General features: G+C 40.5%; 4 protein-coding genes and 1 pseudogene across 14 annotated transcripts; 2 read left to right on the forward strand and 3 right to left on the reverse strand.

Annotated features, from left to right (window-relative positions):
• Window positions 1-1,996: 1,996 nt before the first annotated feature.
• FAM13B (family with sequence similarity 13 member B) lies at window positions 1,997-63,390 on the forward strand. Of its 7 annotated transcripts, none has more exons than XM_040980814.1 (23): window positions 1,999-2,286; window positions 13,713-13,879; window positions 15,041-15,232; window positions 15,653-15,865; window positions 19,771-19,948; window positions 20,573-20,714; window positions 25,765-25,925; window positions 27,001-27,156; window positions 29,334-29,466; window positions 32,539-32,603; window positions 35,597-35,645; window positions 36,272-36,419; window positions 39,523-39,588; window positions 40,915-41,125; window positions 42,235-42,364; window positions 42,897-42,978; window positions 46,006-46,235; window positions 49,636-49,719; window positions 49,975-50,070; window positions 55,578-55,661; window positions 55,749-55,909; window positions 56,450-56,551; window positions 57,498-63,390. In XM_040980814.1, the coding sequence occupies exons 3-23, from the start codon at window positions 15,076-15,078 to the stop codon at window positions 57,619-57,621; spliced, it is 2,772 nt and encodes a 923-aa protein (XP_040836748.1). In that variant the 5' UTR covers window positions 1,999-2,286; window positions 13,713-13,879; window positions 15,041-15,075; the 3' UTR covers window positions 57,622-63,390. The 7 variants fall into 7 exon arrangements, with proteins under 7 accessions (XP_040837008.1, XP_040836924.1, XP_040836748.1 ...); XM_040980875.1 differs by lacking the exon at window positions 1,999-2,286 and adding an exon at window positions 2,667-2,878; XM_040981074.1 differs by lacking the exon at window positions 27,001-27,156 and having other exon boundaries at window positions 1,997-2,286.
• Window positions 57,383-81,760, reverse strand: PKD2L2 (polycystin 2 like 2, transient receptor potential cation channel). 4 transcript variants are annotated; one of them, XM_040981438.1, is made up of 14 exons: window positions 81,675-81,739; window positions 81,010-81,111; window positions 78,335-78,468; window positions 77,377-77,633; window positions 74,177-74,398; window positions 73,307-73,535; window positions 71,732-71,902; window positions 70,638-70,819; window positions 67,705-67,825; window positions 66,231-66,332; window positions 64,257-64,321; window positions 63,550-63,604; window positions 61,519-61,631; window positions 57,383-57,754 (listed from the first exon to the last, which is right to left on the reverse strand). In XM_040981438.1, exons 1-14 carry the CDS (start codon window positions 81,703-81,705, stop codon window positions 57,676-57,678), a joined length of 1,863 nt encoding a protein of 620 aa, XP_040837372.1. In that variant the 5' UTR covers window positions 81,706-81,739; the 3' UTR covers window positions 57,383-57,675. The 4 variants fall into 4 exon arrangements, with proteins under 4 accessions (XP_040837372.1, XP_040837543.1, XP_040837451.1 ...); XM_040981517.1 differs by lacking the exon at window positions 57,383-57,754 and adding an exon at window positions 60,821-60,925 and having other exon boundaries at window positions 71,732-71,836; window positions 81,675-81,744; XM_040981346.1 differs by lacking the exon at window positions 57,383-57,754 and adding an exon at window positions 60,821-60,925.
• A 2,036-nt stretch (window positions 81,761-83,796) lies between these two features.
• On the reverse strand, window positions 83,797-101,021 carry MYOT (myotilin). Of its 2 annotated transcripts, XM_040981741.1 has the most exons (10): window positions 100,928-101,021; window positions 97,952-98,512; window positions 94,258-94,432; window positions 93,458-93,562; window positions 90,032-90,081; window positions 89,328-89,460; window positions 87,198-87,405; window positions 85,118-85,283; window positions 84,577-84,710; window positions 83,797-84,386 (listed from the first exon to the last, which is right to left on the reverse strand). In XM_040981741.1, exons 2-10 carry the CDS (start codon window positions 98,305-98,307, stop codon window positions 84,217-84,219), a joined length of 1,497 nt encoding a protein of 498 aa, XP_040837675.1. In that variant the 5' UTR covers window positions 98,308-98,512; window positions 100,928-101,021; the 3' UTR covers window positions 83,797-84,216. The 2 variants fall into 2 exon arrangements, with proteins under 2 accessions (XP_040837675.1, XP_040837760.1); XM_040981826.1 differs by lacking the exon at window positions 100,928-101,021 and having other exon boundaries at window positions 90,032-90,078; window positions 97,952-98,473.
• Window positions 101,022-130,688: 29,667 nt separating this feature from the next.
• Window positions 130,689-131,730, reverse strand: LOC121152260 (annotated as a pseudogene).
• Window positions 131,731-141,366: 9,636 nt separating this feature from the next.
• Window positions 141,367-142,633, forward strand: HNRNPA0 (heterogeneous nuclear ribonucleoprotein A0). The gene has a single exon (XM_040975579.1). The coding sequence runs from the start codon at window positions 141,476-141,478 to the stop codon at window positions 142,343-142,345; it is 870 nt and encodes a 289-aa protein (XP_040831513.1). The 5' UTR covers window positions 141,367-141,475; the 3' UTR covers window positions 142,346-142,633.
• The last annotated feature ends 752 nt before the right edge of the window (window positions 142,634-143,385 follow it).

The following is a 143,385-nucleotide window of genomic DNA, read 5'->3' on the forward strand; positions in this document are numbered from 1 at the left end:
TTTTTTTTTTTTTAAGATTTATTTTATTTTTATTGGAAAGGTGGATATACAGAGAGGAGAGACAGAGAGGAAGATCTTCCGTCCGATGATTCACTCCCCAAGTGACCGCAATGGCTGGAGCTGAGCCAATCCGAAGCCAGGAGCCACTTCCGGGCCTCCCACGCAGGTGCAGGGTCCCAAAGCTTTGGGCTGTCCTCGACTGCTTTCCAGGGCCACAGGCAGGGAGCTGGATGGGAAGCGGGGCTGCCGGGATTAGAACTGGCACTCCTATGGGATCCCAGGTGTGCAAGGCGAGGACTTTAACCACTGCGCCATCGCGCCAGGTCCCAACAGCGGTTTCTTACTGGGTGTGTGTACCTGCTGAGATTTCCCCCTTCTGCGATGGAAAAGCTACTTGCTGAATTTGGAATCAGAGCAAATAAGCACCTAATGGATATTCAAAACTGAAGGTTGCTACAGTTTGAACTTTATGAAGTCAGGAATGTTATCTGCTGATGAGACTAGAACATGGCAGGCATTAAATAGATCCAAAAGTTATTTTATTTGAAAGAATCTCTTATCTACAGGTTCACTCCCCAAATTGCCTCCTCCCAACACCAAAAAAAAAAAAAAAAAAGAAATCATCCAACAAAATGAAACAAAGCAAAACCAACAGCTAGAGTTGAGCCAGGCCCAGGACAGGAGCTAGGAGTCCCGACTGCAGTCTGGGTCTTGGTGTGGACTGCAGCCATTCTCAGAACACAGGTGTGTCAAGTGCTGTGCTAGAAATCTGACCAAGAACTAAGATTTTTTTAAGCAGCTCTGACAGGTCGTAGTCCTTACAGCCATTGCAATCTCTGCTGGACAGAGTGAGAGCCTCACAATACATCCTTTCCCAGATTCCGTTGTTTCTAGACCCTTTGTGGACCCCACCCTTCAGTTATGACAGCATTGGCCGGGTTACAGAGGATTTAGTTCAGTCTTTCAGATGATACCTGGGAGCTGACCTGGTCTCTGTGACACGTTTACAGATCATCTGAAAGGGTGATTATTTCTTTCTTTTAAACCTCGTCCCCAAATTCTCCTAGGATTCTGGGTTTCCCTTTTCTGTGTTAGTGACTTTCAGTTCAGGTAGGACAGGGGGCAGTGTGAACGTGGTGTTTCATATGCTCACAGCCACCAAGCGTTGTTTTTCTTTTTTTTTTTTTTGTGCAGGTTTGGATCTACTGCTGTGAAGGAAGCTCAAAAGGTGAGCATTACTTTTTTTTTAAAATTCTCAATGGAAATCTCAAAAGTTCTTACCAGATCAAAGCCAAGAAGATATTGGCTGACTGTTCCTAGTTTAGTCAGCTTGAATGAGCTGTCAGCTGCCTGGGAGCGGAGACGCATGGATTGGGTTTTTGGGCCCAGGAAAAGGGAGAGAGAGAGAGGGGGAGAGAGAGATCTTCATTCTTCCTTGGCTTCCGAAGCCTCTTGGTGAGCTTGAGGCCTAAGGATTCTACAAAGCGCGGGCGATCTAGTGTCTTGGGTTTGTGGGTCAGGTCCCAGGGCAGGGCGCGGACGGGGCGCAGGGGCAGCGGCTGGCCGCCCACCTCACTGTGAGTCACCGCTTAAGGCCTCTGTGCTCACGGCCAGCATAAAGGGGCCTCTGGCCTGTGGCGGCCGAGGCGACAGACACGCAGAGGCCCAGGAGCCGTCTCCTTCGGCCAAATTCAGACTTCTCGTATATCCCCCCTCACTTTCCTCCTTTTCTTTCCCAACCTCCCTCCCCCATACGGAATACTCTCAGATCGCTCCGCTCCCTCGGGCCCGGGCTAGGCTTCTCGCACCCCAACTCAAGGAGCAAGCTTTTGCGGTCGGAGGAGAAGATGCAGGGTCCCCCAGGTTTGCGGGGTCTCCCAGGTTTGCGCGGTCCCCCACCTTGGCGGCCGCAGTGGCCGTCGCCGGCCCGGCCTCCCCGCGCCGCGCGCCCCTCCCGGCCCCGCCCACGCACGTCACGTCCGGTCCGGCCTCCTCCCGCTCGCCGTTAGGGAGGTTGTGCGCCTCAGCCGCCGCATCGGTCGCCGCTCCGGCCGCTCCTCGCGCGACTTGGCCGCCTCCGCCGCCGGGGGTCATCCGGGGTGGGGGGTCGCGCTCCGGGCTGGCCCCGCGCCACAGCCGTCGCCTGAGCCCGCTGTCGGCGGCCGTCCCGGGCAGAGGCTCGCCGTCCGCCGAGCCGCTCGGGGCCTCCGCGCTCGCCCGCTCGTCGTCCCCGCGGGTCCTGGAGAAGCGGCCGCGGCCGGGGAACGGGGCTGGGCGCTTGCGACGGTAGGTGGGCCGGGACGCGGCTGTGCGCATGCGCGGGCCGCGGCCTCTTCCTCCTCGGCCGCTCGGCCGGCGCCTGGTCGGGGCAGCGGCGGCTCTCGGGGTGCGGCGGGCGTTCTGTGGCGGGAGGACCTCCTCCTTCCCCCGCCTCTCCCTCCCTCGGCGGCGGAGGAAGAGGAAGGAGCCGCGGCCCCCTGGGCGCCCCCGCCGGGCCGGGGGTGTGGCAGGCAGGCCTCGGCCGCTCCCCGCGCCGCAGTGCGCGCGATGGGGCGTCCCGCCTTTCCGCCCGGCTCCCCGAGGGGTCTGAGGGCCGGCGGCCTTGCTCACCCCCTCGTCCGCACTTGCTCAGTGCCGGGCAGTGCAGTGGATGCGGGGAGGGAAAAAAAAAAGCCGTGTGGTTTTTATCTCCCACCCCACTGCGTCCCTGTTTGAGGTCACGTGAGACGAGCGGTTGCCGACTTCCTTAAATCGTTTAGAATATGGCCAAAATTGGGCTGGTTGTGCAGCGGGGCCTCTCGGCTGGAGTGGCGTCTGCCCGGGTCGGGGGCCGCTGTGTGCAGCCCTCTGTGTCCGGGGGGTGGCTGTGGTTTCTTGGGTAAGGTTTCTTCTTTTTTTTTTTAAAGCGGATTTTAGCGGTTGACGCACTTTGACCAGTTGGAAACTAAGCTGGCTCTTTCTTTCTAAAAGGATCAAGGATCAAGACTTTCACTTGGCTCCCCATTATGCTGTCAAATCAATGAACAAAGTTGGTCATTGATTGATTTCAAGAAACTGATAAGCTAAAAATGGCCACGAGCACCACCTTGATCCAGCCTGGTGCGCGCGCTGGCTCATGGGTGGTTTGGGGTTGGATCACTGAGGCAGGATTACTGGGATGCTGTGACTTGAAGTCTCCCTTTTGTAACCTTCAAATAACTTGTTGGCCTGGGTTTCACACAGGTACCGTGCACTGTGTGTTGGAAGTAATAAAATGTCAATGTTTGTCCCTTCCCTTCTTAGAGCTTCTTTTAAAAAAGCGGGCAGTATTTTCTCCAGCTTGATTGTTAGCAGTTTAAGCATTTGTATGACACAGCTTAAACCCAAAAACGTGTGGGATATACCACAGTGCCATACAATTTTTGGTTGGGGAAAGCAAATTGTTACAGTGTTTCTTTTCTTTTTTATTTTTAAAAATCAGAGTATCATCTTAGGACAGAAAATTGTCACAGTTGAATAAAGTGACATACCATGTGTCTCCACCGGGAAATAATTACTGTTTTTATCAAGTCGCTTGTGATCACCCTAATTGTGCTCATGGCTCCCCTATTACTGTACACTGTGCAAAACTAGAGAAGACTATACGTGTAAGTTGTGAAAAATTGTATTTTAAGGAGTTGTGGTAAAGTACACATAACAAAAATTTACCAGTTTGGCTCAAAATTTAACAGTTTTAATCAAAATATTCTAGATTGGTAAGTTACAAAAATGTAAAATTTGGCGATTTGGTGGCATTACATATACAGTGTTGAACAAAATGTTGCCATTCTCCATTTCCAGAATTTTCTCACACATTGCAGTTAGCAACTGTGTATTGGTTAGACTGTCACATCCCGTTTGCTTTATCCTGAGCTTGTGGCTACCTCTGTTCCAGCTTTCTATGAATTTGCTTAGTCTGGGTACATCACCTAGGTGGGATCACACAGCATTTTAATTTTGTGTCTGGTGTATTTCACTTAGAATGATGTTTTCAAGATTCATGTGTGTTACGTATTAGAGTTTTGTTGTTCAGTTGCAGGTGTATACCAAGTTTGGTTAATCGGTTCGTTTACTAATGCATGTTGGAGTTGTTCCCACCTTTGGTTGTTGTGAATAATGCTGCAGCATACATGGTTGTTATCTTTTGAGTAAATAGATGCCTCGAGGTGGAATTGCACAGGGTAATTTTATGTTTAATTTAAAAAAATCATTTATTTAATTTGTTTGAAAGGCAGTGACATAGAGAATAAGAGATATTTCCCATCTGCTGACTCATTCCCAGATGCTCACAGCAAGAAGTGCTGAGACTGGCCCCGGGCTAGGCTGAAGCTAGAACTCAGTCCTGGCCTCCCAGGTGGATGGCACAGACCCTGCCCTTAATGCCATCGCCTGTTGCCTCCCGGGGTGTTCAGGGATGCAGGATCAGAGCAGAGGCAGGACGAACCCAGGCTTTCTGACAGTGGATTTGGCTGCACTAAATGCTTACCTCAGGTTTACTTCAAGAAGCTGCTAAATCATTTTCCCACAGGAGCTGTGTTTCTGTGTCTTTATGAGCAGTTGTTTATATTGGTTGGTTTATCAGCAGCCATGCTAATGGAGTTAAACTGGTACTCTTTGTTTTTAATTTGCACGTGCCTAAAGACTAGCGATGGGCATATATCCATGTTTATTGACCCATTTATGTCTTTTGGAGAAGTGTACATTCAAGTCCTTTGCTTGTGTTTATATGTTGGAAATGCAAAGGCTAAGCTTCCATCTGCTGATTTACTCCTGGGGTACCTGTGGTAGCCAGGACTAGGCAGGCTAACTCCTGGAGCTGAAACTCTTTTTTTTTTTTTTTTTAAAGATTTATTTATTTTTTGCAAAGTCAGATATACAGAGAGGAGGAAAGACAGAGAGGTCTTCCATTCATTGATTCACTCCCCAAGTGGCTGCAACGGCCGGTGCTGTGCCTATCCAAAGCCAGGAGCCCGGAGCCTCTTTCTGATCTCCCCTGAGTTTAAGCTGTCTTTGACTGCTTTCCTAGGCCACAAGCAGGGAGCTGGATAGGAAGCAGGGCCACTGGTGCACCGGCGCCCTTATGGGATCCTGCCTTGCACAGCAAGGCAAGGATTCCAGCCAGTAGGCTCTACTGCACCGGGTGCTAGATTTACTTATTTTTCTTGTAAAGTCTGATAGACAGAGGATAGACAGAAAGGAAGATCCATCCGCTAGCACTCCCCAACTAGCTGCGATAACCGGAGCTGAGCCAGTCTGAAGCCGTGAGCTTCTGGGTTTTCCATGTGTGTGCAGAGTCCCAAGGCTAAGTACTAAGTTAGATTGGAAACGGAAATGATGAAACGTGGAATTTATACAACAAAGGTAGTCATAGCACAGCAAAGCATTGTAGTAGCACACTAGTGTAAATTAGTAGTTATTAAATCATTAGCAGATTTGTTTACTCATCTAACAGGTGTTTACTTAGTTCCTACGTGCTAGAACTCCATGGAGCAGTAAAATAACTGGTGCTTATTATATAGTGCTATAAACTTAGTAGAGATAATTGCATACTGAAACTGGTGAATTTTACATTTGAAATTATTGAATTTTATGGCATGTGAATCATGCATTAATAAGACAGTTTAAAAAAATAACCACGAGTGGATTTTGGGGACCTTGTTGTCTGGTGGTAGAGACAGACATTTAACAAACGAATGCATCTGTACTAAAGCTGGAGGCGAGGAATGATATTGTCTGTGACAATCAGGAAGGTGACTAAATTGAGTGAGTTGGAGAAAGCCCCTCAAAAAATGGTGTTTGTGTGAGAAATGATGAGAAGGTTCAGGAAAATGTTGGGTGGACAAGATAATTTAGTGACATTACTAGACTTTTTACTAGAGAAAGAAATGTGGCAGCTCTTTTATATGAGTATTCATTAGCTTCTGCTGTATGTTTTCTTACATGTTTGATCTGTATGATTCTTATCTCTGGTTCTTAAGCTTCTGAGAGCTGTCAAATTTCTGTTTGCAGGAGTGGAAGAATGGGAAAAAAGTTATTTTTGCTTACCTGTTCTCTACGTGGCTTTTGTATGTCAAGGCGTTGTCCTGTGTACTTGAAAAAGAAAAATGGAAAACCGCTTATTGTGTGCTGTATTGCTTGCCGTATATATGTCATATATATGACATATATGATATGCCATATATATAATGTCATATATGCATATTCCTCCCCCCTCCCCTGCCCAGGTGCTTTAATGTCCTAATTTTGGAATTTTTTTTTCATTAAAAAATTTTTTTTAAAGATTTATTTTATTTTTATTGCAAAGTCAGATGTATAGAGAGGAGGAGAAAAATCTGTTCGAAGATTCACTTCCCGGGTGACCGCAATATCCAGTGCTGTGGTGATCGAAGCCAGGAACTTCCTTCAGGTCTCCCATGTGGGTGCAGAGTCCCAGGGCTTTCCCAGGTGACAAGCAGGGAGCAGGATGGGAAGTGGGGCCACCAGGATTAGAACTGGCGCCCATGTGGGATCCCAGCGTGTTCAAGGCGATGACTTTAGCTGCTAGGCCACCATGCCGGTCCCATTTTTTTTTTTCCCCAAATATGAGTTCAAAATCTGAGGTTCTGCTGTTGGTTACTGTTTAGAACTGAGGAACAAAGAGGAAATCTTTGCTTTTTGTGCATTTTTTGCTTAGTTTACAGTTACTGCTTTTATGTTCTTGTGGTAGTTTTATTTTTCCCAGAGGTTTTGTGTTTTCTTTTTCTTTCTTTTTTTTTTTAAGATTTATTTATTTTTATTGGAAAATCAGATATATAGAGAGTGAAGAGACAGAGAGGAAGATCTTTGGTTTGCTGAATCATTACCCAAGCGGCCTCAGTGGTTGGAGCTGAGCCAATCCAAAGCCAGGAGCCTCTTCCAGGTCTCCCACGCGGGTGCAGGGTCCCAAGGCTTTGGGCCGTCCTCGACTGCTTTCCCAGGCCACAGGCAGGGAGCTGGAAGGGAAGTGGGGCTGCTGGGATAGAACCGGCGCCCATATGGGATCCCAGTGCACTTACAAGGTGAGGTCTTTAGCAACTAGGTTATCATGCCGGGCTTTTTTTGTTGTTGTTAAGATTATTTGTGTGTGTGTTTTGTTTGTTTTTTTTGAAAGATTGTAGAGGGAGAGATGGAGAGATCTTCTACTCCCTGTTTTACTCCCTGAATGGCTGTAGTGAAGCTAGGAGCAGAAGCTAAAGCCAGGAGCTTAGTGTTTCTTCCAGTTCTCCCACATGGGTGTGGAAGCCCAATGCTTGGGCCGTCTTTTGCTGCTTTCCCAGGTGCAGCACAGACAGCTGAATCAGAAGTGGAGCAGCCAGAGTTGAAACTACGTGAAGCCAGGAGCCAGGAACTTCTTTCTGGTCTCCCACGTGGGTGCAGGTCCCAAGGCTTTGGACCATCCTTTACCGCTTTCCCAGTCCTTAACCAGGGAGCTGGATGTGAAGTAGAGTAGCTGGGACCTGAACTGATTCCCATATGGGATCCCAGGAGATAAAAGTTGAGGCTTTAGCCTTTAGGCTGTCACTCTGGGCCCCTCAGAGGAGTTTTTATACATTTCTGTAAGAAGAAACGTTTTGATCTCAGGATCCACGTGGTTAGAATACGTTGTGGAATTACTCACCCTGCCCCTTACCTGAAAAACTGAAGTGTTAATGAAGTGTAAGAATTGATAAGCTAGATTTTGTAAGCACTTAATTCCTGTCAGCATCTGGTAGGCTGTGCGTGTGCATGTTTCCAATGGAGAAGAGATTGAAAATTACTAGAGTTAGAATTTTTTTTTCTATTTCCAAGTAATATATTTTATTAGATTTTCATAGGGCTCTAACAATCTGCACGTTTTATAAGAGCCTCAGATGATTCTAGGTTGTGATTGTAAAGAGTTTCAGAAAGTAATTTTGATGTTCATCACAATAAAATTAAATTATAAATCATGTGTTTGAACAATTTCCTTAAATGAAAAGATACTTAAGTGCAATATGGTTTTTAAAGGGAAATCATATGTATTTCAAAAAATTAAGTGTGCTACATCAAAAGCTGTACAGCAGTGAGTAACACAAACATGAAATGCAAGTACAGATGAAGATGTTCCTTTGACCTGGCCCATTTAACCAAGCACCAGCAGCCACCAACCTTTTTGTCCTTTTCTTACACATTACTCTGTACCCACACTGTCTGCATCTGATTGGATCCCTGGATTTTATCTCACTTTCCATGTGACATTCTCCATAAATATAAAGCTACTGCTTGCGGGGTGGAATGTCCTTCTGGGTGTCCGTTGTCCTTTTTGGGCACCGAGTTAACTCGGCGTCTCACATATCACTGCTTCCTGGGGTTAACTGGAAGTTTTTTTTTAAAGGTTTACTTATTTCTTTGAAAGGCAGAGTGACAGGGAAGGAGAGAGTGCTTCCATTTGCTGATTTATGCTCTCTGCCGTTGTTGGTCTTGGCCAGAACCAGGAGCTAGAAACTTCATCTGGGTTTCCCATGTGCATGATAGAGATGCAGGTGTTTGGGTGAATATCTGGGGCCTGCAAGAGTGCCCAGTAGCAAGAAGCTGAGTTGGAAGCAGGATATCAAGGACTGACACTTTAGACTGGTGATGCTGTCCTCGAAAGTGACTGCTTAACTGCACACCACAGCACTGACTCCAGAGGAGTTTTCAAAGAAGAGAATTCAGGCCTGTTGCAAGGACTCAATGGCTGAATCCTTGCCTTAGATGTGCTGGGCTCCCACATGGGTGCGGGTTCATGTCCCAGCTGCTCCACTTCCCATCCACCTCCCTGCTTGTGGCCTGGGAAAGCAGTAGAGGAAAGCCTTGGGACCCTGCACCTGCACGGACCTGCAGGAAGCTGCTGGCTTCAGATTGGCTGCTCAGCTCTAGTTGTTGTGGCCATTTGGAGAGTGGAGGATCTCTTTCTCTCTGTCTCCTCTGTGTAAATCTGACTTGGTCATTTGACTATTTGGAATATGTGTTTGCTATTATGTATGTATACTTACATAATTTTGTATTTTCAGTTGTATTTTCTAAAAAGGGTTGATGATTATGTTAGTATTGTGTGGGAAAAACTGATTTATTTAGCAGTGTTAGTGCAATTTTAATAGAAAATCATAATAAGGCCCAGTGTGGTGTCCTAGTGCCCAAAGTCCTCGCCTTGTACATGCTGGGATCTCAGGGTGCTAGTTCTAATCCTGGCTGCCCCGCTTCCCATGCAGCTTCCTGCTTGTGGCCTGGGAATGCAGTCGAGGATGGCCCAAAGCCTTGGGACCTGTACCTGTGTGGGAGACCCGGAAGAGTTCCTGGCACCTGGCCTCCCCTTGTGGCCACTTGGGGAATGAGTCATTGGATGGGAGATCTTCCTGTCTCTCCTCCTCTCTGTATATCTGACTTTGCAATAAAAATAAATAAATCTTTTTAAAAAAGTACATATATAATACTAGACGTATTGTTTCTGTTTAATTTGTTATGTATTTTTAAAATTTGTTTTATTTACTTGAAAGGAAGAATTACATAGAGAGGTAGAGACAGATCTTTCATCTGCTGCTTCACTCCCACGAGGATGCCCACTTAGGAGTAATTTCATAAGAAATTATGGCCATTCGGGGCCCAGCGCGGTGGCGCAAGTGGTTAAAGGTCCTCGCCTAGCACGCCCGGGATCCCATATAGGCGCCGGTTCTAATCCCGGCAGCCCTGCTTCCCTTCTAGCTCCCTGCCTGTGGCCTGGGAAAGCAGTCGAGGACGGCCCAAAGCTTTGGGATCCTGCACCCGCGTGGGAGACCCGGAAGAGGCTCCTGGCTTCGGACCGGCATAGTATCGGCCCGTTGCGCTCACTTGGGGAGTGAATCATCGGACAGAAGATCTTCCTCTCTGTCTCTCCTCTCTGTATATCTGCCTTTCCAATGAAAAAACAATAAAAATAAATCTTTAAAAAAAAAAAAAAAGAAATTATGGCCATTTGACCCACCAGGGTTGGGTCAGGATAATCCAGGAGCTGGGAACTTCTTCCAGATTTCCCACATCGGTGCAGGGGGCCCAAGTACTTGGATCATCTGCTGCTCAGATGCTTTACAGGGATGTTGATGAGAGTGGAGCAGCTAGGACTTGAACTGGTGTTTTTGGATGCTGGTGCTGCATGCAGGGCGTGGGTTAAATCACTATGCTACAGAAATTTTTCCTAAAATGTGCAGTTCATGTCATTTTTGCTCTGTGTAATGTACCAGTAGATTGTTTAATTACTTTAGAAATATACAGGCATGGGCCCGGCGCGGTGGCGCAGTGGTTACGGTCCTCGCCTTGCATCCCCGGGATCCCATATAGGCGCCGGTTCTAATCCCGGCAGCCCCACTTCCCATCCAGCTCCCTGCCTGTGGCCTGGGAAAGCAGTCGAGGACGGCCCAAAGCTTTGGGATCCTGCACCCGCATGGGAGACCCAGAAGAGGCTCCTGGCTTCGGATCGGCATAGCATCGGGCCGTTGCGCTCACTTGGGGAGTGAATCATCGGACGGAAGATCTTCCTCTCTGTCTCTCCTCTCTGTATATCCGCCTTTCCAATAAAAAAAATAATAAAAATAAATCTTAAAAAAAAAAAGAAATATACAGGCATGTATTGAATGTGTGTGTGTGTTTTTTTCCTGAGAAAAAGATGTGGAATGTAGAGTTTTGGGCACTAGGAAGTAGTCAAGGAAGTATGTTCCTTATGCTGGTTCCCTTCCCACGTGGCTGCGATGGCAGAGTCTGGGCTGGGTCAGAAGTAGGAACTAGCAGCTTCATCTGAGTCCTCTTGTGGGTGCAGTGAAGAACTTATGCTGCTTCTGCTGTTTTTCTAGGCATATAAGCAGGGAGCTGGATGGGAAATGGAGCATATTATTATTATGCTATATGCTATTTGTTGTATGTTACATAAATATAAACATTTATGTAATGCTTATATAAGCTTATATAATCTTGTGTTATATGGTTAAGAAAGCTGTGTGTGTTAATAGAAATAAAATTGAATAGAGCGCATAAATACCTTACTCTTCAGCAGAGCTCAGGTTCGTTGTTATATAGGTGGTTTTCCTGACTGTACCTACTACCTGGCTTTATTGATATATATCTAATTCTGTTATTTTCATCTGTTTTTTTCTTATACCAAAATATGGGATATAGAATTCAATATGAATTCTTATTCTATTTTTTTAAGGTATATTCATTCTTATTGGAAAGTCAGATATACCGAGAAAAGGGAATACAGACAGGAAGATCTTTCTTCTGCTGGCACTCCCCAAGTGGCCGTGACGTCCAGAGCTCAACTGATCTGAAGCAAGGAGCTTGGGAGCTTCTTCCAGGTCTTCTCCCAAACAGATGCAGGGTCTCAAGGCCCTGGGCCATCCTTGACTGCTTTCCCAGGCCAAAGGCAGGGAGCTGGAACGAAAATGGGCTGCTAAAATGTGAACTGGTACTTATATGGGATCCTGGCATGTGCAAGGCGAGGGCTTTAGTTGCTACGCTACTGCCCTGGGTCCTCTTACTATTTTTCAGTACCACAATGCTAAGAAATTGTTGCTTGTGTTTAAAATAGTTTCTGTTTTGTGATTGATAGTGACAGTCTGGTTTTGGAAATCTGTTTGCTTTGAAAGTCTGCTTATGATGTTCTCTTGTATCAGACCTTTGACTTAACTACTTTCTTTGTCATTTGTTGATTCTGTCTGGTAGGATATTTCCTGAGATCTCTCTGGGTCAGTTTTCTGTGGTGCTCGTTACCATTTTCTTATTGGAAAGGCAGAGTGAAAGGGCCGATGAGTGAGGGAGGGCATTATCTTCTATCTACTTGTTCACCCCTCATGTGGCTGTCGGGGTCAGAGCTGAGCCAATCCAAAGTCAGGAGGTTCTAATGGAGCAGCTGGGACGCAAACCAGAGCCCGTGTGGGATCCCGCAACTAGAAGGCTGAAGATTAGCCAGTTGAGCCATTCATTGTGCCAATGCCCTACTAGGAAGTGTTATTGGAAGCTGAGTAGCTGGGATTCTGACTAGCATTCCTACGGGGTATGGGTGTCCCAAATGGCAGCCTAACGTGTTATGCCACAATAGGAGCCCCTTTCTTGAGAATTTATTGTTGTAATTTAGACATGACAGGGCCCGGCGCAGTGGCGCAGTGGCGCAATGGTTAAGGTCCTCGCCTTGCACGCCCGGGATCCCATATGGGCGCCGGTTCTAATCCCGGCAGCCCCACTTCCCTTCCAGCTCCCTGCCTGTGGCCCGGGAAAGCAGTTGAGGACGGCCCAAAGCTTTGGGAACCTGCACCCGCGTGGGAGACCCAGAAGAGGCTCCTGGCTTTGGATCGGCATAGTATCGGCTGTTGCGCTCACTTGGGGAGTGAATCATCGGACGGAAGATCTTCCTCTCTGTCTCTCCTCTCTGTATATCTGCCTTTCCAATAAGAAAAATAATAATAAAAATAAATCTTTAAAAAAAATTTAAACATGACATTAAGTTTTCTAGAGCTTCCATAGCAAATTACCTCAAACTGAATGACAGTAAAGTGTTACTTTTCTCTTGGCTTTGAGGGCAGAACAAACATAGGCACAGAAGAAAACCACATGCAGATAATGACAAAAGTAAGGCTATGGTATCAGAAGCCCAGGAGTGCCAACAGTTGCCAGAAACTGGAAGAGGCGAAGGATTCTCCCATTGAACCTTCAGAGTGGAGATGGCCCCTTGTTGACACCCTGATTTTAACTTCTGTCCTCCAAAACTGTGTGAAAAGTGTCACTTTAATGTCACTTTTTTTAGCCAGTTGGGGAGTGAACCAGTGGATGGAAGATCCCTTGTTCTAAGTTTCTCTGTCTCTAATTCTACCTTTTAGGTAAATCTTAAAGAAACATATGCTCTGAGAACAAAAGAAGGAAAATGTCTGGGCCCTTTAGATAAGTATCAGGTCTTTTTATAAAAAAAATGTATTTTTATTGCAAAGTCAAATATACAGAGAGGAGGAGAGGCAAGAGAAATATCTTCTGTCTGCTGATTCATTCCCCAAGTGGACGAAATGGCCAGAGCAGAGCCAATCTGAAGCCAGGAGCCAGGAGCAGCTTTTGGATCTCCCACACAGGAGTGAAAATTAGCTGTATAGCTATCAGTTTGCTTTTTATATAAGGAAATCTAGGCTCAGAGACAGAAAGTGTTCAGGTTCATTTATTTACAAAGTGGTGGAGTTGGCATTTTAATGTGAGCCTTTCCTTTTTTTTTTTTTCCTGTGCTTTTCTGGATGTCCTGCTAGCTTCTGTAAATCAGAAAGCTCAGAAAGAACAATGTTATAAACAAAGAGATGAAAGTAAAGGAACACAAGTGCAGTTCCAAGTTTGAAGTTTATCTTTGAGTCTTTGATCTCCTGGAAAGTTTAATTTTGAGTTTTAAGGAAATGTGCTGTTCTGGAGTAGGGTGTGTGTACAAAAGGGCTCATGGAGTAGGGAGAATATGCAATTCGTGAAGATGTCAGCTCTCCCCATCTGTCATCCCTTTGTTGATCAGCAGCATAGAGACTCAGCCCTGCTAACTGAAACCTTTAGGAATCATCAAGAGTCATTACAGAGTCTTGAGCAAAGGAATGCCTTTCATTATAGAAAGCACTCTAAATCATTATTTTATTGTCTTCTCACAGGTGAAAGTGTTCTGAGAAACTAAAATAATTGCTCTTTTTTTCTAGATTAACTGCTGAGGTACTGATCGAGTTCTGCGTTTCTTCAATGAGGAACTACAGGCTGATCTTCTGCCATAATCTCAAACAGCCATAAATGACAAGAGAATGCTTGCTCAGTGAGGGTAGCAGGTGCAGAAGCCGTTTTTTAAACTTAGGCGTTTAAGTACTCAAAGGTAAGTTTCCAAAATGGTAGCTATTCTGTGCTCTGTGAAACTTAAGTTGTTCCCTGTAACCACCCCCTGTTTTAAAAACACATGATTTATTCTTACAGCTGCCATTTGATTATTTAACTTGAGACTTCATAGTTATTTGCACAGAATTGTTGAAGCATGGATGCTGCTTGCTTAAGCCTGCACATTTATGGCATTTGTTGTCCCTTGGTTAATTCCTGCTATTCCTATTAGTTAACTGGATTGTTTTTCTGCTCATATTGTGATGCTCTCTTGATCCCTTGTGTATACACATGCTCAAGTAGGCCTTCTTTTTGTAAAGTTTAGAATTTTGAGTAGATTTATGTTTGTCATCAGTTGTCCTTCACTGTTAATGAGAAGGGAAGTGTTTCTATGGGGTGGTAAGAAAAGACCAGTTGGTGTCATATTTATTGTCAGTTTTTAAAAACAAGTTTTCTTATTTTTTTTTTAATATTGGATGCTTTAGATACTAGAATTTCATTATTTTCTTCTATTTTTCTTTGCTGATCACAGTTAATTGATTCTTCCCAATTTAAATGAATAATTATGAAGCAACGGTGTTGATGAAAGGACTTACCTCATTGAATATTGTTGCCCAAAACTGCAAAAAAATTTTTTTTTTAAATAAAAAATGTACTATAACTGTTGTCTTATGGAAGTAAAGATTTGTTAATGTTGTTTTTACTAGCTTATCATTTATAACTGGGGGTTTTGGCCAATCACTTTATTGGAAGTGATCCTTTCTTGTTTGAGTATTTATCTATTGAAAGATTGGATGAGCTTCCCTGTAACTGAGTCCAGAAATGGATTGGTCTTGGCATTTTCTCTTGTGTTGTTACAAGCGTGGTCAGTAAAGGTCCCCTTGGAGTCACATTTGCCCCTTAATTTAGCTTTGGGAAATTAATGTGCCTGTCTAAATTTTGGATGACCGATTTTGCTGTTATTGTTAACATGCAAACACTGAAGGGAACATTCAGAACTAACTTCATGGTAAAGAAAATGCTTAACTGTGGACCTGGTTTACTAGAACATATTTAAATAGCGCACATTCAGGAGTAAAGCATTTTTCTTTAATGTATTTAGTCATATTGCCACCTGTTAATCATTATAGTTTTTTTTTTTTTTTTGTCTTTCATTTGGCAGAAAAGACAGCTTTGATTTCTGGCTGCAAAAAAGATATGAGGAAGAGCTCCTCCCCTTCCTTGAGTAACTGCAACTCCGTTCTTGCTAACAAAATATTTGGAATTCCACTTGATGAGCTGCAGCAGGGAGGACATCCAGACAATGAGGTTCCGTTGATAGTCCGCCACGTTGTGGACTATGTTGAGGAACATGGTATACGTTTCCTTACTTTGAGGGCTAGCTTATCCCTTTTTGACCTTGGATTTTTAAATTTTTTCTTTTTAGTTTGGACAGTTCAAAACATAGGAAAAACAATATAGGATTTCTTTTTAGCATTGAAATGTGTTTTTTACTTAAATTCTTACACTTATAAACATGATGATGGTTGCCTAGCCTAGAACACTTTTTGGCAGGGGTGATAGGAGTGTTTTTAATAAGGGGTGGGATAAAATAAACTCTCCCTGAGAATAGAAGATAGTATGTTTCTAGGCATGTAATTTGAAGGTTTTTAGTCAAATCGGGGAGCCAAGAAAGGCTTTCCAAAAGAATAAATATTTTAAGTTGATTGGAGAATGAATGTGGTAAAATAGTTGAAGTTGCAGCTTATTTAATTTTTGCCTTGAACTAATGTAGGAGGTCTGGATCAACAAGGACTTTTTCAAGTCAATGGAAATGCTGAGACAGTGGAGTGGCTTCGGCAGAGATATGACAGTGGAGAAGAGGTGGATTTGGTTAAGGAAGCAGATGTTCCCTCAGCTATTAGTCTTCTTAGGTTTTTCCTTCAAGAACTTCCTGAACCTGTTATCCCTGGCAGTTTGCATATTCACTTGATGCAGCTTTCTCAAGGTAATATGATTTGATTTTTATTAGTCATTTATTAATAATTTCAAAGTACTTTTAGTAAGTCTTTAAATTTAAAAATAGATTTACTTATTTATTTGAGCAGGAGTGACAGAGAAGGAGAGATAGGGAATGAGAGATAAAGAGAGAAAATATCCTCTATGTGATGGTTCATTTCCCATGTTGGCACAGCAACTAGATCTGGACCAGGCATTAAACCAGGAGCCAGTAACTCCATTAAGGTCTCCCACTGGAGTGGCAGGGGCCCCAAAACTTGGCCAGCAATTTTTGCCTTCCTAGGTACCTTACCAGGAAGCTGCACTGGAGATGGAGCAACCAGGATGTAAACCAGCTGTCCTATGTGGGCTGCCAGTGCCACAGCACTGACTTAGGAAGGTTTTGATTCATTCTTTGAGTCATAGGCTCAGCATGCTTCATGTGTTAACTCTACTTTTTTTTAAGGATTTATTTATTTATTGGAAATGCAGAATTACAGAGGGGAAGGGCAGAGAGAGATCTAATTTCTAACCCCTGGTTCATTTCCCAAATGGCCACAATGGCCTGGTCTGTTCCAGGTTAAAGACACGCCAGTTGTCTCATCTGTTTTTCCCATATGAATGTTGGGGCCCAAGTACTTGGGCTGTAATCTGCTGTTGTCCCGGGTGTATGGTCAGGGAGATGCATTGGAAGTGGAGCAGGGTATTTTAACCAGCAACCATGTGGGATGCTGGTGCTGCGGGCTGTGGCTTACTGCACTATACCACAGTGCTGGCTCCATTACCCTGCTCTTAATCAGTTTCAGAGAAAGTACTGTTTTACTATTTTCACAGTTGCTTTTTGGACAGTTTGTGTGTGTTTAAATATGTTTAAGATTTATTTTATTTGACAGAGAAGATCTTCCATCATTGATTCACTCCCCAAATGGCTGATACGGTCTAGGCTGAAGCCAGGAGATAGGAACTCCATTTGAATCTCCCAACAAGGGTAGCAGAGGTTCATGTTCTTGGACCATCTTCTGCTGCCAACCCAGGTGCATTATCAGGGAATTGAATCAGAAGTAGAGCAGCTGGAACCTGAACTACCTCTCCAGTGTGGGGTTTAGCATTGCAGGCAGCAGCTTAGCCTACTGCTGCATACTCAGTATAGGGACTGTAGAGTTGAGTGAATGGCAAGTACGTGGATCCCTTTGAATATTACTAAATATTTGCAATTGGTCTTGTTTTTTTTAAAAGTTTTATTTTGTATTGGTAAGTCAGATTTATAGGGAGATGGAGAGACAGAAAGATCTTCCATCTGTTGGTTTACTCCCAAGTGGCTGCAACAGCTGGCTGGAGCTGAGTTGATCAGAAGCCAAGAGCTTCTGGGTCTCCCACATGGGTGCAGGGTCCATCCAGTTTTTATTCTTGTATGAAAATTTATACAGGTGGACAGATTCCTCTCCACTTATTTAAGTAAATACTTTTACAGGGTTTTGCCAATGCAACTAATGTTTATTTAGTGTTTGGTATGTATTTGTTACTGTTCTAGTTGCTGGGAACAAAGCTGCATAAAAATATGTGTCCTCTAAGAGGTGAAATTCTCAAGAGGATTGGGGAGATAGAAAAAAATAGATGATAAGAGAATATTGGCAGCTTAGATAATGATGGGTGCTGTATACAGATTTGGAGAACATGTTTGGGAGAATTTGTCAGTGTTTCTATAGTCATCGACAGTATTGATTGTTTGCAGTTTTTAGTTGATTACACATGATTTTACTGTTTTGAAATCAATTTATTAGAAAGAACGGGCAGTATAAAAGAAAGAGATGTCTTCCTTTTGGTGGTTTAGTCCACAGATAACACAGTCCTGGCTTAGATCAGGCGAAGCTAGGAACCGAGATTGCATCTGAGTTTCCCACATGGGTGGCAGGACTCGATCATCTTTGCTTTTATCCCAGGGAGCTGGATCGGAAGGAGAGTAGCTGGGACTTAAAGTGATCCTCTGATATGGGATACTGGTGTCCCAGGAAGTAGTTTAATCTGCTCTTGTTACAGTGCTGGCCCTGCTTTATTTTTTCAATTTTTAAAAAAGGTTTGTTTATTTTTATTGGAAAGTCAGATATACAGAGAGGAGAGACAAAGAGGAAGATCTTGCATCTGTTGGTTCACTCCCTATGCGGCCTCAGCGGCTGGAACTGAGCTGATCTGAACCCAGGAGCAGGAACTACTTCTGGGTCTCCCACATGGGTACAGGGTCTCAAGGCTTTGGGCCATACTCTACTTCCTTCCCATGCCACAAGCTGAGAGCTGGATGGAAAGTGGAGCAGCCAGGATAAGAACTGGCTCCCCTATGGGATCCTGGCATGTGCAAGCTGAGAGCTTTAGTCACTGGGCTGTGTCCTCTCCTCTGCTTTATTTTTTAAACCAAGTCTTTAGGGCCTGGCACCGTAGCCTAGTGGCTAAAGTCCTCCTCTGACTTTTCAATTAAAAAAAAATCTGACTTTCCAATAAAAATGAATAATTAAAAAAAAAAGGATGTGTTTATTTGAAAGAGCAAGAGAGGGAGAGGCTGAGAAATGGGGAGGAGGAAGTTTGGAGATAGGGATCTTTGATTCATTGGTTCACTTCCCAGATGGCCACAATGTCTGGGGTTTGGTCATATTGGCCAGGCAGGATCCAGGATCCTAGAACTCCATCTCATGATTCCCATGTGAGTGAAACAAGTCCAAACGTTTGAGTTATCCTTGACTGCTTTCCCAGATGTGTTAGTATAAAGCTGAATTAAAGTGGAGTTACCAGAACTCCAGCCAACATTCTGAGATATAGCATGTTGGTGTTGCAAGGCTGGTCTACTGTACCTGCCCTTAATTTTATTAAAAATAAAAAATTATTTTATGTTGTATTTAATAGATTGTTAAAAATTTTCACCAGTTATAGGAACAGTGATTTTAATAATATTAATCCAAAACTGTTTCCGTCCATTTGTGAAGTCAGGGTGCTGGTGCATTTGAGTGGATTGATAAAAATAGAAAATATAGAGTGATTGTTATTGGTTGCATGTTAAACCATAAGTAAAACCCATGGGACTGAAACCTTTCCTGATAGATTTTAGATGCTTGTTATTTTATAGAGTTGGCTAACATCATGAACATGACCTTACGGCAAGAATTTTTCTGTAAATGAATTGTAAGGACCTGCAGAAAAATACGAAATGAATAAAGTTGATTTTCTGTATTAGAGCAGAAATTTCCATTTTGAGAGTGTCTCTGATAAATTACATGTTTTAAATGGAGCCCTCTTTAAGCAACAGGATTGCTAACAGCCTAGTCCATGTTCATGAAAACTCATTGACAAGATAAATACCATCCCCAGCTTGTGTCATGAACTCCAGCTGATAATAAAAAACCATCAATTTAAAGGAGAAGCGTGAGACTGTGTGTTGCTGATGTGGCCTTTGCGTGATGTGAGGGGAAGAATAAAATCACTCTCTCACTTTTTCCTTTCTATTTTCCCAGTGCATTCAAGTGTGAAAATAATCAGTGATATTTATGACAGCTGGTTAAATTTGCTTTCATTGTTAGTACATGTCGCCTCTCAGGGCCAGTGTGTTTTGTTTCTGATGGTTTGCAGTAGTTTGAAAATACAGGTACAGTCATGCAAGAGAGTACAAAGAAATTTGGAGGCAGTAATAGATGAGGAAAGCATCGTTCAGCAATTGAGGATTTTAGTTCCTGTTTTCCTCATTTCCAACTCTACTCCCATTTAATAAGTGAAATGCAAAGCTCTAAGGCATTTGGCCTCTGGTTAGAGGAAGTAAAGAGGCTTTGAATTGTTACAGTAGAAAGGTGGTGTGGGTGGAGAGATGTGAACTTGGCAAAGTATCTGAGCTTTTTTTTTTTACTTAATTAAAAGACCTGTCATTATATTTTATAGATTATAATAACGAAGATGAATTTGGAAGAAAATTGAAGTTCCTCTTGCAACAGCTGCCACCTGTTAATTATAGTTTGTTAAAGTTTCTGTGTAGATTTTTAGCCAATGTAGCATCACATCATGAAGAAATTTGGTCTGCAAATTCTTTGGCTGCTGTCTTTGGTCCAGATGTCTTCCAGTGAGTTGTTTGACAATTTTTGTTTTATTTTAAAAATTGTATGAAATAGAATCATTATTTTGTCTTCCTAGAATCATGGATTACTTGATAAACCTTTTTTTTTTTAAAGATTTATTTTTATTATTTTTTATTGGAAAGGCAGATATACAGAGAGGAGATACAGAGAGGAAGATCTTCCGTCCGATGATTCACTCCCCAAGTGAGCCGCAACGGCCGATATACTATGCCGATCCGAAGCCAGGAGCCTCTTCTGGGTCTCCCACGCGGATGCAGGGTCCCAAAGCTTTGGGCCATCCTCGACTGCTCTCCCGGGAGCTGGATGGGAAGTGGAGCAGGGCCGCTGGGATTGGAACCGGCACCCATATGGGATCCCGGGCGTGCAAGGCGAGGACCTTAACCACTGTGCCATCGCGCCGGGCCCAATAAACCATTTTTTAAATAGTAGATACTAGTAGTCCTCTCGGCATTTCAGTGAAAAGCGGTACAAGTTAGGTAGGCCATCTAGATAATAAACTGGGCCGCAGTGTGATAGTGACATAAGTTTCTCAGATTCATTCTGGTTGCTTTCTAACTACCTGTGATTTATTGAAGAACTCTTAGTTCAGTTTGGGCTTTTATTCTTAGCATTTACACAGATGTGGAAGATATGAAAGAGCAAGAAATAGTGAGCAGAATAATGGCTGGACTTCTGGAAAATTACTATGAGTTTTTTGAGAATGAAGAGGAAGATTTTTCTTCAAATGATTTGAGTTCTATCACAGAACAGGTGAGAATTTTTTTATATCCTGTTTGGAGAGACTATTTTATTTTTAAGGAATAATCTCTTAAAGGCTTGGCACAAACCTAATGTGGAATATAAGTACTGAACTGGCAAAGTGGCAGCAGTTCTGTTTGGTGACACATGCAAATAGTATATGGATGAAGGTTTTTCTTCTTTTTTGCTTCCTGTTTTTAAATGGGTAATAAGGGAAAGAGATGAAACTACTTTTACAGTAAAGAGTTTTTGATTTCTTGTACTTTTCTAGGCATTGTTTTACATGTATAGTGTGATTTTGGTTTGTATAAAATGATAGAGCTGGGCACTGAGGGCAAAGGGTGAGAAATTCAAAGCACAGGAAAACAATATGAATTTTTACAAATTTGAAGTTTTTCTTAACTAAATTAGCTTGTCAAAGTAATAGTATAATTGTTGTCATTGATGGGAAGCATCTGGGGTTTACAAGGCTAGTGTGCGGAAGTTGTTGTTGCAGATAGTTTTAATATCCTGGTGATTTGAGAATGTTTGGAGTGCTGTGGACTTCTGTTGTTGCTGCTGTGTCTTGGTGGTTGAGGCTGTGCAGGGATCCGAATGACTCCTTTATCAAACGGGAATCTCGAGGAATGGCAGTGCATTCTAAACCCATTGTAGCAGACTCCTAACGTACAGGCTTTGTGATTTAGGTCTTTTTTGGAGGTTTTCCTTACAAGCTTTTTGAGGTTAAAACCTACGATATTTTGGAGCTGCTGATACATTTTGAAAATCGCATAATTCAATAATTATGAAAAAATAAAGCGAAATATTTAGTAAAATATACATAATCACTTTTCTCTACCCTTCCTCTCCATTGTTTCTGAAATGTTTATTGATGGCTTTTAGATGAAAATACAAATAAATATTTTCTTTTTCTGAAAAACTGAAAAGGTGGTATATCATACTGTTCTTTGCTTTATATCAGTGGTGGATTTGGGAGTTTTTAATAGAATACAGAGAGTGCATGCCGATAGGGCCTTACAATTGATTTGATGTGTGCTGACAGTCCCCTGTTGGAAAGGCGTTTGTAGTACATTCTGTTTCTCATGTAACAGTTTTCGTTTATATCTGCTCTGATCGAATATTTAGTTGCTCTGCTTACTGCACTCACCTACATCCAGATTTGCTGAATTACATTGTCACACTACGAGTGATAATGCCTATTTGGGTTTCAGCTCTTTATTTGTTGTGATTAAGCAGATAGTCTTGAAAAGTAGATTATTATATTTTCATTATTTTTATTAGTTCTGATGGATCCTGTATTTGATTATATGGATTCACTCAGCTTTATTCTTTTTTCTTTTTTTTTTTTTTCAAATTTAAAGATACATTTATTTGTTTGAAAGGCAGAGTTAAACAGAGAATGAAGGAGAGGAGCTAAAGGGACAGCTGTCCCAACTACTCGACTCCTTACATGAGTGTAATGGCTGAAGCTTCTGTACTTGGGTGCAGGGACCCAAGTACTTGGCATATCTGCTGCTCTCCCAGGTACATTAGCGTGGAACTGGAAGGATAGTGGAGCAGCCAGAACTTGAGCCGGTGCCCATATGGAATGCCTGAAGCTGATGTCACGGCACTGCCCCCAAACTCAGCTTTTACTTGAAAGAATTGTTATGCTTTTATGAACCTTTAATACTTTTTATTTCAAGAGGTTTATTCCTTCTCCAGTTTTTTGCATTTTTCTCATTTAACATTATCTTTGTCTGATTTTCCTTTTTGGTTTCTCTTTTTTTCCTTCTTTCTTCTCTGCTTTCTTTCCTTTTCCTACAGCCCTCCCTTTTCACTTTTCTGTATATCAGGACAGAAGTTGTGGTATAAGGAACTTTAAAGAAATAGTGATAAATGACCGATACAACTTTTACTGTATAAACAGATTGAAATTGTGTGTGTGTCTGTGTGTATATATCAGGGTGCTTTAAAATTTTCATGGAAAGCCTGGATTTGCATGAATTTTGGAAGTTCATAATTTTCTTTTATAGAAAGAATATATTGATGTGGAAGGTATATACTTAGAAGGAATAGAATTGTCTGTTGGTTCACAGTCCCAAGTGACTGGGGCTGGGCCAAGTTAAAGCTGGAGAGTCTAGAGCCCCTTTGAGGTCTTTCGTGTGGGTGTAGGAACAAGCGCTGTGCTATCTTCTGCTGGGTTACCAGACTCTTAAGCAGGAAGATCGATCAAAAGTGGAGAAGCTGGATCTTTTTTTTTTAAATTTTATTTTTATTGGAAAGGCGGATATACAGAGAGGAGAGACAGAGAGGAAGATCTTCCGTCCGATGATTCACTCCCCAAGTGAGTGCAACGGCTGATGCTATGCCGATCCGAAGCCAGGATCCAGGAGCCTCTTCTGGGTCTCCCACATGGATGCAGGGTCCCAAGGCTTTGGGCCGTCTTCAACTGCTTTCCCGGGCCACAAGCAGGGAGCTGGATGGGAAGTGGGGCTGCTGGGATTAGAACCGGCGCCCATATGAGATCCCGGGCGTGCAAGGCGAGGACCTTAACCATTGCGCCACCGCGCTGGGCCCGAAGCTGGGTCTCTTAACTGGTAACCAAATGGAATTCTAGTATGGTTCAATTTGCCATACCCCAGCATTAGCCCCAATGTACAGTTTTACTTATTTACTTTTAAAATTTATTTATTCCTATTGGAAAGGCAGATTTACAGAGAGAAAGAGGTCCAGAAAGAAAGACCTGTCTGCTGGTTCACTCCCCAAGTGGCTGCAATGGCCAGAGCTAAGCTGATCCGAAGCCAGGAACTTCTGGATATCCCATGCGAGTGCAGGGTCCAAAGGCTTTGGTCCATCCTCTACTGCCTCCCCAGGCCACAAGCAAGGAGCTGGATGGGAAGTGGAGCAGCTGGAATGTGAACTGGTGCCAATATGAGATCCCAGCACATGCAAGGCTAGGATTTAGCCACTGAACCATTGCCTTGGACCCACAGATATGTTAATTCCATCATTTAAAAACTTATTTCTTTGAAAGACAGAGTTAAAGAGAATACTTCGGTCTGCTAGTTCATTCCCTAAATGACCACAGAGGCTGGAGCTGGGTTGATCTGAAGCCAGGAGCCCGGAGTCGTCTTCCTAGTTTGCCACATGGTCACAGGTCACAGGACCATCCTCCACTGTGTTCCCCAGCATATTAGTAGGGAGCTGGGATTGCTAGTGCAGCATTGGGCACTTGAGCTGGTGGTGTCTATATGGTATGCCAGCACCACAGTGGAGGCTTAAGCTTCTATATGCTGCAGTACTGGGCTCTAATTCCATCTTTTAAAGAATTCATGCCTTCCTGTGCATAGTAAATCAAATAGATACCATTAATAACCTAACTTAGTGCTATGTGGAAAGTTTTCATACATTTTTTAGAGATCACATGCAGTTCCTTAGTTAGAAACAGAACCGACCCAGCAGTTGCCACCACCAGCTGATTAGGGTGATGGAGTGTGCCAGGCCCTGTACTTGCAAGTGCACACAAGAATCTGGTCTGGGAACACTTCAGACAAAGTCTCTTTGGGGACCTCCCTAAACTGCCAGACTCAGAACCCTAACCATGTAAAGACAGAGGACAGAACAAGTCAGTCAACCACCTCAGCCATATGTTGACAGTGAAAAACTGGGCAAACGGAGACTCTAAGATGGACTGTGTCAATCAGTGGATTCTGCAGCGACTTCATCGTGCTTAGAATGGCCAGATTGGTAGCACTTCATAACTGTTGAACTATAAAACCGCTTGAGCAAGACTCTCAGAGCATGCTGCACATCAGGGACCTGGGGTGGGTGAGGGACTGGGTAGGGTTTCTCCCTTAAAATCCCCCTTTACCTCAGATACATGCAGGAAACAATGTGAAAAAAAAATAAAGAACTGATACTTAGTTGAAAGAAAATGACATTGTGAAGTGACCTGTTAAGTCACTATCAACAACACTGGTATCCTGTGTGGGTACTAGTTTGATTCTGGCTGTTTCATTTCAAGTCCAGTTCTCTGCTAATGTTCTGGGAAAGCAGTGTTCACAGGTGTGTTAGGAGGGATTTGGATCAGAAGTAGCGTACCCGGGCTGGAGCACCTGCCTGGTGCCCATGGATGTAACTCAGTGCACCACATCAGCTCCTGCTCAGTCTTCTCAATGACTAGTAGGACAGTAAGACCATGTATGGGTAGTTGTTTTTGTTTTTTTTTTTTTTAGATTATACTAAAATATTTCTCATTTGAAATTATTTTAATTATTTTGCTGGTTTTCCTAGTATTGCATTGTCTTTATTAAGTGAGTCTTTCTTTTTTAAGATTTATTTATTTATTTTTGAAAGTCAAGTTTATAGGGAAGGAGAAAGAGAGAAAGTTCTTCCACTTGCTGGTTCACTGTCCAAGTGGCCACAACGACTGGAGCCAGGAGCTTCCTCCGGGTCTTCCACATGGGTGCAGGGACCCAAGGCTTTGGGTTGTCCTTGACTGCTTTCCCAGGCCACAGGAGGGAGCTGGAAGGAAAGTGGAGCAGCTGGGATACGATCCTGGCATGTACAAGACGAGGACTTTATTTAGCCACTAGGTTACTGAACTGGGCCCATTAAGTAATTCTTGATGTGATCTGTTTAATAATAGACATTTTAAAACATTTAATGTAGAAGTCATTAGACACTTGTACTTAGTGGTTAAAAATGTTTTTTCCCCTACTTAAAATATGACATGTTTAATACATATGAAAATTGGAGGGATCAAATAGAAGATTTTTACAATTATTAGATTTATGAATTGGTTAGCTAAATGAAGATTTCTTAATGTTAACTACATTGTGTCAGTTTTTTCATAGTTTGTAGGCTTATTTATGTACCAGTACAGTTGTTACTTCCCATGTCAAAGTGGTTTGTATGGTTTATAATTTTATGTTTATATGAAAAATTTGGACATAATTATGTAAGACAGACTGGTCTGAGGGAGCAGAATGAGTGTTTTAATTCTTAAAATACTATGTGTTAAATATATTAATTTATAGTTTCAATATATGTTACATTTCAATTTCCTTTTTTCATATAGATTAATGAACTTTCTGAGGAAGATGAAGAAGATGAAAAGCTGGAACATATAGAAGAAATTCCAGAAGAAAGCGCAGAAAAGCTGAATGCTGTGCCGGAGGAGGGACAGTCAAGGATGACTGAGAACATTCTGGAATCAAATGGTGTTAAGGCATCAACAAGGTAATGCATCAGTTGATTTGACTGTAGCTGGGATGTAGACTTCTTCAAGCCATAAACAAATCGTAAATGTATATAAAAAGATTGACATTTGTGTATGAAGTAATACAAATTACTTTTTTAGAATTGTTACTTATTTATTTTTTGAGAGGCAGATTTTACAAAGAGAAGCAGAGAGAGAGATTGTCCATTACCTGGTTCATTCCCCAAATGACTGTAATGTTAGAGCTGATCTTAGCTGAAACTGGGAGTCAGTAGCTTCTTCCAGGTCTTCATGTGGGTTGAGGGACCCAACGACTTGGCCCATCCTTTGCTTCTTTCCCAGGCCTTAGACAGGAAGATGGGATCAAAGTAGGAGCAGTTAGGACTTAGATCTGTGCCTGGATGGTACTTGGAGATGCCAGTGTTGCATGTGGACTATTAGCTTTGTTTATTTTTTTTTAAAGACTTATTTTATTTATTATTTATTGGAAAGTCAGATATACAGAGAGGAGAGACAGAGAGGAAGATCTTCTGTCCGATGATTCACTCCCCAAGTGAGCGCAACGGCTGATGCTATGCCAATCCGAAGCCAGGATCCAGGAGCCTCTTCTGGGTCTCCCACATGGATGCAGGGTCTCAAAGCTTTGGGCCATCCTCGACTGCTTTCCCAGGCCACACGCAGGGAGCTGGATGGGAAGTGGAGCTGCCGGGATTAGAACCGGCACCCATATGGGATCCCGGGCGTGCAAGGCAAGTACCTTAACCATTGCGCCACTGCGCCGCTGGGCCTGAGAAGTTTACATATTGAAATGGTTTTCTTGGTAGTGTAGGGATTGGTTTGGAAGCAGCATCCTTCTCATCACAGTTATGTTAGTGATGATATTGCTACTAATCCTGATCAGGTTACCGCCTTGGGCAAATTTTACATGTAAATGTAAGCAGTGTTATGTATATGTTTCGTGTATTTACGTGTTTTCCTTTTTGTTTTCACCATTTAAATACTGTAGTAATTTGTTATGATAGATAATGGGTTTTATGTTTGTATGTTTTCCAGTTAGGATAATTTCTTCTCACTAAATTATGTTTTGTTTTATAGCATTTTAGAAAGAACAATTAGAGCGGCTGTGGAACAGCACCTTTTTGATCTGCAGAGCAGCATAGATCATGATTTTAAGAATTTACAGCAGCAGAATTTGATATGTAATAATGAAGCAGAAAATATTAATTTTGATGGGAAAGGATCTAATAACCAGTAAGACACATCTTATTATTATTTTTAATAATTATAGCTGTATTATTTTGAAATTTTACATTTACTTGACTGTTGAAGTTTGCCCTACTTGGTATTTCTGAAACTCAGTGTGAAAAGTGATTTTGTATATACTTATGTATAAATGGTATTTAATTTAATTTATTTAACATACTCTAGTGGATGTCATTGAGGCAATTTGTGGGCAGTCATCCTTTGCTGTTTAGTTGGTTTCTTGGGGCAACATTGTGATGTAATGGACTAGGCTGTCACCAACAGTGCTGGCATCCCACATAGGCGCTATTTTTAGTCCTGGTGCTCCACTTCATCCATTCATTCATATCAATATATCTATATGAAAAATACACATAGGAAAGTCAGATTCACAGAGAACGATAGCGAGAAGGATCTTCCATCTGCTGCTTCACACCCAAGTAGCTACAATGGCCGGGTCTGAGCTGATTCAAAGCCAGGAGCCAGAAGCCACACAGGGATAGATAGGGTCCCAAGGCTTTGGGCCATGCTCAACTGCTTTCTTAGACCACAGGCAGGGAGCTAGGTGGGAACTGAAGCAGCTAGGACACAAACTGGCATCCATATGGGATCCCAGCGTGTGTAAGGTGAGGACTTTAGCCACCACGCTACCGTGCTAGGCCCCACTCCACTTAAAATCCAGGTCCTTGCTGGTGCACCTAGGAAAACATCAAAAGATATATACCAAGTGTGTGGGCCCATAAAACCAAGTGGGAGACCCAAAAGAAGCTCTAGTCCACTGATTTCTGTCAGGCATAGCCCTAGGTGTTACAGCCATTTGGGAAGTGGGTAGATTTTTCCCTCTTGTTTTGTAGCTCTGCCTTTGAAGTAAATAATAAGCAAATGAATAAATATTTATTAATAAGTTGTTATCCTCTGCCACTCGCTTCTCCCCTTTCTACTTGGTTTTGTTAGATCAGCTTTTAGTAGTTACTGAAGTTACAACACTTGTCATACATGATGTTACTCTGTTCTGCCTGGGACCTGTTTAAGCAAAGGAAGGCCTCACTTACTTTCTTCATACCTCACCTCTGCTGTGTATCATGTGAGTGGGTCTTCCTAAAAGACAATGAAGTGATTTCATATGACAGATTTTATGTTTATTTAAAAAAAAATGTGTATTTTTAAAGATTTATTTCTATTGGAAAGGCAAATTTACAGAGAGAAGGAGATACAGAAAGAACAGTATTTTTTCCACTGATACATTCCCCAAGTGGTCACAATTGGGGGAGGGTGAAGCTGAGCCTATCCAAACACCCTAGGGGTCTCCCACACAGCTGCAGGGTCCCAATGCCTTGGGCATTCTCAACTGCTTTCGCAGGTCACAGACATGGAGCTGGATAGGAAGTGGAGCAGTTGGGATATGAACCAGCACTCATCTCATATAAGATTCTGGCACATGCAAGGTGAGGATTTAGTTAGCAGGCTGTTGTGCCAGGGCCAAGATTCCCCCCCACACCCCCTTGCCATTTGAAAGATAGAGTTACAGAAAGAGGAGGAGTCTCTTAAACAGTCTTCCATCTATAGTGGTTCATTTCCCAGTCACAATGGTCACGATTGGACCACACCAAAACTGGAGTTGTGCAGCTTCTGTTTCTTCCATGTGGGTGTGGGGGCCTAGCACTTGGGCTTTCCTCCACTGCTTTTTTAGGTGTGTTAGCAGGGAGCTGGATTGGAACTGGAGCAGCATGCACTCAAACTCCCACGCATATGGGATGGTGGCATCGCAGGCAGGGGTTTAATGTGCTGTGCCTCAACTGCAGCACCTAGCTTATAATTTGAAAGAATGATAGAGGAAGAATAAGATCTTGCATTCTGCTGGCTCATTTCCCATATAGTGTAATGGGCATGGCTATTGCCAGCTAAAGCCAGGAGCCAGAAACTTTATCTGGGCTTCACACAGTGGTATCAGGGATCTGCACACATGGGCCATCCTCTCAGGAACATTAAGAGGGAACTGGATTGGAATTGGAGCAGACTTGAACCAGCCCCCATATTGGAAAGCCGGCCCCCAAAAGCTGGATTTTATGAAAAGGATGTGTTTTCTTTAGCAAGTAAAAATCACTACAAAAAAATACATCCATTTTAAAGGCACTAAATATTCAGCAGTTGGCTTCATATGATTTCATTTTCCCCTTTATTACCAGAGTTGGTATTGCTGTCGATATTATTAATGCCAGTAAAGGTGACAGAGACTGTTCGAAATCCATGGCCGGCACTAAGCTAGACCATGAAGTTATGCAGCAAGATTGTGTATTTGAGGATGAAGAAAATAACCAGGTAAGAAAAGAGAAAAAATGTCTTTTAAGATTTGCTAAATATGCAACTTTGATTGCTTTATGTGTTTCTCTGATACTAGAAGTTGTAGTTCATTACCTCTGCTGACATAATTTCTTTATTATAAATTTCTAAGAAAATACACTGTTTTTTTTAAAGATTTATTTATTTTCATTACAAGTCAGATATACAGAGCGCTGGAGAGATAGAGAGGAAGATCTTTGTCCGATGATTCACTCCCCAAGTGAGCGCAGCGGCCGGTGCTGTGCCAATCCGAAGCCGGGAGCCAGGAACCTCCTCCAGGTCTCCCACATGGGTGCTAGATCCCAAAGCATTGGGCCGTCCTTGACTGCTTTTCCAGGCTACAAGCAGGGGGCTGGAAGGGAAGTAGAGCAGATAGGACATGAACCAGTACCCGTATGGAATTCTGGTGCATGCTTGACTTTAGCAGAACTTCAGCTGATAGGCTACTGCCCTGGGCCTAAGAATATACATTTCTTATAGTAGTGTTTGAGAGGGTTGTTGAGTAGAGCAGTTAGTATAAAACACTTTACAAATATTTTCCTAGATGAAAGCAAATTATGGTATTACTAGAGGTGGTTAGGTTGAAATTGACTATTTTTATAAGCCTGTTAGTACTTCCCAGTGAGCTTCCGAAAAATATGAATTAGAATAGTTTTATCTACCTTTCATTGCTGGGTTGGATCTATAACAAGACATATTAACAAGATGAAAACAGAAATTTTGTGATGTGTATACCTCATGTACATATGAGAGATGCTCAGGGGAAAGTGAGTAAATCTAAAAGTTACTTTAGGGCCCAGCACGATATCTTAGTGGCTAAGATATCTTAGTGGATCCTTGCACATGACAGGATCCCTGTGGGTGCCGGTTCTAATGCTAGCGGCCCTGCTTCCTATCTAGCTCCCTGCTTGTGCCCTGGGAAAGCAGTCGAGGATGGGCCCAAAGCTTTGGAACCTAGCATCTGTATGGGAGACCTGGAAGACAGTCCTGGCTTCTGGCTCCTGGGTTTGGATCAATGCAGCTCCAGCCGTTGCAGCCACTCGAGGAGCTGGATGGGAAGTGGAGCTGCCGGGATTAGAACTAGCACCCATATGGGATTCTGGCACATGTTCAAGGCAAGGACTTTAACCATTAGGCCAGTGCGCTGGGGCCCAAGAGCTTCTTCTCTTTTCTCTCCTCCTCTCTATATATCTGCCTTTCCAATAAAAATAAGTAAAGTTTTTTCCTGGTTTCTTCCTGGTCTGCACATGGATGCAGGGTCCCAAGGCTTTGTACTGTCCTCTACTGCTTTCCCAGGCCACAAGCAGGAACCTGGAAAGGAAGTGGAGCAACCGGAATACAAACCAGGACCCCGGCATATGGAAGGCGAGAACTTATAGCCACTAGGCTTCCACACCAGGCTCTCCAATCATACATAGTTTTTAAAAATAAAAATTTGGGGGTTCGACGTGATGGCTCAGTGGGTAGATCCTCACCTTGCATTGCCAGATTCCCATGTTGGTGGTGGTTCATGTCCTGGATGCTCCGCTTCCCATGAAGCTCCTTGCTTGACACCCGAGAAAGCAGTAGAATATAGCCCAGGGGCTTACAAAGCTGTACTGACTCCATGTTGAAGACCCAGAAGGGCTCTTTGCTCATGGTTCCTCGGTTCAGATCAGCTCAGCTCCAGCCATTGTAGCATCTTGGGGAGTGAGCCAGCAGATGGAAGATCTTTTTCTTTGTCTCTGCTCCTCTCTGTAAATCTGCCTTTCCAGTGGGAAGAAATAAATCTTAAAATAATTGTGTTTTTGAAAGACAGGGAAAAGAGGAGAGGGAAACAGCTCCTGTCCTTTGGTTTAGTCTCCAAATACCCACAACAGATGGGGCTGAAAAAGGCTGAAGCCAAAACCTGGGAGCGCTTGGTCAAGGTCTTCCATTTGTGTGACAGGAATTGATCTATTTGAGCCATCATCAGCTGCCTGCTAAAGGTGCATGTTAGTAGGAAGCTGGTTTTGAAACACAGTTGTTACTTAAACCTGGTTGCTCCAGTGTAAGTTGCTGATGTGTGCCAATTTGCTAAATGTATATCTCCACTTTCAAGTTCATTACAACTATCTCATTACTCCTACTTTCTCTCTGAAACCATGCTGACACAAGACTGGTGATGTCTGTGTAAAATGTCCTGATACTAATAGCAAATGTTAGTGGAGTTATATAATTCCCAAGTCCTTGATAAACTTTCTTGGTGGCTTTTAGGATCTCTCACCTTTCTGATTGTTTCTAGACTAGCTAAATGCTTTCTCAGTCCCCTTTGGTGATTATTTTGGTATGTGCCTCCTACATTTGGCTTGGTCTATGATTAATTCCTCCAGGTTCTTCTCTTTTCTGTTGATAGATTATCAATTTGTATATTTATGATTAAAGAGAAACAGAGCAGGAAGCAGTTGACCAGCAGGATCAGTTGAGAAGACCTTTTTTTCTTTCTCCAATATTTATTTATTTATTTAGAAAGGTATATCAGACTTATAGAGAGAAGGGGAGACAGAAAGATGTTCCCCTCTGCTGGTTACTTCCCAGATGGTCATAGTGGCCAGAGCTGAGCTGATCTGAAGTCAAGACAAGGACCCAAGAATTTCTTCTGGGTCTCCCGCACGGGTGCTAGGTCCCAGGCTTTGGGTCACTCTGTACTGCTTTCCAAGGCCATAGGCCAGGAGTTGCATGGAAAATAGAGCAGCTGGGACACGAACCAGCACCTATTTGGGATCCTGGCACAATTTACCAGTAGGGTCATAATTCTGGGCTTGAGAAGACCCTTTTTTAGAAGAAAAAATTCAAAGAGATATGGAAAGTTATGGTGGTAGCTATTATTTGATAGAATAGAAAGAAATAGAGGATCTTTGCCATGACCTGCTAAATACATGTTATAAACATGAATTTCTATGAACTGTTGTGAATGGTAGCTAAGGAGGGGGGTGTTTAGCTAAGGTATAATCTAATATCCTAATTTGGATTAGCAGATCCCTTCCTGAGTTGACAGTTTCATTAATGGAAAGGTTATGTGTTTCCTGTCAGTCTCTAGGTATACTGTTAGAGCCATGCGGTGGCCATGGTGAGGGTGAAGATGGCTGTCTTGAGAGGTGAGCATTTCTATTGTTACTGAGTAGTAATTTTGAGAATTGAAGTTCTTTATAGACTTTGGAATAAAAATTTTGATAAATTTTTTAAGCTTTTTGTTCTAATGGAAGACAATAAGTATGTTAAATATATATAATCAGAGTTGTGCGATTTTAAACAGGTATTATCACTTGAAAACATATTGCAAGGGAAAAACACAACATTCTTCAAAATAGCTAGCACTTTTTGTTAATTGTAGAATAGTTGAGAATTTATTGATGAGTATACCAATCAGTGAACTAATTAGCTGCCTGGAAAACATGTCTGGGTAAGTAATGTATTTGCTTAGGCATAGGATGGATGCTTCTCTTCCTCATTTTACTCATCTCAGGGTATCCCACTACATCTTAAATAGTGGTGTTTGTTTACCTCCTTGGCCAGTTGTAATGAGATGGAGATACATGAGGCAGTGAAGCCAAGTGTATCTTTTTAAAATTATTTATTTATTATTTATTTGAAAGAATTACAGAAAAGACAAAGCAGAGGAAGAGGGAAGTCTTTCATCCACTGGTTCAGTCCTCAGATTGCCACAGCAGTGGGGACTGGGCCCCTCCTATGCTAGGATCCAGAAGTTTCATCTCGGTTTCCATCATAGGTGCAGGGGTCCAAGCACTTGGGACACCTTACCTGAGAGGTGGTTCAGCAGTGGATTATCTGGAACTGGAATTGGTCCCATACTGGGGATACAAGCCCAATAGGCAGCAGATTTACCTACTGTGTCACAGCACTGGCCACAAAAAGTAGAGTAAAAGTAGAGTCTTGTTAGAGTCCGTTGGAGTAGAAGCCTTCTAGAGCATTCTAAGTTACTGGGTAGAATTTGGCAGTTTTGCCCTTTGCCTCATTCTCTTCCTTTTTAAAAATGATTTATTTGTTTTTTATTGGAAAGTCAGCACTACAGAGAGAAGGAGAGACAAAGATCCTCCCTTCACTGGTTCACTCCCTAAGTGGCTTCAATGGCCAAAGCTGCACTGATCCAAAGCCAGGAGCCAGGAGCTTCCTCCAGGTCTCCCGTGTGGGTGCATGGTCCCAAGGTTTTGGGCCGTGCTTGACTACTTTCCTAGGCCAGAAGCAGGGACCTGGAAAGCAAATGGAGTGGCTGGAATATGAACTGGTGCCCATGTGGTATCCCTGGCATGCAAAGCGAGGACTTTAGGCACCAAGATACCATGCTGGATCCCCTTTGCCTCATTCTTTCAAATGCTTTCAAGAAATACATTAAAACTTCCTTAAACATTGTGATTTGATATTCTGGAAACATTAGTAATGGTGCAGGCTAAATTGAAGATTTTGGCCAGGTTGTAAAACTATAGTAATGTAACTGTCACTTTTAATTATGTGTTGGAATCTGTTCTCTGAGGGTTCCTAAGTTCTTTGGAGCCGTGTCTCTGGAATGTCCCTGTACTCTGAAGGTCCACAGATTCTCTGCTTACAGCAGTTCCTTGTGCTTCCTTTCAGGAGGCAGGCATGATCCTCTTCCAGCCCAGGGAGCATTGGAGCTATGGGCTGAAGATGTAAGATTAACAGCATTAACAGGCATCCCCAGAATGATGACATCGAGATTTGGTAGAACAATAAGGATCCATTTAGTGAGGATTCAGTCTTTTTGGCAAACATTCTTTCCTCTTCAACTTGTATATAGGTTAGCAAACTTGCTTTCAGATCCCAAGAGTACCTTGGTTAAGTGGATTACATTTTACATGTTTAAAAGCTCATGTTTCTGAAATTTGGATCATTAATGCTTTTAGTTGGCTAGGGTAAAACTTATTTATCCTATTATTTGTTCCCATTCTAAGAAAAGGAAGGCCTTTGAGCTTGTAGGGGAATTCAGTTCAGTTTTCATACCGAGCAATATTAGGTTAATTACCTGAAAAGTTGACTTGCTGTATTTTTTTAAAAGATTTATTTATTTTTATTGAAAGGCTGATATACAGAGAGGAGGAAAGACAGAGAGGAAAATCTTCTATCCATTGATTCACTCCCCAAGTGACCACAATGGCTGGAGCTGAGCCAATCCGAAGCCAGGATCCAGGAGCTCTTCCGTGTCTCTGATGCGGGTGCAGGGTCCAGGGTCCCAAGGCCTTGGGCCATCCTCGACTGCTTTCCCAGGCCACAAGCAGGGAGCTGGATGGGAAGTGGAGCTGCCGGGGCTAGAACTGGCGCCCGTATGAGATTCTGGCACGTTCAAGGCGAGGACTTTAATCACTACACTATTGCTACAGGCCCAACTTGCTGTATTTTGTAAAGGCCTATCTCCTGAGCATATTGTCTGTTATGGTCAATTAGTTGGCAGCATCTGTTTGAGTCACTTGTGTGTGGCACTGTAAATTGCCAGTGTCTTTGGAGAAACCAACATTCCCACAGTAGGCATATTGATAACTTACTCTGAAATAGCAGAAGCTATGTGGATTGATAACATAGGCAGAGATGGTCTGTGACAGCTTGCTGTAACACTTGTTCTTACATACAAGTTGTTTTTTTCTGAGGGATTAATATATGAACAGGATTTAAAAATTTTTTTGTTTGTAATCTGTTAAGCTTATTTTGGGGAGAGAACAGTGTAGAAATAGTTACCTTTGACTGTCTTGTGATAGAACATAGCTTTAAAGTAAATGACATAGTTACCTATCTGTAAAAGTTTTTTTAGAGCAATCTCTCAGAATGGAGTAAATTTATTCTTTTTGTGGACAGTTTTTTTGAACAAAGGGTTTTTTTTATGTTGTATTTTATAGGGTTGAAGGTGATAGGGGACATTAATTAACTTCTGACTCTGAAATGGTTCCTGTGGATTTTTTCAGTATTGTGTGATTTTCAGATATAGGGCTCCAAAGAATTGGCTTGTATGTGTGTTCTCTCACATTGTGAATACTAATTATTTTGGGGAAGAGAGGAATCTAAGTAGAAGATGTGTAATGGTAGTAACCTTTTTATTAATATACTGATAACTTTATATTTTTAGGAAAGAATATTTGTTATTTGACAGTGATAAATTGTCACACTTGATTCTGGTAAGAACTATAATATCTTATAATTCTCAGAATTGCCTGGGTTTAATCAGTTATTATTCCTGCCCTGTAGCTCTTGGGTAGGTAAGTTTCAAGGACGTTTGTTTATTTAAAGTCATAGTGACAGAGAAGGAGAGACAAAGAAATCTTAAGTCAGTGACCCACTTCACAAATGGACCTGATGTGTGCAGCTCTGTCTGGGTCTCTGATGTGGGCAGCAGGGCCCCAAACTCTTGGGTGACTGTTTTCCTAGCTGTGTTTAACAGGGATCAAAAATAGAGTAGCTGCGATGTAACCTAACAGTTGGTTCCCTGTGAGATGCTGATGTCACAAGCACCAGCTTAATTTGTACCACAGCACCAGCCTCAAATGTTGGTAGTTAAGCAACAGTTTCACTTTAAGTTACAAGAGTTTGCTTAGGAATACACATTTTTTAATTTAAAATCTGAAATTTGTCTCCCAGTAACACGTGCTATAAAACCACAGCTTTAAGGTGGTGGGTTTGGAGTAGTTCTCTGGATAGCACGGTAAATCAGTGAAGATTGTCTGGTTGTCTAGTTGCTGATTGTCATTAACCTGGTGTGAAAAGCTTGATGGCTGTGAAATATGTTCGTTGTTTTAAAATCCAGGATTCCAGCAGCACAATATGTGATTTGAATGCCAATACTGCTTCAGAAGTATGTGGAAGTAAAAGTGTTGCTTTTGAGGAGGAAGCAGACTGTGTCCAGATTCCACATTTAGATCTGAGGAATGTTTCTGAAGATGATAAATGGGAAGGTAATTTTACCCATACACATTTTCCTGATATTATTTGTAATTGAAATTGTTCCAAACAGTAATAACTGTCCTTTTCTGGATATTTTTCTCCTTAATTTTTTTGTTTTCCCTTTCAAAGAAGGTGAGCGATTGAGTGTTTTTTTGGATACATTAAGGAAATTATGGGGCAGTTTTCTCATATGAACTAGAAATTTTTATCTGATCTATTTGTTTTGAAAATTGTTGTAAGAACTAATTAGCACATATACACACCCTACACACACAGACTCCCCCACACACTGTCTGTCTCTCTCAATGAGGACAGGCTTTGTTAACTGTTAACCAAGTGGTATCTTGCAGTCATTGAAGCCAATGGGAGGGCGCAATGTGGGCTCTGCTCTTGACTCCCACCTTCCCGCTGTGGCTGCTGCATAGTCATGAGGCACAGGGGCCGGTGAAACAGCATTTAATCCTTTTCCTTTTGATCATTAGTACCTTTTTTTTTTTTTTTTTTTTTACTGGGAAGGCAGATTTACAGAGATGCTTCCGTCTGATGGTTCGCTTTCTAAGTAGCTGTGACGGCCAGAGCTGAGCTGATCTGAAGCTAGGAGCCAGGAGCTTCTTCTGGGTTGTCCACATGATTGCAGGGTCCCAAGGCTTTGGGTCATCCTCAACTGTTTTCCCAGGTCATTAGTAGGGAGCTGGATGGGAAGCAGAACTGGTTCCCACATGAGATTCCAGTGCATTCAAGGCAAGGATTTAGCCATTAAACTATTGGACCTGACTCGCATCAGTATCTTTTTATAAAATGATATTCCAGGGGCATTTACAAGCAAATGCAGTATATCTTTATTAGTTCATTTAAGTGTGAAAGGAGAGCCCTAACAGTTTTTGTAAAGGAGAGAAGTGTAAATTTAACAGGCATGCAAGACACATCATGTATTTGCATTCTCAAACTTATTAAACATACACTTAACATTTCTGTATTGTGTTATATATTGCTTCCTTTTTATATGAAGGGAATCCAGCTGTATAAATATCAAACTTCAAATGATTTACTTGTTGGGTTTTTTTTTTGAAAGAACTATGCAAGTATCTACAGGGGAAAAATATGATAGTTAATGGAAAGGATACATGTTATAAAGAAAATCTAATAAATTGTTAATAGCATATTTATAAGCTTTAAAATGCAATCTTGGAAGCAGTGGAAGTAAGCAGCAGATCTGGATGCACCTGGATCACACGTGAAGGCACTCTAGGACTTGTCAGCCGAATCACATGTTTGTGTACTTGAATGAAGATCCTTGGGTCTTTGATGTGTGGTGGCAATAGAAAGAAGAATTTCCTACCTGTGCTCTAACCTCCTTTGTCATTATATTGGAAGTCAGCTTGCCTGGTCGTGATTGGATTGACTTTTTTTTTAAAAAGCCCAAACTAACTCATCTATACTTACTTTTATTGCTATCCATCCCCTCTCCTTTGGGTCTACCTATTTGGCTACTCTTAGGGCACATTTATGCATCTAAACTTAGACTAACTTAGAAAATTACGTTTCATTTGTTTTGTTCTGAGTTATTCTGGATGTTTGGAGTTTTTGAAGATGCTCCCTAGAATTAGGGAAAGTGAAGTAACCTTTTCATTGTCACTGAAAAGTTCCTCAGAAGGAGTTCTGATCAGCAGGAAAGAAGGTGACATGCATTTTTGCTTTTTCCTTTTAGAAGATGCAAGTAAGTAGTATTCCATGACATTTGGCCTAGAGGTCCTGATCTTAGATTTTAATCATAGAAACTGTTTTATCTAGGGAGTAAGAAAGTCCTCTGTCTAGTTTCATGTTCTTGGAAGCTTCCCTAAAGATAATCTTCTGCTTAGCTGATTTTTATTGTTTATTTTGTTCAGTGGGAATGGAGGGAACAGGACTCCTAGTTAATCACCTGGCCGAAGTGCCATGACATGTCCTTGGAGAACTCCTGTTGGCTTTGCTAGGAAAAGGACTCAGTGACTTTAAGAACAGTAAAAACAGCTGAGGGAACCTCTCAGCCATGAACTGTGCATGTGCTTGGAAGATTGGCTGCTTGTAAGCTGTGTTATTTGACACCAAAGTGAACATTATTTTCCACAATTAAGAGGATTTTTAAAAAGGATTTATTATTATTTTTTTAAATTGGAAAGTCAGATATACAGAGAGGAGGAGAGACAGAGAGGAAGACCAGTACTGAGCCAATCCATAGCCATGAGCCCAGATCCTCTTTTAGGTCTCCGATGCTGGTTCAGGGTCCCAAGGCCTTGGGATGTTCTTCGCTGTTTTCCCAGGCCACAAGCAGGGAGCAGGATGGGAAGCGGGGCAGCTGGGATTAGAATCTGTGTCCACATGGGATTCTGGTGTGTTCAAGGCAAGGACTTTAGCTGCTAGTCTACCATGTCAGGCCCAATTAAGAGGATCTTAAAGGGTCTTAATCAAGAGAGACCAAGTTACTTTGTTTAGACCCTGGCTACTTATTATCAGGCATATTTTGTTTGATGTCAGCTTAGGTAGAGAAGTTGTGGTGTCTTGAGATCAGCTAACCTCACTATTCCCAAGTGTATGTGACTTGATTTTTATTTTGTTGGCAAAAGAGTAGTCAGCAGAATGCACTTAGTAAACAGCATGTACCACCACCAATATGAATTTATAGTAGCTGTTCAGAAAGTCTTGGCTTTAGTGGAAATGGAAACCATTTTCCTCCTGCTAACTTGGGTTTAACTCTGAAATGGAATATGTTAGGGTGTTTTCAGAGGACCAACTGAGAGAGGGTCCCCCCCCCCCTTTTCAGATGAATTATACTGAAAAGCTTCAAATGGTACCTGTTCAACAGTTTCTAGTTTTTCAGTCTTGTCTGAGTTCAAAACAAAACAACCCAGCACTACTTTGAATTTCTTTTTTCTGCCTTATTTCCTAAAATGGAAATGTATGTTTGTTAAAGTTTGGTTTGTAGTTATTTCTTTGAATAAAGGTTTTTAACAGAAAGCCAAACTGATTGTAGGGAAATGTTTTTGGTATCTTTGGCTTTGTGTTATGTGTATGGTTTGTTTTGACTGTGCTGTGTGTTCACTTTAGTATTTTTTGCCATTTTTTCCATTTTATTAGCGTCATGTCCTATCACTTTTCCCCTCATTGATTTCAAAACAATGCATCTGCAGAGAGATGGGGAGGGTAAGTATGGTTCACCATAGTTTAGTTTTTGCCTTCTTATGATTCAGTTTGTTTGCCTTTATTAGCCCTTCTCCTGCTGTCCCCCAAATCTTAGGAAAGCTATTTTGGGTTAAAAACAACACCCACCCCCCAAAAAAAAGGTTTTTATAACTTCCCTCTTTCTATGAAACAGATTTTCATTGCATTTTTTGTTACTAGTTGCTTGTTAATTGGGACACAGGTACAAGGGTTACTTTGAAAATCACTTTTATTCTGGGTTTATTATGGGATTGCATGCTTTGTACTCAATTTCTAGTTACTAGATTGATTTGAACTTTAAAAACAAACTAAATTATATTAATATGGAAAAAAGGTGATGCTTTAGATTGCTAATGTATAAGTTGAACTGAATTGCTAAAGTAGTCATCTTAGACACTGTAAAGGGAAAAAACGACTTGAAATTTGGACACTGTTAGTGTTTATTAACCATTGCATCCAAGTTTTAAATTTTATGTATAAATAAAGCTAGTATGTGAATAGATAAGTTCTCTCTCCAGTGATGCTTATTAGTTTTGTATGTTGGATGTATTTGTGGATTATGTATACGATCTATATTCTGTATGTAATCCAAGCTTTTGTGTGCAAAGATTTCAAATGTGTTAATGTGATTTCCTTTGAAAAGCATACAGATTAACTTCAGTAGAATGCGTATGCTTCAGAAGAACTAGTGCTGTTAAAGTTTTGTGCTAATATTATTGGCTGTTTAATCAGTAGAATGTATGTATACCTTGAAGTCTCAGAAGATAAATTACCACTATTATAGATGAGGTACCGTCTGCTAAGTAAGGGCCTCATCTGGAACTGTTAGAGTAAATCTTGGATCAGAAGGTACTGTTGTGTGTTCTGTGCAGTGTTGGGAAGAGCACCCAAAGAACAGTTCACCTGGAAGCATTATACATGTAAATTGATTTCTTGATGAAGAATTGTTATTATTTATTGTTTTAAATAAATACTTTTCCCAACTTGAAGTAACATTTTTCTTTGTAATAACTTTGAAATATTACATTTACATCTTCAGATTAAGTAATTTTAAAAAGCTTGGCAGTCTTTCTTTTCTTTACTAGTGGATTTGGAAATTTAAGTTGTAATTCCTAATGTGAAAGTAGAACTCGGGCTAAAACCAGAAACATTGATCTTTTTAAACTACAGTAAGCTTTATGATGATCGTAATGTCACTCAGTGTATATGTGACATATGAACCACAATGTAATGCTGTGACTTCAAGAACGGTTTTTCTCTGATGGAATCAAGAGACCAATGGTAGCATTCTCTGTGTTTGTTTTCCAGAACCATTTCCTGCTTTTAAGTCTTGGCAGGAAGATCATGAATCTGGAGAAGCTCAGCTGTCTCCCCAGGCTGGAAGAATGAATCACCATCCTCTGGAAGAGGACTGTCCTCCCGTGTTATCACATCGCAGTCTAGATTTTGGGCAGAGCCAGCGTTTCCTACATGACCCAGAAATGTTGGGTTCCTCATCTAAAGCACTCTCTTTTACTAGGTATGTATATTTTTAAATTTTTTAGGATAGGTGATTGCTATTTTCTATTAAGATCCTCAGAGATTTAGTTACTTTATCCTGTGTTTCAAAGATTTTTTTCCATGTTTCATAAAGCTTTTATTATTATTATTATTCATTTGAAAGAATCATAAAAAGGTGGGGGGAAGAGAGAGAGCGAGCGCTTCTACCTACTGGTTCACTTCCCAGTGACCACATCAGTCAGAACTGGACTTGTTGAATCCAGGAGCTTTTTCCAGGTCTCCCACATCGATGCAGAGCCCCAGGCAGTTAGATCATCCTCTGCTGTTGTTTTCAGGGATATTGACAAGGAGCCAGAGCAAAGGTGGAGAAGCTGGAACTCTAAATTGGCCCCATATGGGATGCTGGTAGTGCACATGGTAGTTTTTCTAGCTATACCACAGCACCGGCCTTGTGATGAGCTTTGATTTTAAATTCTGAGTTCATTGAGAGGTTGTGTATTCGTGTATTTATTCAGTCATGATTGAAATACAAATCTCTGTAGCAGCAAGTGTAGCTGACTAGTTTCTAATCCTTTTGCCAAAACTAAATTGATGATTTTGAATGTTAGAAACTTATGGTTGGGGACATAAAAGAAACCTGATTTGCTGGATATCTTTTCCTTTTTTAGAGGATTTATTTTTATTTTCATTGGAAAGGCAGATTTTACAGGGAGGAGATATAGAGAGAAAGATCCTCCATCTGCTGGTTCACCTCCCAAATGGCTGAAATGGCTGAAACTGAGCCAATCAGAAGCCAGGAGCAAGAGTTCCACAGCTTTAGACCATCCTTTACTGCTTTCTCAGGCCACAGGCAGGGAACTGGATCAGCTGAGATATGAGCTGGTACCATATGGGATCCTAGCGCATGCAAGGCGAGGATTTAGTTGTTGAGCCGATGTGCTGGGCGCGGTATTGTTTTCTGCTGTTATCCAAATAAGCTTTAAGTGATTCATTTGATGTTAGCTAATTTTGTGGACTGTAGTAGTATAGTGCTCCTTTTTGCTATATGTCCTATCTATTTAGGGACTTTATTTCACTATGAAAAGATACTTAATTAATTCACAGGATTGACCTTTCATTTGAATTCAGGATTCGAAGATCATCCTTTAGTTCAAAAGATGACAAAAGAGAAGACAGAACACCTTACCAGTTGGTCAAGAAACTGCAGAAAAAAATAAGACAATTTGAAGAGCAGTTTGAAAGGGAAAGAAATAGCAAGGTAAATTTGTATCCTTGCCCAGAATTAGTTATATACTGTATTTGAATGGGAAATAGGGTCATTAGAGAGCAGGAGGTAGCAAGTCTAGTCTGCCTAGAAAATTAATGGTGTTATGGATCTGAAATCCAATGAGTCTTCAACAATCTGATTTCCAGGCCAGTGTAATTGCTATTGTACCACTGAATCTTTGTATTTACACTGGTGAAATACAAAGTGTTTAGAGTTTTTAAAGAAAACACTATGTTAATAAGTTAACTGTCAAAAATAGTGTTATGAGCAAAGAGGGAGGGTGGGAGGAAGGGAGGCTGATTCAATGGGAAGCACATGTGAGGTGTGACAGAACCCTGTATTTGGAGTCAGAAGACTCACTGACTTCCTATTCTGCCAGCTCTGTGCTCTGGGAGAGTTTTGTGTAATATCTTGCTGTGTATAATTAATTTGAAAATAAAGGTTGAGTGAAATCTGTGCTGAGATAGATGTAAATACTTTGCTTTTTCTTACCAGTGATAATAACTTTGGTTTAATTTTTCAGCCCTCCTACAGTGATATTGCAGCCAATCCAAAGGTGTTAAAGTGGATGACAGAGCTCACTAAACTGAGGAAACAAATTAAAGGTATGAGATACACCATTTTGTTGTCTATTTTAATTTTTTAAGGTTTATTTATTTTTATTGGAAAGTCAGGTATACAAAGAGGAAGAATCATCTGATGATTCACTTCCCAAGTGTCCTCAATGACTGGTGGTGAGCCAATTCAAGGCCAGCAATCAGGAGCTTCTTCCAGGTCTCCTATGCAGGTGCTTTCCTAGGCCACAAGCAGGGAGCTGGGTGGGGAGTGGTTCTGCCGGGATAAGAACCTGCTCCCACATGGGATCCCCGCACATGCAAGACGATGACTTTAGCCACTAGGCTACCATGCCTTTTAAGATGTCCTTTATATTGTCTAGAATACAGTTATAATTTTGAGGATTTAAAATTTTGAGCACTTTATAGCAAGAATAGAAGTTTGCTGTAGTTGTTAAGGACAAAGTTGCATATTAAGATGTCTTAATTTAGTATTTTTTTTGGAAGGTATCATAGATTGTATATTTCTTGATAAACTGGTGGTAGAAAATTTATCCTTGCACTTTTTCCATTGTCAGGTATATCACTTTCATTTCATTTTCTTTTTAACTTTGTTTTTTTAATATTCATTACAAAAGAGGACTGCAGACTCATGGGGGTCATCAGCCAGGATGGTGAGGATGGAGGTGGTGGAAATATGCCTTCCCTCCTGTGCCCCGGGGGGAGGTCAGACCACAGCAGTGCCAGGATATGGAGTGGGTCCCATTTGCTGCCTCAGGGACCACAGTGGGGCAGATAAGTTCTGGGGAGAGGGGATTAATTGAGTGGTATGGGGGTGAGATTCACAGAGTGGGGGTGGTGCAACTTCTGGCCTGTGGCACTAAGCTTGTAACACCCCTGTCGCTGGCCTGAGAGTTCATCTTCAGTGGGCATGTTTGTGTACCCCAAAACATTACTAAATTACTTGAGAGGTTGTTGGCTTTTCTATATAAGAGATGACAAATTGCATCTGTCTTCATACAGGTTCTTTATTGTTGTCTCTGTGAAAGTTCTAAACTTTGTTGGCTGTCCATATCTTCCTCAGAGTATTCAAAGACTTTGGTACTGGTTGTGAAATTGTTGCTGTGTTATTTGACTTGCATTTCTTTTCACCCTTTGGAGAACTACTTGATATTTTGTTGGATTGGAGGAACAGGCTGTCTTGTCTTTAATGTGTATCTGGGTATGTGTTTCAAACTTGTATAGGAGATAGCAGTAGCTGCAGTCTACCAGGGGAGTTCCCCAAGTCCCTGTTCCAGGCCCTCTCCCAGTTCAAGATCTCAGGTGTGCTGGCAGGTGCCTTGGGTCCTGCTAGGCATGGTCTGATCTCAGTCCTGGTACCTGCATGGTCTGGACTAGCCCGGTCCCCTCCCAGTCCCAGCTCCTGCCAGTGTCAGATGAGTTCCGTAATCCAACCAGGTTCAGCCCATCACCACTCCCAGCTTTCCACACAAATCAGTGGGTGCTGCAGTCCCACAGATGAGCCCACAAGTGTCTATAGAATCTGCTCCCAGATCCGGTTCTCTCAGGTACTAGTTAGTGCTGCCGGCCAGCTTTCCATGGAAACAAATCATCTCATCCACTTTTCCCTGTTCCTTGGCTCTTCTATCCTGATCAGTAGTCCAGATGTACATGCATTCTTCACAACTATGTAAACATCATCAATAATAAAATTAAATAGGTAACTATGTTGACACACTGGTATAGTTAATGCAGATTTGGCATTAAACAGACCCAGCATGCTTGCTAGCTTTGCTTGCAGCAAGGTAACACTTGTCTAGGTAAGAGCAACCTAGGCAGTTGTCTATAGTTGGATGACTCCATTTTGCCTTCTTTCCATATTTAGCAGCCTTTGGAATTACTTTAATCTATATACTTGGTTATAGTTTTTTCTTCTCTGAATATATACCTCATGAGAACAGTGTGTAGTTTACTACTTTAGCTGTGTGCTGATGAGAGTATCTTGGGCTGGTGCTGTCATGTTGTACATTAAGCTTCTGCCTGCAGTGCCTGTTTCCCCTGAGGTTGCTGGTTCAAGTCCTGGCTACTCATGTCTTCCTTTTCTCCCTCCCTTCCTTCCTCCTTCCTTTCTTTTTCTGTTTCTTTCAAATATTTATTTATTTTTATTGGAATGGCAGATTACAGAAAAGAAGAGACAGAGAAAGAGCTTCCATATGCTTACTCACTTCCCAAGTGTTGACAATGGCTGGAGCTGAACTGATTTGAAGCCAGGAGCTTCTTCTTCATTTCCTGCATAGCAGGGAACTGGATGGGAATTGGAACAGCCAGACACAAACCAGCACCTGTATGGGATCTCAGCATATGGATGGTGAAGATTTAGCCACTAAACTATTACTCTTGGTGTACTGGCTGCTCCACGTTGCTAATGTGCCTAGGAAAGGGTCCCAAGTCCTTGGGCCCTTCCACCCATGTGAGAGACCCACAAGAAGCCCCTGGCTCTGGCTTTGGACTGTCCTAGGTATGGCCATTGAAGCCATCTGGGGGAGAGACCCAGCTAATGGAAGGTGTCTTAGCGTTTCTTTTCTGTTAACTCTGCATTTCAAATAAAAGTTGAGGCCAGTATGGTGGCACAGCAGGCTAATCTTCTTGCCCTGTGTCATGCCTCACATATGGGTACCTGTTCATGTCCTGGCTACCTCACTTGTGATGTAGCTCTTTGCTTATGGCCTGGAAAGCAATGGAAATGACCCAAGTCCTTGCAACCCTGCACCTATGTGGAATATGGGATAGAAGCTCCTGGCTTTAGATTGGCTTAGTTTCAGCTGTTGTGGCTACGGGGATGTGAACCAGCAGATAGAAGATCTTATTCCCTCTCCTTCTTGCCATAAAATCTGCCTTACAAAAAATAATGAAATAGATCTTAATATTTTTAAAGAGTCTCGTTAGTATATGACAGACTTTCTAAGAATATTTGTTAAAAGAATAAAGAGACCAGCTCTCTTGTTTACTCTTTGACCAGGTAACATTAATAGCTTAACTTAGTCTTGATTGTTCTCTCCTTTTGTTTCTGAAATGTAGATGCAAAGCACAAAAGCTCTGATGGAGAATTTGTACCTCAGACACGACCACGAAGTAACACCCTTCCCAAAAGCTTTGGATCTTCTCTAGACCATGATGAGGAAGAGAAGGAAGATGATTCCAGAGTTGTTCAGAAGGAGAAGAAGCCATCTAAAGAGGCAACCCTTGAGCTTATTCTGAGGAGATTGAAAGAAAAGCGTGCGGAGAGATGTCTTCCAGAAGATATAAAGGTATCCTGAGCTAGGATTTTTGCCCAGATACTCTTGAGAATCTCAAGCAAAACCAGTTACCTCAGTAAGAGTAAGATGTCCTGGTAGTTTGCCTGCCTGAGTTTGCTCTTCAGATATGCAGATTCTGAAATGTACTTTTATCAGCACGTCAGAAGTGCCGGGTGTTTCAGGGATTCAAGAAATGGAGGTGGTTTTATTTATAATGTAAGCATTTGGTAAGATGAGTATAAAAACCTGAAAGAGACCCGATTTTGAATCCTAGGATGGAAGATCTTCTCTCTTTCCTCCACTCTGTATATCTGACTTTCCAATAAAAATAAATAAATGTTTAAAAAACGAGAGAGAGAGAGAAAGAAAACATCCATGATTGATGAGGTTATCAGCTTTAAATGAATTAACTTTTTTTTTTTTTTGAAGAATCATAGTATAGTTACAATCTGTGGCTAGGGCTGTGCTACTCAAGGCTATCGGTGGCTCAGTTAATTCAGATGAAATTTAAAATTTCGGGAGTGGTGAGTCTTTTCATGCTGTAAACATTGGAGTCTGTCACTGAAACAAGACCTAACTTGTCTTTTGCTTAAATAGAAAATATATATATGTATATACTAACTTTATTTTAAAGGCAGAGTCCCAGAGACAGATGCTGCATCTGCTGCTTCACTCTCCAGATGCCTACAGCACCCAGGGTTCAGTCACTCATGTTGGTGATAGAGATCCATGCATTTGAACCATCCATCACCTACTACTGCCCAGTGTGCACATTAGTAGGAAACTGGGTTGGAAGTGAAACAGATAGGATTCAAACCCAGAACTCTAGCATGGAGTGTGGACAACCCAAGTAGTGACCCAAGTGCTGTCAGAAAATGTCTGTATTTACTCTCCCTCATATAAAGAGATTTTGACTGGCTTAACTTCTCTTGAACTCACCATCCGAAGCTTGAGATTATAATGTTCTGTAGAGTCTACACTCAGCTATGCTCCACTGAATGTATATAATCTAGAAATCTAGAGTCCTATTTAAGGGACGATATTATACGGTATCTTTTTTTAAACATCTCTTGATAGAGTTAATTTGGTCTAGTAGTTGATTTTCCTCTTTATTTCTTGAGGATTTGTTTTTTACTTATTTGAAGGATGAGATTAGAGAGGAGAGGTAGAGATTTTCTATGACCTGGTTCACTCCCCAGATGACAGCCTTGGCCAGGACCAAGGCAGGAGCCTGGAGCTTCATCCGGGTTTCTCATACGGTGCAGACATAAGCAGGGAGCTAGAGTAGCTGGAACTGAAACCTGCATCCATCTGGCATACCATCATTGCAAACAGTGTCTTAATCCATTGTGTAATTTTTAAAAAAAGATTTATTTATTTTTGTTGGAAAGTCATATTGACAGAATGAAGGAGAGACAGAGAGGATTCCTCTGGTTCACTCTCATTTAGCCACAACAGGCTGAGCCAATCTTTTTTTTTTTAGATTTATTTATTTATTGGAAAGTCAGATAGACAGAGAGGAGGAGAGACAGAGAGGAAGATCTTCTGTCCAATGATTCACTCCCCAAGTGAGCGCAACGGCCGATGCTATGCCAATCCGAAGCCAGGATCTAGGAGGAGCTTCTGGGTATTCCACATAGGTGCAGGGTCCCAAAGCTTTGGGCCGTCCTCAACTGCTTTCCCGGGCCACAGGCAGGGAGCTGGATGGGAAGTGGAGCTGTTGGGATTAGAACCGGTGCCCATATTGGATCCCAGGGCGTTCAGGCGAGGACTTAAGCCGATAGGTCACGCAACCAGACCCAAGCTGAGCCAGTCTTAAGCCAGGAGCCAGGAGCTTCCAGGTCTCCCGTGTGTGCAGGCTTTGGGCCCTCCTTGAATGCTTTCCCAGGCTACAAGCAGAAGCTGGAAGGGAAGCATAGCAGCCAGGATACAAAACCAGCACCCACATGAGACCCTGGCGTATGCAAGGTGATGACTTTAGCCATTAGGCTACCGCCCTGGTCCCATTGTGTAGTTTTTTATTTTATTTGAAAGGCAGAGTGACTCAGAGAGGGCATGAGAAGCAGATCATCATCCACTGATTCACTCCCCAGATGGCTATAGTAGTAAGAGCAAGGACTGGGACTGAAGCCAGGAACTCTGTCCAGGGCTCCAGTGTAGATGATAGCGTCCCAAGTCCTTGGGGGCATCTTCCATTGTTTTCCCGGTACTCAAACTAGAACTCTGACATGGATGCCAGCATTTTGTGCAGGTGGCTTGACAGTTTCTCTACAACACCAGCCCCTGAAAAAAGAGTATTCTTTGAAATGTTGTTAAACAGAAATGTTAATAGGTGATTCAATACCACAATGGGGGAAGGTTCCATGGACAAATTTGGGAAATCTTGCCTCACTCTCTCATTGAGGCTGTTGATAAGTGTGAGAAAAGTATTCTAGTATATACAGTATACCGACCCAGATAAAAGGGTAACTGGGGTCACAGTAGAGTCTGATGTCTCAACTTTTCATTGCTGAGCTTTTCAAAGGATCTTTGTATAATATTACTGTTTTAAAATAATTAGGAGGAGACCTCTGCTTTGACACATCAGGTTAAACTGCTGTTTGCAGTGCTGGCATCCATGTAAGTATCAGTTTGAGTCACGGTTGCTCCATTTCAGATCTATCTCCCTGCTAATACACCTGGGAAAACAGTAGATGATTCTGTTTTTGGGAGACTTACATGAAGCTTCTGGCTCCTGGCTTTAGGCTGGCCCAGCCCCATTCCATGTGACCAGATGTATTTACCGTTTTTCAAACATAAAAAGTTACACAGAGAGGGGGAGACAAAGAGATATTATATCCACTGATTCACTCTTGAAATGATTGCCATAGCCAGAGCTGGGCAGGTCCAAAATCAGAAGCCAGGAGCTTCTTCACAGGTCTCCCAGCCCATAAGCAGGGAGCTGAATCGAAAGTACAATAACCAGGACTTGAACTGGTGCACATAAAGGATGCTAGCATCACAGGAAGAGAAATAGCTTGCAATGCTATTCTATAGCCCCATGTGGCCAGTTGAAATGTGGTAGTATTGTAAATGCTTTCCAAATATTAACTCATTTAGTTCTCAGTTACAGTGTTTTTTGGTAGGGTGAAGTATTTTCACTTAATAGATAAAGATACTGAATAAACAAATTATGTAACTTACTCAAACCAGTATTCATAATTTATTCAGAGGAAACTACACTGGTGTCATCATTGCAAGTGGTAGCTGTTTTAAAATAAGACCAAATTCTGGGGCAGACTCAAAATGTTGCTAGTAGATCTGTAAAGGATATGTTTAGCTGGGCTAGATAGGCAATGGTTTTGCCTTTTCAGTCTTAATTATGTACATTTTGGGAGTGATGAGATTGATTATTTTTTTTTTTTAATTCTAGAAAATGACAAAAGATCATTTGGTAGAAGAGAAAGCCTCTCTCCAAAAAAGTCTTCTTTACTACGAAAGTCAACATGGAAGGCCGGTAATGTTTCTCTTGCTAAGAAAGATTTGATTAAAAAAAAAAAGATTTGATTTCCTATATGAAGAAAGATCATAAAATCATTTTTGTGGCCTGCGTTTTTCAGAGCTGTTTTATAGAGTATTATTCTCTGTACTTGGGAATTGCCTTTTTATTTAATACAAAATTTTAAACTTTGGAGGAGACATCATGATTTGTTTTTTTGTTTTGGACACTTGATTTCTGATGACTAGGTGATTTTCTTTTCTCATGTTTCAGGTGACCAGGGAAGAAAGGCACATTGTTAAACCTCTCTATGATAGATATAGGCTTGTAAAACAGATGCTTACGAGAGCGAGCATCACTCCAATTCTTGTAAGTAAAACATTAAGCAAATATTTCTCTAATTCATTTCATCAAGATGTTCTTATCCAGAAGAAATTGTTGTGATATACTGGAGAAACACATTAGCAAGGTAGAATTGTAATTGGGAAATTATTTGGAGAATCAAAATGGTGGAATAGGGTGAGGACACATTTAAACAGAGAAACATTAGCCAGGATGAAGCAAAGAGGGCACATTCCAGGAAATAGGAGAGGACAGATCGACAGCAGAGGGGCATCTGGAGACTGATGGACACAGGAAAGCAGTGGAGACAACAGTGTGGTGCTGCAGTGACCCAATATGCCAGCAGCATTCAGCAAGTGGCAATCTGAACTCCACCAGCAACCAGGTGGGAAGGGAAGTTCACCAGGAACTCAGGAGGTGAACCCAGACAAAGAATTGCCTGTCCTGCTGATTTGTTTGATTTGACCAGGAGAGAGACAGAGCAGCAGATCCCAAATAGGCAGGGCAGGGACAGGGTGAATATCCCAGCAAAACCCCCACTAGAGCTGAATCGGGTGCCACCTTGTTTAGGGAGGCAATGGCTATTTGATAGGATTGGGCATGCACTAAGCTGGGAGCGAAACTCAAAATAGGTCTGGGTAGCCCCAAGACCTAATGGCCAGCAGATCAAGAACTCCACAATTTCACATCAAGCACCATTTTGTACAGTGTGGCAAACGTTTGGACAGCAGTGAGCTGTGCATTTGCTATGATTCTGTGAACTGCATGAACCAGAATTGGAAGAAATGTTGTACATACAACGATGCAACAATAGTGTGGGATCACAGCTGGTAAAGTGCTGAGTCTGGAGCTGGGCTACGCAGACCACGGTGGAAGTTTAACGTAAGAGCCCAGATCTGAAACTTGCTAGAGTGAGTGGCACAAGTGACTGCACAGAAAGAACTGGGTACCAGCCACAATAAGTAAAATCAAACTGCAGGCCTGTGATACAGCTTGGAAACTTGTCCTACGGAGAAGAATCTGTTAACCAGAAATACAATGAGCAACAGCAAAAGAAGAGGCAGAGGTATAATGAGTATTACTGATGACTCCCCTGCAAAGGAGCAAAAGCCATTGCCAAACTCAGAGTTCACTGAGGAAGACATCGAGAAAATAGGTGACGCACAATTTAAAACACTTGTTATAAAGCTTCTAATCAACAACGAGAAGCGCATAAACCAGGCATTCAAGGAATTCTAGGAATATGTCACATTGGAACTGAATCAAATGGAAGTTGATACATTAGAAATGAGGAATACAGTGGAGTAAATTAAAAGTATAGTGGAGAGTCTCCAAAATAGAATGAAGGAGGCAGAAGAAAGAATCTGAGAAGATATTTTCTGTTACTGGAAAGAAATAAGCAAAAAGCTGGAAGCAGAGCTGGGTCAAACTAAAACCCAGTATTCAGGAATTGAAAGACACTTTTAAAAGGTCAAATATAAGAGTTATGGGAGTTCCAGAAGTTATAGAAAGAGAAGCTGGGAGTAAAGGTTTATTCAATGAAATAAGGGAAAATTTCCCTAATCTAGAGAAAGAACTGGGAAATAACATCCAGGAGGGCACAAAACTCCCAGTACGGTTGACCAAAAGTGATCTTCACCAAGACACATGATAATCAAGCTTTCTTCAATTGAACATAAGGAAAAGATCCTTAAATGTGCTCATGAAAAAAACTGACATACACAGGAATGGCAATTAAACTCAGAGGTGACTCAAAGGAAACTCTTGGCCAGAAGAGAATGGAGTGACATATCCCAGATTCTAAAAGCAAAAACTTGTTGACCCAGAAAAACATACCCAGCAAAGCTTTCCTTTGTTTTTGAAAATTGTATCAAATTCTTCTACAATAAAGAAAATTAAAAGAGTGTGCCTGTTCCAAACCTGCCCTACAAATACTTAAAGATGTTCTCTTGACAGAAAAGGAATAGCACCCATCAAAAGCAAATGCAAATGTGACGAACATTCCAGTAAAAGAACAACGGAAGACTAAATGAAATGACAATCCACTGCTAAATGACAGGAACAAATGACTACTATTTATATTAACCCTGAATGTAAATGAATTAAACTCATCAATCAAATGTTGTAGATTAGTGCACTAGATCAAAAAACAAAACAGTTGCCTTTAGGAGACACATTTTACCAACAAAAATTAGCAAAAACTGTATCATGGTTTTTGATGTTTTGTTAGTTTCATCTCTTCAAAACAGTTGCTTCTGATTAAATTCTTCACTGGCTCATAGATCATAGAGTGGCATCATTTTCAATCAGGAAGGTTCTTGATTTCCTTTCTCACTTCTTCAGCAACACATTAGTCATTCAGTAACATATTATTTAACTTCATGATGTTGTTAATTTTTTTTTTCTTCCTGTTGTTATGTTTTGTGACTTTTCATTTAAGGTGATGTGTAGTAACTATAATGGAGACCATCATATCCACTGCCATGGTTTAACTTCATGGCATTGTAAATTTTTGTATTTCTTCCTGTTTGCCGGAGTCCCAGCTCCAGCTGAGTTCAGAACTTGTGAAGGTGTGTGGATTAGGTTTAAAGAGGAAATAAGTGGACCACTACAATTTCAGGATCATAATGGACCGTGCAAGAAAGCTGTCCCCTTTATTTATACATTAAGCCTCACAAGCACTGGCACAGACTTGACATTATAGTCAAGTGGGTGTTTCCAAGAATAATTCTGCTGTTTCACCTAAAAGCTGAATAGAAGTTTCTCAATTTAACTTCTCATATTAATCAGTAGCACATTCCTACTACAATCCTCATTCTACAACTTAATCTTGAATCAGTTGAAGGAAGAAATGCATCACACAAAAAGGGAAACCTAAAGATCAAGGATGGTCAGTTGGGGCAACAAGAGACAGCATGAATTGTAAAAGGCCCTTTGGAAAGACTTATCAGCAACATCAACTTCCACAGAGACAAACTGCCTGAATAGATTACAGATTTCTCAGTGTCCACGCAGTAAAGGGAGGTGGGACTGCCTTCAGGTGGTTTGTACAAACATCTGCCGGGCCCCTGCCTGCAATGGAAAAGTACTCTTCACACCTTTGTGTCCCCCATATCCACTGCAGGAACCCTAGCAGTTGCCAGTTTTGTTTTGTGGGTTTTCACTTTGGGGGATTTATAGTGATTTATAGATTGACTTGTCCATGGCATGTCCAGATTTGAGGATACAGTGCAGTGTGCATCTCTACCTCCAGATTGAGGATCGACTCCCAGTGAAACTGTTGGATGTGTCTTGACAATTGGGATGCTGGATTCTCTGCCATTGTCCATGCCTGCAATGATGTACTATGACTGTCTATGAGGAAATGTATTGTTGTAATGATATGGAAGGGATAGATCGGGGAAGAGGTGGGGGAAATCCCAAGGCCTGTGGAACTGTATCATAAAATGATAATATAATAATTAAAAATTTTAGAAAAAGAAAGGTTAAGAAATTGAAACCTGGCATTTTGGTAAAAGCAGGTAAAACTACTAGCTGCAGTACTGACTTTCTGTGTGGTCGCCTGTTTGTATTCTATCTGCTCCACCTCTGATTTAGCTCCCTTCTAAAGGCCATTCCAAGTGTTGGGCTCCTGCTATCCACATGGGAGACCTAGATGGCTTCCTGCAGCCATCTGGGGAGTAAATCAACAGATGGAAGATCTTTGTGTCTCTCCTCTCTGTAATTCTCTTCTCCATTTCCAATAAAAAGAAATAAATCTTTACAAAACTCTCAAATACTTTTTGTGGACGGCATGATGGCTCAACTTGCTAATCCTCTACCTACAAGTATCAGCATCCCTTATGGATGCCAGTTCACATGCTGGCTGCTCTGCTTATGGCCTGGGAAAGCAGTAGAGGATAGCTCAAAGTCTTGGGACCCTGCACACTCATGGGAGACCTGGAAGAAGTTCCTGGCTTTAGATCAGCTCTAGCTCCAGCTGTTGTGGCCATCTGGGGGAGTGAACCAATAGATGGAAGAGCTTTCTTTCCATCTCTCCTGTCTTTTCTTTTTCTCCTGTCTTTTCAATAAAAATAAATAAGCTTTTAACAACATAGCTTTTTGTTTCAGAGAAATGTGAAAGGGAGGCCAGTGTTGGCATAGTGAGTTAAGCTGCTCCCATATTGGAGTAGTGGTTTTAGTTCCAGCTACTCTGCTTCTGATCCAGTTCTCTGCTAATGTATCTAGGAAGGCATTGAAAAATGGCCTGAATATGTAGGGCTCTGCTACCCACCTGGGAGACCAGGATTGAGTTCCTGGATCCTGGCTTGGGCTTTGTCGACCACATCATTGCTGCTGTTTGGAGACTTGATCCGCTAATGGTTGGAAGACTTGTCTCTTCCTCCTTTTTCCTTACTCTGCCTTTCAAATAAATAAATAAATAAATAAATAAATAAATCTTTTTTAGCGAGTTCTCAGACCAAACATTTATATCTACTTAAAATTCATTTTAAGGTTTCTTCATCTTAAGGATTTTCAGAGAGAACCAGAGAAAGCTCTTCCATTTGATTTGCTTCCCAAAGAATGGCAGGAGCTGGGACTGTGCCAGGGGGCTGAAACCAAAAACCAGGAGATTCTTTTAGTTCTCTGTGCATGCAGGGGCCCAAGAACTTGGACCATCTTCTGCTGTTTTTCCAGGTCATTAGCATGGAGCTGGATTAAAAAGTGGAGCAGCAGGGACTCTTAACAGGTTCCTGTATGGGATGCCAATATTGCAAGCAGTGGCTCTGCCCTCTATACCACAACATCAGCTCCTACTAATTAATTTTATAAATGTATATTTAATCTATTTGAAAGAATAGAGAGATTTCCCATACACTGTTCAACAGTTTCCAAATTCCCACAGCTCTGGAACGGGGTCTGTCCAGACTAGTTGAGTCCGAGTTGGAAGTGGAGCCAGGACTAAAATCTAGTTTTATCTAGTGGTGTCTTAACTACTATGCTTGGTTCCTGGACTAACGGCTATTTTTTAACCTTTTGTTTCATTGAAAGGCACAGCTACAGAAAAACAAATGGATACAGAGAATCTTCCATCTGCTGGTTCACTGTGCAAATAGCCACAGTGGTCAGGACTGGGCCAGGTTGGATGCAGAGGGGCCCCCAAGCATTTGAATTGTTTTTCTCTGCATTCCCAGGCACATTAGCAAAGACCTGGATTGGAAATGGAGCAATTGGACTCAAAATTGCATCTTTTGGGGATACCAGTATCACAGGTGGAGGCTTAACTTGCTATAATTATTATTATGGCTATTATTTTTAAAAAATGAGTGATCCTGAAGTGACTGAGTCACAGACTGAAGCCAGGAGCTGGGAACTCAAGTCTGAGTGTCCCTCCTAAGTGGTTGGTCAGCTGATTACTTGAGCCATCATTATTACAGAGCTGAGACTTGAAAGCAGGCCTTCTACGTGGGACAGCGACATCCCAGGTGGTGATGTGCAAATGCTTCTAACTTTTTGTAATATCTAATATGTAAAAATGTATATAATTGTTACAGGGATCTCCATCTACCAAACGAAGGGGTCAGATGTTACAGCCAATTATAGAAGGAGAAACTGCACATTTTTTTGAAGAAATCAAGGTAATCCTCTAGTGAAATCATTCTCTGACTTCTTTTTAAAGGAGAAGTTGAAAGTCATGGTTTGTTGATTCTCTGGTGTCTTTTTAGGAAGAAGAAGAAGATGGTATTAGTCTGTCCTCTGAATTAAATGATATCTTGAAAACTGTGCAGGCACAGTGTTCATTGGAAAACTCTGAATCTGATATTGAAGAAAATCAAGAAAAATTGGCTCTGGATCTCCGCTTGTCAAGTACTCGTGCAGCTTCTATGTATGTGAGCTTGTGTGTGATTTTAGCATATTTGTGTAATAAAATTTATGTGCTAGGAAATGCTATGTTAAATGTGGTTGAGCACTTGGGAGGAATTAACGCAGGAAAGTAATCCAGAAAGCCATGGGATATACATACACTTTTCAGGGTGATTTACAAGCATGTTTTTAACTGCAAAATTATTAAGGAAATATTGATGTAGTTTTGAAGGCAACATCATGTTTGATTTACAACAAGCTACATGAACCAACAGAAAGTCTTACTGTTTGTTCTGTGTCAGCTGTTTTATCTTTGGACTGGGTGTTTCTGACTCTGTTTTCCAGTCAGTTGTGAAGGTTTAAGCATTGATACTAAATCCCACATTCTACATTTAACTATTCTGATTTCATGAGTTATGGTAGAGTTAAAACATTAGAATGGTTAGATGGTTCCCAGCTATTTCAATTTGTAGCCAAGAATACAAACTATTGTTGAGGATATAATGAATCAGCAGTGCCCTTTCAATTATGTTTTTTTTTCCCCTTCTCGATTAAATTTTAGGCCTGAATTACTGGAACAACTTTGGAAAGCCAGAGCTGAAAAAAAGAAACTACGTAAAACATTAAGAGAATTTGAAGAGACATTTTATCAACAAAATGGGAGGTTTGTTGAGCCTCACAAAACTGATTCATCTCTCTCCTTACAAGTACCCATATGCTAAAATAATGGAATACATAAGATTAGAAGTTAATTGTGAATATAGGATGTTAGCCTTGAAAATAAAAATTTAGGGACCATCCTTGTGACATAGGAGGTTTAGCCTGTAATGCCAGCAGTCTGTACGGGCACATTCTTTTCCTGCCTAGCTCCTTATTCATGTGCCTACGAAAGCAGTAGAAGATGGCCCACCATGGTAGAAGATGCATCCACATGGTTGACCTGCAAGCTGCTCCTGGCCTTGGTCTGGCCAGGCGCAGCCGTTGCAGCCAGCTGGGGAGTGAAGTAACTAGCTGACCACAAGATCTGCCTTCTACCTTGCTCCTCTTTCCTTTCCTCTTTGTTCCTACTGCTTCCTTTTTCTTCCCTCCCTCCGCCCCCCCCACCGCCGCCTCCCTTTCTGTAGCTCTATCTTTCACATAAGTAGATCTTTAAAAAAATTATACTCAGAGGATTATTTGGCACTTAGTGATTAAACTGAATTGTATTTGGTAATTTGTATAAATTTATAAATAAATTGTTTGCTATAGGTACTTTTATATCTTAATTCATCAAAACCACATTTTGTTAAAAGTATGGAAATGACTTCTGGCACTAATAGACACAGGGCAGAGTCCAGCACTGGATTTTTATTGAAACAGTGACTGACTTGTAAATAAATAGATAAATATAGCATTGTTTAGTGTGTTAATAGAGAATTTCATAAAATAAAAAAATAGTTTTAAAAGAATGTTCTGTGGCTAACGAGGGAATCAATCTTAATGACCATTTTTCTGTCAGAGCAACTTTTATTTTGATTTATGTTTGGTAACACTGTATAACTGGGCAGTTTCTCGTTTGCATTTTCTAGATGCTGTATAGGCTATCTCAGCTTTTATTTTTTTTCCCCTAGGAATGCCCAGAAAGAGGATCGTGTTCCAGTGCTTGAGGAGTACAGGGAGTACAAGAAAATTAAAGCGAAGCTTAGGCTTCTTGAAGTTCTTATCAGCAAACAAGATTCTTCAAAATCCATATAAAATATGCTCCTTCAAAAGTTCACATCATAAAGTCAGTTGTGTCCCTTGAAGCTATCATGTGTACTTGGCTGGTACTTGAGTTCGTTTTTTCAGGCACTCAGAGAATTTCATTTTATACTTGGTTGTGGTGCCACTAAAGCAAATGATGGGAGGGCAAGTGGGCCCCTCTCAGGAGTGTGATGTTCCATAGTAACCAAGACCGACCTCTCCACCTCTAGGAAACATATGCCGTTTTCTTCATTGTTTTGCACTACAGATACATCCTATTAGCTAAAGACTAGAATTTTATCCTTTCAAGAACTTTGGAAATACAAAACTTTTTGTTACACCAACATTTTTTTTCCATTACTGAAGAAAAACGAGAAAGTCTTCACACTGAATTCTTCGGTTGCCTTTTTCTTACAGAATGACTGAAAATTTGAAAGAAAAGCCTATAAAAGTGCACATATGCAACTGTGTTATGTTTTCCTAGAAAACCAAAATCAAAACTTTCAAAATCAAAAGTTTTAAAGCCTACTGTGGAACACCTTTCTGTTTAATTCCCAAAGGGACACCTTTTCACAGGTAGTATGCTAGCAACATTTTGCAATTCAGTGGTCACACAATTCCTGGATGAAGATAACAGAGTGACCTTGCTTTTAGTGCAGTGAAAACACACGCCACACATGACACAGAGCTGCATCATCACATGCTCCTGTGGGGCTTGAGTTGTTTCCCGAGTTCCCATTTCTCAGCTGGTGGTGATATGATTTGTCTGGATCAGATCTCCCATGCTGTCCTCCTTCCTCCCCCCAACTCCCCCAGCTCCAGAAAATGTGAGAAAACAGCCATGTCAGTAGGTAGGAATTCTGATGGTGCTCAGATCTCTGTGTTCAATCAAATGGACCTAAATTGGCAGGATCATTATGCCTACAGTAAATCTGTTCTTCACAAGGGCTGCACCACTGCATTTTTACGTACACCTTCAGGGGGTTGCATCTCTTTTCCTCTTTCAGTCAGTAAAATCCATGCAAACAATACCCTCTCAAAGGGACTGCCTTTTGTCACATGCTGTGTAAGCAGATGTTTACAGGATGGCCAGTGGCATGCCCCTTGTCATTGACTCTTAGCCACTTCCTTTGGTCTGATTCTGTATGGCTTTTCTTCAGGTACTCTGCTGGTATGGTTATGCTAGTCATTTGTACAGAAGGTGACTTCGTTTGTGCTAACAGTGTGACAACAGGCTTGGGTCAGGCTTAATCTAAATGCTTTTATTTTGTGGTGCTTTATTGGATTGATGAGTGTCTCACTTTGTGCCCATGTTTTGCATGCAATGACCCATGCATGATTTCCTTAAATAGGTAATATTAACAATTTATGCCATAACAAATTAAATTTTGCAACATGATTTAATAAGGTGAGGAAAGCATGAACCTTGGCATTATTTCATAGTAAGCACATGAAGTAACAATAGTAAATAGCATTTCTATTACTTCACATTTCACCTTCTTTGTGCAATGCCTTTTTTGTGGGGGAGGGAAAATCCAGTGGTAGTAAATGGTGTAGTTGGGGATTAAAGAAAAAGCACTAACTGCCTTCCCCTCCCCAATGTTTTGAGTGGTTTGCTTTTGATACTAGATTATTCATAATGTGTTTCTAGAAAAAGTGAAATTGAAAATGCCAAAAGATGTATTACTTTGATTTTAATCCATCATGCAGTGTACCTTTCAGTTAATTCAGTCTCCAGACAGGAGTGTGTTCAAACATCTGATTTTATGTGCACTGTGTATTTTATATGAATGTTTTATTTTATATACCACATCCAAAAATGTCCATATGCACTATTTAAATGTTTTAAATAATATATTCCTTTATAATACTAAATCTATATGAGTACCATATTTTTATAAGTCAGTGGCCTGACAGGTTTCATTTTAGAATTAACAGCTGCTTTCATGATGTTATTCAATGTTAATGTTTGGCTGCATGTAGAATAGGTAAAAGTGGCGTGGCAACACTTCTGTGTGGCAGTATTGTGTGTCATAGTTCAGCAGTAGGTAGTAGAATTAGGCAGTTTGTGATAGTTTTTCTTTGGTACAAATAAAAACTATATCTATATACAAATTATTATATAGATATATATATGTCTACCATTATAATTGCATTGCTATGACTGGCACTTCATTGTATAGACTTTTGTAATAAAAGAACTTTAATGTCCTAAGTCATTGTAATTGTTTATTTTCCAGAGGTGTTAAAAAGGAAAAAAGTTGGAGAGCTCAAATGTTTGCTTGCCTTAATGTTCTTACACTTTGTTTGGTTTACCCTGTTGCAGGGCTGTTTCGGGGACATAGAGTTACCAGATGTTTGACTGGCAAGTCAGGGCAAGACCACTTGTAGAGAGTAGTGAGTTTTGCTGTGATGTACAGTCTGGAAAGAGAGCTTGGTTTAGCATGGTGAGTCTCGATCGAATAATCTGGGGACTGTTGTGTACTGGTGTGAAATTGAGTGCTGTGGCCCAGAGATGGTACTTGGGCTCATAGAACAGTTAGAGCTATGGCAGGCTTAGAAAAATTTGAAGAATTTCTTTCCAGTTATTAAAAGGCTGGCCATGCATGACTTTCCAGTCATCAGGACGGAGCTGTTGCAGCATTCTCATTTGCTTTGTTTCTAGAAAACCCGAAATGTGTCACTCTGTAAACTGTCTAGGGGAATTTTCAGCTTGAAGATACCAGTGAAAGTTCTTAGGTGGTCGAGGAGTTTGTTGATCTGAAAGTTGGAGGGAGGTTATTTTATTTGAATCTTATGTAATGCTTTTTTAAAGTTTTAAGCCTTTAATTATCTATGGTCAATGGTAGTTGAAACTGGTACTTGTGCACTTGAAAGCACCTATAATTCTACCCTGTACCAATGAGGAAACTTTACCTACTGACTGGACTGTTTTAGAGACCTGCACCATAAACATTTTGTACTTCACATTGCCCAAACTTAATAATAAATCTTAGAAAGTTATGTGTGTGTGTGTGTACTGGAGGCATTTGTAGCATACACATGGGCTATGTGTAGTAGGTTTCTTCTGAGGTACAGAAGTCTCAGAAATCACTTGGTTATTATAATTGACCCCTGAGGTGGTTTAGTTTTAGTTTTTTCGGTGTGACTGAAATGAGAACAACTTTAGGTTCAATGCATGAATAAATCACTCAGTGATTGTGTCAGATTCCTACCTCACTTGTCTTGTAGAGCTGAAAACTTTCTCATCACTCGGTTTAGTTTTAAACTGATGTAGTGTAATTCCTTCTCCAGCTCCACAGCATATAAAAAGAGTCTAAAAGATAATTTAAACGGAAGTAGAGAGTAAGTCAACATAAAGTAGATTTTTAGTGCCTAATAAGGGTGCCCTTTTTTTTTGTTAAGATTTTTTCATTTTTCCTTGAGTTAGAGAGAGAGTAGGAAAGAAATATATCCCACCAACTGGCTTACTCCTTAAATGGCCACAACTGCTAGAGCTGGACTGAGGCTGGGAACTAGGAGCCCCAGCCTCCTAGCTTGGGGTGTCTCACGTGGGTGCAGTAACCCAAAGCCTTGTGCCACTCCCTTAAACAATAGCTGGATAGCAAATGGAGCAGCTGGAACTGGTGCCAGTACGGCATGCTGACGAAGAACTGGGATGCTACATTGCTGCATTGGTCCCGAGAAATGCTTTGAGAAGGAAGACAATAGCCCATCTCGCCTGGCTTAGATGTAACGTAATGTAAAAAACTGATCTTTCACTGTGAAGCAAATACTCATGTGCTTCAAGATTTGGTAGAAAATGAACAAATTTTAGCCCAGTAAGGTTTTGGATTCAGGAAAACGGTGTAACTAATGTCCTAAGCCCATCTCACACAGTTGCAGGCGCCGGCTAAAGCAAATGCTTACTCTCGGAATTCTTGTTGGGTGACAGGCTGGTAGTCATCCTGAATTTCTGCAGAGTAATACTTTTTCTCAAGTCTCTCTTTCCATTTTCTCATGTGCTCTGCCCTTTGGATTTCCTGTGAAGTTAGAAAACAAGTATAAGCTGCAAATTTTAGATTTGTGTTTCAAGTCTGGCACACACTCATCACAGAGTTAGGAATTTTAAACTGTACTTCCAGGCCTTGGATTTTGAGCCTCATTGTCTTTGGCAAGCCTGGTTTTCAGATCTCAGCACCAGCGAAGTTGCTTTGGAGGATTTGGTGAAAGAAGTGATTAGTGTAGGAAAGGTACTATTTAATTGTTACTCTCCTTTCACTGCCTTTCCCTTACATCTTCCCTTGTCAAGGCTGAGATGCTCTTCATTTGCCTCTGTTGTGTGGAACCTACTTCCACGTACATCTGTGGGTAGTCACCATTCTCCCACTGACTGCTGCCAACTTGCCTCAATCTCCTCTTTGTAATTATTTCACCAGGTAGTCAATCTCTTTGCTCCAAACTGCCCACGTATCATGTCCCAAAGAAGCTCTTCCAGAAAGTCCTTGATGCCTGGATGGGAAGTGGAGCTGCTGGAATTAGAACCAGTGCCCACATGAGATCCCAGAGTGTTCAAGGCGAGGACTTTAACTCCTAGGCTATCATGCTGGGCCTAGTGATCTTTTTATTACAATGCTTTGTTGTTTGGTACATTTGGGTATAATTGTTAAAATTAACAAAAGTGCTCCTAGAGTCATTTAGAAATTTTCTCTTGATATATTAAATTATATCCCTTGATAATCTTATTGTGTATTATACCTTTGCTCATGCTTTTATGTTTAAAATGTTAAATCACTTTAAGTGTATATGATGGGAATATAGCACAGCATTGTGTTTGTTTTGTGATTCAATCTGAAAGTATTTTAAGAAAAGCTAGAGGTAGTTGCTTGGCACAGCATCTGCAGTGCCTGCCATACTGTAATTTTGAGGGAAATATTAGATGTAAGTCATACATCTGATTAATGTATTAATGTAAGGTATGGATTGTTGTCTGCCAAATATTACTGGTTTTCATCTTGCAATAGTATTGTGTGTTGAGGTTTGGGCTTGTTGCTTCATCTTATTTCTGTTTGCAGGTATAGATCAGTATAGACTCATGAAATCCTGTTTTGTATAATGGTTTATACATCATGATTCATTGCAGTCCTTAGATAGTCTAGGGTAGGTTTGTCCAGTGTGACCCCTGAAGCTGATTCTGGTGTCCTTCTAACAGATGTCTATCATTCTCAGAGCGATTCTATTTTCTGACTCAGTAAGTTATTCCAAACTCATCTTGTGTTTCAGTCCTGGCACTGGTATATCGCGAATGAGTCCTAGCCCCAGTTAGAGGATGAGGCCCCTTGGAATCCAAATCTCTGTTCTTGTACTGACTGCTACCAGGGTATCATCTTCTAGCCCTCTCCGTGGACCGAGCTAGAATAAATGTGTGTGTTTGTATACAAACTTCTACAATTCTAATCCAACACCAAAAAGTTCATTTTAACTTTTATCCTTCCTATTTTTGTAACTTAGAACCAATGCAAACTTCTCCAGTATTAATTTGACTGTTTTAAAGTGCTGCTATATTCTTGAAATTGAAGGGCATGCATTCCTGTTCCTTAATTTACACACACACACACCCACACACACACACACACCCCTTATAAGTTTTGTTGAATATGTTAGGTAATTTTGCAATGTAAAAGTAAAATAACCATACTAATTAACATAAGAGGACGATGTAGTCATTTCAGTAGAGTATACTCTGTAAAACCTAATATGGCAATTCCGCAGTGAGTGTACACTTCAATACCAAAATAGTACTGAGGGTGAAAAAACCTGGAGTTGAAGTAGATACTGTGACATTTATTTTAGAGGTGATAACTTTTGCTCTGAAAAAAAAATTAATTCTTAATCAGAACTTGTCTATTAGCATTTCTAATTAAAGCTATCACTGTGCTTATGAAAAGAAGAAAATCTTACACTTTCGTCAAAGCCTTCTTTTCTGGCTTCTTCAGCCAAATCTCCACTGGTTTTCCTCCTGTGAAAAAATATTTGTGTTAACCCCCCTGTCAGGGATCTGGGTTTGGGAAACATTCTGACACCCAAAATCATTCAGAAAATTTTAATGTGTAAGTAAAAGTGTAAGTATTATATCTAAAATGTTTTTGACAGCTAAATGAAAATTTATGCTGACTACAGCTGTTGCCTCTCTTTTTAAAAGGACTTTCCTCTTTTGAATAGTATGCCATGCTAAATTATATTGATTTTAAGTAAGCTTATACTTTCTTAACATCTTCAGAGATTAAAGAGGTGCTACTGAATGTACTTGGAATCACTACAGTGGATGGTGGTGCTTTTTAGTGAAAAACCTTATTCTCATAATGTTCTCATGTAATACAATGGTTCTTAACAACTTGGGAAGGTACAGATTAGATAATACCAGTAGTTTATTTTTGAATCTGTTTTGTGCCCGATGATTCTACTCTAGGCTAAGGTAAGTATTTTGAGCATGTTTAAACCAGGTGCAGCTAAGCTTTGGTGTTTGATGGGGTAGGCCTTCTTAACTGCATTTTCCACTTTGAGTATTTTCTATCTAGAATGAGTTTGTCAGGATGTAACCCTGTCTTAAGTTGAAGACCACCTCTATAGAACATACTAATAAGTTAAAGTTATAAAAGTCCACTTACATTTTCTTGTCTTCATCTTTTTCAGCTTTCTTCAGATTTAGTTTCTCAAGAGCATTATTGTAACTCTAGGCAAAATTTAAAATAATTTGAAAATTTATCAAAAATACATCCTGAATTAATATTAGATCAAGTAAAAAAAAATTGGTCTCTAGTGACTGCTACCCTAAAGAAATAAGTATGGAGATCAAGTGCTATGATTATCTTCTTTTGGCCTTGTTACCACCTGTGGTTTCTCCCTGCTGGTGAGAAAGTAAAAGGGGTTTTCTTGAGAGCATTACACCTGAACTTGAAAAAAAATATATTTAATATGTAGTAATGCCAGTTGTATTAAGGATGTTAACATAAAGCATATAGGCCATCATATTCCAGACAAAAAGTGAGGAAAGAAAACCCCCCACAAATTAAGTTTATTTGGGGTTGTTTTAAGGGCTATCCTTGAAGACAATTCTACAGCTACTGGGACTTTTTCTCTGCAGTGTGCTGTGGCATAGAGCCACATGATGTGCCAAGATTGCAAAGGTTAACATAGGGTTCTGCTGCAGTTTAGAGTGGTTGGGCATTGAGAGCGTAGCTGATTTCATTCTATCAAAAGGAATAGAATGTTCAGAAGGAGAACAGCTTTGAGTATGATTATCGCGTGTCTTGGCATGAAGAACAGCGCCGCAGAGAGGGTGATGAAATAACAAGACTGCAGGCCCATGAGCTGCTGTATGTAGAGGCAGAGGGGTCATGCTCAACCTGTGTGTGGAGATGTTGGGTTGAATTCCTAGCTCCAGCTCCTGGCTAGTGTAGATGGGAGGGAAGCAGTGGTGACAACTGCAGTCTTGGTGGGAGACAAGGATTGAGTCCCTGGGTATTGACTTTGGTCCAGGCCAGTCCCAGCTGCATGCATGTGGAGAGTGTTGTTACAAACGGGTGGTCTCTCTTTGTACCTCACAGTTACTTTTTTTAATGAGAAGAAAAAGAAACACTATAATAACAGCTAATAGGTAGGGACTGTGGAATTTGAGGAGAAGCTGTGATATGTGACGAAGGAATTTGGGCTTGGAGAGCTGGTGTTGTGGCATAGTGCGTTCAACTGCTGTTTCAGGTGCTGGCATCCTGTGTTGAATTGGTGTTTCAGATCCTGGCTGCTCTGCTTCTCATCCTTGTTAATATGTCTGGGAAGGCAACAGATAATGGCTCAAGTGCTTGGGTCCCTGCAACCCATATGGGCAACCTGGATGGTTTCATCATCCTGTCTTGTGTTTGGCCCAGCCCTGCTTGTTGCAGCTAGTTGGTGAGTAAATCAGTGGATGGAAGGTTTTCTGTCTCCCTTTCTATTCTCCATACTAAGCACCACCCCTATACTCCCATACTCTGATACCCTCACACTGCAAAGCTTTGCCTTCCAATTTTTTTTTTAATGTGGACACATTTTGATCAGCCCATTGAAAAGGATGAGATCAGAGTTAGAACTACTAAAGTGTTACCATACAACAAGCCTGGGCGAAAGCTACCAAATAAATATCCTAATCTATCTAGAGGCAATTGGAATTCAAACAATCTTTGAATTTCACAAGCTTAAGGAAGATTTATACAAACCTTGATACCAGGAGCGACTATGAAAATGAGGAAGACAAGCAGTATGAAATTCTCAATTTAAACAGAAATTTACTAGTACTTGAATGGAAACTTTTTGGAAGAGTTTTTAAAAATAATACCGAACAGTGCTTAGCAGTCAGTAACTTTATTATCATTTCTAATATCAAACTCTAAAATAATTTTGGTTATATTTTAAAGGCAGCAAGTTATCTCATTTCCCTAGTAGTGAAATAATGCAGATATGAGTAACACTGGACCAGAAATGTGAACACCACCACAGGAAAAAAGAAAAATCCATTACTTGGGATTTAAAGTATTATTCAGATTGTAAGAATATAAAATGAGTATGACTTGTCTTGGACTTTGATTAGGAAAAAAAATTGGACTTACTTGTTTTATCATTTTACCAAGTTCAAAATCTGGCCTTCTGCCTATTGAATAGTCAGCTTTCACTTCAGAATAGGTATCATTAATTATTGCCAGGAACATGTTCTAGGAAGAATTATTGAGCAGTTATTTCAATAGAAATTTAAATGTTAATGCCATTAAAAAGTACCAGGGCTTTAAAAAGTAAATTTAAATTTAAAAAACTCATGTGCTCAATAGTAGGGATATGAATGTACAAACCACAGTGGAGTGGAAAACTGAATACAAGTCACTATGGCAAATGAGAAAAGCAGCATGTCGAGTAGCATATGTGAGCTGATTATTAATAAATACATAATCATATACATTAACTTGTCAGTATTATATAGCAGAAGATATCAATGCTGATTATATGGTCACAAGATTGTTTGCTATTGAAGTTGCTTAAATATTGTACTAAGTTCCTACAACTGCTAATGTCCTGATAACAGCATAAATGTGGAGAGGATATTCCTACCCCAATTGCAGTTCTCCAACTTTTCACTGAGGCACACTTGTATTGCCCTTACGATTCTTCGCCATCATCAGGGAATAATTATGTGCACCTTGAATGTTTTAATTAATGTGGCAAGCTTTTAGACTTAACGGTTAAGATGCCCTCACCCCATATTGGAATACTTGAGTTTGATACCTGGCTCTAGCTCCTGACTCCAACTTTCTCCTAGTGTAGACCCTGGGAAGCAGTAATAATGGTTCAAGTTATTAGGTTCTTGCCACTCATGTTGGAGAAGTGGATGGAGTTCCCAAATTCTGACTTTGGCCTCAGCCTAGCCTTGACTGTTGCAGGTATATGAGTGATGAATTAGTGAGAAGGAGTGTGTGCACTTTTTTTTTTTTTAATATTTATTTGTTTTTGTGGGAAAGTCAGATTTACAGAGAGAAGGGTTCAATTAGAGACCCAGAAAAGATTCCTGACTCCTGGCTTCGGATTGTCAGCTCCAACCATTGAAGTCATTTGGGGAGTGAACTAGAGGATCAAAAATATTTCTGTCTCTCTGTAAATCTGTCTTTCAAAACAAATCTCAAAAAAAATTTCATGGAGGACAGTAACAGTGCCTTGACTAAGAGGCTCAAATAGACTTGTTCTGAGCATATGTGAGAACTTATCATAATCAGACCTAGAAAATCACAAATACTAATGACTGAATTTATACCTCCTGGTTGTTCTGACCTAAAGAATCCATACATACTTGAGTTATTTGTGTAAGTGATTTAGCCATTGCTGGCTAAGATAAATAATTGTCAATTACTGTGATTACATATCCCACTGGAATAACTTGAAATCATGGCTACTATTTTCGAGATTCTGGACTACTAGTCATCCAAAAAATAATTCTTAATTTTGTACAGTGTTATCCTAGCCAAGCAGTAATACTGCTGTTTCTTCTAATACTAAAAAATTAGGGGGGAAAGAAATAAGGAATTTGGTTATTCTTACCAGAAGGACAAAGAACACAAAAAATATAAAAGTGATGAAGTAAATGGGTCCCAAGATCCGATTGGCTTGCTGAATACCGGCAAAATTAAAATCTCCAAGAACAATTCGAAATTGTGCAAATCTTTGATGAGAAGAAAAGGAAAATTAGGAAAAAACTTAGATTGCTTGAATCTTTCTCCAATAAGTGATTTTTAAACATTTATCTAGACTTAAACAGCATTAAACTTTAGATCTGATTTTATTGAGAGAAGGGGAGACAGGAAGATCGTCCATCTGCTGGTTCACTTTCCAAATGGCCACAGCACCCAGAGCTGAGCCAATTTGAAACCAGGAGCCAGGTTTTGTGCTGGCCCACAAAATCATACTTCTGTTCTACTTTTAATACTGGCTTGTAATACTCTTCCATATATGATAAAAAGTGCTAAACTGGAAGTAGATCAAAAAACCTCAGAACAAGGGGGCCCAGCGGCATGGCCAGTGGCTAAAGTCCTCACCTTGAACATGCCGGGATCCCATATGGGCACCGGTTCTAATCCCGGCAGCTCCACTTCCCATCCAGCTCCCTGCTTGTGGCATGGGAAAGCAGTTGATGACAGCCCAAAGCCTTGGGACCCTGCACCCATGTGGGAAACCTGGAGTTAGTTCCTGGCTCCTGGCTTCAGATCAGCTCAGAGCCAGCTGTTGTGGCCACTTAAGGAATTAAGTCATCGGATGGAAGATCTTCCTCTCTGTCTCTCCACCTCTCTGTATATCCTCCTTTCCAATAAAAATAAAATAAATGTTTTCTGGTTTTTTTTTTTTTAAACCTTGGAGCAAATAATATTTCCCTTCTTCCTTTTCTGGCATAAGTGCTAAGAGTGCCTAAATATTTCTGACTTATCTTTCATCTTTGAGTTGCAGAAAAAAATAAATAAAAGGTGCCATTTCTCATTCTTTCCAGATGTTGGTTTAGGAACTGTAGCCCCTTTCAATTATTCCCTTCCTACCAGGAAAGTGTTCAGATAGGAAGATAACACTTAAATTTTAAAAAATTTTATTTAAAAAACAGAGAGACAAAAGTTTGCTCTGCTGGGTTTGCTCCCCAAATGTCCACAACAACTAGAAAACCAAATTTAAAAATATGCAAAGGATCAGACCTGAATAGATAGTCTTATAAAAGAACATAAACATGGTAGTATATAAACAAATGGTCTATATCATCAGGGAAATGCACATGTTGACCATGTGGAGATAAAGAGCCCTCTACATTACTGGAAGGAATGTGAAATGCAGCAGCCTACATAGAATGTAATGGATGTTCCTCAAAAAATTGAAAATGAGGCTACCATGTGCTTCAGTAATCTCTGGTTATATATCCACAAGAAATGAGGTTTTTAATAGAAGGATATCTGGACTCCCCAGATTTACTATAGCCTTATTCACAATAGCTTAGAGATGGAGTCAACTAGACTATCCATCAATGAGTAAATGAGTGAAGGGATGATTAAGAGCTGTTAGTCAAGGGTGCATAAATTTCATCTAGATGGAGCTCTATTTAGCAGCATGGTGACAGAATTTAAATCATTTTGTACACTTGAAAATAGTCAAGAGTTTTCACCACAAAAGACAAAAAGATAAATAGGTGATGGATATGTTAAGTTTTCTTGATTTAATAATTTTGTAATAGTTACATATATCCAGACAAATATACTATAAGTATATACATTTTTGGTCCATTATACTTCAGTTAAGCTAGGGGTGAATGTAGATCATAGGATCCATTAAAACCTCTTGTGGGTATAAACAGTTGGAAGCAGGGTCTTGAGAAGATATTGGTACTTTCATGTTCATACAGCATTACATCTCAGTGCTTCAACATGAAACAGTCCAAGTGTTCAACAGGAAATGAACAGATGAGCAAACATCGTATTGAATATAAGTTCAATAAAATACTGTCAAGTCTTCAGGAGGAAGGAAATTTTTGCATGTGTTACTACATGGATGAAACTTGAGGGCAACATAGGCCCTTTTATTTTCCAGATAAGGAAACAAAGATCTAGAAAAATTATAGCTGGTGACAAAACTGGAAAGTAGAATTATATACTCTTGTTTTCTAGTCCACTCTTCTTTCCACTGCTAATTAATAAAGGTGTATTTTAGGAAAATGTCATAAAATTTCAGACATTTATGCTTAGGTTATTTACATGGTTATGGAAAAAGAGGCAACTTAAAGACACTTCTTTAGATTAATAATGCTTCCCAAAAATCTAGTGAAAGAGTCATGAATAAGTTTGTGAAACTTTTAACAAAAATCAACAAAGGTATTTTGGTTTTCAGAACCATATATTAATACTAGAGTAAATTTCCAAATGCAAAATTCCCTAAACTTGCTGGAATATATGACCTGTGCAATACTGGTCTTGAATTCCAGAAAAACATATTTTAAGATTTGATATTTTAGACCCACAAGCTTTAAAAACACAGCTATTTCCCTAGGGATTTCTATTTCCTTCTGTAAGTTTGCTTGTTGCCTATTACTGATTACTGTATGCCTATAAATATTTTAAAAATTACATTCTTAATCAGGTCAATATCAGTAAAAAGATTCTTATCGTGGGGTTTTCTGAAGAAAATATAAGACTTCTTTTACCCAGAGGATAATACTACAGAGATGTGGAAACCAGTTTCCATTCCCTAAAGTAAAATCCTCAGTTGAAATAAAAAATGAAAAAATATTTTTCTAACTTGAGATAGTAACACTTAAAATATAATAACCACATCTATTTGTGTCTTTTAATGCTAAATTCTACTTTGAGGGTGAAAGATATTTGGCCGTCCATGAGAATATCAAGTTAAAATTTACTAAGGTTATATTACTACTTACTGTAGGCCTCCCATGATTTTTTATTTTAGAAAGTAAACACAACACAATTATATTTATCCTAAGGGCTTACATGGCATTTTGGAAAGTGGAAAAGTCGTCAACCTGTGATCCAAAAACAAGAAATCCTAACTGGGCATAAGCAAAGAAAATTATAAAAAACATGATGGCAAATCCTACTATGTCTTTTATACAGCGGGACAAGGTTGATGACAGCTGAGACATTGTCTTATTAAAGCTTATGAATTTGAATATCTGAAAAAGAACAAATTTAATTGCAATATAATATAAGATTGTAATTAGAGTAACAATTTCAGAAGACTTCTGCTTCAAAATGAAGGAAGTATTCACATACAAGTGTCTGAGGATTTGTCAACAATCATTACAAGTTTAAATATTTAAAAATCTATTTCAAAATGTTCTTCATTTTTATTTATTTGAAAGGTAAAGTGACATGAGGGTGTGCGTGCGCACACACACACACGATATCTCTGATTTGTTGGTTTATTCGAGTGTCATAGCAACCGGACTGGAGCAGGGCAGGGCCAGGAACCAGGGTATCCTTTCAGGTCTCCCCTGTGGGTGGCAAGGACTTAGTACCTGAGCCATTATATGCTGCCTCAGCGGAAAATTTGATGAAAAGCAGAAGGTGGAGATGGAAGTTCACTCCAGGCGTTCCAATGTGGAAACTGGGTGTCCAAGCAATGACTTAAACCCACTACACCACAATGCCCACTAAATGACTTTTTACAAACCTTTACTCGTTTGAGGAGGGAAGGAGAGGGAGCGGAGGAGAGGAGAGTGAGTGAGATTGAAAGATCCTATCCACTGGTTAACTTCCCAACTCCAGGCTGGTCAGCTTGGAGCAAAGAGCTGGGAACTCAATCCAGATCTCCACATGAGTAGTAGGATCCCAATTTCTTGAGCCATTACCACTATTTCCCAGAGGCTGCCATAGTGTGAAGCTTGAGCCCACAACCACAGCCAGGTGCTGAACCCATGCACTGCAATATGGGACACAAACATCCTAATTGGTATCCTAATCACTAAGCTATATATTGCACACCAAGATGCCTTTTATGGTTACTCTGTAAATTTTCTCCCACAACCAGACAATTCAAAATTTTATTACACTGTGTATTATGTAGTATAATAAAATATAAATACCTTTATCCATGCAAAGAAGATAGTAATAGCAATTATATTGTTGTAATAAATGTGCCAGTATGCAAGAAAATAGAAGTCTGAATATTTTTCAGTATTTTGCAACAACTTTCCAAGTAGGAGGTAAGTTTGCAAATTACAGTATACATAGAAGGAAACAGACACAAAACACAACTAAATGGGGAAAATAAGAGTGAAATTAGAGATTATTCCTTCCTCTAAATCTTCTGTAACTTATGAAGAAATACATCAAATTTCTCACCAGAGTTTAACACAAAGGGAGGGAAAGGGAGGACACAGGCTTTATCCCACTCATCCACTGACTTATTCCCAGAATGTCGGGAAAGGCTGGGACTTGGCAGGCTCAAGCTGGGAGCCAAGAACTCAATCTAGGGTCCCACACGGGTGGCAGGGGCACAACTCCTTGAGCCTTCACTGCTGCCTTATGGGGTCTGCATTAGCAGAAATCTGGAGTCAGAGCCTCGAGGCCAAACATCCACTTCTGCTTTTACATAAATGGATCTAAATTTTAACTCATGGAAGTTTAAATTAGCATAATAATTGTAAGGGTAGAAACATTCATTGCCTTCTATTCTGTTTCTATGAGTCAAAGCACAGCAGCTCTAAACAAGAGTTTTCTGCTTCACTTGGTAACTAAAAGTTGAATATTTTCTACCATGTAATTCTATAAGGAAAATAAATTCACTGTTCTAAAACATAAACCTCTTAAGAACTTAGCAATCCTTTTGAAAGAGGATTTCAGAACCGGGTATCTTAAGTATCTGAGTTTGATAGCCAGAATGAAAATTTCCTTTTCTCTTTCCCTACCTAAAATACTGAGATAGTTGTTGAATGCTGTGCCCTTTAGCGTGATTTTGGAAAACAGGGCTTACATATTGTATTGGCTACAATGAAAGGACAGTAATGGTGAAAGATCAAATTATACAATCCAGAAGTGTGCTTATTAACAGTTCCTAAAACCAAGCTCTTAATATATTTGTCTGTCTCCATTTTGATTTTTTCTTTTAGTTCTCTACATTCTGCAATTAGAAATGGCAATCTTTGGTCTTTCTGGGACTGTTTCCCTGACCCTGGCATACTCTGTTCCCCTAAGTACTTTCTGGCTGCTTGAGCACCCTCTCCTTCAGTAGTCCCCTTAGTTTTTTATTTTATATATTTATTTATTTATTACCTATTCTTTAAAATCTAGTGTAATGAGGAAAAGCAGATTTAGACAACATAGAAGAGTACTTTTTAAAGGACCTTCTCCCACAAGATTCTTGTCTACTGAAACATTCTCGGTAAGGAATTTTTGAGTGAGTGTAGGGATACTTGCTATGCCATTAAATCATATTTGCATATATGCCATTAAATCACCTGTTGGCTTATACTGACCCTACTAAGGCCAAATCGCAAAAAACTGGTATTTTCTCTTAAGGGGCATACCATTAGTATGTATTAGAACAGTTCACTTAATGTTTGATGCTTCTAGCTTCCACAATAGGTCTTAGATGAGCACTTCCCTTATAGGTAGATTAATATATGATACCCTTCAGCCACATGCATTAGTGTACTCACCAGTAAAAGCAGTAATTCTAGCCAGTTCCAGATACTTTTGAAATAGGCATATTTGAATTCCTTTATTTTTTTGCCTTCTTGTGTTGTAAAAACAATAAGAAAAATACAAAAGGTTATTTCACAGGAGGCAATAAAATAATCATAGTAGCTGACATATCTAAGGAGCTTTACAGAGTAAAACTGCCATGATGTAAGTATTCCTCCAGTTGCAGGGAATTCTGCCACCAATCTGTAAAATGAGTTTTGTGAAAGTCACTGCATTTAGCACATAACCCAATGGGAAATGTCTAGTAAGTTTAAAATAGGTTTACTTGGATTTATGGGTTCAACTTCCTACATTTATTTATTTATATGAAAGACAGGATTATACAGAGGGGGTGAAAGAGCGGGCTCTTCTACCTATTAGTTCACCCCCCTAGTGCCCACAATGGCCAGAGCTGGGATGGTTTGAAGCCAGATGCTATCTCTCTCTAGTCATTCAGTTTTGAGTTCAGATTGCTTGCCTAAACTGGGACATTACTTATCTTCATAGGAGAATGAGATGTTTAAGGAAAAATACTATTGAATACTGTTAGGGTCCTCGCCCCACATGTTTAAATATTTCAGAGGAAAATACCTTTACATTCTCTCCTTCTGATATACCAAAGATACTTTGCTTCTGCTTCCAAATATCAATGTTACATATTCTACTGGAGTAAATGTTTACTTTAGGCATTGGATGCTGGATACAGGGATCAGCATATAAATGGAAATAGGAAAAATGAACTCCAGCATTAAATATAAAAAGATTTTGAGACTGATCACTATTATTCTGGTATTTTTAAGTTCAGCGTACTACGTACGTATTAAGTTCAGCTTTGAGTCACTCACCTGATGATGCAAAACAAATTTACATTAGCATTGTAAAGTGAAAAGTCAATAAAAATGACCCTAGTTCCTCTTGTGATCCAGCTGTTTAGTCGAAGGTTGACAAACTTGGTTTGAGTTTCAGATTTTGATTTTGATAAGGTGAAAATATATCCCCCATCTCGGTAAACACCAACATATCCCCAGTGCAAAGGGGAACTGGTTTTAGAAGAAGAATATTTCCACCTGTTAGGCATAAAAAAAATGAGAGACGAAAAAGCCCCACTGAGAACTATCCAAAGAATTTGAACTAACCTTTGGTTCAAAAGTAGCAGGTAAAAATGTAACAGGATTAAGCTTATAGTTATTACAGCAATTTTGAAGAAGGTAATGCATTAAGAATTAAAAGAACACATTTTAAATATTATGGGCAACACACTATGCTTCTATGAAAAAATGTTCAGAAATCCACTTGTTGCCTCAAGGAACTTAAAAGACTAGATATGTGTTGTTTCCTTTTAATTTATTGTCTCTGGTAACATGAGTTGTTTAGTCTTTCAGTAGGACAAGAATATCAAGATCTTGATTCAGAAATATCTATTGTAGTCTGCCTAGCCTTAAGGTCCTATATTATTTATAAATGTCTAATAAGTAAACCTGCTGTTATATGATGATCTGATTCTTTAAAGTATTACTTAAGATATTTTATTTATTAAGTGGAAGACAGAGTAAGAGAAAAAGAGTTCCCATTTGCTGGGTTACTCTCCAAATGCCTCTAATAGAACAAGAGAGGAAGCCAGGAGCTATGAATTCAAATCAGATCACTGCCTAAACTTTTCTTTTTTTCTTTCTTTTATTTGAAAGGCAAAGTTACAGAAAGAGCTTCCATCAGCTGGCTCACTCCCCAAATGACTGCAGTGGCTTGGGGTTGGGCCAGGCCAAAGCCAGGAACCTAGAACTCCATCATGGTCTCCGTATGGGTGGCAGAGGCCCAAGCACTTTGGCCATCTTCCATTGCCTTTCCTGGAGCGTTAGCAGAGAGCTGGACAGAAGTGGAGTTGCCACACTCAAACCTGCATTCATATGTCAGCATCACTGGAGGCAACCTAACCTGCTGCACCCCAATGCTGGCCTCTGAACTTATTTTTCTATGAGTAAACATTGTATCTTCACTGGAGGTAAAGAGAGACATCTTTAGAGGAAATTATTTTAATAAAAGTTGTAATTCTGAGTGTGTCTGCATATGACAGTTAAACTGTAACAGAAGAATTTGTTACACTAGCTCTCCTAGCTTCCAATAATTTAGATGATGTTTCTAATTAATGAATTTTACCTGTTAGCTAGACAAACAATACAGATTGATTCTTATTTTGATTTTTGAGGATAACAGGTATTTTTAAAAATTGCTTTCTATTTGAAGGGTAGATTTTACAGAGGGAGAAGTCTTCCATCTGCTGGTTCACTCCCCAAACAGCTGCAGTGGCCAGAGCTGAGCTGACCTGGAGCCAGGAGCCACAACTTTCTTCCCGGTCTCCCATTTAGGTACAGGGTCCTAAGGACTAAAGCCATCCTCTGCTGCTTTTCCAGGCCATAAGCAGGGAGCTAGATCAGAAAGTGGAGCACCCAAGACTTGAACTCATATGTTATGCTAGCATTACAGGCAGAGGGAGGATCAGCTTGCTATGCCACCACACCAGCCCCAGGTCTTAAAAAAAAAAGTCTGAGAGGCATAGGAAGAGAAAGAGAACAGGAGAATGAACATAGAGGGAGGATTCCACCCTGCCAGTTTAGTCCCCAAATGGTTACAACTAGGCTAAGGCTGAAAGCAGGAGTGGAAACAATCCAGAACCCTTGGAGTGGGTGGCAGGGACCCAGCTACAGAGTTATTGTTACTGTATCACAGGGTTCACGTCATTCATCAGTATTCAGAAGCTGGAGCCAGGAATCAGACCCATGCAGGAACTTGAGTGTCTAAGTTGCTAGGACAAATACCTTCTCCAGAATGACAGATATGAATTTACAATTCAAGAAAAAAAAATCAAGCACAGAAATAACAAAATAAATTCAACTCATATTGTTAATTTTGACATTTAAAGTATTTGTAATTGATGAAAATTTGGAATATTAGAATATCTAAGGATTATTCTTGAGAATCCAATTAATTAAATACTTGATTTATTTTTAAATTTAGGTGCAAAGGGAAGTGAATACCACTTTAAGATAATGTGTCCCCAAATTTATGAACTTTTGGATTTATAAGAATACTAGTCCTAAAAATATCCTAAACTTATGTAAAAAAGAAATGCCAATTAAAAATGAAACAATTATTAATCCAGGGCAGACTGTTGAAGAAAATATAATCATACTTCATATTTGTAATAAACTGACTGATGATGAACGATGATTACGGTATAATTATACTGAGGGGCTAAGAGCAGAATGAGTATGTAGATAGGTGGCATCAAAGAGCTACATGACAGATCATTTCCATGATAGAAAAACAGTATGTGAAAGTGTCAAATCAAGCAGCAGCTCTATGAAGATATCATTTAGAGACAAGTGTGTGCTGGAGGAAATAACTACAAGAGCAAAAGTAAGACTTCTGGACACTGTGAATATGAGAAGGATGGGGTAGTCCTTCATAAATATTTGTAACATTTTGATGAATATTAAGTTATAGAAATTTTATTTTCCTCTTATGATTTTTATAGGACTTTGCATGTAAACAGGACAGATACCAGGAATCTTCGTGTCAAGGGCACAGGGTGCTCATGGTTCTGGGCTTCCACCTTCTCAAGTGCAGCTATGAGTCAATACCAGCATTACTTGGGCTCGGTTCCTTTGAAGAAAAATGACCATCATACCCTAGAGCAGATGTCACGGGACTAAACCAGAGTGAGAAAGGACAGTGGGGATGAGTTGGAGGGAGTCTGGTCACAGCCAAAAAAGCTGGTTCAGCAATCATTGCAGAAGCAAAAATTGATGTTTTGCCTTATCTCTAGTTTGACTAAGCATTTCATATGCCAACAGGAAAAAAAAATCACTCTGCATCCTGAAGTAAAAATAAAAACAGGTTCACTTTTGTCTTTTCCAGACATGACTCTTTCACATTCGTCCTTTTAACATTATTGAAATAGTCTTTTTACCTGACAGTCTCCAGTTAGTATACTTGGAAATAAAATGGCAAGCTGCTAGAAAAATCTGTGTAACTTTATAGTACTTACTCAGTGTCAGTTCTGAGGCCAAATTCAGATAGATCTTCATTTTTAGAAGTATATTTGTCATAACATTCATGCATCAGAGACTGAAAGGATGAGTAGACCTTGCAGGTGTTGTTACGGACTTTTAGTTGACGGACTCGGGGTACTCCCAGAAGTATGTTTTCATAGTAGATACGACTGCTGTTGTTTAAATTGTATAGCCTCTGGTTATTGTACCATGAATCCCAGTACAAACCTTCCAAAAGGGGTCCTTCCATAAACTTCACAAAGATAAATGTCATAGAAAAAATATTTTCATGTCATTAAAATCTTTTATAACATTATGTACACCTAATTTTGAGTATGGAAAATAAATTATTGCAACCCATCATTAATATGAATGGTGGTATGGCTACTGCTGCTGAGTGCACTGGCTGAGCACTCTTTCCTAGGCACTGCACCAAGCACTTTATAAGTATCTTTACAAGATTCAACTCATTGAATCCCACAGCCCTTCGTCTCTTCTTACATAGAAAATTGAAGCCAGTCAGCATCATAGCTGGTCACAGTCATGTTGTGACTTCATGCCAAGATCGACTGTCCTTCTTTCCATTGGTCATGTAAATGCCTCAAGATGGCCAATAAAAAAAGAGGCATATTGAACTATGACTTTTTAAAAGGCTTACTTGTTTATTTGAAAGGCAGAGTTACAGAGAAAGAGAGTTTCTATTCACTAGTTTTCCAAATAGCTGCGATAGCTGGAATTAGGCTTGTCTGAATGTTAAAAAGATATATTGATTTAAAAGTAGTTAACAGTATCACATTGAGAATACATTGAGAATAAGTAAACACTTGGTTGGTGTGAATTAAAGAAACAATATCCAGTTTTATTAATTCTTTTAATAAATATTGAGTATCTTAGGTGTACCAAAAGTTTATGAAATTTCTATAATATTTCATCCACAGGTACACAATACCTTACCTTCCAAAAGTCAGTGATACTGCGAATAGACTTAAAGTTGGTTCTTTCATCATCAGCCACAGAAGTATCCAAAAACAGTGATGACATAACCTTGTTTAAATAATACATATGTGGGTTTACCATTCCAAAAGTCACTAAGGAGAAGAATCCTTGTTTAAGAATTTGTTTAAAGATTCAGTTTATCAGAATTAAAAATGTTGTCACAGTTTACTCTCATTTTTTTTGAAAAATTCAACTTTTATTGTTTTGTCTGATTATAAAAGTAATAATTTAAACTCATTTAAAAATTCCAAATAGAAGTATAAAAGCAAGAGAAAGCTGATTGTAGCCCCGGTTCAGTTTGGTATATATTCTTTTTTTTTTTTTTAAGATTTGTTTGAAAGGCAAAATTAGAGCAGATTACATGTGCTAGGTCACTCCCCAGATGGCCACTTCAGCTGGGGCTGGGCCATACTGAAGCCAGGGGGCAGGTCTCTCCCATGGCTAGCAGGGGCCCAAGCACGTGAAGTCATCCTACACTGCTTTCCCCGGGCCACGTAAGGGAACTGGGTCAGTAGAGCAGCTGAGACTCTGATTCATATGGGATGCAAGTATTGTAGACAACAGCTTCACCTCCTATGATTATTTTTTATGTATATACATGTATATATTTTGAAATTTTGTTTTAAATGTATTTAGAAAGACTTATAGAGTTACAGAGAGAGAGAGCGAGAGAGAGAGTGCGCACCTCTATCTTCTGAGTATTCCACTTTGGGTGTAGGGGCCCAAGGCCTTGGGCTGTCCTCCATGGCTTTCCTAGGCTACAAGCAGGGAGCTGGATGGGAAATTGTACATCTAGGACTAGAATTGGCACCCATATGGGAGCTTTGCTCCAGAAGCCGAAGATCAGCCCGAAATATCACTGCACTGGCTTTACATATCTACATTTATAATCATTCCAGTTTTACAAAAATTAGGTTACATTATACATTACATTATATTCACTAATATGCAAGGTTTTTTTTTCCCCCTGCACGTTGATTAAGGCTATTGAAGTTAGACAAGTCTAACTTAGAGTTACTATCATAGAGATAGTAACTACCATCTCCTGACTTTATTGTGGGCAAATGAGAAGATGCATGCAGAATACCTGAAACCATGCTTTGGTATGTGTGTTATATGGTAGGAATTTTAAAAAGTACTGACGTTCTTATTCTCTTTCTTGTGATCACTCAGTTTTCCAGAGGAGTATAGATAGATTCATAAATAAATACACAACATAAATAAGTGGCTTTTTCATGATAAATTCTTCATTTTAAAAAATGTATCACATAGACACACGAGACTCTGTCACTCATTAATAACTGCATTTAATTCAGTGTATGTGCCAAAATGTTAAACAAATTCCTGTATTGATGGAAACTTAAGAGAATTTTTCAGTTTTCCTTATTGAAAAAAATCTCTGGGAGAGGCACTTGGAGCAGTGCTGAAGATAGCACTTAGATGGCCTGTGTTCCTTATCCAAATGTGGGGTTTGAATCCTGGCTCTGCTTGCCAGGCCAGCCATCTGCTAATGTGCATTCTGGTTTTGGCCTCTCCCAGTATCAGCCACTGAGGACATTTGGCAAGTGAACCAGCAGACAGAAGATCTTGCTCCATTGTCTGTCTTTCATTATCTTTCTACTTTCCAAATGTCCTATAATAGGCATGTATTGTTTTAATAACAGGCTTTTTTTTTAAAAACCATGTAGGATAACTTGTAACATGAGTTGTAGTTATTTTTAAGATTTGATTCACAGTCATTTCTACATTAATTAATTGGTATATAATAGTTGGTATGGAGCACACACCAACATGAAACAAACCTTGCAAATGAGCTTACCTATTCTGTATGTTGGATACTCTATAAAGACAAAATGCTTTTGAATACTGCCCTTTACACATTAAGTCAATGCTAATGACTCACAGATAGGAAAGATACTTTCACAGTTCTCAAATTTGCTCTAACTCTGCAGAAGCGTATTAACTGCAACACATCAGTGAAAAAGCTGGCTAAGATATTTTTGGCCTCTTTTGTACTTTATGGAACACATATGTTTATATAGCTTTAAAAGAAACCACATTACAATTATCAACGCAAAGGACTAATTATGTTCAAGAGATGTCTGTGAAATGAAAGGAGTAATTCTATTCAATGTGGACAATGGAAGCTTCTCATTTTAATTGTTCCCTCAAGTTTTACTTTTTTTTTTTTTTAAGTTTTACTCTTAAAACTGGAAATGAGGGCAGACTCTTGACACAGCCGCGAAGGCTCAAGTCCCAGCTGTGTACACACTTCCAGCTTCCTGCTAATAACGCACTCCGGGTTCCAGTAGCTGGGCCCTGCCATACTTGTGGGTGAGCCACACTAATTTTCTAGCTCTAGCTCTGGTCCAACCTAGCTCCAGCCGCTGTGGACATTTGGGGAGAGCAGTAAATGGGAGTATTCTCTCTGGTTTCCAAGTAAAGTGATAAAATGTTTAAAAGCCACGGAAATAGTGTCAATTTAAGGAAACTTAAGAACATGTGTAAAATAGAGTTTTAGTACTCTGACAGTCTATGGCTTTATAAGGTTTTATGTTTTCATGTATGCTTCTTATCTCCGTATTTTAACTTCTTAGTTCAGTCGTCATGTTTTTCTTCATCTGTGTACTTACATATACATAGGTTTATTAAAAAGATAAAGTACAGCAACAGTTCCTGAAGGGTGGTTCTAATTTCTACTTCCTTTATGTAATGCAGATTATGTTTTGAAGACCCTGTGAGATATAAAACAAACATTTTCTCTATATTATGTGTAAGTTACAATGTATACAAGTAATAACAGACAAACATCAACCAGTGCCCAAAAAAAAGGTTCTGAGAGCTTCTGATTATTTTTAAATAATCAGACATGGCACTGAATCTTCCCATGAGGCAGGTCGGCCAGCATTTGATGGTTTTATACCAATCTTCCAATATGGACGTTTCCTCCAAGCCCCACTGTAAGCCGAAAATGCAATCCAAACAACAAACTGAAACCCCGATTTCTTTCCCTGCCAGTCCACATTGCTTCTCGGGAAGGCTGCTCTCCGCTAGGGGAACAAAAAATACTGGGGCTGTCGTTACATCAGGATACGACTCAGATCAAAGGGCTGGTCGATTGCAGAGCAGAGGAAAAGGGGAGTGACCATTTTTCCCAGAAGTGAAATGGAACAGTGTTCCCTCTTGGCGATCATATTTCTCTCAGAAATGGAGATCTGGGAGTTACAGAATTCCTTACAGAGTATCCGGATTTTCCAGACTGGACCTGACTTAGCCGCACCCTAGGAGAATCCCTCACCCGGTCGATACCAACGCGACGCCTCAGCCATGGCCGACCTGGACTACACCGCCCGTTCGTCGCCTCCGGGCCGTGGTGCGCCTGCGTGACAGGATCGCGAGGGTCGCCGCTTCGCTCGTGCGCCTGCGCGAGCCCTCCGACCCCCCCCCCGCAGGGGGCGCTGGCGGCAGGCGCGCCTGCGCAATGAGGAGTCCTCCGCTCTCCTGGCCTGAGGCGGGCTGGGTTCTGCCGGTAGTTTGTTTGAGGAGCCCCGTTCCTGGGGTAAACCTGCTTGGGACCCCCAAAACCATAGTAATTGATGACAACTGGCTTCTCTTTCTTGAATCTCCTTAATATTTATCGTCTTGTTTACTCTCTACTTCCACCTCCCTTGAAGGTAGGTATTTCTCCCCTTTCAGGCCCTGAGGAAATTGAGGTTTTGAGAGATGAAATAATTTACCTCGAATTGAGGCCAAGTACATTGGGCACCAAAGCCATAAGCATGACTCCCACACCCCACTCCCACTGTCATGGCTCCTAGCAGAAACTAGGTGTTAACCGCGAGTTGTTTTCACTCCGTGTTGTATGTATAACCGTAGGGCCGGTGTTGTGTCCAGCGGTTATGAGGTGAGGACGTAGGTTAAGGTGCTGGTGACCCACATCCAGGGGCTCGGTTGTGATGCCTGGCTCTGGCTTCTGACTCCCCCTTCCTGGTCCTGCTCCTGGCAGGATGCGGTGGCAGTCAAGTAGTTGTCCCTCAGAGCTGGGCCGATCCATGTGAGAAAGCTCGGCTGTTTTTCATTCCTGCCTTTGGCCTTTGCTCACCCCTGCCCGTTGTGGACACTCGAGGCCCACGATCTCTCTCCGCCTCTGCCTGTCAGGTTATTGAAGAAGGCAGAAGGCAGTGCCCGTGTGAAAGGCTGGTTCCTGCGATTCCAGACCAACCTCTGGCCCAGAAGCTTTGCCAAGTTGAGTAGGTGGTTTGCAAAACCAACTATAGAAATGGCTCAACCAGTGTGACTCTAAAACAGCCTGCCAGGCTGAGATAGAAGGATTCTCATGTTGGGGGGCGGGGGGAGAGGACTGAGTCTACATGTTCTAGGACAGACTTAAAAAAAAAAAGCAGCAAAAGAAAACCTCAAATGAAAGTGGAAGGTAAAGCCACTTTTCGTGAAAAGGAGATGTACAGTTAATGTTCATGAATGCTGTTGTATGTGCACATTAAAACAAAATTATGTGGCCTGGCGCGGTAGGCTAATGGCTAAAGTTTTATCCTTGCGCGCCAGGATCCCGTATGGACGCTGGTTCTAATCCCGGCAGCCCTGCTTCCCATCCAGCTCCCTGCTTGTGGGAAAGCATTCGAGGACGGCCCAAAGCCTTTGAACCCTGCGCCCATGTGGGAGACCCGGGAGGCTCGGGGCTCCTGGCTTCGGATCAGCCTAGCTCCGGCTGTTGTGGTCACATGGGGAGTGAATCAGCGGATAGAGGATCTTCCTCTCTGTCTCTCCTCCTCTCTGTATATCTGACTTTACAATAAAAAAACGAGACAAAAACTATGCTAAACAGTGGCAGAAGTCAAAAGTAGTGTTCATGAAAGGAGCCAAAAGGGCCAGTACAGGCTGCCAGCCTGTGGACTTGTGGCTTGAGACAAAGGGCTACTATCCTAGCTTAGGGACAGTTTTTTTTTAAAGGATTTGTGTCTTTCTCAATTTGAATTTTTAGATACACTCATAAGATTATGTTTTTCTCATGTAATTATCTGGAATTGTTTGAGGAAATACAGCTACATAAAGTTATTCAAATTTACATTAAGTATTAGATTTAAGAGGATAATACCTAGACACCATTTTGTCCCACAGAGTTCAACAGACTGAAAATCTTGAAGAATTAGAAACCTGTTTGGTTAAAATAAAAAATTCAGGAGAAATTCAGTCATGGTGCAGTTCCCTGTTGCTTTTGAAGTACAAACCATGGGAAGTTCGGGTTTGTTTCAAGATGAATTAAACTGCAAGTGAGCTTTACACTATTCTAGAACATAATATCATTGTTTGGAATTTATTACTCATAGGTTTTGCTGAATTTTTTTTAATATAGAAAAAACAAATTTTATTTTAGATGTATGACTTGTGGAGATAGTGTTTTAAATATTTGAATTTTATTCTTTTGACATTGAACTATAGAACACTCATATATCTGTACTGTGTTAGCATTGCTACAAGAGAAAACAGTATGTAAAAGCAGTACCTTTAAACCTTGTTACAAGTATCAGATAGATGTTCTTAAAAAGTTGATATTGATAACCTGTAACTAATAAATGTGCTGACTGAAATGTTATAATCTCACATTTTAAGAGTCTTCTACTGTTACACAAATCCATGTAGTCTGGTTTTCCAAAGGCTTCAAAAATCAGAGAAGCAGAATATCCAGGAGGCAAAGGATAAATATCAGAAATATGTATTAGTTATATATCTACTTAAAGCCATAATCTGTTAATACAGCTATGGATTTATTTTAAAAAATGTGTTCTAATAGTATAGTTGTGTTTTCACTGTTGATAAAGTTATTAAAGTTCTTCACTTTCATAGAGTCCAGATTGAGCTGCCAGACGCTGAAATTCTCCTTCAGGGTTAAAAGCTTGTTTTACATCCAAGCCTCTCCCATTAAGTGCTAAATATTTGCTGAATGTTGGTCGAACACGTAACTTAGGAGCTGGAACAGTCTGATTTGGACGAGCTGAAACAGATCAAAAAGAAGTTAATTCACAAAACCTAAACAAATTGATTATACTGGGTATTCATCATCATCATATAGGAAAAGATAAAGAAACCAATGATGTACAGGGGAAATCCCTCAGGTTTTGCACTATGCTGAGATTTACGTTTTTTACCAAGTCTTAGCTAAATCCTTTAGAATACTTACATACCTGTAACATCTAACCTTGTGTTACATGTGGTTACCCCGGCTTCATTAACTGCAGATACGGTGTACCACCCAGCGTCTTTCTTGTTTACATCTTTTATCAGTAATGTAACTCTTCCAGCGTTGTCATGATATAAGCTGAAAAGAAGCATTAAAAGAAAAGTCTGGGGACTCATTTTCCTGCATTTCAGTGATGTCTCCGACTTACAAAGTTACACTAATTAGAGGAGAAAGGAGCATTTGAAAGTTCTGTGGCTCTACTGAGTTGTTGTCAAATAGCTGTTGGCTTTTTAAAATATCTTCCCTTTATTTTACAGCATTTACTTTCTGGAGCCACCTTTCTTTGTTGTTTAGTGAAAAGGTAATTCCCAAGGCTTCAATATTGCCTTAGATTTCTGATTAATGAATTCTGATTTAATTAAGCTTTATTATGCTCTGTATATGGTTAAAAACTACACAGATATAATAACTTTATGATTCACAATATATGTCAAAGTGTAACTGGATTCTTCTAGGTAAGCCTAAAAAAAAAATACTTATCATACCTTATTCGGTCAGTGTTGAATTGTACCATTTCATTATTTCTTTTCCAGAAAAGCTTTGGTGGAGGTATAGCTGAGATCTGGCATTCTAGTTTCACCGACTCTCCCTCAAAAACTTTTTTGCTCTGTGGCTTGAAGATAAACATTGGCGCTCTTTTATGTTCTTTTGCTACATATTAAAAGAAATTCAGGTATTTGAAATAATATAAAATTGTCTTTAATGGAACCAAATATCACATTTACACATTGATATTAACTTCTAAAAAGTGGCAACAGGATGGAAACTTTCTTAGTTTCAAGAAAAATACTATACTTATAAAACTAATCATTCAGAGATGTAAAACTATGAGCAGGGCAGTTCCAAAGCCAGAAACTCAGAGCTTCTTCCTGGTCTGCCATGTGGGTACAGGGGCCCTCTTGGGCCATCTCCGCTGCTTTCACAGTGTTACTAGGGAGCTGGAATAGAAGTAGAGCAGCTGGGACTTGAACTGATGCCCATATAGGATGCTGGTGCCGCAGGTAAAATAGTCTTAACCCGTATGGTGCCAGCTCCAACTCACTGAATTTCTGATCACGTTTTGTTCAAAGAATTTTATTCCTATTCTCATTTGTCACCTGATGTATAGGGAGGCAGCATGGGTAATAGGGCGCTGGACACCTTGGGTTCAAATTTTCTGTTGGTCCCATGAACCGCGTCATGTTGGGGAATTTTGGTTAGTTTTTCTCTGAGCACTAGTGTCTGCTGTCTACCACACAAATTATTGTGATGACCAACTGGGACAACCAATGAAGAGATTTTATAAACTGGATAGCAAAAATATCAATAATTATTTTGACTTTTCTTGTCTTTATGACTGAAAAGCAAAAATGATAGTATAATACTATAATTTTGACTATGTTGGACAGATACCAGCCCAATTCTTTCTCTGCTGGAAAATTACAGTATTTCTGAAGAATTGGCAAAATGGAACGTGTCCAAAGCTTAATGAGTTGAGTTAGTGTGTTTTTTTCCTTACTAGGTTTTTTTTTTTTTTTTGGCCTTAGATTGAAGTTGTTGCGTATATCATAAAATAATGCTTAGGATTTTTTCATTGTTACAGGTAGAATATAAGTCCAAGACACTTGTCTACCATTTAACTTATTCAAACTCTTAGAAATGATGAATTACAGTGAAACATCTTTTGTATAACATACTATGGCTTAAACCATTACACACGTGATATATCTAATTTTTAAAACCGGATCCAGGTTTATGAGAACTTCCTTACTACAGACAAATTTGAAATATGTGCTTTATTAAACTAGTTTTCTAAAGCAAGTAGGCATGTTGTTATAAAATAACTTCTGAGTAAAGAGAACATAATCTAAGACTTTGACATTTGCTTTTAGTTACTTTTTTTTTTTTAACTTGAGAGACAAGCGGGGGAGTGAGGCAGGGACAGAGAGACACTGGGGCATTTGGCTGACTGAGCCCCTATTTTCTGATTTACTCTCTGGCCAAGTCCTGGAGCTGGGAGTCCAGGAACTCATTACAGATCTCCTACAGGGATTGTTGGGACCCAACTACTTGAGCCAATATCCTGCTGCCTCACACACTGTATATCATCGAAGCTCGAGTTGGAAACAGCTAGAGCTCAGACCCTGACTGACTGCAGTCGTTGCAACCTTATGACAATTTTATAAAAATTAAGTCAGATTGGTTATTTTAAATTAGAGAGCAGAGAAATTATTAAGCTAAAACTTTCACTTTGAAACCCTATTGTTAACATTTAGAAGTGCTAATGCTGCAGTAGTTGGTCTGTCTAGAATTGATCTTACTCACTCCTTCCTTTATTCCTGCATTTCTTTCCTGAAAGGCCTTAAGGATAGATTAATCGCTCTAGTTTCACTGATTGCCTCAAAAATGACCTTTTCATTTTTGTTCTGTGGCTTGAAGATAAAAATTTGGCATTCTGCTAGGTTGTGTGCATATTAAAGTCCCCTGGGCTTTTCCTCCTTCTGAATACTCTCTTTTACAATACCTTAGAAGAACGCACTCAGGGTGGCTGTGGTAAGGATCCCTCAGACTTCTGTGGAGGCTTACCAAGGACGTCGAGCTGCACAGTAAAGGTGGCTTCTCCTGCTCTGTTCTTGGCGACACACACATACGCCCCTGCGTCCGAAGCTCTGACGACCTCAAAGATGAGTGAGTGGAAGCCCTTCTCAGACACTATCATTTTATGCAGATCGTCTGATTGGACTGGCCTTCCATTTAGATACCACGATACATCAGGAGCTGGCAGTCCACTCACCTAGAAAATACAAGATGACAAAATTCCCAAGTTGTCCATTAGTATTCCATTTGTCCATTTATGAATTTCACCAGTTCAGTTTCTAAGGGGCTTTGTGTTTGAAAATGCAGACACTTCAAAAGGTTTTCATAATTTCAAAAAGCAGGAGGAAGTTAAGTCCTGTGAAATCAGTGTAAAACTTTTAGATTACCTTAAACGACTTCTAGCTAATTCACATGCAGTCTCAGGCTGCTGAAGATCTCAGGGGTTGGGGGTTGTAGTGCATAACATTAAGCTGCTGCCTGTGATGCTGGCATGTTATATAAGCACTAGTTCAAGTCCTGACTGCTCCCTTATCCACGTTCCTGCAGATGCTGCCTGGGAAAGCTCAGAAGACGGAGTTCAGGCTTCTGGCTTTGGCCTGACCAAAAGCCCTTGCATTTGTAGTCATTTAGTGAGTGAACCAGCAGATAGAAGATTCATTCTCATTTTTTTTCAGTCTCTCTCTTTCTCTTATTCTTTGAAATATATATAATAAAGCATCTACTTAAAAATATCTATTTATTTATTTTTTTATTGGAAAGGCAGATATACAGAGAGGAGAGAAAGATCTTGCATCTACTGGGTCACTTCCCAAGTGGCTACAATGACAGCAGCTGAGCCAATGTCATGCCAGGAGCCCGGGGCTTCTTCCAGGTCTCCCACGCAGGTGCAGGGGCTCAAGGCATTGGGCCGTCCTCAACTGCTTTCCCAGGCCACAAGCAGGGAGCTGGATGGGAAGCAGGGCTGCTGGGACACGAACCGGTGCCCACATGGGATCCTAGTGCATTGAAGGCAAGGATTTAGTCACTAGGCTATTGTACCAGGCCCCAAATAAGTATATTTTTAAAAAGAATATCAGCCACTATAGTTAGAACATTAATTCTTGTTATATGTGTCTCCAGAAGGAACATGGAATTCATATGGCATTTCTGGCTAATTGTGAATGTGAAGTCATGGTAGAGACATATGAGATCTGCTGATTTAATATTAAAATGACTTAAAATTTTTTTTCCATTCATCTTTATTTATTTAAAGGGCTGAGAGAGAGTGGGAGATAGAGAAAACACAAGAGAGTTTATCTTCTTTCCACTATCTTTTACCTGCTGATTCACTCTGAAAATGCCTACAACAGCAAGGTGGGACCAGGCTAAAGCTGGAAGTCAGAAATTCAGTCCAGGTCTCCCGTGTGGGAGCCATCAACACTGCCTGCATGTCATGTATTAGCAGGAACCTGGATTGGAGGTGGAGCTGGGTCAGACCTCGGCTGATGGGGAAATGCAGGGTTCCAAATAGTATCTTAATTGCTGTGTATGTGCCTGTCCTTAAGGAAATACTTTCTAAAATAGAATAGTTGGTATCTTAAATGTTTTATGACTCTTAACAAATTCAGTGCTAAGCCTTAATACTAACTGTCATTCATAAGCAACCCAGAAAATGCATTGTATAAGAAAACGTTCTCCAAAATGAGACTAATAAAAATGAACAGTCTTATGAAGTGTTGTTCTAGCCTAAAGAACTCTTTAGGCTAAGAGAAAGCGGGATGGCTTGAATTTCTAGATGGAAAAGAATTTTAGAAGCATGGAGTTTTAGAGATCTTTGTGATAGTCTTACTTACATAGAATATTAGGTATTGGTATGTACTCGGTTAATTTTCATAGCTTTGTGAGGTGAGTGTGTTTGTTAGTTCCCTGTGATGGATTAGGAGACAAAAGCACAGTGCAGTTAATTGTCTAAGTTACACAGCTGTAGAGTAGCAGAGCCAAGAGTCAGACCCCGGTAGGTCTGGCTCTGACTCTGTATTCTAATCCACTGCTCAGTATTTCTCAAGCTGAGTAGCAAGGTACAAGTAGGAAGAGAACATTTTTCAAAGCTCAGTATCCCCAATATTTTTAAACTCTTACTTTGAAGTCCATTCTGCAGAATCTGCCTTCATCAATTGACATGTTCTCTGGCACTTGAATGAAACGTGGTGGGTAAAATTTCTCCTGGATGGCGTCCTGATCATTCACATCTGCCCTCGAAGATGATCTGCTTCTATGAAGACATTGTAAATATAACTGCATTCAGCTGTTATTGCTTTTATTTTCACATCAATATGAGAATTTATACATCAAGTTTGAAAGCCCAGAGTCTTGTCTGATCTGGTAGCAAAATAACAATGGAGTAAGGCCTTAGAGAGAGTATTTGATATTTATTAGAAGTGGTGGCAATGTCAAAGCACCTGGTGCAACTTGTATGTCTTTGTTTCTGTTTTTTTTAAGTGCCATGAATTGAATTAAATATAGAATACTTTATAGATACTTTTTATCATCTATAAAGATTGTATACTTTTGAGTTTTCATTGTCATGAAAGTTTTGTTTTTAATTTGTTTAACATAGAAACATGATTCTAGCTTATTTGACCAATACATTTGAAGAACTTCTGAGATAGTTCAGATAATTAATATAAAACTTTTGGTCATCATCTTAGGCACTAGAAAAATTCCCATTATATTCTTAAAAAGATGTGTAGTAAGCTAAAGTACTTTATAAATATTAACATGGAAACATCTTAGATAGCATAACATGTATTTCTTTAAAATTAAAAGTTTTTTTTTTTTTTTACCTTACTTGTGACGTAGGAACTTGTAGTCGTGCATGTTCTGAGTTGTGCTGCTTGAAATGAAAGCAAAGAAAATGTTAATATGTGTTTAACTTAAAATGAAGCAGAACTGAGCAGGAGTAGTTGAACATTTCTATTTTGGCTATATTTGTGTAGTCATAGTTTGTATGTCTACTTTTAAAAAAAAAGATTTCTTTCAAGGCAGTATTAGAAAATTTTGAGAGAATCAGTCTGCCATCTGTCGGTTCAGTCCCCAAATAGCTGCAGCCCGGAACCAAGGAGCTACATCCAAGTCTCCTACTGGATGATAGGGACCCAAGGCTTTGGGCCGTCTGCCACTGCCTTCGCAGGCCATTACCTGGGAGCTGGATCAAAAGTGCAGCGATTGGGACATGAACCAATACCTATAGGGAATGGCAGCGTTTCAGGCAATGGTGGCTTAACCTGCTATTTCACAACCCCAGTGCCTATATTCACTTTTTAAGCATTTAAAATGTAGTGCACTAATTTCCTGTTATTATGGCAAGAGTATATGCTACTGTGGTTGTTATTTATGAACAAAGCTAGACCCGAGTTTGATGATGGTTCATTTTTCAGTTTACTCTGTTACAAACGGTTTTGTGTCACCTGGTGTGTTTGAAACAGGAACACAGAGTACAGATTGTCCTTTTAGTAAAACAGGAATAGACATGAAGTCACTTGTGTTGGCATAAGTGACAGAGCATTACGCCTGCTGCTTAAAAGTGGCACCAGCAGCAGTAAACACTAGACTGGAAAATAGTTCTCTTTTTAGCTCCTGGAACAAAATCCTGTGCGGAGTTACGAAAGACAACATTAATTACTTCCTGTTTAATAAAAGTACATTTAAGGATTAATATTCAAACACCAGAAGATTATTTTTATTTGAGAACTAAAATCAGGAATTGATGAAAATTATAATGGGGGAGTAATCCATTAAATGCTTAATGCCTACTTTGTGCATTTCACTGTACTCAACACAGTATAATATGAAAAGCAGCGGAAAATAGAGTCCCAACCCAAATATCTGAAATGTATCTGAGTAGAACAAGAAAAATCTAAGTATGAATAGCATACTTGAGGATGAATGTGTTGAATGAATTTTGTCATTTTAAAGACAAACGCTAAGTTTTTATTGGTTAGCCTTGAGAGATTCTTTAGGCAAATTGTAAAAAAAAATTAGTCAATTCAGTGATCAGACAACTTTTTTTCTGTTAAAAATACAATTAAAAATAATAACATTAACTTTTTGCCTTTTTTTCTGTAATAGTGGTTTGAACAAGTAAATGGTTTTGTCCAAGATGTTATTTTAGTCACACAACAGTTTGATGATACTTTGTATTATTTGGGATACTTTTCTGATTTCATTACAGAATGTTTCTGTTACCATCTTTTCCCCCCTATCAGCTTGATTTAAAAATAATGATGAGAAAAACAACATCTTTGTTCTTGGAGTTGGCTTACATCACTATACTACTAAACCTTTGTTTTCACTTAATCTCTACTAACAGAATTGAATTTATTTCTCGTTCTGGTTGTGATCTCCCCCAGAGCCCATCCTGTAGTGGCTGCTCCATGTGAATCTGTTGAATGAATGAACTACTGATTTGTTCAGTAGCTAACATGAAATTGTGTTTTCAGTTTCTAGTTATTGCTCTGTTAGACCTTGCTGCATACTTTTTAGTAGGTCTAGTCATATTTAATAGAAACAAAAATCTTAATTTCAGTTTTCATTTCTGGAGGCTTAGACTCTGCAGTTTATGGTTTCATCTCTCTGACTCCTAGTTTCTGGTGAGAGAGGGATTGAAAGGTAACTCAGGAGGAAGGTAGTGATAACGCTTCGGTCTGAGTTACTTGTCAGGATCAGGCTGGCCAGGCACAAGCCTGCATAAATACCTTTGATGCCCTCCATACAGCTAGCCCCTCCTGTGGAAGGATGATTCTGTCAATCCTAGAACCATTACCCGTGACAGTTTTTATGACTGATTTGATTCAAAGGCAGAGGTACAGAGAGAGGGAGAGAGTGAAAGCTCTTACATTAACTGGTTCACTCTCCAAATTGGCCACAATGGCCAGGGGTAGGCCAGGCTGAAACTAGGAGTCAGAAACTTCATTTGGGTCGCCAATGGGAGTGGCAGGGCCCAAGAATTTGGGATGTCTTCTGCTGCCTTTACTAATCCCAGAGCTGGATTAGTAACGGAGCAGCTTAGGCTAGAATCAGCATCCAAAGGGATGCTATAGGCAACAGCTTAATTTACTGTGTCACAGTGTTGGCCCCTGTTGTTGTTTTTAAAAAGGTTTATTTTTTACTGAACAGTCAGATATACAGAGAGAGGAGAGACAGAGAGGAAGATCTTTCGTCTGATGATTCACTCCCCAAGTGACTGCAATGGCTGGTGCTGTGCCGATCCAAAGCCAGGAGCCAGGAAATTCTTTCTGGGTCTCCCAAGTGGGGTGCAGGGTCCCAGTGCTCTGGGCCATCCCAGGCCACAAGCAGGGAGCTGGATGGGAAGTGGAGCAGCCGGGACTAGAACCGGCGCCCATATGGGATCCCAGAGTGTTCAAGGCAAGGAGCTTAACCGCTACGCTATTGTGCTGGGCACACAGGTATGAACTTTGCAGTGATCAACAACTTAAAAGATTATTTTGGTTTAGAGTTTTAATTTCAGTCCTGAATGTACTATGTAAATTCTCTGTCCATAGAAACATTGTAGAGAGTCCTAGGTTTAACTGTGTGACGTATAAATACCATTGGCCTTCTGATGTTTTGACTCAGGCTAAAATTTTGAATTATGTGTCTGTATATATAATTTACATATCGAAGGACCAGCACAATGACTGAACTGGCTAATCCCCCACCTGTAAGTGCCTGCATCCCATTTGGGTGCCAGTTTGTGTTCCAGCTGTTCCACTTCTGATCCAGCTCCTTCCTTATGGCCTAGGGAAGCAGTGGAAAATGGCTCAAGCCTTGGGACCCTGTACCTGAGTGGGAAACCTAGAAAAGGTTCCTAGCTCCTGGTTTCAGATTGGCTTAGCTCTGGCCTTTGTGTCCATTTGTGGAGTGAATTAGTGGATGAAATGTCTGTCTCTCTTTGTTTCTCCTCTTCTCTGTAAATCCCCCTTTCCAGTAAAAATAAATAAATCTTAAAATATTTATATATCATGTAAATAACATACATAACTATGCAAATTCTGTATGTTTTTTGTCCATTATAACCTTTATCTATAATCTACTGGAGTATGTGCTTGATTTTTATCTCAAATGATATTTGTAAGCATTTTGGAAAAACAGTCACACAGAATGAAAGTGTTCTAGTTGAATCAATATTATTTTAATTTACCTGCGCAAGCAGACACTTAAGCCACATAAAATCAAAGTGTTGTGGTTAGATGAAGGTTATTTTAGTTTACCTGTGATGAATCGTGTGCCTCACTGTCATCTTGAGCCTGAAACACAGCAGCTGCGTTCTGTGGTCCCAGCAATCTGCGAGCCATCTTCTCCTCATATGTTAGCCGCTTTAAAGAGATACGTTATTGAGTTCATAGTAATGCAACTTAATAAAATATATGTATACACAGGTCTATCTTAAAACCACCACCGTAATTCAGAGCTACACAGAAATGCAGGTGTATGTACTGAATTCTAGATCTTGTGTTTTTCAAAAGGCTTTTCTTACATTCAGAACATTTCATTTTAGTGCCAAATCCCTCATATATGGTAAAAAGCTTTGTAAGCTTTTTGCTTATAACAAATGCAGACATAGTACTTTTAAAGAAAACTCTGCAAAGTAATGGGAAAATTCTCCTTCCTCCTGCTTTGGAATAGTAATGTCTCAGAGATAAGTGACTAATACAATGTGTACAATAGGTACTACTAAAAAAACAAAGCCCTTATCAATTGCCCATTATTATTAAACATCAGAATGCATGAAGAATTGGAATTGACAGCATTTCTGATTAGTTATTAGGCTATCAGGCACTTTCTAAGAGGGCAGTATTTCAAGTGAAGTTTTCATTAAATCATTTAGATAGATTTTTGTTTTGTATGCTTTTACTACTGAAAACTAAGAAATAATATCATACAGCAATATATGGAATAAGAACCATTCCTTCTTTGTAGACAATCCTTTGCTGAATTTATGGGCACAGAATTCATTGAATTTAGATTATAGTTAAGTTGGCTTTTTGTACAAAATGGACATCTTGCCCACTTGATTTCCATTATGAAGAAGGGTGTCCTTGCATTTCAGCTTTCTCTCCAGATCCTGAATCAAAGCTTCTTTTGATCCTTGTATTTCATGGTCAGGAGTCCTTGGAGTGGGCTTCGCATTTGCAGTTTGGGATGGCTGAGCAATTACAGGTTGGCCAACTGAAGATGGCTGGTAGCTTTATAAAGGAAAAAATAGAATATTTAAGAAAAATTCTTAAAATGTATCCAAAACAGAATTGGCATAATTTTGTAGTTCATCCTTGGCTATGTTGAGTTTGCTATGTAGTGCTACTAATGTTACTTAAAATGCATTGTCCTAGTAATAATCAAGAAGGGTTTATAGGAATTGTTACCGCATTATTTTTCTCTTTACAAATGAAAAGAATTGAGAGGTTTCCTAAAGAAAGATTTGGTATAGTAATTAAATTTTTTTTGTTGTTGTTGAAACACACATATTATATCAAAGGGCATGAGTTTGAATCCTGGCTGCCTCCCTAGGGACTAGGACTACCCTGCCATGTTCATGGCGGATATTTGGGGAATGAACCAGTGATGTGACTGATAATACTGTTTTTTTTTTCCCCCTCCAGTTCTCTCTCTTAAAATAAATAAATAAATAAACAAAATGAGTCCCTTCACCCTTCCAGAATTCCTTGTGTTTATTTTGATAGAGTTTAGGGACCATATTTAGGAAATCCTCTATGTTTAGATCTGTTAGCTGCTTTTTCACAGAGCTTTGTTCAGTTTTCACCTTTATTCATTTGTGGCTTGGAGTGGTTTGCTTATATCAGTATATTTTATGTCAGAAAATGGCTCCAGACCTCAATTTATTTTTTTAAAGATTTAATTATTTCTATTGGTAGGCATATTTTCAGAGAAGAGACAAAGATCTTCCATCCTTGGTTTACTCCCAAAATAGCCACAATGACCAAACTCTGCTGATCTGAAAGCAGGAGCTAGGAGCTTTTTCCAAGCCACCCATTTTGGTACAGGGTCCCAAGGCTTTGGGCCATCTGCTGCTTTCCTAGGCAACAAAGAGAGAGCTGGATGAAGTGGAGCAGCCAGGGAATGAGCTGGTGTCCATGTGGGATCCCAGGCCTTTCAAGGGGAGGATTAACTAATTGTGCCATTATGCCAGGCTCCCTCATTGAATGTTTGACCATTATGAGTGTTCTCCAAATGGGGCGGCTGAAGCCTGTTTTCTGACATATTTTTGCACAAATATTCTTAAGGAAATTGTATAAACTTTTTAAGTAAATGAAAACAAATCTCCTCTGAGAGGATTTTGCTGGCTTTGAGACTTGGTTAATAACCATAAAATTATAAATATAACGAAGAAAAGGTGCTTTATTACTTATTCTATCATTTATATTTGCTAATGCACAGCATGAATAAAGGAGAGCCTGTTAGTTGCATAAATGGATGTTTCTTCATTGTTATCAATATAGTTTGTATTAAAAGCTGATGAAACATACTTCTCTTTACATTTCAGATTTAATCATGTCAGCATGAATTCCTAACTAAATTTTGACTTGTTCAGTTAGTAGCCAAATCAAGATTTTAAGTAAGTGGCTTTTTGATTTTAAAGATCAGATCACTAGGGCCCGGTGCAGTAACCTAGTAGCTAAAGTCCTCACCTTGAATGCACTGGGATCCCATATGGGCACCGGTTCTAATCCTGGCTGCTCCACTTCCCATCCAGCTCCCTGATTGTGGCCTGGGAAAGCAGTTGAGGTTGGACCAAAGCCTTGGGAACCATTGTGGGAGACCTGGAAGAAGCTCCTGGCTTAGCTTTGGCTATTGCGGCCACTTAAACAGTGAACCAGTGGATGGAGGATATTTCTCTCTGCTTCTCCTCTGTGTATATCTGCCTTTCAAATAAAAATAAATGAATCTTAAATTAAAAAAAAAGGGCTGTCATAGCTGAAAAATCATGAAAGATGATCAAAACCAAATGGAAGAATCACTTTGTGTAATTAAAAAAAAAGATTTATTTATTTTAATTTGGAAAGTCAAATTTACAGAGAGAAGGAGAGACAGAGAGAAGGATATTCTGTCTGCTGTCTCAGTTCCCAAGCGGCTGCAATGGGCAGAGCTGAGCTGATCCGAAACCAGGAGCCAGGAGCTTCCTTCCAGTCTCCAGTGTGAGTGTAGGGTGCTAATGGTTTGGGCCATCCTCTACTGCTTTCCCAGGGCACAGGCAGGGAGCTCAACCATGGGGCCATCTGGCACTGCTGTCTTAGATGCATTAGCAGGCAGCTGGACCAGAAGTGAGCAGCTGGAGATGAACCGGAACCTTTGTGAGGTGCTGGTACTGAAGGCAGCAGCTCATCCTGTATGCCACAATGCCAGTCCCTATTCTCTCTTTTTGCCTTTCTTCCCCTTTTCTTAGGTCTATGCACAGAGCTAGGGACATAGTTGGCTTAGTGAATATTTGTTTGTTAGCCCTACACCCAGCAAGAATTTGGAAAAGGGTTGCAAAGTCTTTCTTAAGAAAACTATTATAGTCAAAAAAGGTTATTTCAGATTAAAAAATGGTCACATAAGAAATTTGGAAATAACAGAAAGATAGATGGAAAATGGTCATTTGGATAAATGTAACCAAGGAAGAGCTACAGGCTGATTTGGATAAAATGGAAATATGGGAAAGAAGAGATAGTGGGTTCTTAATTTTTAAAGTGATCTTTAAAAAAAGGTCAAAACCATGCAAATGCATTATTACAGATAAAAAGCATTTGACTGTGAGCCGTTTTAAATGACTGAAAAAAAACCCCATATGATTCTATCATTTATTTGAGCTTTCTTAATTTTTACTTCTAAAAATATTGAGGTTACTTTTCAATTTGAGTTGCTGTACTCAGTTCAAGTAGGTTTCTAGAGCTGCTGCCAATAATTGGAATTCTAGAAAAAATTTAATGTCTAGAGAGGACTGGGAAAAAGAGGAATTGTGACTATGTCAGTAAGGCTGCAGGAAAACATCCCATCAGACAAATTTTGAGATGCCTTCGATTTAATTTTCTGATGTTCAGAGGAAGAAGAAAAAGTATTTTCCCACTTTTGCATGTTTACAGAAGTATTCAGTTCATGTTTAAAAAAAGGACAATTATGGTATCCTTTGTTTTGAATTCTGCTTGGACAGCCTTAGGGAAACTGGAGGCCATAAGCCTTCATATATTTAAGCCTTGCTCCTGATCCTAGGAAGGAAAATTCATACATGTGTCTGAATTTTATTTTTTAAAAGTTTGTTAATTTCAACCTTTTTTCTTAAGTTGGATTTTTTCAGGTGGATGTTCAGGAGTGGAGGGGGAAGGGACAGGAAGAAAAGCCCAAGACTTGACAAGAAACTTAATAGCCTTTGCTATGTGAGAGGAAATTCTAGCTGCAGGGAAACAGACAGGTGTTCTTCCTCTGTTGAGCCTAGACCAGCGGAATTCAATTTACAGCATGAGGAACTTAGTGTGCAGCTAGTGGCAAAGTTCATTGTTGGACAAGTTAAAAATTTTTTTTTTTAAATTTTTGGACAGTAGAGAATGGGTCAAAATAACTTGCAATGCCAATAACATGGTTCTGTGCATTCTAGGACAGGTATCAAATAAGATTGAGTGATTGCGTTGCCTTTTTGAACATTAAAGAATGCCCTTAAGACTCCTTGTCTGTAAACTCACTGGATGCGTAGTATATAAAAATTCACTTACTTGGAGTCCACCATGGAAGGGATTTTACTGCTGCTGTAGTCGGGCTGTGATGGTAATATGGAGCTGAGGAAGCTGGCTGGGGACTGATTATAGGTAGCTGTAACCCTTTGGCCTTGGGTGGAGCCAAGGGGCTGCTGGGGAGAAGCAGGGAAGGCAGAGGAGGACATGGTGATATGAGAGCTCATTGTTGAGGAGGCAGAAAATCTTTGCTCTGTGCACTGGCGGGGATGGATGGTAATAGAAGACTGTTTGGTCTGGTTGGAGAAGCTGGAGGTTTCCGATCCAGGAGGCTGGGATCTGGAGCCGTGTGGATTTTGGGACTGGATGAAGTGTTTCGGACGTTCATAGTTAAACATGCTTAGCTGGTAGTTTTAAGATGAGTTATTACTATGATGATTTATCCCTGGAAGAATGGGGTACTGAATTTGGGACTGAGTGCCTGTAAATCCTGAGAGTTGCAAAGAATAGGTAGCAACCTTGATGCGCTTTTGTTTGTTGAGGTCTTGAGAACACAGTGTTCCTGGCTTTGGTGGAGTGACTTTCTCTTGAAGAACAGTGTTCCTTTAGAGGGAGATAAGAGTCAAGTTAGGATTTTTGGCAAAGCAACATTTTGTTTAGTATCTTTAGGACTTTATTTACTTTTTTATAGCTTAGGTGCCTTTAAGGCTGCCTCAGAGTAGAAATTTTCTGTTTTATACTGCTCCTTCCTCTTGTTTTGCACAAATGATATTTCCCTTGAGAAAAAAGGAAAGCCTACTCAGAGACTGGTTTCCAGCTGTGGGACACAGTTGACTGTCAAAACTGTGAATAGAAATTCTGTGGTGATGCTCAGTGTGATGATCATTTTAAAGTCTCATGATTAGCTTTTGCTGTCATTTTTGTTAGCCACAGAGATTTAGTTATTTACGGTTAATACTAAATATTAATGTGTCAAACTTGCATTTACTGTAAATTCTCCCAGTTGTTCAAAAATATATTAATAGCCCTTTTGATCAACAATATGTTGGTAAACATGCTTCTTTTGTAAAGAATATTTCAATGTTACTTTTTGGTTTTTAGCATTTCTGAGTTTCATTCACAAAGTAAAGTCATGATCTAAATAATGTGCTGTCCACCTTTAAGTGGAATTTAAAAAAATCATAGAATTCACTGCTCATTTTCTTCCCCTTGATTCAAAATTGGCCATTTACCAAACTAGCTGATAATCAAAGAGTTTGCACTGTGTATTTATAACACGGTTTGGACGTGTGTATTTATAATACATTACTGACTGCATTCCTGAACTGTTGGTAATTTTTTTTGTTATTTTTAGATTTTATTTTGTAGTTACTAGTCCTGATATTCTCTTAACTTTTGGAGTTATATTTTAAATTTATTTTTACTTATTTAATAAGTATTTGACTAAGTTGGAAGTTGTTTTAGTTCGTGATCTCCTTTTTCTTTCAAAATAGCACACCGGAAGGTTAGCAGTAAATAAGGGATCCATGACGTTAGTCTTCCAGCAAAATATGAGCGCCATTTCTCCTACTTCTCCACTGGCGTTACTCACTTCCTATGGTAGATTCCCATTATCCATTAGGTAAATCATTTACCATTAAAATCAACATTGAAAAATTATATTTGTGTTTCCTGCCAATTCTTTTTCCCATTAGTACAGTAAATCTAATCAGGATTGTATTTAAAAAAAACTTGGTCATATGAATTGTTAACACTGATTTGATTTTATTAAGACTACGAGATAATTTAATTTGAAAAACATTTAGCTTGTTTGACATAGTGTAAACCAGTGCTGAGATGACACATCAAATTTTTACTAGGAAATTAACCAGATTGTGTATCATCACTGAAACAAGGTCTCAACAATCATGTACATTACTATCTTGAGGAAAATATTGTTAATGAAACTTTTCCAGATCAAATACCTTTAACGTAAAGTTTTTTGTGTGGAATTAAGTTAAAACTATCAGTTTTAGGAAGGAGGAAAAAACCCAATTAAACTGCCAACAAGAAAACTATATGAAAAAGAAAACTTAAAAGCTGTGTGTCTGCCAATTTTAAGTTACGAACAGAAAAGCAAACTGCATTTTACAAATGAGCCACATTAGGCCTTTAACTTGTTGGGGGGTGGCGGGGGAAGACATTCAGGATGAGGGTTTCATTTAGATATTTTCAAGTTAAGAGTTCTACTGCAAGGCAAGTAATTTCGTAGTTACAGATTTATTTATTTATTTATTTATGAACTGAATTCGGAGTTCGGTTCCTAAATTCTTTTCTGGGTAGGCAAGTTATGCAGCCCATTTCAAACAGTAAGAAATAAACTGTCTAAGAAATAACAGCTCTTTTCCAAAGAAAAGAGTTCCCTGTTTTTCTTTACATGCATTTTGAGAATGTCATTTATCTTAGACATTTTGGTATCAGCCTACATAGTTAAAATTATATTTTTAACAAGTTTTATTTGTAAAAATTTTTTTTTATTTGTTTAGTTTCAACAAAATTTTATACAGACATTTACGTAAGTAACTCCGGCAGATTTTCCATCATGCTTGTAGTTATTGTCCCAAGGCTCAGTTCTTTAAGATTCTATGACAGTGTCATTTTACTTCAGATCATGTTAAGTGAATTTCAGGAATATCATAAATATAAATTCTATTCAATCTCATTTTAAAAATTTAATACTTTTCCCGCTTCTGCAGCACGAAATGTATAAACATAAAACACTGTCACAATGACAGATCTTGAAAAATCTTCCTTTTCAAGGATCGAATAATGCTTTAAAATAGCTATTTATCTGTTGTATAATGCCTTCTAGTTTTGATGGATTAAATAGGTCACTTTTGCTTTAAATCATGAAAATTATGATATTGTGATTTCCAGACTTTTTATATGAGGATCACCTTTATATACACTTCTAATTTGGCCAAAAAATAAATCAATAACAAAGCGTCAAACTGTAGCAAGAATAAAGGAGAAACTTACCTGTAGTTCCAGAGGGTACCAGCTGAATTTAACCCACTATCAAAGGGAAGGAAGATACATCTCCTTCCCTCACAAACTAATCTAGTGGCTGTGTGCTTAGTATTATAACACCACTGACTTTTATCAGCTGCCAAACAGTGACATCTGATGTGCCTGCCTGTCCGTCTACCTATTCTGGCATGTCAAAGTAAGAGTCCACAATCTAAACAATATCTCAGATGTCTTAGTGATATTTAAAGAGTGGGATTACATGAGCTTCTGTTGCAGGCCTCTTTATTTTAGACATGCATTTTCAACTGTGAGCTTAGCAAGCTCATGTCGGGGAAGAGCAATGAATTACTGAGATGGAGAAGAGAAGACCAAAAAGGAAATAGTATTCCAAGATTGGAGGTTTTCTATTTGATTAAAAGTTCTCCAGCAAACAGGATAGTGAGAAATGAGCCCCAAATAGATTTGTATTGCATCATTCTTCATGTGAAGGCTTTTTTTTTTTTTTCCTAATGAGAGTGGAAGTGGAGTATCAGTCAAACAATCAATTCCACGAAGGAGTATGGTTTGGGCAAAGGCAGGAGAGCATAGTCACAGTGGCCTGTCAACGGGAGGTAAAAAATATGACTTGGTTTCTTTAGCAAGGAGTCTGAATCTTTCTGGCACATGTCCCTTTTGTTTTGCACTGTTATTCTAAAAGAGTTTTGAAACACTCAAAACAACCAGATAAACAATCTGTGCAATTAAGGACTAATGTTCACAGTTGCAGGTTATTTTCTGTTTTAATTTGTGGGTCATTATAGTATTCAGGTTTCCATTTTTGTGCAGGAAGTAAATACAGAAGAAACTTCAGCTTAGCAGATGTTGGGTTGAAGTGGGTGGCATGAGTACCAGACTGATGGAGTAGAATCATCTGTTTCATGGCGTTATTTCACCTTCATGGGCAGGTACCCTAGAGGAGATATTTAAGCATATAGAAACCATATAAAATCCTTTACTCTGACCAGGTTGGTGTAACTTTCTTAGGTGGTCAGGTTTGGTAATTTTGTCAGGACATGTAGACATTACTTGGTAGAAAAGTATTTATTTAGGCTTAATGAGTAGGTATGTGCCTACATTAATCTTATTCCAGGAATTTCCCAAAATATTATCCTGCATCTGTTTACTGGTAATTCAAATTCTAGTAACAGACAGAATCTTTTAATCTAAAATAGACTTACAGTGCAAATATAAGTTATATAATAAAATAGTAAGAACCAACACATAAAGCATTTGCTATGAGCAAGCTGCTGTTCTAAACATTTTGAATGTGGTATGTGTGACCACTCTTTGGTTCTCCTTGAGAAAAGGGTTTGATTGGGTTAAGAAAGAGGAGATAGAATGGGGCCAAAGTAATAGTAGGTTAAGCCTCAGCCTGTGGTGCCAGCATACTATATGGGTGCTAGTTTGAACTCTAACTGCTCTACTTCCAATCTGGCTCACTGTTAATGTGCCAGTGAAAACATCAAAAGATGACCCAGGTCCTTGGGTCCCTCTACCAACATAGGAAACCCAAAAGAAGTTTTAGGCTCCTAACTTTGGATAAGCCTCGCTTGGGCCATTGTGGTTATTTGGGGTGCTAACCAGAGGGTGGAAGATTTCTTCTTTTTTTCCTCCCTTTCTGCTCCTCTCTCTGTAAATCTGCCTTTTAAATAAAAATCAATAAATCCTGAAAAAAAGAGGAGATACTACATTTGAGATCTGTTAGTATTAGCGGTTTGAGATACATACCAGCACACAATTAGGCAGGATTCTCAGAATAAATTGGGTTTATTCCTCACTTTTGTCCAGAGCAAGTTCTGTATTTATCACGGCTGAGGAAGAATTTAGTTCTACTTACTCTTTGCCCATCGACATTTGCCTCTTTTTTCTAAGCATTAGTAAGATATAATGTGGGTTGCTATTTGTCATCAATGTGTATCAATACTATGCTAAAGTTCTTGCTATTCTAAAGGAGTCAGGGATGATTTAGGGCAAGTAAGTCTTCTTTTATGACACAGTACTCAGGTCAGAGTCTATATTTAGTCTATGATGAATCTGCGTTTCTACCTTTTATGTTTGCTTTGCTTTTATAAATGCTGTTTTAAATCATTTTAATTTTGTTTGAAAGGCACAGAGAGAGACAGAGATACAGAATGACAGAAAGAGAAGGGGTTGTGGAAGGGGTAGAAGAGAAAGAAATACTTAAAAGAGGAAGAGAAAGTAACAGGAATCTTCTGTCTGTTGGTTCATCCCTCAAGTGTCCACAACAGCAGAAGCTGAGTCAACTAAAAGCCAGGAGCTAACTAAATCCAAGTCTTCTATGGGGATGGCAGGACCCAAGAATTTGAGCCATTGTGTATTGCTTTCCAGGTTGCACATTAGCAAGACCTTGGAATCCAAGTGGAGTTGGGATTTGAATCTAGCTATTCCAGCGTGGGAGGGGTGTGGGTATCCCAAGCAGTGTCCTAGCTGCTGCACCAAATACCACTCCTTGGACATTTTTTATGTTTTCTCACAAACATGGCTATTGGAATGGTATGGTTGCTTATTTGAGAAAAACATAGAATTTTACAATTAAAAGGATCATTAAGGTGCCAAGTAGTGATCCTTATTCCAACCTGTCCATAAAGACAACTTTTCCTTTTTCTTCAAATTATCAGTAAGGGCTTCTGGTAAATAATTCCTGACACAATGTAGTAATTACTATCTCACTGAGAACTTTCCCCCTGCAGGATAAGGGAATTCCTTATTCTATTGTCATCAGTGTAAATAGGGTAACTATTTAACTGTTATTATTCTTCCTTCATACATAGCCCTTTACTATTAAAATAGAAAAAATGGTGCTGTGTGCCTCTTCTAAAAAAGATCAGATGTCTGTAGTGAAACTTATTTCTGCTGTATCAACTGAGAAGAAAAACGTCACATGATGTATGAAAGGACTAGAATAAAGCTTTAAAGTTACCCTTAATTCACCGTAATACCTGAAGCTCTACATGGACATACAGTGAAGAGGAATCCCACTATACAATTCGTAATTTGAAATATGCAGTCTAGCATTTGACTTAGTCATTTTATAAAAGATGTATTTGTTTAAAAAGTATAGTGACAGAGAAAGAGGGAAAGAGAGAAAGACAGGTCATCCATCTCTGATTCACTTCCCAAGTGTCTGCAAAGGTTGGTGCTGGGCCAGGCTAAAGCCAGGAGTCTAAAACTCTGTCTGGGTCTCCTATGTGGATGGCTGGGACCCAAGCACTTGGGCCATTATCTGCTGCCTTCTGAAGTGCGAGTGTTTAGTGACTGACTGTATATGAGTGTTAAAGGTATAAATAAATTCTAAATTTTACAAATTTTTTCTTTCTCCACACAGTTGTTCTTTTTGGATCTTTTGAAGTTTTCGAAAAACCATCTTCCCCCCTTTTTTTTAATTAAGAGGGAATTCATTCCTTAGATAGTTGGAATACTCTCTTATGGGACTGAGCTGTTGGAAAACAACTGTTTTCTTGTGGCCTAGCACAGAGACAAATGGCCACATGGTAGAGCTATGATGGAGTTATTTCTGAAACGTGTGGACTTGCTCCTGGTGCTTTCTGAGGTCATGCAGCTGCAGCATATCTTCATGTTCACATTTCAAGACAGTTTCATTAGTCTCTTCTGTTGCATGTCTCCATTACTAAAACCCTCTGCTGAGGCTTCAGGGTGAACCTTCCCTCAGGGACTCAGTCCACAACGGCTGAACTCAAGTAGGAAAACTGGATCTGATGTTGGAGTTTTCATTAACTTTGTGCCTTAGCACAAAGCTGGATTGGAAGCAGAGATGCCAGAACTCAAATTGGGACTCTGATGTGTGAGCATCCCAAGCAGCAGCAACCTGCTATGCCATAATGCCTGCCTGTTGACTCAATCTTTTTGTTCTTCTGAAGCAAGCAATAGTAACAAATTCCATTGGGTTTATAGTTATGGTCAAAATGATAACATGAATTTGATTAATGTTCTCTAATTTTTTAGACATCAACATTTTAATTATCCGTTTTGGATACTTGTTATTAGTGCCTACTTGACCACAAACTTGCTGGATAGCTGTGGACAAGTTGCTTAAACTTTGAACTTTGGGCCTGGCATGATGGCCTATCGGCTAAAGTCCTTGCTTTGAATGTGCTGGGATCCCATATGGGTGCTGGTTCTAGTCCTGGCAGCTCCACTTCCCATCCAGCTCCCTGCTTGTGGCCTGGGAAAGCAGTTGAGGACGGCCCAAGGCCTTGGGACCCTGCATCCATGTGGGAGACCTGGAGGAGGTTCCTGGTTCCTGGCTTCAGACTGGCGTAGCACTGGGCCACTGCGATCACTTGGGGAGTGAATCATCAGATGGAAGATCTTTCTCTCTCCTCCTCTTTGTATATTTGACTTTCCAATAAAAATAAATAAATCTTTAAACTTTGAACTTTAATGTAATGGCTAACTACACTATGAATGTAATATTGGTTTACCAACCTACAGAAGACAGTTGGCAAAAATATGATTTCAGAAGAGGGTGTATATAAATTTGTGTTTAAGTTTGAAGTCTTCAGAATATTATAACAAGTAATCCATTGAGACACATGCTGTACTTATTAGGAAGGATTCTGTCGTACTCCTTTGGGGATACTATACTAAGATACTTTGGGTAATTTATAAATGTATTGTTAATAGTTCTAGTTTTGTGACAGCTCTCTGCTTAATAAATGATATCTTATTTCCACATGCCAACACATCCCAAGGAAAGCGAGCTCCTTTGAGTCTCTTTCGCAAGGGCACTAATCCAAATCACGATAATGGAATTCTTGTGACGAGGTCACTTCCCAAGGACCACATCTCTTAACGTAACCACCCTGAATATTAGGTCCCTATGCATGGATTTTAACAGAGCATCAACATTCAGTCCATATTAGATATTGTCAGTGTTCACATTAGATCTATGGTTATTTATGAAGGAACTGTATCTCAATTGTTAGTATCAGATATAATTGGGTTTCCCCTGTGTTTTTCTTATGCATATGTGTAAATCTCAATATTGGTAGTGTTTTCCTTTGCGGTAGTTACTTTAAAGTTTAGAACTCCCTTCACAGCCAATTCTTCAAAAACGATTAGAGTTTGGATTGCCAGGGGGCTGGCACTATGGCAGAGTGTGTGAAGCCAAGGGCCAGCATTCCATCTGGGAGTGCTTGAGTCCTGGTCACTTGGGGAGTGAACGCCCCAAGTTTTCTCTGTATCTCTCCTCTCTCCCTGCAACTCTATCTTTCAAATAAATAAAATGAATCTTTTTTTTAAGATGACCTAAACTTGTAACCTGATACTTTCCCTTCTTACTGTCTCTTATGATTCATTTCCCCAAAATAACAAGAGTCGCATGTGTTATTCCAGAGAGAAGAGGGAGATTACGTGAGTAACAGCATACTATAGTTTCTAGAAAGCCACTGGTTATGGAAATAGAATATTAGAAATTGTACCTTACTCCAGAAAATCCAGAAAAAGTGGTAATGTTAAATTCTACTGTGGTTTAATGAAAAAAACATAAGTTTTCACTAAAAAGTCTTTTACAAAGTATCAGTACTATAATTAGGGCTAAATTTATCTAATCTCCTAACCTGAAACTATATCCCTAAATACTTTGTGACTTTTTTCAGGCTTTAAGAGCCCTTTATCTTCTTGAAGTTTTATAAACAAATCAGATTTAATTTGGTTTAGAATAAAATTTAAGTGATACAAAGATTTGTTAATTCTACTTCATATTTTGTTTCCTAGAAAGAATAGACATTTTACTATTACTTAAACTGTAAATGTTCATTGTAGTCCCTTCTTTCTCCATACATAATATTTTATAATAAATTTGTAGGCTTAAAATGCATCTATATACTGGAGCTTTTCATGGTAAGGGTTAATTATTTTTACATTTTAAAGCACAGTTAGATTTATTCTCTAGTAGGTTAGAAGAGAATAGATTCACTTGAGTATACATGGGATGAAGTGTGATAAAAATACATAGGTTACCTTGATGTATGCAATTATATGTGAAGAGAAAGAGCTGGAAGCTACAAGCTCTGTTAACAAGGCAGAATCAAACTCTGAAGCATTACATATATATGCTTGATTTAGGTAATGTTTCTTTTCTTAAAGACCTATTTATTTGAAAGGCGGAGTGACAGAGAAAGGGAGAAACAGCTATTTCACCTGATGTTTAACTTCACAAATGGCTGTAACAGCTGGGGCTGAGGTAGACCCACAGTAGGAGCTTGGAACTTCCTGTGGATCTCCCAAGAAGATGGGCAGGGACCCACATCCTTGGGCCATCATTCTGAATTCCCAGGCACATTAGTAGGAAGCTGGATTGGAAGTGACATAGTTGAAACTGTAATTAGCACTCCAATATGGATGTGGGCCTTTTAAAGAGAAAATTAACTAGCTATGCTACAGCACCTGCGCTAGATACTTTTTCTAATGAATTAAAAGTTTACATTCAAATCTGAATTGATAAATGCTTTTTGATAGCAAGACCATAGAAGCAACAATGCAAAGAAATTTGGAGGGCCCGGCGCGGTGGCACAAGTGGTTAAAGGTCCTCGCCTTGCACGCCCGGGATCCCATATGGGCGCCGGTTCTAATCCCGGCAGCCCTGCTTCCCTTCCAGCTCCCTGCCTGTGGCCTGGGAAAGCAGTCGAGGACGGCCCAAACCCTTGGGAACCTGCACCCGCGTGGGAGACCTGGAAGAGGCTCCTGGCTTCGGATCCCGTTGCGCTCACTTGGGGAGTGAATCATCGGACGGAAGATCTTCCTCTCTGTCTCTCCTCTCTGTATATCTGCCTTTCCAATAAAAAAAAATAATAAAAATAAATCTTTAAAAAAAAAAGAAAGAAATTTGGAGTTAATTGACAGAAATCATATTAAAACCTCAGTAGTACGTAGTATTAAGATATCATCTTAACAATAATGGCATAAGATATTACCATTAGGAGCTGGTGAAATGGGTCATTTAGCTAATTCTCTGCCTAAAATACTGGCATCCCATATGGGTGCTGGTTCCTGTCGAAGCTGCTCTGCTCCCCATCCAGCTCCTTGCTTAGGGCCTGGGAAAACAATAGAGGATGACCCAAAGCCTTGAGACCCTGCATCCAAGTAGGAGACCCAAAAGAAGCTCTGTGTTCCTGGCTTTGGATCAGCTCAGCTCAAGTCACTGCCACCGTTTGGGGAGTGAATCAGTGGATAGAAGATCCCTGTGTCTCCCTTTTTCTTTGTTACACTGTCTTGCACACCAATCAGTCTTTAAAAGAAAGAAGTGCTAGAAGTAAGGAAACAGATGCCTCAGGGGTCTAAGAACAGTTCCTGCACAGGATGATCTTGAGCTGAACCTTGAAGTATATTTAATGTTGGAAAAATGAGGTGCTTATTATGTGTGTGAGTTGAGGATTTGGGTTATGAATGGGTAGTTGTGGGAGGCAGACAGAGAAGGTAAGTAAGCAGCTTTGATGGGACACTAAACTGTGCTAGCTACTCTGCTTGTTTCTTTGCCTCCTGTGTGGGAAGTCCACACCCATCAGTTGGTGTTGAATACTCTGCTGCTTCAATCTATCATTAGGTATTTTAAGCTTTCCTGTAAGTCTCAATTTCCCCATCTGTAAATAGGCACAGTAATAATATTCATTTCACAGTAATAAGATTGTTTTGAGGATTAAATGAGATAGCTCATATCAGTTCTTAGTTAATACATGACATATCAATAAATGCTAGCGACTGTTATTACAACCAGGGTAGTTAATATGATGGTTATATGAAGATCCAGATAATGATGTTACATTCCTGCAGAGCTTTTAAATCTATACCTTTTTACTATTTTCTTCTTTTATGAACTTGGAATGCCTGTATTATACTTTTAAAAAAATTATTTATTTTTATTGGTAAGTCAGATATACAGAGAGGAGGAGAAACAGAGAGGAAGATCTTCCGTCTGATGAGTCACTCCCCAAGTGACTGCTATGGCCGGAGTTACGCTGATTTGAAGCCAGGAGATGAAGCCTCTTCTGAGTCTCCCACGTGGGTGTAGGGTCCCAAGACTTCAGGCCGTCCTTGACGGCCTTTCCAGGCCACAGGCAGGGAGCTGGATGGGAAGCAGGGCCACCGGGATTAGAACCAGAATCCACATGGGATTCCGGCATGTTCAATGCGAGGACTTTAACTAATAGGCCACCGTGCTGGGCCGTATGTTTTTATTTTTAATGATTTGCTTCCATGCTGTTTCTTTTGGATGCTCCTTTAGAAAAGAAATCTTTTTGTATGTCTCCCATTTATGAAATGTCTAGTGCAGAGCGGAACATATAGGAGATATTGAGTTGGTTGATTTTATGTTTTATTTTGTAGGGAGATGCCATAATTGGTTTTCTAAGGAAATATGTATTGTTTTGTGCTCAGTCCTATCCCACAAATGGGATTAATTGATGTTAAAGGATTCTTTTTTTTCTTATGTTGACAGGAAAAATCAGCATTATATTACAACTTCATCTTAGGTGAAGTTGTTGACCAGTCATGGAACTGCACACCAAGAGAAGACATGAGAAACCTTTTTGTTCAGCATCTTTAGATAACAAAAGTAACAGTCTGAGAGGTAATGTTACATAATTGTCCAAAGGTCATGCAGTCCAGTGGTAGCAGAGCCATGATTAGAACCCAAGTCTCTTCCAGTTCAGTTCGAACAGGTTTATAACCAATGAGCTCTGAATAACAGATTAATTTGAAATAGCCAGAATAATTTGAATCATTGAGACTGTATTGATTTCCCTCCCTTTATCAGGATATAGTGTATTTTTGGTTCTAAATTCACTGAGGGGATGAAAAAGTCCTTTGGCTTTGTACATAAGCTTCATGAGGTGGGAGATTTCACTGTTTTTCTCACTTGTAGTTCCAAGAGTAATGGCAACCTTGGGAGAAGCTCAAAGCGTGCTTTTCAAATGAGGGAACTAGCTTTGTTGATGCTGTTGTTTGAGACTTCAGTTGAGGGTATTTGTGACGCCCAGAGTCGTCCTTTGAGTAGTAGAAACATTATGAATAACACAGAAACTCTGGCTGTGGCAGGAGGATAGAATAAAAAATGAAGTGCATCCCACCAGGGAAGAAAAGGATTAAACATAGAGTATGTATGAAACTTCTGGAACTTCTTAGAAGAAATATACCTTATATAGTAATATAAGGTAAATTGGTGCCAAAGGCTAAAATTTCTTCTAAGCCCCTTGGCACATCTAAGAGGAAAAGCTGGAAGTATTAACAGAATAGTTTGGGTGGTCTAGGGTTTTGGTTTTTTCCCATTATGTAAGTTTTCTCTGTATTCAGGCTGGTAGGAAGAAAAAGGAGGAATTTTAGTCTTTAATGTTTAGTTTGAACATTCCTGATGCTCCCTGTTTGAAGCATTAATAAGGAAACATCATGAAAAAGCCCTCAAGCAGCCCATACTATCATCTAATCTATTAGGTGTGGAGGTCAGTCAGGATTTCTTGCCTCTTGTCCTTGATTTTCCAACCAATGAAAGTAGTCAGATTGACAATTAATGGAACCAAGAAATGCCTTGAGTCTTACTTTGGATCTTCCATAGGATAACTAGCTTGTATCTGAAGAGAAATGGATAATACTACAGAGAGGACAGGAAATGCAGGGGAAAGAGCACTTTTAAATTTTGAGGAAATTTAGATTCTAATTTTAGATCTGTCATTACTTAATGACTTTGGTCAAGGCCTCTGGTTTCTCAGGTGTCCCATATCTAATGAGAAGTAAAATTAGACGGTCTGTAAGGTCTAATATTTGCTGTTTTAAAACATTTTTAAAGAGTAGCATGATCTGATCATGTTTCAAATCTGTGATTTTTAGAGTTAGCAGAGAAGATGAAATTCCACCAAAGGATGGGAAAGGGAAAGACAAGCACTGCAAAGCAGTTAGAATCAGGCAGTGCTTGGGCAGCAATAGTACTGATATGTGGGAATTCAGAGGTTTGAAAGATAATTAGTTGAGGTTAGACATTACTCAGGAGGTTTTAAAATATTGCTTATTTATGAAAACAAATCTTTTAAGACTCATTTGAGAAAGGGACATAACCAAACCAAACACGAAAAGGAAAAATTTCTGAAAGGAAGCACATCCTTAAATATTGGGTTCTTTTACTAGAGCAACTGTAATGTTTTCATTTTATTTCTGTGTATTTTCTTCTCAGGGTATAGGAAAGGAGATTTTAAAGGGACAAAGGTCCTTTGCTTGATTGCTGTGAAAATATTGCACTCTAGAATATGAAAATGAAAATACAGATACAGAATATTTGCCTGCCCTCTAAACAACCTGTCAAGGAGTTTTCTTTCTTGGTTTTTAGGTAGCACTGAGGATGTCCTTGACAGGAAAAGATAGCTAGGAGTTTCTCTTTGCCTAATGAGTTATGCCAGCAGGCTTCGAGTCTCACGTAAATGGTAACCTTTGCCGAGTGTAACCCTAGCTCTTTGTAAAGAGAACAGAATTAGACTCCACCAAATGACGAGTCCAGACCTTGGCAGTCTTACTCTGGAAAGATGACAAGATACATGGACATCACACAAATGCACAATTGATGATGTCTTTTCTAGCTCTGCCTGGATAGCTGGGATGTCTATTGAGTTATACCAGCTCCATGGATATTATTGAGGGTCAGTGGTCTGGAAAATGCAGATCAGATCTACTTCACATGAGCAACTGAGGAATCTGATGGTAGCTCCATTGGGGAAAAACATGAGGAAAGAAAAGGAAATTAGAAAGGTTTAGCAACATTTAGCATTTAAACAGTTTTAAGATGTCACATTTGTGAGAGTAATTTAAATTCATATAATAAGGTAAACTTAGTTTATTTTTTTTAAATGTTACTTATTTGATTTTATGAACATGTTTATTGTGGAGTTCCAATTTATTTTCTTTAATTTGTCTAATGATTTACCATTTGTTTTAAATGTCAATTTACTTTCTATTCAGTAACAGATGCCACAATGCCATAGTAAGTAGCCTTTATTCACAGCAGTTAATTGTAAGTGTCCACAAAGCAACAGATATTATGAAAGATGTTTTATTTGATGTTACACCTAATAGGGCAAGAATAGGGAAGAAACAGTACTTGAAGAAAAAACTACATACATTAAATCATAAAATGTATTAAGTGCATGTGTGAAGGTTTTCATTACAATTTGTGCAAGTTTGATTTCTCTTTCCTGAGGCTCGCTGCTCTCAGTCCTGCAAAAATAAATGAGTTTGCTCTGTGAACATAAAGAAAATATTATTTGACATCAACTGGATAGTTTGATAATGGATTTGAAAACTCTCCCAAGGAAGTTTTGGCATATGGGAAGTTCTAAAGGTCACCACTAATTTCTTCCCCAGTTTATCTATACCATTTTCTAGCAACAGGTTTAGATTTTTCCAGGTATCTTGATTATTTGTCATATAACCTTTATGATTTTCTCTTGTTTTTTTTTTCTCTTTTCTTCTATGTCTCCTTCTTCCCCCCTTTGCTTTTCAGCCAAAACAAAACAAGATAGGTCACTTTTGTTTGTTTGTTTTCAGTATACTAAACTGATGTGAAAGGTGAGCTGTTGATTTCTAGGTGACTAGAAATTTTGCTTGACTATATTTAAAGCTTTGCCTCTTCCTCAGTGTTATGTCAAATATCTTAATTTTACACAGTGCCAAGAATTGTTCTTTAGAAGTTTTTATATGCTTTCATTTTATTTGAAAGGGGGAGATAGAGAGCATGCCTGAAAGAGCGCTTCCATCTGCTGATTGACTTCCCAAATGTAACACCTGAGTTTGGGACAGGTCAAAGCTATTGGTTTGGAACTCCATCTGAGTCTACACAGGGGAAACAGGAACTCAAATACTTGAACCATGTTGCCTCACAGATGTACAGTAGCAGGAAGCTGTATTGGAAGCCGAATAGCCAAGGCTCAAAATGGGTGTAGGTGTCCCAGTGGCAATTGAAGTGTCTGTGTAAAAGGCTTGTCCTTGTCCAGGCATTTTAAATTATCTGTCCTTCTATGTTGGAGCAAAATACTGTCCTGGTTCTCATGGTCCTGCAGCAGCTAAGTGACATTGATATAAGACCAGTTGCTCTGTGAAATTATAAATGTAGCTGTTGTAATCTGGCTAGTTTACAGATTATTATTATTATTCATGTAACCTAACTTTTACAGCGTTTGTTTTCTTGTTCTCAAGGCTTTTCTTAGGCAGCTTCTCTGTCAAAGGATAGATGCCTGATAATGAATTATGAATGTTACTATTTCCTCTCTCTTTGCTGCGATCCTAGTGAACTTTGAAACTACTAAGACATATCTGAAAACTTTTCCTGTTGGGAGGATATTCAAGCACCCATGATTTCTCTCCTGTGGCTTAATGTTTCCAGGAAGGAATTCAAGAAGAACTGGCTAGGCACATCCCATCACTAATCCATGTGTTGGCAACTGGAACTGCATAATGTATTTCTAAAATGATTTCTTCATACACACATGTCTGGTACCTCGATATGACCTTGGTCAGGCTGCCTTAGTCATTCTCTCTCTGTCCATGGTGTGGTGTCATTCAGGGCTTCTTCATGTGGCTTGGGCTTCTCACAACTTGATGACCTCAGAGTAGTCAAATTTCTCTCTTGGAAGTTTATGGCTCCAAAAGCAAATGCTCTAAGAGCTATCTCTCGACTTGATTTTGTTGTGATTTCTTGGACCCTCAATTATAGAAATTTGGGAACTAATTTTACAATATACAATTTGCAGGATTATCACAGACAAAAATGTATTTTGTATAAACACTATAGCCTCAGGGCTGAAATACTACGCTAATTAGATACCTCATTTGAATTATATGGCAAGCTGCTTTCCGCTTAGTTTTGTTAGGAAATGTTTAAATGTAACTAAAGATTGTGTTTATTATTTTATTTTTTAATTTGAAATGGAACCAGCCCTGGGGCAAAAGAGCAGTGGTGGCAGAGGCCCAGACCCTGATAAGTAGTTTATTGTGCTTCCTAAGTCTTATTTGCCAAAGCTTGTAGTGATTGTGTTGATTAGAAAGAGCCAGGAAAAAAGTTACCTGGAGTTAACAAACAGCGATACCATCTTGGAAGCAGTGCACCACTTTCGGTTCAACTTGGGGCAGAACTGACAGATAAGGTTTCTATTTTGCAAGCTGTCCCTATGTCTTTGTCATGCCCCTCCCCAAAAACTTCTCCCTCACCTCCTTAGAGTGTTTTGTTTCTTTAGACTTAACCCTCTAATCCTGTTATTCCATCACGTTCACATCAAAAGTAACTTGTTTTATTTTAATATGCTGTTAGACTGTTTCTGAAACTGATAGATTTCTTTATGAACACTTCCCTCCCATCCCTTGCCATTTGTCTGTGAACAGAAAGAACCGTTGTAGCCCAGGTGTCTGGATGGGTGGTATTCTGCAGCAGATCAGCCTTGAAGTGGAGGAGGTTAGATTTCTTTTAATTTCGTTCACTGAAAGCAGAGAAAATTTTGATGTATAGCTTCAAAACTTATTTTCTTTGACATTTAGCCTAAAACAGGAGAATATTTGTCCTTTTAAATACCACCAACTTTAATAATACGTTTTCTGCTCACTCTCAGTTTTTAATAGAATTTGTTCCATTTCTGCTTGCCTTACACACATACAAATGCAGATTATTGTCAAGGGGAATACTGTGTGCACAAGGACAGCTAAGACCACATACTGTCCTTAGCTGGGAGTCAAGTTACCCATCACATGGACAGCAGCCTGTGCTAGAGCTCTGTGTAACTAGGAGATCCCTAGAGTGGAAGACTGTGGCATGAAGCAGGATTTGCAAATTAAAAACAAGAAAAAGATCATGCATGACAATTCCTTCTGAGCTTTAATTTTAATAACTGGAACAAAGTTCATCTCCCAGCACTGTACCAACTACATTATGTGCATGATTTCATTCATTCTTCACAGTAACTCCAAGAGATAGGGATATTGTTTCCTATTTTACAAATGTGGAAATGTACACTTAGAGAGATTACACTAATTTTCCAAAGTCACTTAGCTAGGAAGTGGTGGAGCCAGAGATAAGATCCACAGAATCTATCTTTAGAGAACCTTAACCTTCTTGAATTAAAAAAAAAAAGTATTTCTTTGACTTGTGCAAATAAATCTCACCATATGTACTTCTTGGGAAATGACCTAGGCCCCAATGAAAAACGTGAAGTTCTACTACTAAGCCTTTGGACTTTGGAGGGATACTGTAAGGACGTGAACAGAGATGTCCAAGAATAACCACCTCAGAAGCAGGACACTGGGTCAGAAACTTGACTCTCAGACTGAGCTCCTTTTTTTTTTTGCTCTCATTTATAAGAAAATACATGTAGTGTTGAGACAAAGCAGCTGGATTGTGTGTAAGAAGCTGTTTGCAAAATCTGAGGGAGGTGAATGATAAGTGTGCTGATTCCACTTTCTGGATGAGAAGTGGCTTTGGGTTACGGTCCCAGTGATAACCATCTGAGACCAAGGCAGAGACTGAGCTGGAAGTGTGTTCAGGAAATAAAGACCAGAGCAAATTCTCACTAGGTCTTGCCCCTCACCACAGAGTGTGATAGACACCCTGCTCATTTCTCTCACAAAACTCAGTTAAGTGATTATACAGGGGAAAGAAAACAGGGTGACTAGGACATGGTAGCAGGGCATCTTTCTTCCCTTGTTTTCTTCCATTAGCACAGTTTAATTGAACTCATTGCCACTTTGGCAGTGTTGACCTGTGTGGGAGACAGACTTGGGGTACACAGTAGGACAGAGGAGCGGGCAGTGGTAAGCTTGTGGAGGCAAAGGTTAGCTTGTGTGCAAGGACCATGGGAGTGGGGAGGAGACATTGTGACTGATCCACACATAGAGTGGATCATGGCATGATTCCACATGTAGAGTGGAAGCTTTTAAATGGGAGGTTATGGAGGAGCAGGGGTTTAGAAAGAAGTGAGAGACCAAATCAGGCAATACAGCTTCAGATTTAATCTCAGGGCTCTGTCCCTGCAGTCGTTTCTGGAACAGTAAAAAAATGATGTCTGTTGGAATCATAGAGCCATCGGATATTAAGGCACCAAATAATAGCCTTGGAGTCCATCAAGTAAAGCTAGCCTAGGTGATCCCCAAACAGCTTCCAAGTCTTACTTTTATGTCTGGATATAAAATAAGACTCGGACATTTATATTTATTGCAAAGTCAGATATATAGAGTAGGGGTGACAGAGAGGAAGATCTTCCTTCTGAAGATTTACTCCCCAAGTGACTATAATGCCTAGTGCTGAACTGATCCGAAGCCAGGAGTCAGGAGCTCTTCCAGGTCTCCAAATATGGGTACAGAGACCCAAGGCTTTGGGCCGTCATCGACTGCCTTTCCAGGCCACAAGCAGGGAGCTGGATAGGAAGCGGGGCTGCTGGGATTAGAAACCGGCACCCATAGGGGATCCCGGTATGTTCAAGGCAAGGAATTTAGTTGCTAGGCCACTGCAGCAGGCCCTCATCTGTGTATGGTAGCATAATGTCAGATTGCAGGGGGTTCAAGTAGTTGTCCTGTATCCAACCTCATACTTAGTGAGACAAGGCAGTAGCCACAATAAAATGTGCTGACATTCTACTATGCAGATTTCTGTTCTTTTGCATTTTAGAACATGCTTACCTACCAGTTTTACATCTTAGATTCTTGAACCCAGTGAAGAATTCCCTTTGTAAAAAGCCTTGGAGGAATTTAATGTCCTGAGAGTATTGTTATACTTAATCTTTGCCTGACATTAAATCTTAATGATATTTGGTATTTCCAAACCATCGAATGATACCAAGGAATGAAGAAACATATCCTGGGAGGTCACATGTACTTTGAGAATAAAAGTGATATGTAAAAATGGTTCCCGTTTTTTTGTCTGTCCTAGTGAGTGAGTGCAGTATGAGTGGTTCTACTGAACATGTATGAATTACACATTTTCAGAAAGTCAGGATACAGAAAAATGCAAAGAATTCTAAAACTACTAAGTATAATTTAATATTAGGTATTCCACAAAACAATATTTTCCAGAAAATTGAAACAAATTTATTAATGCCAAAAACTTTTAAAAATAAAATTAATAGATCCTTAAGGCAAAAAATTCTGAAAATTAGAGTATAAAAGATATAGAGTAAAAAGTAGAAGTTGACCCTTTCTAACCTCCAATATGTACTATTAGCAGTTTCTCAGATGTGCATATACAGCTATTGTATAATTCTTTTGCAAATGGGATCGGATTGTATCTACATTTTTACAGTTAGATTCAATTGAAGGTGAATATTTAATAAATGTTATTTCAAAATCTTGAGTATTTTTAACACAATGATGCTGAATTTAATGCTAGATTTAACAGATAGTTGTACTTTAACCAAAATTTAGTCTCACTTGAGCCTTGTGCAATTTTGAAACTTTCCTGAAGTGGAAAACACTAGAAACAAAGGGAGTTTGTGACAACTGACTTCTCTCGCTTCCAACTCTGTCAAAAGAGTATATACTTTCCTTTCACTTTGGTGAGAAATAGCATTGCAAATGAATTTGTACACATGGGTGTAAATATTAAATTTAAGATACATGTCTCTTGGTGTAAATGTATAAATTCAGGATCCATATCTCTTTGTGATCAATATAATTTCTGTCATACTTTGGCTGGTATTTGGTTTGTCAGTTGCGGCTCACATCAGTGGGGTGTACAGAAGCATTCTTGCTGAGGAATATGATCCTCACTTGCTTCTAATTTTATCTTTGTGGTGTGGCTTTTAAATATGAGAACAGCCGGTGTTGGATAAATCTGTCCTCACAAGCTGTATGAGACTGAAATAAAATTAAATATTTGGGGTTAAATCCAAATGGCAAGATGTGGAAATAACTGATTAATGTTTTGATATTTCTCTGTATCTTGGTGAAAAGGCACTGTTTTTGGTAAACTCATAGAAACAGTACTGTTTGAACTTTAAGATGAGCAAGATGTGTTTTCTAACTTTTCTTTATTTTTGACAATCTTTACATGGTTAATTAGGGTACAAAGGTTCAAAGACTACAGGAAAGTGGGTAAAACTATTATTTCCACATTCTCTCTCTCTCTCTCTTTTTTTTTGTATCTGGGGTAAGTGGGGAGTAAAAGGAGAAGCCCCACCAGGCTCCCACCCATCCCAGGTCCCCGATGTGGGGCATGATCTGAGGGTCTTGCTTAAGTGGTTTTGATAGTTCAACAGTTATGAATTGCTGCCAGTCTTGCCATTCCAAGCATGATGAAGTTGCTGCAGAATCCACTGATTGACATAGTCCATCTTAGAGTCTCTGTTTGCCCAGTTTTTCACTCCATCATATAACTGAAGTAGTTGACTGTGTTTTCTAACTTAAGGTCTAACATTTCACAGAAGGTAGAGCATATTTCTTATTTTTTAACCCTTTCTCCACCCTCTGACAAAATGATAGGCTTGTACATTCCTGGTTTTGTTAGCAACCTCTTTGTCTTTTTTTCCTTTGAATAAAAGGTTGCTACCAATGAAATAGTAAGGCCTACACTTCTGCCTGGGTTGGGATGATAATCCTTTGCAGCCTTTGAAAGTTTCCAAGTAAATTCTTGTCTAGGTGACTAAATATCTTGCTAATTGTTAAGGAATAAATAAGGGTGGTGAGGTCAGAGAATAGTCAGGTTGCTGACCCTTCTTCAGCTGACTGGATTACTAGGGTAGAAAAGCACTAAAAATAAAACAGGACATAAACTCTTATGCCAGAGGTTGAGTATTGAGATAACGTATCTGCCTGGTGATGTTGACATCATCTATTCTCCTAGTGGAGTATGCAAATAGGAGCCAGAAGAGAAACAGATTTGGTTGTGGACTACTGTCAATAGAAGTCCTTAACTTTGATTCAGATATGCCTATTGTTGCTCTTTTTCAGGCTCAGTTAGTGAATCTATTTAAGTTCTCCAAGAGAGAACTTAGCTTAGAGGAAACTCAGAACTAAGCTTAGAGGAAATTACTTCTAGTTCTAAATATATTTTCCTAAAGCTCCTCTATCAGTTTGATTTCTTCCAAGGAGTAAAATTCTAGCCAAGTTCCAAATGTGAGAAGACTCCTCAGGGGAACTCAGTTCTCTAAGACCTCAAAATTTCGTTGTTATCCTGGTTATCTGATGTGGGTATGGATTCTTACTACCAAATTTTTAGGATTGTTGTTGCTTCAGCTGTCCAAGCATAAAGCCTTTGCCTGTGAGAATTAACCTGTGGCTCTCTTTTGGACAAAACTGGAGGAGATCTTTGTAAATTTTTACTTTATATCTGTTCTGATTCCCTGTCAGTTTTTTTTTTGGGGGGGGGAGCAATGGTTAACTAGTATTTTTGTTTCACATGGGTTATGTTTGATGTTCACAAAACACTTTTACACATTTATCTTGTGACCAGACAAGTCTGTGAGGAAGGCAGATGTTCTTACCCTCTTGTTAACTGCTGGACAAAGGAAAGTCAACAGCTTCCGACCTTCGCAGTGGTGGCTGTTGAGAGCACTGGGGGCACTGGGATTTCATAGTCAGCTCAGCAAAGTCCTTTCTGACATGCAGCTCTCTTTTCAAGGCAGGAGGTTTGCTCAGTTTTTGTAAAACGTTTTATTTCAATGTTCCTATAAAAATGGATTCTTATTGCAGAACACTTAGAAAATATGGAAGAAAACAAAGAAATCAACCTTGGAGCTACTACAGAAAAACAAATTTCTTAGATTTCTTTAGTCTTTGTAGTGAATCTGTGGGTTAGAAGGAAAGATCACCAGGTATTTAGCAATGCTTATTTTTTCCACCCCTTTCCCTGCATAATGCACTCAACAGACGTTCTAATCCACTCTTCTCTCGGGATCCTTCACACACAGGTGTTACCATGTGCCTTCAGAATTGAGCTCTAGAGATTAGCTGGTAGTTGTCTTTGGTTATCCTTTCTTCCTTCCCCATACACCCGCCATAAAACACACTTCCTTCCCTTCTGGCTTATGTGCTTTTTGATCATGACAGAAGCTGGGGGGATTCAGTATCATCCCATTTCCAAAGAAATACAAAAGGCAGATTGTCCTAAAAAAAAATCATTGAAAACAAGACCTCCCTCATCAAAGAGTGGCATATCCTGTCTTAAGAATAGTGATTTATGTGATGTGATCCTGAGTGCTGACAGCTTAATGGGCTGTGTTACCTGTAGGATTTTGTGACTCAGCATTTGGCTCCCTGGAAATAGATTCTTAGCAGGCTGTCAGAGCTCAAGGTGAGCTTCAGGTCATCCAAACCAATTTTTCCTTAAACCAAGTGCAAGGAAGAGAACTTATTTGCCAAGAGAATGTGTTATAGCCAGAATGGTGTCATTGTAAAGTGGGGGGGGGGGGGAATTATTGAATATCCTGTGAATTCTGGGCATTGATTAGTGAAGCCTTGCAGGCTATCTGAGTTTATAAGGATCCACAGCTTTTGTCATCTTTGAACTAGTTTAAAAATCTGTAGCTTTGTTGAAAAGTGATAGTAAGGCACATTATTCCTATTGTAGAATTACAAATGAATTTTTATCTTGTGAAGGTGCAATCTAATACTTCCTGTTCCTAACGAGATGCTAGTTTTCCATCTATTAACAAAATCATTTCAGCATTTTTTTTAAAAAATCATTTATTTATTTATTTGAAATGTGGAGTTACAGAAAGGCGGGATGGGGTAGGTAAAGAGAGCTTCCATCTGCTGACTTAATTTTCCAAATGGCTGCAGTGGCCAGGACTGGGCAAGGGGAAGCCAAAGCCCCACCTGGGTCTCCCATGTGGGAAGCAGGGCCTGAATACCTGGGCCCTCCTCATCAGCAGGAAGCTAGATCTGGCCAGGACTCAACCTATGTTCATATGGATGGCAGCATTGCAGGCAGCAGCCCAACTAGCAGTGCTCCAAGGCCAGCTTCTATTTCAGTATTTCTAGTTGTCTCTTGCATCAGATTTTAGCATATTTCTGGTTTTGTTAATTAAGCAAACAAGTTAAAGAAAACCTTTGACAAGTGTTTTATACACACACACACACACACACACACACAACAACAACAACAATCATACCTTTACCTTAGAAATTATTTTTTAGCAGCAAGAAATTAAGATTTACAAATAGTGTTGTCTGTTTCTTCTGTTTAAAAAATTAAGTTTTGGAGAGGCACTGTGGTGTGGTAGGTTAAGCTGCTGCTTACGACTCCTGTATCCCGTTTTAGTGTGCTGGTTTCTCTGCTTCCTATCCAGTTCCCTACTAATGTGCCTGGGATACAGGAAGTGATGGCTCAAATATTTGAGTATCTGCTGTCTTTGTGGGAGAATTGGATGGAGTCCATGCTCTTAGCTTCAGCCAGGTGCAGCCCAACTGCTGTGGCCATTTGGGGAGTGAACCAGTTGTTGGAAGACCTCTCAATCTCTGTCATTCTGTCTTTCAAATAATAAACAAATAAATCTTTAAAAGGCAGGGTTTCAATATATAAAGCTTAAAGTTAATTGGATTTTATCAGTGATTCATTGGATGATGAATCAGGGAGGCAGCATCTCATTTTATAAAAGAATAGGTGCTTTGCCTGGATGTGGCAGAAAAGTTGATTTTTATAGAGTGGGAAAAGGAAACAATAATAAAAACAGAAAGATTGGGGTACTTAATGTTACATTGCTTACAAAAGTTAAAGCAGAGGGGACTCAAGGGGCCTGGATTTCTTCTGATAGATTCCTGCAAATCTGTTTCAGGAGGAACTATCTGAGGTTTAACTTATTCCCTTGAAGTTTCACTTGGATTATCTGTTACCATATGATCCCATGTGGGCGCCAGTTCATGTCCTAGCTGCTCCACTCCCAATCCAGTTCAGTTGCTATTGTGCTTGGGAAAGCAGCACAGGATGGCCCCACGTACTTGGGCTCCTACACTCAAGACTCCTGGCTTCAGCCTGGCCCAACTCTGGCTGTTACAGCTACCTAAGGAGTGAACCAACAAATGGAAGATTCTCTGCCTCTCTGTAAACTATGCTTTTCAAATAGATAAATAAATGTTTTTAAAAGTATGTATATATGAGATATATAAAAACTATGAAGGAAGGAAGGAAGGAAAGAGGGAGGGAGTGAGGGAGTGAGGGAGAGCCTGAGATCCTCCAGCCATTGACTTACTCCATAGTTGGCTGCAACTGTCAGGGCCGGGCCACACTGAAGCTAGAAGCCAGAAATTTCTTTGTGTTCCGCATGTAGGTAACAGAGGCCTGAGTACTTGGGCCTTTTCTGTTGCTTTTCCAAGGACATTAACAGGAGCTGGACAGGAAGTGAAGCAGTGGGATGCTAGCATTGCAGGTGGCTTTACCTGCTATGTTACAAGGCTGGTCCTTAGCTCGTGTTTTTAATCCCATTTTCCATGAACATTTTGAAGTACCGTTTGAACACCACATTGGTTTACCCATTCATTCATTGTTGAACATTTGAGCTGTTTCTACATTTTGACTTTCGTGAATAGTGCTATGAACATTTTTGAGTATTATTTCTTTGTGAACCTGTTTCCAGTTTTTTTAAGTACATCCTAGGAACAGAATTGTAGCATTAGATGGTAATCATGTTTGTTTGTTTAATTTGACTCTTATTTAAATATTCATTTTTTAAAATTTGAGAAAGTGAGACAGAAAGAAATTTCTCAGCCACTGATTCATTTTTTTAAAGATTTTATTTATTATTATTATTTTTTTTATTGGAAAGGCAGATATACAGAGAGGAGAGACAGAGAGGAAGATCTTCCCTCCGATGATTCACTCCCCAAGTGAGTGCAACGGCTGATGCTATGCCGATCCGAAGCCAGGAGCCTCTTCCGGGTCTCCCACACGGGTGCAGGGTCCCAAAGCTTTGGGCTGTCCTCGACTGCCTTCCTGGGCCACAGGCAGGGAGCTGGAAGGGAAGCGGGGCTGCCGGGATTAGAACCTGCGCCCATATGGGATCCCGGGCGTGCAAGGCAAGGAGCTTAACTACTGCACCACCGCGCCGGGCCCGATTCATTCTTTGAATGCCTACAGTGGCTGTGGCTAGGCCAGCCTGAAGCTGAGATTTGGGAATTCAATCCAGGTTATTGTGCATGTGAGGCAGGGACCCAGATACACAGATTATCATTTGCTGCTTTCCAAAGGAAGCTGAAATCGAGAACAGAGTTTGGGTTGAACGCAAGATGTGCTGTACCAGTTGGATGCTCATCTTACTGCAAATGCCTATCATCCACATTTTGATTTGTATTTGCTTAATGATTAGTGACTTTGAGTATCTTTTCAAACATATGTATGTTTGTTAATAAGAATTTTGAACATTGCAATATTTTTCTTTTTACTTTATTGAATTTTTTTTTATTTGAAAGCCAGAGTGATTGAGAGAGAAGAGAAAGATCTTCTATTCTCTGGTTAATTCCCCAAATCACCACTACAGCCAGTTTGGACCAGGGCTCAGGAACTTTGAGTCTCCTACTTGAGTCATTGTGTGCTGGTTCCCGGGGTATGCATTAACAAGAAGTTGAATCAGAGGCTAAGGCAAGACTTGAACCCACTCAGTGTGTTATGGGATCCAGCTATCCCAAGGAGCTGCTTAACCAGCTTTATCCCACAGCTTCCTTTCCAGTGGTACTACTTTTACTATTCACAATTAAGAAAGAAATGAAAAAATAACATTTATGCTTATTATTTGTAAAATTGAAAAATTTCTAGATGACTTAAGTGTCCACCAGCAATAAAATATAATGACTTTATGAAATAGTAGTAAGTCTGGGACTGTGACATAGCAGTAAAGCCACTGCCTGCAATGCTTGTAACTTGTATGGGCGCCATTTTATGTCCTGGCCGTTCCACTTTAAATCCAGCTTCCTGCTAATGACGGGAAATACCGCAGAAGATGGCCCAAGTAGTTGGATACCTGAGGCTCACTTGTGAGACCTGGAAGAAGCTCCTGGCTTCTGGTTACTGGCTTCAGCCTGGTCCAGTTCTGGCTGGTTTAGCCATCTGGATAGAGGATCTCTGTCTGTCTCTTATTCTTTCTGTTATGTTGACTTTCAAACACATAAATAAGTCTTTAAAGGAAAAACATAGCACTGATAAGGCCACAGTGAACATATATGTTGGGATAGAAGTGATGGGGTGTCATTGGTTTATATAGTTTATAAGGTTTATTACTTATGTTTATCTGAATGATCTAGAACAGTGGGATTAGGAGGTGGGCAGAGACAGAGACAGCCACAAAGAAAGAAAAACAGGGTCCTAGAGAGAGTTCCTCTGTCTTCTGGTTCCCTATGCAGATGTTCACAGCAGCTGGTACTGGGCCAGGCCAAAGCCAGGAACGCAGAACTCCATTTGGGTATTCCTATGTGATTGGCGGGGACTCATGTACTTACGTCATCATTTGCTGCACAATAGCAGAAGCTGGATTGGAAACTCATTGGGGTAGTCATACTCAGGCATTTGACACGGGAAGTAGTTGTCTCAAGTGGTGTTTGTGTTTTGATTTATTTTGAAGGTGTATTTTATTTATTGAAAGAGAAAGAGAGAGAGATTGAGAGATCTTTCATCTATTGGTTCACGCCCCAGTTGGCTGCAATAACCGAGCTTGGGTCAAATGGAAGCCAGGAGCCTGGAGCTTTCTAAAGGTCTTCCATGTGGTTACAGGGACCAGAGCACTTGCGCCATCTTTGCTGCTTTCCCAGGCTCATTAGAAGGAATCAGGGTCAGTAGTGGAGCATCTGGGACTTGAACTGGTGCTCATATGGAATACTGGCATCACAGGTGATAATGCACTATGCCACAGTGCTTCCTCCTACAAGTGGTGTTTTAACCTCTGACACGATGACCACCCTGGTTTGTGTTGTTTAATTTTAATCTTGAGGGAATGAAAAAAAGGAAAGGGCAACAAGTTGGAGTATATATGATGGCAGTGGTAGAATGTATCATCTAGAAGGGAAAATAAGATAGTTATCCAAGTAACAAGGAAGCCTCAGTTCACCTTTACTTTTTTTTTTTTTTAAAGATTTATTTTTATTATTTTTTCATTGGAAAGGCGGATATACAGAGAGGAGAGACAGAGAGGAAAATCTTCCCTCCGATGATTCACTCCCCAAGTGAGCGCAACAGGCCGATACTATGCCGATCCGAAGCCAGGAGCCTCTTCCGGGTCTCCCACGCGGGTGCAGGTTCCCAAAGCTTTGGGCCGTCCTCGACTGCTTTCCCAGGCCACAGGCAGGGAGCTGGAAGGGAAGCGGGGCTGCCGGGATTAGAACCGGCGCCCATATGGGATCCCGGGCGTGCAAGGCGAGGACCTTTAACCACTTGCGCCACCGCGCCGGGCCCCACCTTTACTTTTAAGAAATAAGATCTATTTATTCTTTTGCAAAAGATGTATTTATTTTTATTGGAAAGGCAGATAAAATTTACAGAGAGGAGAGATGGAGAGAAAGGTCTTCCATCCACTGGTTCACTCCCTAAATGACTGTAATAGCTTAAGTTGACCCAATTTAAATCTGGGAGCCAGGAGCATCTTCTGGCTCTTCCATGTGTTGCAGGGTTCTAAAGCTTTGGACCATCCTCCATTGCTTTCCCGGGCCACAAGCAGGGAGCTGGAAGGGAAGTGGAGCAGTCGGAACACCTGCATCCGTATGGGGTCCTGGTGCTTGCAACGAGAGAATGTAGTCATTGAGCCATTACGCCAGGCTCTAGCTTTACTTTTATAATAGCCTTTTCTTCTGATCAGTGTAGTAACTGAAAGGTACTTCATATTTTAAAGTTTCTCATTTTTTCCCCTTTGTTGCCACAACAATGATGAGTCTTTTTGGAAAGGATAGTGTTAGGAAAACCTAGAGATTGGCCAAGATTGTCTAGTGATTCTTACCATTGGTGTTTTGATGCCTCAAGTTGCTTACCCCCAAATTTTAAAGAAGTGTTGTGAGATATTTGCTTTTAATGTTGTGGGGTTTTTTTCTCTTCAATTCACAAGGTTAAAAGATATATGTAGCATGTGATAGATTTTTGTTGAAATTTCGGAGGAGAATATATTGTTCATTAGAACTGACGAAGATAGGGTAGCAAAACTGAAAAAACAGTGTGTACTTGTAAAAATGTTAAGTCATTTTTATTTATTTGAGAGGCAAAGCAAGAGAAAGAGAAATCAAAGAGCAATCTTTATCTTTCATCTACTGATTTAATCCTCAAATCCCTGCAGCACTAGGGTGGGGCCAGACTGCAGTCAGGAGTCAGGAGCTCAATCCAGGGACTCAGCACTTGCCCCATCATTGCTGCCTCTCATGCATGCTAGCAGGAAGCTGGACGGGAAGCAGAGGCAAAAGCAGGACTTGGCACCAGGAACTCTGATATCTATGTAGATGTCTCAGGTGGGGCTTAACTGGCAGCACCACAATATTCCTATTCTGCTGGTGTTCGTATTTTAATGTAAAAAAATCTTGAGAGTAACAGATACGTTGTAAAAGTCTCAGCTGTTTTATGCTTTAAATTTGGTTGCATGACTACATTTCTTATCCTTCAGAGTTTAGCTGCAAAATGTACCAAATCCTTGCTAGATGTCAAGTGTGTACAAAGCACTATGTTGGATGCTTGACAAATTAAAAAGGCAACCGTTGCTTTCAATCCCATAAAAATTGTAAAACTTATACAACCAATCACAGAGTAAAATAGAAAAGTTGGAGCTTCTGGCAGAGTCTTATGAGAGCCTCAAGCTAAATCTAAAGTGTTACAAGGAATCGAAATGAAAGATCCTTTTGGGCAGTAGAAGTTGAGAACAGCTTCATGAAAGAGGATGCACCCAACGACTCCTGCTTGGTTGGAGAAGGGATATATACAGAGTGACCATTTGATTTGAAATATGACCACCTTGAAATAGAAGGAGCTTGGCTGCCCTGGACTGATCGCCTGAGCTCTGTTTTTAGCCCTTGAGAGCCACCTCAGGATGTGTGGCATACCAGGAGAACAGCTGCATCCTATATTCTGAAAATGATGAAAGTGGCACCTCCGTTTTTCCAGACCCACAGCAATGCCATTCCTGGGAAGGAGAGCCAAGCTCTTTCCTGGCTAAAGCTGCTGGGTGTGTTGTTCCATGGAGTTTTAGAAGGGAAGCTTTTAAATTGTCTTGCCTTTGTCCTAAACACATGACATATGTAGAAAAGAAGGAATAAAAGGATCACAAACTTTAGAGGCCTTTCATTTTAAAAATAATGTATTGGTTTCTTTGCTACAGCAAGAGCTTCCTAGTAATAATGGTAGATAATATTTACAGAGTGCTGACGTTGTGCTAGGTGCCATAATGAGGGCTTCAATATAAAACAATCTGTTGAACCTGTATACCTGTTCTAAAAATTACTGTTTTCATGACCTTTTTACTTAAAAAGAGTCAGTAACATTCCATGTTGCATGACTCAGTGTGGATATCCTGAAATGAAGAGTATATTGGAATAAGTTTTATATTCCATATCTTTAAATTTTTTTTTGAAAATATTTGTTGATTTTACTTGAAAGAATTGCAGGAGAGAGACAGATCTTCCCACCACTAGTTCACTCCACAAATAGCCGCAGTGCCGCGGTGCAAAGAGCTGGGCAAGTCAGGAGTTTGGAACTTCTGGTGGGTTTCCCATATGCGTGCAGGGGCCCGAGGACTTGTGCCAAACTTTGCTATTTTCCCAGGCCATTAGCAGGGAGCTGGATCAAAAGTGGAACAGCCAGGATAAGAAACAGGGCCTATATGGAATGCCAGCACCACAGGCTGAGGATTAGCTTGCTATACCACCTGTCAACCCTTTGAATTCCATATCTGATAGGGAAAACCGAGGCTAACGGGCTGACTAGTCTGCAGGTGCGGATGAGAATGAGGTTAGCACCAGATTAGAATCCATGTCTCAACCTATGGGCCTACAAAATTTTCTAACCTTTTTAGTTTTTAAAGGGAGGGCAGTGGTTCTCTATTATTATTATTATTATTAGAAAGGCAGATTTACAGAGAGGCGAGGTAGAGAGGATCACCCACCAATTCCCTCCCAAAATAGCCGTAATGGCCAGAGGTGAGCCGATCCTAAGCCAGGAGCCAGAGGTCACCACCCGACTTTACACATGGGTGCAGGGTTCCAAGGACCTACGCTGTCCTCTGCTGTTTTACTAGGCCTCAAGCAGGGAGCTGGATGGGAAGCAAAGCACCTGGGACTAGAAACGATGCCTACCTGTGATGCTGCACTGCAAGGTGGAGAATTAATCTGTTGAGCCACCACATTCCCCACCCCTGTTTTAACCTTTTGTAAGTGAAAAAAATTGTGTATGGGCCCGGCACTATAGCGTAGTGGTTAAAGTTCTTGCCTTGAATGCACCAGGATCCCGTATGGGCGCCAGTTCCTTTTAAAATGAAGAGTTTGATGCCCTTTCTGGATTTCAAAGGTTTTATTAGAATCTTTTAGTTATGGAAAGTAGAATCAATACTTTTTTATTTTAGTTTTTTTTAAGCAAAGTAAGATGTATCCCATGTTGCATCTTAAGTATTATTATTATTTCTATCTTAGCGGAGATAGAAAGCTTATCTAGGAAACTGCTTTCTGGGCTAAAGAGCTGCAGTCTTGCACTTTTAGAATTCGAAACTGACAGCATTTGAAGTTAATATTTAGCTAGTAGTATCTGCTACTAATGCTGTAAGACTTACACTTTATGTCCTGCAGTGCTTTTGTTCATTGATCCCAAATTGATGGAGAATAGAAATCCCAAAGAGAATGAAAAAAAAGAGAGAGAATGACTAAGGGAGGGAAAGGAAGAAAGAAAGAGAGATAAAGAGATAAAAGAAAGAGATAAAGAAAGAGATAAAAGAGATAAAGAAAGATAAAGAGATAACGGTTGAGTGTGAGAGAGAGCAGATGGAGTGACATTTCTGCAGGGGAAAGTGTGAAAGTTAACGTGCAAGAAAAAAACGCCAGAAAAATAAAAAGGAAATGTAGTTACATTTGGAACATGCAAATAAGATGTGGTTCAAATTCAATAGGTGTTAGGGAGGTTATCTAAGCTGGTAACAAATCTGGTCATGAGAAAAACATTTCATTTTATTCAAAAGCAAATATAAATATTTTTAAAACATACCATTAAGGTGCAGTTCAAATTTAATAGGTATTAGGGAGGCTTATCTAGCAGATGACAAAGCTGCTCATGATTTAGCAAGCCACTGAGCTAGTGGCTGTTTAAGCAATAGCTTTGTATCCTTTTCAGTTTAGCAGAACCTTTTCTGTGGGTTTGTGTTGAAGAGAGATCTTTTTTTTTTTTTTTTTAATTGATAGAAAGAGGGAGAGACCAGCCTTTCATTCTCTGATTCACTCCTCAGATGCCCACATTAGCTAGGGCTCTATCAGCCTGATATGCCTCCTTGGGGGCAGCGACTCAGGTACAGCCATCCTTCACCTGCTGCCTTCAAGGAAGCACATTAGCAGGGAGCTGGAATCAGAACCAGAGCCAGGACTGCGACTCATGCACTCTGATGAGGGATATGAACATGCCAAGTAGTATCTTAAGCGGTGCACCAAATGCCTGCCCTGAGGACTCTTTTTAACAATATTTAATTCATATAATATACGAGAAATTTAAAAGGTCTAGAGAAGTCATTTGGACCCAATGATTGAGTTGTGATGACCTTTATCTAATATACACGAAGAATTAGGGATAAAAAGCCATTTTGTAATGAAAATACTTTCTGTATTGGCCATAAATACGTTAAAGGGATTGCTGGCATAATTGGAGTAATAACAAATTTGTGCCCAATTTTAGTAACGTTAATAGCATTGTTAGTGAAGAAAATATGCTGTTGTAAGCCAGAGAGGCCAATTCCAGGCTTGAGAATTAATTGTTACTACAATTCTTGATTTAAATGTTAAGTTAAAACCATGACTTCAACTTTAACTTGATCTTAAGTTAGTTTGGTAGTAAATTAATAAATTATGATGGTGGCTTTCTGACTTGATTAGTTAATTCAGCATTACAGTTTGCATATTTGAAAGTGGCATTGTTTCTATGCTAAGGAGAGGTGTAGAATACTTAAAGGCATATAAGTTCAAGCAGTTTTTATTTTGGATAATGTTTACATAGTTGATCAGGGTGGGAAGGATCGAGGGTCGGGGAAAAGTCGGTGATCATTGTTTCCAAGTTTTCCGTTTCTTTCTGCTGTATCTCCGAGGAGGGAGGCAGACAAGGGGAGAAGCCACACTCAGCCTTCCAACCACCCCAGTACCTGGGGATGGGGAAGGGGCACCCAGTATCAACCCAGGGTCCTGACGTGGCGTAAGTATAGGCATATTGTTAATGGTAATTTTCATGCTAGTTCCTTGGCTGATAAGATCTGGGAAATTTGTTCCCTAGCTTCCCTCTTCTGTGCTTTCTCGTGTTCACTCTCTATCATGAGTAATGGCAGCTAGGTGGTTGAAGTTGTTAGTTAGTCTCTTAAAAGAGAAAGGTGTGATATGTTTCTGTGTTGCAGAATGTTTTGGGTGGGTGTGTGAGACAGGCAGGCTTAGCAGAAAACAAATTGGGCATGAAGTTGCTCATTTTGAGTTCTGGTTTCCTTTTACTTATTGTCCTTTCCACCACCATTACCTTTCCACTTTCCACTGAGGAAGGGTTTCAGCAAAGTGTCAGCAATTTTTATATTCCTGTTGTTATATGAACCAGTCATAAAGATCCCTCAGATCATCTGTGTGCAGAATGGACATAGCAATATCTTTCCTGAAGTGCAAAGCGCCAGCAGAGGTGAACAAGCACCACCAGATCTTTCTGGAAATTTTTGTTAAGAAATCCATGAAAGAGAGGTTTTATGCATGTGGAAACCATAGCAACCAAGTGACATACTGCAAACACTAGATTATGATGGCAGTTCATCAGCACCTCGTGATACTGATTAGAGACATTGAAGGAGTGTGAGGGTAGCCAGCAGGCTCCAAAGGTGACCACGATGGATATCAACATTGTGTGGATTCTTCTGTTCTCAGTTAGCTGGCTCTCATTTTTCCTGTTTCTATTTTTCCATTTCTCTCGTGAAGACAAGTAACAATCTTCAGATAGCAGACAAGCATGAAGTCCAAGGGGACAAAATACTGCAGCATAAACAAGGAGGTAGACTAGAGGAGCTGGCTCATTTTGGAGGGCTGGTCCTCTACACAGGCTACACGGTGACTGGAGATGTCAGTGGGGAGAGAAAGGTTGTGGAAGCTCATCAGCGAAGTTATAGGAAAGGACCGAGAGAATAGGCAGCAGAAGGGATAAGAGCCAAATCAGCATGATCCCCAGTCAGCATCAGATGCATTTGGCTTCCAGCCGCTAGGTTTCACTATCAGCTATCTTTCCATGGCAATTAATACAAGTGAGAAAACAGACTCAGAGATGGAGATACTCTGTACACAGGAGCTGAGTTTTCACATGGTATTCCCAAATACGCAGTGGTCCATCAGAGCGTAAATGGTAGTGAGAGGGATGCACGTGACACATACCAAAGTGTCAGAGAGGGAGAGACGGGAAATCAGTGTGTTGGTGACATTCAGAGATTCTCTCTGCTTGTTAAAGATGATGAGAAAGAGGTTTCCCAAGATGCCCATGATTAATACCACAGTACAGGCTATGGGTAACAGGAGTAAGGCTAGAGAAGAGGGTGATAGGATTCAAAGTAGAAAAACGCCAAGCTGTTGCTCTTTGCGCTGGTTTTGTTAGATGCTGGCTGGGTTAGGGAAACTCCCATTGTCCCAGCATTGTGAGAAGAGGTTTTTCTAAGCTCACTTGTATTATTAATGAGTATTTTTGTCCTCAGTTCCTGGGAAATACCTTTCTGGCTTAAAAGAGGACACACTGAAAGAGTGCAAATAGAAAGCAGAAAAAAGAATCAAATAAACTTTTTTATTTGATTTGTTTTTTAGGAATTTGAAGAAAACAACGTAAATAATGTCAACACAGCAAGTTGAGTAATCAAAATGAAAGGGAATGAACTGTTAGTTGCTGTTTGAAATTACATTGGCCTGTTCTCACGTTCTGAGTTCAAAGGCTTAGCAGATTCTCATTGAAAGGAAATTATCCTAGAAATACGTATGTCTGCCTGTTTCCACAGCAGATACCACAATGAAGAAAATCACAAAATACTGCAGATGAATTAAACTGTTGATAAAGACAGTTTATGTTATAAAGAAAGACCCAGGGAACCTATCAACAATGCTGTTCAGAAAGCAAGTGTGGTTAGGCTTGGATGTTTCAGAATATCGACAAATGTAGAGTTCACAGCTCTTGCCTGCAGGGGAACTCAAAGACAGATTTAAGCTGAGTAGGTTCATTGTAAAACTAGGGCAGGTGGAGCTAGGAGCTTCACCTGAGCTTCCCACATGCGTGGCCAAGAGCCCAGCTCTCGGACCATCTTTTGCTACTTTCCCAGGCACATTCCCAGGGAGTTGGATTGAAAGCTGGGTATTTGGGACTTGCTAGCATCCATATGGGATGCTGGTGTCGCAGGCAGTTGCTTAGTCTGCTGTAATGCAATGCTGGCTCCCAGAGTTGTTTTTTAATTTTTAAGGGAATGTTTGTTGTAAAACTTGTTCTGAGGTTAATGACCCACTCCTTCCTTTATCCAGTCATCTGTCCATGGGCACCTGGGCTGATTCCCTGTTTTAGCTATTTTGCATTGTGCTGCTATACACAGGAGTTGCAGATTTCATTTCCAGAAGTGGGATGGCTGGGCATATGCTAGATTTATTTTCAGATATCTGAGGAGCCTCTGTGTTGTCTTCCATAGTGGTTGTACTAGTTTACATTACCACCAACAATGGATTAAAATGCCTTTCCCCCTACATTCTCACCAGCATTGAGCATTTCTTGATATCTGTATGATGGACATTCTCACTGGGATTAAGTGGACCCTATGACAGTATATACACAGGGCACAGTAAGCACAGTCTCTGTGAGCGAGATGATCATACTTGTAATTAACTGCTGCATTCAGCAATAGTCTGTACTCGTGAGTAGTAGTAGGATTTCCATTTTAGTTGACTTTTGTTATAAGTAATCTTATTTTTTCTTTTTCTCCTTCCTCTGCTTGCTATATCATATCTTTAAATATTGAAAGGAAAAACTTGTTACTGTGAAGTGAGACACTATGCTATTGTAACGATTTAGGAAAAAAATAGCAAGGCATGCAGATAAGGAAGGAGGAAGGGAGAGGGTGGAACTCCTATGCTCCTAAATCTGTATTGTGAAAAATGTGAAATCTAACTCATTTCAAATAACTTAAGAATAAAAACCAAACTGCAAAAAAGAATTAGCAGCCAGAGATGCATAGAGTGGAAGAGATAGAACCCATGGTATGCATAAAATTTTAATATATGATAGAGAAAATAATAAAGATTACTGGGAAAACAAAGGATTATTCAGTAATTACCGTTAGAACAGTTAATTAGCTGCTTAGGAAAAAATGTTAGTTTTACTTCATACCATATACTAGAATAAATTCCTGACAAAAGAATATAAAGTAAGAAAATAAAACTCAAAACTGTTCCCTAGCCAGAGGGCCAGATTTCTTCAACTCTCAATAAAAGGATTTTTTAAAAAATCTTTTTCTTTTTCCTCCTTAAAAAAAAAAACAAACAACAAAAAAACTTAGGAATTTACTTTCTGGTTTTCTCTGCCATCTAGTGGCATATGAGTGAAACATAACGTTTGCAAGGAAAATAAGGAATTTGAATTATTATTATTATTTTTTAAAGATTTATTTTATTTATTGGAAAGTCAGATATACAGAGACGAGGAGAGACAGAGAGGAAGATCTTCCGTCCGATGATTCACTCCCCAAGTGAGCGCAATGGTCGATGCTATGCCGATCCAAAGCCAGGATCCAGGAACTTCTTCCGGGTCTCCCACACACAGGTGCAGGGTACCAAGGATTTGGGCTGTCCTCGACTGCTTTCCCAGGCCACAAGCAGGGAGCTGGATGGGAAGTGGAGCTGCCGGGATTAGAACCGGCACCCATATGGGATTCCCGGCGAGGACTTAAGCCGCTAGGCCACCCTGCTGGGCCCAAATTTGAATTATTTTGAAAAACAGCTTGCTAAAGGGAAGCAATGTACGGTTTTGTGTGCTGTGATTCAAAACTTAGAAACCACCAAATCACAGCTGTAATCTTGGGACACAAAAGCTCAACTCTATTTTCTGGATTCTTTAGCAGCTCTTTTTCCTTTTCTTTTTAAGGTTTATTTATTTTTTATTGCAAAAGTAGATTTACAGAGAGAACCAGAGACAGAAAGAGAGGGCTTCCATCCTTGGGTTCACACTCCAAACAGCCAGTGTTGAACTGATCCAAAGCCAGAAACCAGGAGCTTCTTCCAGGTCTCCTACATGAGTGCAGGGTTCCAAGGCTTTGGGCCATCCTCACTGCTTTCCCAGGCCACAAGCAGGGAGCTGGATGGGAAGTGGAGCAGCTGGGACATGAACCTGCACCCATATCGGATGCCAGTACTGCAAGGCAGAGGCTTAGCCACCAGTTGAGCCATCATACCAGCCCTTCTTTTTTATTTTAAAATTTTCTATGATACAGTTTTGTAGGTGTAGGAATTCCTTCTTTTCCCTTCTTTTCCTCCCTCGCTGTTCTCCCCTCCCCCTGCTCCTGGGATTATCACAGCATGTTTTTAGAAAACACGATGAAAACAACCATTAGGGTTAGGTACAGTTGATGTTGCAGAAACTATTGATACAGACTGTATTTGGAATCCTGGGCAGGAAAGTAAAATACATTTCAGGTGAATTAGGCTGTCTGAAAGGATTAGTCAGTTCCAAAGAAACCACACACTGCAAAATTCATGGAACATGCATGTCATGTGAAACTCTTCATGGGTGTCCAGTGGTTTTGCATCCAAATACATTAATCTGTGTTTCCCACAAACTCTGTGTGGGAAATCTCACACTGGATATTTCTCACACAGTGATTTTAGCCCATGCTCATTCTAGGGAGCATGTTCCTCAGGGAATAAGCTTCATTAGCAGCTTTCATGTCAGAGCCACTAACCGTCATCGCATCACTGCTCATCTAAGACATGCTAGTTGTTGCTTTTTTTCTTCACTATTCTGGTTTTAGTTTTAAAAGTGCATGTAATTATGTTTCTCTAATATGTACAGAAAATGTGATAAATATAGTTTAACTGAAAATGTTTGATCCTGAAAGAACTTTTCTCTGTCTGTAAAGTCCTTGTACATAGTCTGAGCTTACTGAACAACTAGCAGCTAGTAGTAGAGCAGCCTGTTCTGTTAGGAAGAAGGAAGAGCTTCTTCAGGACTCAGCATGTTTCCATGAGTGGGAATGTTACATCAGCCACAGCCCTGAGTGTAGAGCACGTTACACACTAAGTCGCGTGCTGAGTTGCTGCCCTTTTTAGGTTGCTGGCCATCTGATCTCAGTACACATGGTTTCCCTTCTCTGTGCAGGTGAGGGAAAGGAGCTCTGCAAGTTGTTCTTCACTTTCCAGTCACACTGCAGGTTGAAACCAGAACTTGGAATGTGCTTCACAGGTAAGATTAAACATTTTATTTTGGGGTTTAGCACATAACCTTTTAATGAAGATCTCATCCAGTGTTGCAGTGCCTGAGTTCCACCCTCAGATCCTGATTCCAGTTCCCTGCCAGCACATGCATTGTGAGGCAGCAGTGATGATTCAGGTGATAGCTGGGTCACTGCTGCCTGTATAGGAAAGCTGAACTGAGTTCCTATTAGCCTGGTCTTGTTCCAGCCCTGACCACTTCAGGCATTGGCAGAGTGAATCAGTGCATGAGATCTCTGTGTCTCTCTGTCCTTTAAATTATCCCCTGTTTTTATTACCCTCTCCTCCAGGGTTGTTAGCTTTTATTTTGCTGAGAATAGTTGTTTTATTATTAATTGTTGGTTTAACTGTCCTCGTTCCCTCTCCTTGATTCTGTTTTCAAATGTGTTTGTATTTAGTTCCTGTGTGCTTTGTTCTGATATTAGTCTTTCCTCTACATCTTGTGGTTCTTAGCCTTTTCTATTAGGGTACAGGATCCTAATAAAGGACCCTAAAATTATGTATTTGCTTGTTCCCTCTACTTCTAGCTGTGAGAACTGGAATGCTTTTCTCTTTGCCTGGTCATTTTCTCCAGAGAAATTCTTCAGTTTCTAGCAGGCATTAAGCCTGATTGCTAGGAGTCTGGCAACCGAATGGATAATGGGGTTGGAGAGGTCATGATTTGGTGTTATTAGGATAATTCTCCCTATTCCTCCCATTTAGCAGCATGGCAATCCCATCTTCAACCTTAATTGGTGAACACTGAGCCTCCAAATTTCTCCAGTTCAGCCTCTCAGGTTTCCTTCTAATCTGCCAGGATAAGCAAGAGGCTGTTGCATGTTTGTGAACAGGTTGGATGAGGAAATCTGGGGTATCTGAGTATTTTCATTTACAGAATTTGGGGCAGTCTATTTTCAGTATCACCTGCATCCTAACTTTATTGCTATCTGATGCTACTACCATTTTCTAAGTTCATCTAGGAATTGCAGTGCAAGCAGGATTCTAGGTTTTAGCATTTCTGGTGCACTGTTTGCTTTTGTCATCTGCTTACCAGATTCCAAAAAATGTGTTCACATTCTGTTGTTCCTGTATTAGTCTGTTGGGGCTGCCATCAAAAATACCACAATCTGTGTCACTCAAACAAAATTGATTTCCTTAGTTCTGGAGGATGAATTTCTACAATCAAGGTGCTGTCAGAATTGAGTTTTGGTGATGCCTGTTCTCCTGGCTTGTAGACACATTTTCCTTGTGTTCTCACATGGCTTCTTGTCTTGCCTATGGGGAGAACAAGATCTTTGAGATCTCTTTCTCATCTTACCGGGCATACCAATTCTATGGGAGTAGGGCTTCACCTTTTATCTCATTTAACCTTAATTATCTGCTAAAAAAACAGCTAGGAGTACATAGAAAATGCATGTGTTAGTCTATAGTATTTTAGTTTATATGTTCAGTATTTATGCCTTTTAAAAGAAAGAATTATTTATATTTGAAAGGCAGAGTTACACAGAGAGAAGGAGGGGCAGAAAGAGAGGTCCTCCATCTACTGGTTCACTCCTCAAATGGCTGCAATAGTTGGAGCTGGGCCTTTCTAAAACCAGGATCTTGGATTTTCTTCTAGGTCCCCCTTGTGGGTTCAGGGGCGCAAGAACTTGAGCCATCCTCCTTTGATTTCCCAGGCTATAGAGGGAGCTGGACTGAAAGTGGAACAAGCAGGTGTTGAACAGGTACCCAAATGGGAGGCCAAAGATGGAGGCTTAGGCTATATGCCACGGTACTGGCTCCTAATATGTACCTTTTAGTTGTGGCTCTCAAATGTCCTTGAGATAACAAAAATGAAAATCCTAGGATTTCTAGCATTACATTTTATTCTCATTAGGGAGGGGTTCATCTTCTCCCTACATTCTGACCCTACCTTGATCCTTCATCTTTTGATTTTTTTCCTTTGTGGTTCTTTCAGTACTTGGAGAGAAATCTTCAACTATGAAGATTCAAATTCAGGTTAAACAATATGTATTTTCTTTGTTAGTCATCTGTAACTGTCATAATCCTTGTGGAAGTAAAGTTAGCTAGGCATATGAATTATGTAAAAATGACACTTATCTTCCTTGAATTTCTAAAGAATTTTTAAATTTTGAAGCTAAGAAGCAAAGGGATTTAAGATGTGACTGTGAGTCTATTCTAGCCTTATCCCTCTGTCATGGGCAGGCACCTTTTGTTTTTGTTTTTGTGGGGAAAGGCAGGGTGGCATATAGATGGGAAACCTCCACTGTGATGTTTTAAGTCTTTCAGTTTCTTCCGCTGAAAGGTTGACATGATAGTTAAGCATGTCTCTCAAGATCTTTGTGAAAATTTGCCAAGATAATACATGACACTTAGCACAAAGCATTGAATAACACTGGAGATCCAGTGAGTATTTGCAAGGAAGAGTAAAGATCATAGACTCTTCTTATGTAATTTAGGATTAGAAGCTGAAATATAATATTTCTTTTTTTCTGGCCTGGTAGACTAATAGGCAGTATGGCTGCTGATATAGCAGCTGCCAGATGCTCTGGGACCTCCATCTTCTTTTGTTTAGCTCTAGTTTTCATCACTAGGGTATGGCGTTCAGCTTCTGGATCCAGCATAGGAGTACCAGTCATACCACCTATATTATATAGAAAAAAGTGGAGCAAAAAATGTGGCAAGGGTTTGTGCTAGTTGCTTAATATATATGTATGTATACATAAATATAAAATACATATATTTTTGGGAGACAGAAAGAGGCAGGAGAGTAAGAGGGTTGGTGGGGAGAGGGGGAGGGAGAGAGAAACACACATGTGAGAACATGTGAGCTCCATCTACTGATTCATTCTCCAAATGCCCGTAATGGCCAAGACTGGGCCAAGCTGAAAGTGGGAGCTGGGCACCCGTAACGGCCAAGACCGGGCCAAGCTGAAAGTGGGAGCTGGGCACCCGTAATGGCCAAGACTGGGCCAACCTGAAAGTGGGAGCTGGGCACCCGTAATGGCCAAGACCGGGCCAAGCTGAAAGTGGGAGCTGGGCACCCAACGCAGGAGGCAAGTGATCCTCCCAGGACGTGCAGCAGCAGAAAGCGCCAGCCAGAAGAGGTGAGAGTGGAACTGGCACCCAAACCCAGGCCCTCTGATGTGTTTTGCAGACATAGCCTTGAGGGCATTTAGCCAAATGCCTGCTTTGCTACTGGTCTTTCACAGTGTTTCTTTAAAGCTGCCATTCATTTTATTGACCTCACTTAAACTACAAGAAAATCAGGAAAATGAGATAATACTTACTTTTATTTTAAATATTTGTTTGAAAGGCAGAGAGGGGGAAACAGACAGAGCCAGACTGAGAGAGAGCCTGGCTTAGCCTTGGCTGCTGTGGGCATCTGCAGCACTAGGAAACTAATACACCTTCACACAGCCTTGGAAGTGTTGCACTGTGAGCACGGCTTCCTTGGAATGTAAGTGTACCAAAGAGGAATATTATTCACTGAACTCTTGGGTTTCTTCCCATTTTTGTCTTAACAAGACATTTCATTCTATCTCAAGACTCCATAGAGTTTATTCACAGCCTCTAGTCAATGAATAAATTAAGTCAATCAAAAACATTTAAAAAATGATTTATAAGACTCACATTTTGTGAGTCCATACATGTGTGTTTGAGTATCTTCGGGCGTATATGTTTACATTTCTCAGATCTGGTAATCTGTTCCAACTCGTACTCTACTGGCAAGCAAGTCTTCAATAGTATATATATACAGTAGTTGGATACATTGAGCACTTACTGTATGCCAGGCAATAGCCTCATGTTTACATGCAGATTCTCAGTTGTCATCATCCAGGGAAGTGCTTTTTTTTTAAGATTTATTCATTTTTTTTTTGGAAAGTCAGACATACAGAGAGAAGGAGAGAGAAAGATCTTCCATCCACTGGTTCACTCTCCAGGTAGTTGCAATGGCTGGAGCTGAGCCATTCTGAAGCCAGGAGCCAGGAGCCTCCTCTGGATCTCCCACACAGGTGCGGGGTCCCAAGGTCCTGGGCCATCCTCTGCTGCTTTCCCAGGCCACAAGCAGGAAGCTGGAAGGGAAGTAGAGTAGCTGGGACATGAACTGGCACCCACATGAGACCCTGGTGCATGCAAGGCAAGGACTTTAGCCACTAGGCTATTGTGCTGGGCCCTGGGAAGTGTTTTATTTTTCATCTTAACTCAAAAAATTGGTTAAGTCTTCAAAAAGGCTCATTTGCCCAAAGCCACACAACTGGGTGCTTACAGCATTAAGTGGAAAAGCCAGACACTAGGTGGCTCCTAAACCTCAAGCCCACCATATACTTAATGGTCAAAGTTCTTAATCTAGGATTCAAAACATTACATAGTATCACAGACCTCTTACCTTTCTTCTTGTTTTCTATCCCAAACTGTCTACTCTTCCAACTGGTTGACCCATTGCCCCCGAAGCTCCTTATTTCTTCTAGATTTTGCTCAAACTCCCTATAGCAATCTTATCCAATCTTTGTCTCCCAGGTCCAGTGCAACTTAACCTCTTTCCTAACACTCCAGGATTTAGTGAGCAGTTCCTCTTCTTCAGTGGTTACCCTGTGGCTGTGGAGGCTCTTGGTCCTCTAACACTGTATTCAGTAGAGGCGACCTGTTTGAGACACAAAGGCTCAAACACAAGCAAGCGTTAGTGATCCCTTCCCCACCAGAGGAGGCACTTACAGGCCAGGATCGGGTGCCTGTGTGTGGTCGATGACATGCTATATGAAGATATACTGAGATGAGTGAAATTGTCTACTGGGGTGTGTGGGCCTGAGACGGTGGCAAGGCCTCCTGCTGCCTCTTCGTCCTCAGGTCTGAAAAGGCTTTTGGAGCTCTGTTACCTTTCATACCGCCTCGGGCTCGCTTTTGCGCATCACTCCGCCACGTGTTGACGTTTGAGCTGAACCACGCGCCCGGTCCCCCTGGAAACCGTTAGCGACCGCCTCCCTGGACCAGGTGGCTCTCCAGCATCTTTACGGGGACAGGAGGAGGGACTGGGTCGCCAGGTGTAGAGGAGAAACCCGGGGTCCCGTTGGCCGTAACTACGCGTTTTCGGAAAGCCCGCGTGCGGCGCCCCAGGCATATCCGTTGGACACGGCGCCCTGCGCTGCCCCTGGGCGGGAGAGGGCGCGGAGACGGCAGCTCGGCCGCATCTGCACCGAGGGGGCACCCGGGCCAGTGCGCACCGGGGGCGCGCCCGTCCAGCGCCTGCCGACAACGGAAGTGGGTGCCACGGGTTCGCGGTGATTGGCTGCACTTCGATGCCCCTCAAGGGGCTGGCGCCAACTCCACCGCGGAGCGGGGAGAGGGGCTCTGGAGAGGGGCGGGGGAGAACCGCTGGGAACAGCCGCGGAGCCGAGTGGAAATGAACTGCGGAGGGCTGGGGCGGCCCGTCGTCGCGGCGCGCCTAGACGCCCGCCAGTGACAGATGGGCATGAGGAGGAGTGGCCGGGGCAGCCGCGGCCCGGCTTGAATAGACCGCGGAGGGCGGGGAGGCGGTGGTCGGGCCGGGCGCTGCGGCGCGGTAGGCGGGACCGCGAGGCGCGAGGCGGGGATAGGCGGGCATCCCCAGGCTCCCGTGCGTCGGCGGTGACGCACGCATCGGGGCGGGTGCGCGCGCGTTCAGCGGCCTCTTTGTGTGGTTCTCAGATAGCGGAGCGGAGGTGGCGGCTGCTTTGGTGGCCCTGCAGGCTCCCCGGCTCGCCCTCCACCGCGCGCCGCTCCCCTTCCCGCCCCTCTCCGCACTCCCTTCCCTGCCCTTCCTCGCCTTCCCCGCCGGAGAGCGGCGGCGGCGGCCCCAGCGACGGCTGGGCCCGAGGTGTGAAGAGGCCTCCACCAACGGTCACGGCGACGGCGAAGCCTCGGAGCTCGCAGGGCGGGGGCAAAGCCCGTGCCGTGGGGATGGAGAATTCCCAGTTGTGTAAGCTCTTCATCGGCGGCCTCAACGTGCAGACGAGTGAGTCGGGCTTGCGCGGCCACTTTGAGGCCTTCGGGACCTTGACGGACTGCGTGGTGGTGGTGAACCCCCAGACCAAGCGCTCCCGATGCTTTGGCTTCGTGACCTACTCCAACGTGGAGGAGGCGGATGCCGCCATGGCCGCCTCGCCCCACGCTGTGGACGGCAACACGGTGGAGCTGAAGCGGGCCGTGTCCCGAGAGGACTCGGCCCGGCCCGGCGCCCACGCCAAGGTGAAGAAGCTCTTTGTCGGGGGCCTGAAGGGAGACGTGGCCGAGGACGACCTGATCGAGCACTTCTCGCAGTTCGGCACCGTGGAGAAGGCGGAGATCATTGCTGACAAGCAGTCGGGCAAGAAGCGCGGCTTCGGCTTCGTGTATTTTCAGAACCACGACGCGGCCGACAAGGCGGCGGTGGTCAAGTTCCATCCGATCCAGGGCCATCGCGTGGAGGTGAAGAAGGCCGTCCCCAAGGAGGACATCCACCCCGGCGGGGGCGGCGGCTCCCGGGCCTCCCGGGGCCGGGGCGGCCGGGGGCGTGGCGGGGGTCGAGACCAGAACGGCCTGGCCAAGGGCGGCGGTTACAACAGCTACGGGGGCTACGGCGGCGGGGGAGGCTACGGCGGCTACGGCGGGGGCGGCTCGTCGTACGGGGGCAACGACTACGGGAACGGCTTCGGCGGCTTCGGCAGCTACAGCCAGCACCAGTCCTCGTACGGGCCGGTGAAGAGCGGCGGCGGCTGGGGCGGCCGCAGTAACAGTGGACCGTACAGAGGCGGCTACGGGGGCGGGGGTGGCTACGGCGGCTCCTTCTGAGCGGGTGGCACCCCTGGCAGCGGCTCTAGGGACGGCTCTTCCGGACAGCCCGGGTGGGGTCAGCTCCTAAGTCCCTCACTTGTTCCACCGCCCTCCCCGTTTCGCCCTTGGGGGGCCTTTGTGGCTGCTCACCCTTGGGAGACCCCCGTTTGCCTGCCACCTCTCTCTCGCTGAAGACGGACTTGACCCCACATACACATTTTTGTGTTACAGTCATTGATGGACTCTATTTTTTTATTATTACTTGGACTTTGGTCGTTTTTATACTAGCAGAATGTCTTGTTTTGATTTGTGTTATTTGGGGCGGGGGTGGGTGGGTGGGTGGGAGTGAACTTGCTGATTCTGTAGCAAAACCTGGGCTGGGGTTTGGGATTTGGAGGGTAGTTCACTTTGTTGTAAGGACTTGATACCCGACTATAGCATTTTTTATGAAATCTACTTGGATCTCTTGCCTGAAATTTGGAAGTATGTACAAAAATCATTTTTATGTTTTATTTTTAATAAATCATTGTGTTTGACCATACATGCCTTTTTTTCCCCCTAGCATCCATTCCTTATCTACTTTAAGGTATACTTAAAAGTTTAAGGATTTTTTGGTGTGCTAATTCTTAATTTTGGATATGTACCTAGAAAAACTTCTAAGAGGGTCTCTGGTTTTATTCTTGCCCTGTTGCCTTGCTAGTGACATGTTGGATTTTATCCCTTTCACACAAAACTTAAAGAGTGCTGGATGTTACTTTTTAAAGTGTGCATCCATCTCTTGTACCAAAAGATTTACATATGGTTTTTACATAGTTGGTCACTTCTAATTAAAAGTGTGTACTGTGTAAATCTAAAGAAATAATTTGTTAAGCCTGTACTTTCATTCATAGAAATTGCTTAAACTTTTTCAGGTGGCTGAGTTCCATCCCTCCTGCTCATTTGTCTTTACTCAACAGCTACAAGTAAGGGTTAAGTTTTACCCTCTCACTAAATACATTTTTGGATTTTCAGAGTCAATTCAGTTTTTTCCTGCTATTTCTGAACTGCTGTCCTTTTTC

The sequence above is a fragment of the Ochotona curzoniae genome, unplaced genomic scaffold, assembly GCF_017591425.1.
Source record: "Ochotona curzoniae isolate NIBS_2020 unplaced genomic scaffold, NIBS_Ocur_1.0 contig_1, whole genome shotgun sequence".
Classification (NCBI taxonomy): Eukaryota; Metazoa; Chordata; class Mammalia; order Lagomorpha; family Ochotonidae; genus Ochotona; species Ochotona curzoniae.

Coding starts and splice junctions, on each gene's coding strand:
- FAM13B (XM_040980814.1), top strand. CDS start 15,076: ATGAGGAAGAGCTCCTCCCCTTCCTTGAGTAACTGCAACTCCGTTCTT. Junction 35,646..36,271: donor AATTGTCACACTTGATTCTG/GTAAGAACTATA, acceptor TTTAAAATCCAG/GATTCCAGCAGCACAATATG. Junction 39,589..40,914: donor TCTGCAGAGAGATGGGGAGG/GTAAGTATGGTT, acceptor TTTGTTTTCCAG/AACCATTTCCTGCTTTTAAG.
- PKD2L2 (XM_040981346.1), bottom strand. CDS start 81,705: ATGGCTGAGGCGTCGCGTTGGTATCGACCGG. Junction 71,903..73,306: donor TAGAATTACTGCTTTTACTG/GTGAGTACACTA, acceptor TTCCCCATTTAG/TTGTGTTTTGTGTCTGTTTC. Junction 61,632..63,549: donor AAGAAGGCTTTGACGAAAGT/GTAAGATTTTCT, acceptor CTAACTTCACAG/GAAATCCAAAGGGCAGAGCA.
- MYOT (XM_040981741.1), bottom strand. CDS start 98,307: ATGTTTAACTATGAACGTCCGAAACACTTCATCCAGTCCCAAAATCCA. Junction 93,563..94,257: donor TTCTTCATAATGGAAATCAA/GTGGGCAAGATG, acceptor ATCTCTTTAAAG/CGGCTAACATATGAGGAGAA. Junction 90,082..93,457: donor AGGCACACGATTCATCACAG/GTAAACTAAAAT, acceptor TTTCATTTCAAG/CAGCACAACTCAGAACATGC.
- HNRNPA0 (XM_040975579.1), top strand. CDS start 141,476: ATGGAGAATTCCCAGTTGTGTAAGCTCTTCATCGGCGGCCTCAACGTG.